The 118,877-nt window shown below is 46.7% G+C and overlaps 3 protein-coding genes across 5 annotated transcripts; 2 read left to right on the forward strand and 1 right to left on the reverse strand.

The window, feature by feature from the left end:
* Positions 1-2,082: 2,082 nt before the first annotated feature.
* Positions 2,083-6,357, forward strand: TNNI2 (troponin I2, fast skeletal type). Its single transcript, XM_074956910.1, has 5 exons — positions 2,083-2,124; positions 2,657-2,785; positions 4,205-4,294; positions 4,623-4,799; positions 6,072-6,357. The coding sequence occupies exons 2-5, from the start codon at positions 2,663-2,665 to the stop codon at positions 6,168-6,170; spliced, it is 489 nt and encodes a 162-aa protein (XP_074813011.1). The 5' UTR covers positions 2,083-2,124; positions 2,657-2,662; the 3' UTR covers positions 6,171-6,357.
* Positions 6,358-10,036: 3,679 nt separating this feature from the next.
* On the forward strand, positions 10,037-93,985 carry LSP1 (lymphocyte specific protein 1). Of its 3 annotated transcripts, none has more exons than XM_074954845.1 (11): positions 10,037-10,215; positions 47,863-48,012; positions 54,026-54,208; positions 68,244-68,469; positions 69,613-69,741; positions 73,408-73,451; positions 74,605-74,686; positions 75,159-75,299; positions 76,235-76,315; positions 77,232-77,346; positions 92,510-93,982. In XM_074954845.1, the coding sequence occupies exons 1-10, from the start codon at positions 10,136-10,138 to the stop codon at positions 77,319-77,321; spliced, it is 1,206 nt and encodes a 401-aa protein (XP_074810946.1). In that variant the 5' UTR covers positions 10,037-10,135; the 3' UTR covers positions 77,322-77,346; positions 92,510-93,982. The 3 variants fall into 3 exon arrangements, with proteins under 3 accessions (XP_074810946.1, XP_074810948.1, XP_074810947.1); XM_074954846.1 differs by lacking the exon at positions 10,037-10,215 and adding an exon at positions 30,234-30,692 and having other exon boundaries at positions 92,510-93,980; XM_074954847.1 differs by lacking the exons at positions 10,037-10,215; positions 47,863-48,012 and adding an exon at positions 30,215-30,692 and having other exon boundaries at positions 92,510-93,985.
* On the reverse strand, positions 84,627-110,559 carry PRR33 (proline rich 33). Its single transcript, XM_074954844.1, has 3 exons — positions 110,429-110,559; positions 110,227-110,327; positions 84,627-86,816 (listed from the first exon to the last, which is right to left on the reverse strand). The coding sequence occupies exon 3, from the start codon at positions 86,805-86,807 to the stop codon at positions 85,122-85,124; it is 1,686 nt and encodes a 561-aa protein (XP_074810945.1). The 5' UTR covers positions 86,808-86,816; positions 110,227-110,327; positions 110,429-110,559; the 3' UTR covers positions 84,627-85,121.
* Between the last annotated feature and the right edge of the window lie 8,318 nt (positions 110,560-118,877).

The following is a 118,877-nucleotide window of genomic DNA, read 5'->3' on the forward strand; positions in this document are numbered from 1 at the left end:
TTGCACCAATGCCACAACACAGGGCTAGGGGGACACTCAGGTGCTGGGGGTGCTGCCGTTCAGATGACAGGTAAAACCTAGGTTCTGCTCACCCATCAGATCAAATCATGAGGTCCTCACCCAGTTTTTAGTCAGTCATTACTTAACCTAACACCCACTGAAATCTAGTTTGAAGGAAATCCCCTGGCACTTCTTTTCAAAGTAAAAGTTTTAGCACCAACATCCTGGTCAAATTCCAGCTGAAGTCACCATAACTCACCTCTCTAATTCTCCCTCTGCACTTTCAGTTGTGTGTAGGGCGTTCTTCAGATGTTCTAAGCCACTGTGTGCAGCTAATCTGCTGCTGCATTCCACCTCAGAGGTGGCTGCCTTTCTGCCATGATGAAGTGATCTTTATATATTCCATAGCAGGCTCTGCACTCTTTTGGAATGAAAGGTGCAATTGAAATGTAAATATCTCCTGAGCTGCTGCTTTTTATCCCCTTCCTCCCCCCGCCCTCCATAAAGCACAGAATGCTTCTTCCCCTCCCCCGCAAATGCATATCAAACGTGTGTATTTCCCCCACCCCAACCACACTCAGACGCACCCAGTCTCCATGATGAAATGCTCAGGAAACAGCTGCAGTGCAGTGTGGGACAGAGGTTGTGGCTTTTGTAAATAGAATTGTTGCTGCTAGCCCATGTAGCCTGGAAACGAACAAAGTTTGGTGCTTTGTATCCATTTGAAAGACATTTAAATTGCTCAGTGAGGATTTCTTTTTCATATTAATTTTAAAAAAAAGCCCAATGCAACCTGCCTCCTGTACTCCTGCAGTTCCCACCCCCATGGGCAGCATTACCTGATTGCCCAAGTGCTTAATGGGGGAGGGATTCTCACTTTCCTCTGCAACATCAGGGTATTGGCCAATGCATGAAACTTGGACCTAGACTCTTGTCCTGTAGAGCAATTCCTTATTGTCACAATCCTCCCCGCCCAAACGATAGTCAGGTAACCGAGGTACTGTCACAAACAAGGGGTCGGGGCGTAGCTTCATGGCCAGCTCAGTGCACACAAGGCAATGGAGTGTATTGCTACGGAGTTGTTGATGGCCTTATTGCATGCCTGCCTCCTGCCTGGCAGCTCCCATGGCCCCCTTCGGCTTTGCTCTTTCTTCCTCATGGAGCAATGAATCTGGCTTCCCCACTCCCACAGCCCCAGTGCTTCTCTCACTCCCCTGCAGTGACAAAGCTGGCTATGTCCCACCCTTTCTTGATGCAAGGGTGAGGCGGAGTGGGGAGGGAGGTAAGTCTGGCTTTTGTCCTTCCTCCTGCTGCTCTGCTTGTCCCCTTGAAGTGATGAATAAAGGTGCTTCCCTGCATGCACAGCCCCACTGCTGTGCTCATGCCCCTGTGATGAGGAATCCTCTCATCCCCCACAGCCCTGTCTCCCCAGTCAGCCTTAAAGTCATAAATAGAAAGATAATTAACTGCTAGCCAGGGATGAGTTGGAAAGTGGGATTAATTCTAACATGCTACCTCCTCCGCGCTTCTTTCCCCTGCATTCCATTCACTGGCCCTTTAGTACTATTGACTTTTTAACAGAGTCTCCATCTCTCATAATTTTGATAGAGTCTCACAATATTTGGTGTTCTTAAAGCCCCAGCTTCTGGAGGCCTGGGATTATAATCTCATCTTTCAGTTTTTAAAGCACACACATTCCTAGCTCTCCTGGTTGCAGAGAAAAGCTAGAACTCTCATGATTTCTAAGCCAATCAGGATTTGAGGTTTGACTCATGTTTTTTCAATGCTTAGAGTTGGCAACACTGGGGTTAGCAGGGAAGATCTGTGTTGAGCTCTGCTGGCAGATATGGATTGCAGCAAACTGTCAGTGTCTTTTAGTTTGGGGACTAATTGCCAAGGATTTGGCTGGGGGCTTGATGCCAGATCCCTTTGTGCTGTGGATGCAGTTCTTCTCTTGCTTCCCATTCTGGGCAGGCTCTGGGGAGGAATATAGATGCTAAAACTGTCATTAGAGTTATATGGGAAAGGGTGGGGAGGAAGCACGTGGTGACCTGCCTTGTCTGTCTTTCTTCCCACCTGTAGAAAAGGAAGAGGGCAATCACTGCCCGCCGGCAGCATCTGAAGGTACGTGCTAGTCCTGATATTGCATGATGTACGGGATATGTCCACAACCATCCTACTGTCCATTCTTGAGCCAGCCAGTGCTCCTGCATCAGTCCCCTCATTGCAAAAACCAGGAGCTCCCAAAATTGGCGCTCCCTCCTACCCCATTCCAGACAGTGCCTCCTGTTGGGACTGGAACAGCTGAGAGTTCCCCATCATTGGTGAATCCTCCTCCAGGCCAGCCAACGGCTGGGGTAGCCCGAAGCTTCCCAGATCACTGCTCCTACAACATTCCTTACGGCCAGAGTCTCTTGCTGGAAGAAGCTGGTCCTGGGAGTAGCTGTGAGCTCCCCACATCCAGCACTCCTATGCCATCTCCTTCACGAAGCAACACCTGTGGGCAACAAGTTGGACTGGAGTGCCCATGACCCCCCTGTGGTGAGCACTCCTTCAGTGATTCCTGCTGGGGTTGGAGTAGCTGGGAGCTCCCTCCCTCCCTGTCGCTGCTCACTCAGACAAGTAACTGGATTTATCTTATTTTTTCCCCCTCCAGAGTGTTATGCTCCAGATTGCTGCTACTCTCCTAGAGAAAGAAACAGCAGCTAAAGAAGCAGAAAAGGCCAATTACCTTGCCGAGCACTGTCCTCCTTTGTCACTCCCACACTCCATGCAGGAGTTGCAGGTAACAGCTTTGTCTCTTCCATCTTCTCCCATGCAAGAGCAGAAAAGTTCGGGGTTCTGCCTTACCCCATGTATATAGCTCTTCCAACTCAACCCAACACACTGCCCATTTCCTTATATTGGTGCTTCTCAACCTTTTCAATCCCATGAAACCCTTGCGACTGAGCAGGGAAGTGCCTCCTGTTTGGGAATTTAGGAAAGGTAGGGGGTTGTGACCCCTGTCATCTCCTCATACGCCCCCTGGTGGTAATGACTCACAATTTGAGCACCCATGTTCAACATCTTCTGCTCCACTTCTGGCATAGTAGCTAGTGCCAGGTGAAGTCCTGGCTCTACAGTGCATTTGAGGTGTTCTCTCCCCCACAAAGTAGAGATGAAAACTTGTGGGTCCAGACATGGATTCTGGCTTTTTAAAAATTTCTGAAGTAGGCTGGTCAACTCTGAATGTACCACTCAAAACGTTGGAGAGGGACGCTTGCTCAGCTGTTTCCATATGTCCAATAGTTTTGATCATGAACTCAGAGGTGAGGTATCAAGTTGATTTTGATTGGGACCTTTCAACTCACAGTCATACTAGGTTGCATTTATACAACAGATCCTCCTGCCCAATGCAATCTTTCTTTAAGGTGGAGGAGAAAGGAGTCCTCCAGGTTCCCCCAAAGACTCCATGTTAGGACAACTCATCGTTCCCACGTGAGGGGCACAGGGGAATTCTCTTGGCTTGCTTGAGCGCATTCTATGCTACTCAGTTAAATGCACTGCTTTCCCTAGGGGGTGGGCACCAGACATTTCACGCGCTACTGTATTTGGATCTTTGACTGGAAATCAGTTACAGTTGAGGAAGTTTAAATGCAAAAGCCTCATGCAAAGCCACATGGAGCAGTATTTGGACTAGTTTTTGAGCTGTACTAGAGCAGAGCTTAGCCAGCTGAGCTGGGGGAGGCAAAAATGGCTTGAAACCCTCTTTTCTGTCTCTCCTGCACCTGCCCCCTTGGTGGAAGTGCAGCCCTGAGAAGCAGCCTAGAGCTGCCAAGGGGTCATTCCAGCAGCAGCACTCTGACCACACCTGCTTGCCTCAGTCATGCTCCTGACATGCCTACTGCCCTGGGGCCAGTGGGCAGAGGAGGGGCTGGCTATAGTGGCCATTTGCAACCTGGGAATTCCCTTGTGCCAGGGGAACCCCCAACCGATGGGTAAGCCAACTTGTCAATTGCCTTAAGTTGTGGGAGCCTTAGAAAGCAGGTGGAACAGAGAGACCAGGAACTGGTTCAGATGCATCCCAGGTGGCCCATCCCAAGTACAGAGATTCGGAGCTGCACCTGAGCTGGGCTCTTCCAGAACTGGAGGAAGTGGTGGAAAGGGTAGGTGGTGTGAGTCACATGCTTTCCAATGGTCCACATCCTTTTCTCTTTCTCTGCAGGAGGTATGCAAAAAGCTTCATGCGAAGATAGAGGTGGTGGATGAGGAAAGATATGACACTGAGGCTAAATTACAGAAAACCACCAAAGAGGTAATCTTCCCTGGCACGCCCATCTCTACTGACATGGAGATCAATGGAGTGTGCCCAGCCCCATGCTTTGTCCCACTCCACAGCATGTATCTGCCTCCTTTGCTCCTGCTACACCGTCCCTGTACCTGCCCGCTCTCCCGAATGCCCCTGTCTTCTGTGTTTGCCTGAGCTTTGTCAAACTAATCCTTTGCCTTCATAGATGGCGTTTCCTTCCTATCACATTCTGCTATATGCACTTGTGTGTGCGCCAGTCCATTCGTCCTCTGCTGTGGGTCCATCTCACCACATCATTTCCCTCTCTCTCTCCGTCTCCTCTTTCTTTTTGTAGCTTGAAGACTTGAGCCAGAAACTGTTTGACCTGAGGGGCAAGTTCAAGAGGCCACCCCTGCGTAGGGTCCGCATGTCTGCTGACGCTATGCTGCGTGCCCTGCTGGGCTCCAAACACAAGGTCTGCATGGACCTTCGAGCTAACCTGAAGCAGGTCAAGAAGGAAGACACTGAGAAGGTACCACACAACTTCCCCTATTGTAATAGGATCCAGGCATTATAGGCTGGAAATCAGACTTCCCTGTGTACTGGTGTGACAGCCACATCTTGGCCAACGCACTGGGAACTAAACTGGGGACCCTCAGAGCTAAAAGCATGAGCTATAACAGCTTAAACTAAAGAGCTTGGCTCCCCACTGCAGCCGTAGTAGACTCTCCTCCTTGTGGGTTGGGCGCATAGGGGACCTGTAACACACACACAGACCAGTTGGCCCATGTATCTCTGGACCAAAGACCCTGGCTACTCAGAAAAGGCTGCGGTCTCCCAATCATTGGCCTTATTGTTTGCACTTGGCATTGGGCTGCTCTAGCCTTTTCTAACATCCTGAGAGTGGTCCTGTCTCTGCCACATGGTCATTTCCCTATTTCCTCCTATCTCTAAATCCTCCCAGCTGTCATGAGGATGTACACATGGCCGTGACCCAAAGCCACGCAGTGGGAGACGGTTTGGGATTCTCTCACTGCCATACATTTTTACTACCAAATGGTAAAACTCTGTATTTTAGTGGCCTCCCCATCTGTAGACGGATTAAGAGCTTGGTTTTAAAAAGCAAACTATTTTACTTTGCCCATTCGTGGTTGGTATGTAGGGGAGGATATTCCACTCCAGTTACAGATTAGGTGACATTAGCAAGAATGTCATAGTGAGCAGATCTGCAAAATTCCAACTTAGATCATCCAGATGCTCTCTCCTGGCCCAGCTGTCTATGATTTTATGATGTATCTCTACAGTCCTGATCAACTTCCAGTTCGGGGTAATATCCTCCTAACCTAAATTCCTCTTATTAGATAAACTCTTCTTCACTTCCTGTCCCAAACTGTTGTGCCGAGTTGCTCTGCACTCTTAAAGAAGTTGCCTCATTCCACATCAGAGGGGGCTGCATTTCAACAGTGGGTGAAACAATCTCTGTATGGATGGTTTGGAAAGCACTGTGGGATGAAAGGCATTCGGAGTGCATTTCACCCCAAACTAAGGACCAGCACAAGGCCTAGACATCACTTAAATCCCAATCAAGTCCTTCAAAATATGGTTTGTGGGGCATAAGCTTTGAGCCAGTCCTCTGCACAGGGGTGAATCTCACCCCTTAGGGATATTAGGTTTGCTAACTGGAATCCCAGGTGGTATCTGTGCTACACAGGGATGGATGTTCGCTAAAGAATACAAGGATGGGCGTGAATACCACCCAGCATTGTCAGTACTTCCATTGTTTTTTTTTCCCTAATGCCAACAGGAGAAGGATCTGCGTGACGTGGGTGACTGGAGGAAGAACATCGAGGAGAAGTCTGGCATGGAGGGCAGGAAGAAGATGTTTGAGACTAGTGAATCCTAAATCCCATGCAGCTGTTCACTGTAATCCTGGTATTTCCTAGTCAATTTCCAAATGTTTCCTCCTCCATCCCTCCTGCCACCTATTTTTCAAACCAGCTCTCTAGCAGCGTTGTTTAGGGCTAAACTTCCTGAGCCCAGGGTCACATTTCACAAAGCAATCCAAGACACAAGACCTACTTTCAGCCCCACTCCCTACTGTTGCTATGGAAACAACTATCTTAAATCATGTAATGTCTTAACTACATTTTGAAACAATGCTAGTGGCATGAACTGAAATCAAATGCAGTTTAACCCTGTAATTTTTTAGGATCTGGTGTTTCAAAGGCATCTTAACTGTGTAAATAAAGCTTTGAAAGTATGGTTGAAATTTTAGCCTTGGAGACCAAGGCATAAATGTACTTTGTGTCACATGACCATTTATTTCCTGCTGTGGGAGGGGCTATTAAATACCCCTATAGAGATTGCAGATGTTCAAACTGCATGAATTATGGCCTTGCCAATTACTGTGTCCCTATTGGCTAGTAAGAGTCTTGCTGGAGTGCCAAAACCAGAACTTAGAAGCCCTGATAGGCTAACTAATGAGGCAATGCAGTCTAATAGCTAGCACACTGGACTAGGACTTGAGAGACCTAGGTTCTATTCCCAGCTCTGCTACTGGCCTACTTAGGCAAGTCACTTCATCTCTGTGCCTCAGTTTTCCCATTTGTAAAATGGGGCTAAGATTATCTCCTCCTTTGTAAAATGCATTGACATTTACAGATGAAAAGAGCTGAACAAGAGAGAGGTCAAAGTCAATGGAGTTACTCTGGATTTACAGAGGTGTAACTGAGATCAGAGTCTGGCCCACAGGCTGTCATCTGCTTTAAACAGTGGGTGCTATTATCAGAAAATTCACCTGTAAAATGGCACCTTTTTATCTCTTGGAGCTGCTCCCATGCCTTAGGGCCAAGGTTAGAGAACTCATTCTACTCTCAACTGCTGTTGACAGGTGAAGTGAGAACTGCAGTTTCATTGTTTTATCCATCCAGGACAAGTGTCTCACTGTATTCTGATTCCAGACTCTCTCTTGTGGCTGACGGTGTTCAAAGCAGAAAGAACCCCAGGTTGATCTTCACCAGATTAAGTCTTCAATGGCAGGAGCTAGGAGCTCTTGTAACCTTAGCAAATAGCTGTGGGAGCCAACGAAAGAATAAATATGAAACATCAGGAGCCCACTTATTTTCTTCTTCCCTATCGCTTTTTGGATCATAATTACCTTTTCAGACTAGAGCTGTAATGAGATTATCACTCTGTATCGCACTAGGCTATGCCAAAAGTTGATGGTAGCGATGGAGACCCTCTTCCCTCCTAAGCATCTTTCCTTTGATCTATCATGTCTTGATAGCATCCTGATGAATCATTAGTAATTAATAAGTACCCGTTCGTGTGTCCGCCCCCGTAAGATGCCATGACAGAATGGATAAGGCAAGGGAGGGCACATTCCTTGTATACTTATCTATAGGATAAGATGGATAATAGGTTTCTTGTTGGGCTGGTTCACATCTATCTGCAAGCTCTGCTTATCTAAAACCAGAAATCTCTTCTCAGCAGGCAAGCCCCCATTGAAGTCAGTGGCAAAACTTCCACTCACTTCAATGGGAAGAGAATGGGCCCAGTATGGGTGTTTGGTAGAGCTCAATTAAAACTAAGCTGCCACCCAGAGCAAAGATGGGGAGATAAACACGCCAGCAAAACCCCTTCAGCAATGGGAGACGCCTAGAGACTGTGGACAGGATGGGGGTCCCTTTGCATAGGCACTGTATAGCCATAGAGGGAACCCCCTTTGCCTCCCCACCACCTAGCCAGGCCTACTGGGGAAAGTGCCTTGGCGACTGCTGTGCTTTCTGAGCTGCTTCGGGGTTGCAGGAGAAGATGCTTGTTGCATGAGCAGGTTGAGAAAGAGTGCAGGGGATTAATGCAGTGAGAGAGGCCACAGGAAAGAAATGGGCGCTGTGTGCTCTACTGCCAGCCGCTGGTGCCTCTCCCGGTTCTCTTGTTTCCTCTTCTTCCACAAGAAGAGAGGCAAAACCCTGCATGTCTCAGTCCAGAAATCTGTTCCCCGTTTTTCCCCTCCCGGAGGTTGTACTCAGAGCCCATATGTAGCCGAGCCAGGTGAAATGTCCCACTCCCACTCCTGGAAGCAGCCTGGTTTCTGCTCCGAGAAGATGTTTGGGAAGCAGGGAAATCCAAACACCAGCTGGCTTCTCTCCCTCCTTTCCTCCTCACTTTGAGCCCTGCAACCTCTTTTACTGTCACAGCTGTAGGGGGAATGAGGTGAGTTCTAGCCACTTCCCTGTCCCACAAAGGCTCCCTCTCTGGCTGTGCAAGGAGCACAAGCTAAACCAGTCCCCCGTCTTCTGTTAGCTTCAGCTAAGGGCAGTTACCCCTCTCCAAACCCCCTATATCTCCTGGGAGAAGGCAGGGAGTTCTCCCACCACAGAAACTCTGCACTGTGTCTCAGGGCATATGGCACCCCATAAACCCAAGCTCGAGAGCTGGGAAACTTTCAGGGTGCCCTTAGTGGCTGGGGAACAATGCAGGGGGCTCTACTTGCTAGCCCTTCCCCTCAGCTGCTCTCTTGGACAGCAGGTGATCAAATTGTATCTTCCCCCCACCAACAAAAGATGTAAGATGAAGGACTGGCCACCCAGGACTCCTGAAGAGGGCCCCCAAGATGGGGAAGAGACAACCAGGCCTTGCTATGGTCAGCAAGATAAGTAGGAGGTGGGTACCAGGCCTGATAGCGGAGAGGCAGGGTGGTTTTTGGCAGGACATATTCTACTGGAGATTTGAATTTGAACTTCTGTGTAATAGGAAGGGGCTGTTGCCACTTCCCCTGTACTCCACCGCACGTTTTTTTTCTTAAGCAATTCTGCAATCTGAGCCTTGCTGACTGAGCACAGCACACCCTTGTGCAATTGCATCTCCACATAGCAGCTCTGTTGGTTGTATTTCAATTGGGCACAGAAATCTGATTCAAGTGTTTCTTTTTCTTGGTGGCTCTCCCACACTCAGAACAGAGAAAATATCCAGTTCATGTCTTTTCCTGGCCAACACGTACACAACAGAGGAGCTCCCTTAACCACGCCAGCCTCAGCTCTGTTGGTGAAAAGATTTGTTACCTGTGACTGTCACAGGAACGTCCGAAAGTGAACTTTTGAACCTACGTGGACTGGATCGCTCAGCTGCTTCTGAACATTGTCTGGTTTTGCCTTCAAGAATCCCTCGCCCTTGTGCGAGTGCCTGAAAGTATTTATGTGGGCACCAGCATGCACAAGAAAATCCACCAAGCACTACAGCCTGGCTAGATTGGGGAAAGGGGGCTGCACAGAGTTGCAAGGCCCACCCGGGAAAACCCCTAGCAGAACACCCTTGGGCAAAGGGGGCTTCTGGGCTGGGCCAGAAGTATACCTGTGTGTGTGTGTTGGAGATGATAGTGGCAGTGGCTGGGACAGTCTTGCACTCTGACAAAGGGATGCTTCAGTGGCTTTGTGGCCAAGGTGTTGTGGCCCGGACAGAACCAATCCTTGGCAGGTGGATGTTATTGAATGTTGCCATTTAAAGATGCAGCCATTTAGTAGTTTAGTACCCACTACACCATGTGTGGCTATGGTCTGTCTCTCAGACGTCTTTCTATTTTAACAGGCCCTCCGAGTGGCTGTTGCCGCATGCTTCCACTGCAGCTCGAGTTAGTACTTCCTGATTTTTAGGCAGTAGATTGAAACAAAACCTTAAATATAACCTGAAAGTAAAAACTCCCAACCCCCCCTCAAAACTCAGAGGCTTCCGGCATTATTTGTGCTGGGTTAGAGGACAGGAAGGGTGGTATGAAAGTGAACACACGCACGCGCGCACACACATACTGTACTCTTACAGAGCTCTTTGCAGAGCCCGTCGATTTGACAAGGTTGTTAGCAAGGAAATAAAATGTCAGACTCTGAGGAGTGCCATGGAGACCCCGAGAGCAAGAATCAGGAGGGGGAAGACCCCCCGACCGACACTGAAAGGTAAGGCCCTTGGGAGTAGCTGAAATTTACCTCATGGTTTGGTTTGTAATTCTGACGGGGCTACAGGTTAGCCAGAGAACTTGAAGGTAGAAGCAAAACAAGGGGCTGAATCAGCCCACAATGAACTTGAGCTAAGAATACTTGCAGTCGGCAGTGCATGCACAAGGAAAGGGAAACGCAAAAAGGGACCAGCCATTGGAAGCTCTAGAAAGTTCTTGACTAGGCTCACTAGCTCGCTCATGGACACAGGGCTGCAAGACAATCAGACTCTTTGCCTTTCCCGCCTCTTTTGGACTTCAGAGTCCCCGCTGGGGACAAACTAGAGATTGCAGCTCAGGCCAAACTTGGCACTGCTAGACTGAAGCTCCTTGGGTGTTTGGATCTGAGGTTTTGACTCATTGTGGAGCCATGAAGATCAGATGCCCCTGTTCTGTAGGATGCGCACATGTCCAGCGTGCGAGGGAATGGAGGGATTTTATTCTCTGTGCTATTCTATTGTCCATTCCTCCATCTCCCTGTAGCAACTGTTTTGGGGCACTGGGGAATGACTCCCATTTAGACTCTGGGTGAGGGGGACTTATATAGTCCACTTCATCTTTCTCCCCAAAGCATTTTGACTCCATGTTCAGGCTGTCCATAAATCTGGTCTGGAGGGCACCTACTGAGCTAGAGCTGTGTGTGAAGGTTATAATGAAGTGTGTCCTTCTTTGCGGGAGAGTTTCATGGAAGAAGACCAGGGCAGAGAAAAAAAGTCCCTTTTGCGACTCTGCACTTTGGAAAAAAGCTCTGCCATTTTTGCCCCAGCTATCACGATATTTGTAGATGGATGAGAAACTGGATGTTAATACATTGAAAATACAAGTGAGGCACTGGATGGGAGTTGCTGCAGTCTTGATTTCTTTCCCTATATATCATATTTCTCTGGCTGAATTAGACTGGAAGCCTCTCAGAGCAAGGGTGTTGTATTTTATGTGTTTGTACAGCTCCCTGTTCACTTACATCATCCCCGAAATAACAGCAACCAGATAATGACACCTCCCTGGTTGGTTTGTCACCAGGGACTGAAACTTGGACTGTTAGCTCCAAGGCACAGACAATCTACCATTTAGGTTAAAAGAGTAAGTCCATTAGCTGGGAGCAGTAGCAGTTGGCTTTTGTCTGTGAATTGGCTACTAGAAAAGGACAAAGACACGCTTAGCCAGTGTGCTATCTAGACTTGGGCTCATCTAGATCTGGGTTCAAATTTTGAGCATCTATAAAGTTTGGGGGTTTGGCTCTGACCTCTCCAAAAATAAAATGAACAATATTATTCACCAAATCATATCCAACGCGTGTTCAAAATATATAACACTTCCCCACAAAACACAGAATGTCTTATGTAAGTCGATAAAAGAAAATCTCTGTCTGGAGCTCCTCAATACTTTTGGAGTAATGGGGATCAGGAGAAGGATTCATGTTCAATGCATGCTTTGCAGTATCCAGTCACAAAAGGGTTAATTGTCTCACAGGGAATAGACATGGGCACACTAAAGCTCTTGAGGGTTTCAGTCCTGCTATAGGTTTGGGGAGCCTTGGAACAGACAAATAGTGATATATTGTTGCAACAAATATTCTAGTTGGCACATGTATGTAATTAGTCAGGCATTGGCACAGCCCTGGCATAGTGCAGCTTTTCCACTCATTCCTCTGCTTGCCATGTTTGTGTGTGCAGATATGTCTTTTTTGGTGGGGACAGCTCTGCACAGGCTTCTAATCAGACTGCAGTAATGTTGGGACAGTATTCTATGTGTTGGGGGGTTCCCCTCTAGGTTCCTGACCGAGACTTTGAAACAACCAAAGAAAAAGCTGCCTGCAGAGACTGCTCTCCAAGTTGCATGCTGGGGGCCAGGGCATGTTTTTTGGCAGCACAGGCATTCCTGGTGGGATGCTCGTGCAGTGCCAATGTGATCAGTCTCTCCACTGAGTCTCAGAATCTGGGGTTAAGGAACGCCTTTATGACTGGGAGTATAGCAGCAAGAATGCTTTTCTGGGGTATGTCAGCCCTTGTGCTCCCAGGCAGGAACAGAGGGGACAGAGATCACAAATATTAGAAACTAGTGCAGGTTGAAACTTTTCAAATTTTGAAACTTGGACCAAAAAAATGGAGGGAAAATACAGATGAAATTGTTGTGATTCCCTCCATCCCTGGTCAAATTTGGAAATTGTCATGAATTTTTAAATTTAAAAATTTGATAGGGGGAAGAAAAGTGTGTGTGTGTGGAATTTAGTTTTTAAAATTGATAACCACTTTCCCTCCCAAACCTCTGAATAGGTCCAGTTCTAGGTTTATTTCAGTTCTAGTTTAACCTGCAGTTGTTTTACTATCCCCACTCCCCCAGGTGAGCAACCTCTCCTGAAATCCACCTCCTAAAATGTCGGAAAAAGGGTTTGTCCAACATATGGGATGGGAGGTCTTTACCACCCAGTGGTCAAGGCTGTTAGCTCAGCTCATCAGCCTTTCACTCTGTACCCAGTCTGCTTTCAAGCTAAACCTGTTGCGGATCAAGTTACAGCAATGCTCCTGAGACAACACTGAGGAGGGCTGAGGGCCTGGAGAGAGCCAAACAGGGGCATGGGGGTTAAGGTTTGTGGAGGGAGAGTGAATGAGGAGCTGACGCGGGTGGAGGCAGGGCAGAATTTGGTCAGAGTAAAATGAAGGCTAGTCAGAAAATTGCCCACAGGTCCCACTACAACAGCACAGGCTCTTTTCACTCCCTCATGTATGCTGCCAAGCTAGATCCTGCACCGGTTCTACACCGTTATTCTGGGACAGCCGGACAACAGGAGTCAGCAGTGTCGCTTGGATCACCTAGCCTGTTTGCTTCCAACAGCGCTGCTGGCTCATACAGGCCCCAAGGCCTTGCGAAAATGGGGCCCATAATTCACCTGTGGTAGCAGTTCTGGAAGCTCTACTGTAGAGGGGGCTCAAGGCGGGTTAGACAACATGGTGGTCAGAATTACATAGCCCTGTCTACGCTACAGCTTCCTCGGCGGTTGCTGCTGCTGGAGCTGGACTGGCAGTGAATGACATGGGCTGCTTGTGCCAGTGTAAATGTGGGAGGAAGAGGGGGATTTGGCTAACCCTGCATACCTTCAGGCTGTGCATCAGCCTGCGTATCTAACAATGGCTGGTGTACGTCTGAGACGTTTAGGCTGTTCTTCCACTGTCGCTCTAGCTAGCAGACCAGTGGTGCTAGCTCTAGTGTGCAGACCGGATTGCAGGAGTAAAGGCCAGGAGAGACACGCTCGCGCGCTGGGGCCTGTTCCTCTCTGCCTGTGAGGTCTGGATAGAGGGATGGCTGCTGAGGAGAGGAGGGACGGGGAGGGAAATGGCTGCTTCTTGACGATTGGATGGGAGTAAGTAGGCCAGCCCCTGAAGAGATCATGCACTGTAGCTCAGGGGGAGCTGGCGCTCCTATCCCAAAGAGGACAGCCGGCTGATTTGGGAGATCAGGGAGCTATTGTGCGGAGAGGGCAGAGCTTACAAAAGACTGGGATAATCCAGTACACAATGTGAACCTCTGAACCTCCGAGATCCCCCTGTCACTCAACGCAGCATACGCTCCCCATCCTCCTAGTGATCACTTTGGAACCTACGGCAGTTAATATGACTGGTCTTTCCACACAAGCCACTTATCGCATATATATATATGCAAGGCAGGTGCTCCTCTTGTTAGTGGGCTTCAGGGCGTAGTCAAGAAAATAACTTCTTATAGACACAATCAGCCATTCTAGCTCACCATCCAGTGTCCCCTTCCTTCTCTGGCCTCCTATCTGCCGGGCTGCGGGGAGCCCTGGGCCGACCATGTATGGTCACTGGCTCGAGATGGCTTTGCTGTGCTAGCAGGCCCCATACCTTCCTTTGCCACGTCCCTCCCCAGCTGTCTTGAATTCTCCAGATCCCTTAGAGGAGACTTGGAAAGTCCTAAGTAAGATTACCACAGTTGCTAAGTATATCCGAGGCTGGAAGGAGATTGTCTAGGGAAACTGATACCTCAGGAGCTATCTTTGAATTCCTTAGCATCAAATTCCTGGGGGAGGGGAAAGAGGCTGTTAAAAATTTAACTCAACTCACTCAACGGCATGCTGCTCCATCAAAGAAAGGAGGCGGGGCGGGGAAGGAATAGGTTCTAGTTGAATGAATAACAAAAAGAGCTGGAAAATACCCTGGCTCTGACAAAAGAGTGCCATGTATATGGGCAATTTGTAACTGGCCCTTTGAATTTAAGAATCATCTTATTTAAAGGTGACCTGTGAAAAAAAAAAAGTGGCTTGTGGCCCTTTTTACTTCTTTAAGATGGGGGGAGGAAAAACGGTATGAAAGATTATTAATTATTATTATGTCTAATTTCTTTTTTCTGCTTCATTTTTACCTTGAAAATTCAGGGCCAGCCTAGGTTGGTAGACTCTATGACGGAGTAGTCTATTTTTTGTCAAGGTCCAAATTTCTTGGTCAAGGTATGGTCAAGGTCCAGACTCCAGAGAAAATAATAATAATGATAATAAGTAAATAAAAAGATTTTGGGGTCTGTTCAAAAGCGCCTGGTGGTCCAGATTGGGCCCGCACTCTGCCTATTGACTACCCCTGCTCTATGATGACAAGTGAACTAGTCAAATGGTGACAGTATAAAAATCGAGAACAGCTCTCAAGCCTAGTGGTGAGGCAGGGTTTAGTTCCAGATGCTTGGGAGTACACAAAGCCAGTTTTGCACCTTTTATCTTCATGAAAAGACAGCCCGATTTGGATTTTCAGTCTCACACAGGGCTGGGTGGGAGAAGCTGAGTGGGGACACAGTAGGGATGCTGGGGGCTCTCTCCCTGTTTGGAGATGAGCTGGAAACAGGTTCCTGACACATACATCATCTTCCCTTTTAGCAGCTATGCGTCAGAGCACTGCCATTTTTCCAGCGAGCTGTTTAATAAAACGAAGCCTCAAAAGGAGGAGTGGAGGATGAAAGAGAAAATGACAGAGAGGGAGGGAGGAAAGAGATGGAGGGATACAAAAGATTAGGAGCAGAGACAGGCTCATACCAAACCCCCAGATCCCTGCACCTCAGAATGGAGCAAAAGCTCCAGACTCTGAAACTAAACTTTGCAGCTCAGAGGAGTTTGGTGGGGGCACATGCAAAATGCGGGGAGCTGTGTGGCAGAGCAAAGGGGTAGTGAAAGCAAAAGCAGTGGCATGGCCCAGGTTGGGCTGGCAGCAGCTGGGCTCTGGCAACACACAGGCTGACTTGGAATAACACCGCTGCAGGGATGTGGCGCTGGGTGGGCTGGAGGGCCAGTGGCAGAGCTGGGCATGAGGGGGGGGCAGTGGCTGTGGCATTGTGTGGAACAGGCTGGAAATGACAGCGTGTGGCAGATTTTACAGGTTGCTGCTGGAATGGTTGTGGCACTACCCAGGTGAGGTGGGAGCTGAATGCTGCATACAGTAGATGATGATGGCACTGGAGAGATGGTGGCTGTGTCCAGGTTAAGATGGTCTCTGAGTTCTTATTAGCAGTGCACAAGACAGCAAGGCACTAGAACAGCTGGGGCACTGTGTAAGGGTGACGGTGGGTGAGGGAATATCTTTTATTGCACCAACTTCTGTCGGTGAGAGAGACAAGCTTTTGAGCTTAGGCAGGGCCCTTCTTCAGGTCTGGGAAACGTACTCAGAGTGCCACAGCTAAATACAAGCTGAACAGATTGTGTAGCATAAGTAGTTAACACATATTTCAAGGGACCCTTCAAGGTGAAGTGGCCTGTTAACACCCCTTCAGAAAAGGAAGGAAGGGGAAGACAGTTGGGGGAGTTGTTAGTGGGTTACAGTTTGTTGTCATAAGCTGTCAATCCAGTGTCTCTGTTCAGCCCATGAACGTGGAACGTGCTGTCTCTTGCATTGCACCAGTTAGGCTGGCACTGATTGCCTGCAGCACCGCACAGCTGAGACTTGTAGCACACATGTTACAGCACCAGGGAACCTGCTGTAACATAGAACCACCAAAAAGAAAAGGAGGACTTGTGGCCTCTTAGAGACTGACACATTTATTTGAGCATAGGCTTTCGTGAGCTACAGCTCACTTCATCGGATGCATCCAATGAAGTGAGCTGTAGCTTACGAACGCTTATGCTCAAATAAATTTGTTAGTCTCTAAGGTGCCACAAGTCCTCCTTTTCTTTTTGCGGATATAGACTAACACGGCTGCTACTATAGTACCACCAAGCGCTGTCTGCTGCCGGTTTGGATGCATGGAAAATGAGAAGACTCTGCCACACAAACACCTGTTCTTATGCCCAGGCAGCGATGTGAAGCATTTGCCTCCATCAGCCGCAAGGGGGCATGCTCTGCTCATGTTTATTTCATAAGGCAGCAGGAAGGAGAGAGCTAGAATGCGAAAAGCCGGTGTTTCAAGGCAAAGTTCTGGGGGAGTGGAAGCTTTAACCCTTGCCTAACACAGCCAGCCATGCCCTAGTCAAGGGGGCAGCCTTATGGGACGTCTTTGTGACTGCCATTGCACAGCTTGTTCTAGTCGCTGAGCCCAAACAGAAGACAAGATTTGCAGCTTCGTTCCCAGCTCTGCTACTTACGGGCTATGTGACCTTGAGTGAGTTATGTAATCTTTGTATCCCTCAGGTTTCTCATAGTTAAGATAGCATTAGTAATCCTTACCTCCTTCACCGGTGTGTTCGGAGCTTAATTCGTTAATGCTCCCAAAGCACTTTGAGAGCCTCAGTGGGAGGGTGTGAGAGAAGAGCAAAATATTGCCTCCTACTGGTTTTATGTGTTTGTTCCCATCAGCCATCAGTCCTCCTGCAGATGTCCTTACCCCTTACACAGCTGCCAGAATGTGCCTGGCCCATAATCCCAACTATACATATGAAATGATGGGGTCTAAATTAGCTGTTACCACTCAAGAAAGATCTTGGAGTCATTGTGGCTAGTTCTCTGAAATCATCCACTCAATGTGCAGCGGCAGTCAAAAAAGCAAACAGAATGTTGGGAATCACTATGAAAGGGACAGATAATAAGACAGAAAGTATCGTATTGCATCTCTATAAATCCATGGTACTCCCGCATCTTGAATACTGTGTGCAGATGTGGTTGCCCCATCTCAAAAAAGATATATTGGAATTGGAAAAGGTTCAGAAAAGGGCGACAAAAATGATTAGGGGTATGGAATGGCTGCCATATGAGGAGAGATTAATAAGACTGGGACTTTTCAGCTTGGAAAAGAGACGACAAAGGGGGGATATGCTAGAAGTCTATAAAATCATGACTGGTGTGGAGAAAGTAATTAAGGAAGTGTTATTTACTCCTTCTCATAACACAAGAACTAGGGATCACCAAATGAAATTAATAGGGAGTAGGTTTGAAACAAACAAAAGGAAGTATTTCTTCACACAACACACAGTCAACCTGTGGAACTCCTTGCCAGAGGATGTTGTGAAGGCCAAGACTATAACAGGGTTCAAAAAGAACTAGATAAGTTCATGGAGGATAGGTCCATCAATGGCTATTAGCCAGGATGGGCAGGGATGGTGTCCCGATCTAGCCTCTGTCTGCCAGAAGCTGGGAATGGGCGACAGGGGATGGATCACTTGATGATGACCTGTTCTGTTCATTCCCTCTGGGGCACCTGGTGTTGGCTGTCAAGGATACTGGGTTAGATGGACCTTTGGCTGGCCCAGTATGGCCATTCTTATGTTCCCAACTGTGAATGCAATTTCCCTTCCGTTGTCTGGAATCTCGGGATTTATCACAGCTGTCTGCCAGGAACACTGGGCCCACCCTGCTTTTTTTAGCTGGATCTGATATGTCATTTAGCAACTAAGTGGTTAAGAGCAATACACCTCCATCCTGACTTGCTGCATGCCTTGGGATTCCAGTCGTGGAGCCCCCAACAGCTTTGACCCTCAGGTCTGACCTGCAATGACCTCTGCTATTCCAGGCCCTCTCACAGCCCCACCAATGCTCCTTATTCTTGATCCACAGCATCCCCGGTTGTTATTCCCCCACCCCTGTAGCTCTGCCAATGCACCTAATTATGATTCTGCACAGTTATCGTGCATGGTGCTTTACCACTTCAAAGTGCTGCACAAATGCTGGCTAGTGTTCAATGAATTATGGTTAATTATGGTGCCCCACCTTTCCCTGGCAGACAGTTCAGCAAGCAGCTAGGGAGTTAAAACTCATGTCCTTCAATTCTGACCTGCAGCAGCCCTGGTTGTTCCATTCCCAGGGCTGACAGACAAGGCTGTACTTACATCGCCACTGTCCATGTTGGGCCCATTCTGTGGGCAAGCAGAGGACTTCTGTGTGTGAGGAGTAAATGCACTTTAAATACCTATGTTTCCCCAGAGCCAGGGTCTCAGCAGCATGAACTTCCCCACAGCAGAGTTTGATCAATCTATGAAATAACCTGGCCCAGTGGATAGTGTTGGCTTGGGAGCAAGGAGACCTGGGCTCTGTTCCTGTGTGGCCTTAATTGGAAGCACTTTGGGGCAGGGCAGCACCTGGCACAACAGTGCCCACCATCTTGGTTAGTGCCTCTAGCTGCTACCATAATACAAATAATGAACTTTCCCTTCTCAGAGCCAGCCACTGGCCCAAGTCAACTGCTGCAGGATGCCAGTGACTGCCCCTGAAGCCAGTGGGAGCTGTTGTTATCTGGTGGCAGGAGGCTAAGGCCCCAGTAATGCATCGTGGTATCCCTGTCTACAGTCGTGTGGGCTGACCATGCTTGGGACTGTAGCTTGCTTGTGGACAGCTCTAACTCAGCAGATGCCTCTCTCTCTCTCTCTCTCTCTCTCTCTCTTTCTTTGTACTTCACAATGGGGGTGGACCATAAATGGCTGCATTTTCCTCCACGCACCTTTCCTCCTGCTTGTGGACGCTTGCCAGATTGGCTGCTGTATCCTCTGTGCACTCCTCCTTCTCCTACTCCTGCCTTCCCTTTGGAGGACACCTCAGAGCAACTGCACGCACCAGACCAACAAGTCCAGGAGGGGAACCTACTGTTGCCAAGAGCTCGAAGCAGTGACCTCCTCACTCAGTGTCACCGAGCAACTTTGTTTCCTCCCATTCCCTCTGGATGGGAGGGCCTGGGGGCTGCACTTTGAAGAGACCCCTTGGGAGTGGGAAGATTTGGTTTGGTATTTTCAAAAGAGTCTCAGGGAGGTAGGTTGGTGCCCAGATCCCATTGAAATTCAGATGTAGTTGGTCACCTAGTCCTGACAATCCCTGTCTTTGGCTATACTGGACCGCATGCTCTGAAGGAACTGCTATGGGTCTGTTCATCCCTGGGCCAGGGATCTGCTCAGTGCAGGGACTGAGTGTGAGGGAAAAGGTAGTGGGGGCAGGCTGGGGCTGGCTTGGCCCTTGGCACAGGTTAGAGCAGCCTGAACCCAGCTGCCAACAGCGCTTGTGGGCTGGCCCAGCAGCCAGGAGTAGTTGGGGCATAGGACTGTCCTGGCTACATCTCCCTCCTTGTGGGACTTGCCCTTGCACACCCTGTGCACCAAGAGCGCCTGAGAGGGGTGCCCTAGAGCTGCTGATGCCTTAATCTACTCTTATTTCCTTGTAGTGTCTCTCTTTCCTTAATACCCATCTATCTAGTGAACAAATTCAATGTGCTCCTGAAGTCACACATTGCAAACACTTATTTTGCTTTGGGTCTCTTTTGCAGTGTGAGCTTCCCCACAGCAGTGTCCTGTAAGCAGGGCGATTGCCTTGGGCCTTATGTTGCTCCGTGCCTAGCTGTGTGTGAGATATTTTTTCTGGGCCAGCCAGGGAGGACAGCGCCAAAAACATTTTTCGCCCTGGGCAGCAAAAAACAGTGAGACTCCTAGGGCTGGCCCTGCCTGTAGGTATCAGTCTGGACTCCAGCACTGTGAGCTTCCCTACAGCAGCACTCAGCGAGGACTCCAGCGGCACTAGTCACAATTTCAGCAGCATGAGCTTCCTGGCAAGCTTCCTGCTCTGTTAGGGCTAGCCCCCTCTGTCTGGGAGTAATGGAGTCTGCTCTCATGTTGCACAGTGTGTGGGCTTTGCTTTCCCTGGGAATACTTCATTAGCTGATACTCGCTTTGACCTCAACTAGCCTTGGCCTGGCTTTCTGTGCCCTAACCCATCTTGAGTCCATCACTCTTCTAATAGGATTTCACGTCTACTGTGATGGCCATTGGTGTCCCCCTGAATCTGCTGCAGGAGCTAGCCCTCCTGGAAACATTTCCTCGAATCTTCTCTAAGGAATCGGGATAGCCTAAGGAACATTCTGGGAGGTATTTAGCATGGTACAACTGGAATTCAGAGGCCTCTCTATTTGAGTACTCCATGGTATTCCAGAAGACGTGCCACTGGGAACCTACCAAGCCAGTCGCTTGCTCCTGGGCAGCTGTACCTGGTCTATGTGCCACAGGCGTCTACCCCGGATGCCGCTGTGCATACTTTGAGATACAGGACCCTGTATGGTGTGGCTGTCCAAAGCTGGTATTATTCTCACACTTTGTAGGACCGTAGCACCTAGAGGGCCCAGCTGAGATCAGCACCCCATTGTGCTCTGTAATGTATAGATACATACGTAATAAGACACAGTGTCTATCCCAAATAGTATAGAACCGAAATATGCCAGGGAGAGAGGAAGCATGATCCCCTTTTTCCCAGATGGGGAACTGAGACACAAAGACTTTAATCAAGGTCACTTTGGAAGCCTGTAGCATAGCTGAGAATTGAACTTCTATCTCCTGAGTCCTAGCCCAGGACCTTAGCCAAAGCGTATCCTCCCACTGCCTGATGTTCCACTGAAAACTGCTACAGGAATGCGTGCCTGTGGTGACCTAGCAATGAATGGGTTAACCATTCTTGCTTGGAATCGCAGTGTATTTTCTTTGCCAGTCTATCCGTCTTAATACACACCAGATGTGTGAGGCAGCCGCCTGAGTGCCTTAATCCTGGGCTTCAGCAGTCTGAGTTGTCTCTCTCACAAGGGGCAGGCCCACTCCAGACTCACTGGGGATTTCATTTAGTGCAAAGTAGGGGCAGGACGGCTGGCAGCCCCCTCCCTCGTAGGAAAAGTGGGTGATGATCCTGGGCTGCTAAATATTAAATCAAGGTCTTTTACTTACTGCAATGAGCTAGCCTTCCTCAGCCGAGGAGTTGGGACTGGGGATAACACCCTCACTGACTCACCACACAGCAGTAACGGGACTGTGGGCATACAGCAGAGACATATCTGTTCTAAAGATGGGTACTTAGAATGGATCAGCTCCACAGCTGGTGTAAACTGAAGTAGCTTTATTGACTTCAGTGGCATGGTGCTGGTTTAACCAGCTAAGGATCCAGCCCACTATGTTGGCCGGCCCGCAGCCCCCAGCCCCGGGCCACCCAGCACGCTGCCCCAGCCCCAGGTCGGCCAGCCAACACCAGCCCCAGCTGCAGTGGCTGGAGCAGCCCCAGCTGCGCCGGCCTGCCAACCCCAGCCCCAGCCGCATTGGCCGGCTGGAGCAACCCCAGTCATGACGGCTGACCGGAGCCCCCCCCCAGCCATGACGGCTGGCCGGCCGGAACCCCTCCAGCCCCTCTCCCTTTAATCGGTTAACCAATTAAATGATATAATTTTAATTGTTTAAACTGTTAACTTTTTAAACAATATTTACATCCCTACTCTCAACCTTTCCAGACTACCATACCCCTGTCAGGAGACTGATTTGTCTTGCGTACCCCCAAGTTTCACCTCATTTAAAAACTACTTGCTTACAAAACCAGACATAAAAATACAAAAGTGTCAGAGCACACTGTTAGTGAAAAATTGCTGACTTTCTCATTTTACCATATAATTGTAAAATAAATATTGTACTTACATTTCAGTGTATAGTATATAAAGCAGTATAAACAAGTCATTGTATGAAATTTTAGTTTGTACTGACTTCGCTAGTGCTTTTTATGTAGCCTGTTGTAAAACTAGGCAAATATCTAGATGAGATGATGTACCCCCTGGAAGACCTCTGCATACCTCCAGGGGTACATGTACCCCCGGCTGAGAACGACTGAACTAGATAATCATAATGGTCCCTTAGCCTTCCAGTCTATGATTCACCATCCCAGCCAAAATAACCAGCACTGGAGCTTTGTCCCTGGTTTTCCTACTGACCAACCTAAGCAGGGGGGAAAAAAATGGAGGGGAAGATTTCAGTACCATGGCAGAGTTTAACTCCCCGGGCTGTAATATCAGCCAGAGATTTTGGTTCAAATATGGATGAGCTCACAATTGAGTTGAACGTGTTGGTCTCAGTGGACACTTGCGTATGTTGCACAAATGCCATTCGGCAAAGCAGGGGCGTGGCGGATTGCACCCAGTCCTGCCTATGATGGAGAATGGAAAAGGCTGAAGGTTTCTTCTCTGATTGCCTATACACCACCCCCTCCACCACATAATAGCCTCGTTTCTTTGCCAGCTGGAAAAATAATGGACATCAAATACATGTTCATATTTCTGGTTTCAGAGTAACAGCCGTGTTAGTCTGTATTCGCAAAAAGAAAAGGAGTACTTGTGGCACCTTAGAGACTAACCAATTTATTTGAGCATAAGCTTTCGTGAGCTACAGCTCACTTCATCAGATGCATCCGATGAAGTGAGCTGTAGCTCACGAAAGCTTATGCTCAAATAAATTGGTTAGTCTCTAAGGTGCCACAAGTACTCATGTTCATATTTCTGTAATCGGAAAAATAAGGAGTGCATCTCATGTTTAAGGCTGAGGATGGTTTGCAGAACTGCCCAGGGGATTTGGGTGCTCAGTTCCTGTTTATTTGATTGGAAATGGCGTGTCCAATCCCTTAAGGCAGCTTTGAACATGTCAGTCTAAATGAACACTGCCTGGGGTGTGGTCTAAGGGCTGCCTTCTTTGTGGTTGACCTAGGCACCACCTCTCTCTCCCTTTTCTCTACTGGTTATCATCCCTCTCATGCTTGTACCACCCATGGCCAGGCCACCTGCAGGTGCTACAGATCCTGAGACTTTTCCAGCTGCCTTGCAGGCCTGAGAGATACCCCCAGAAGCCATTTCCAAGCCCCAGATCCTGTGATTAAGGGACTCTAGAGAGGAAGATGCTTTTGTGGTTGAGGCAGTGGACAGAAGCTCAGACAATCTAGGTTCAGTTCCCAGCTCTGCTATAGGCTTCCTGTGTCACCTTGGGCAACTGCCTCTCTGCCTTAGTTCCCTGCTTGTCAAATAATGTGTCAATCTTAATCTTTAAGCTCACTGGTACAAGACGTGTCTCTTATTACATGCTTGTACAGCACCTAGCACAAGGGTGCCCTGATCCCGGCTGGGGCTCCTGTTATATGAATAACAGTGGTCTCACCAACTCTCTCCCTTGCCCACTTTTTTTTGTCTTTTCAGTATCTTTCCCTCAGTCTCTCTCCCCCCTTGTCCTCTTTCCTTCCCTCTCTGCCCTCGTCTTTGACTCTCCTAAGCAAGGCATCCTCTCCTGGGATGCTGTGAAACTCCTGCTGTTCCTAGCAATCTGTCACTGTGATCCTAAACAAACCGTTTTGCCTCTCAGGCTGCGGAAGGGGAGGTGGGTTTTGCCCAGCGGGAGTCCTCTGCTTCCAGGGGCAATCCTGAGGACAACCACAGATTCTCCTCTCCCTGTAACTCCCTTGCCTCTTGATGAGAACGTTTTGCATGTCTATAGCCCTTGCCATCCGAGGATCTGGCAAGGCTATAGAAACATTTATGAATTAAGCCACCTAACATGCTTATCATGCAGGTAAGTAATTTTGTTTCCATTTTTCACTGGACGAAACTGAGGTACAGACTTGCCCCAACCAGCAGGTATGTAGTGGAGTCATGAACACAACTCAGATTTCCTGACTCCCAATTATCTGTTTTATCCAATTGGCCACCGTCTGCTTTAACCAGCAGACCACCCTCATCTCACACACGTTCACACCCACCTGGAGTTATAGAAGCTCTCATTAGAGCCATCAGTCTGCACCTGGGCCTTTTTTCGGGGCCTGGCAGCACTGCTCCTAAACCAGCAAGTAGGGTGTTGCTAATGAGCGACAGAAAACTCAACACCTTGTCAGCCCCTTAAGGGAGAGAAGGGACCATCTGCTGGATCTTCCTTTCTTTCTTACAGGCTTAAACCCTGAAAATCGTAATAGCTTGGTATAATCCCACAAAATGAGCCATCCTGTCCTAGAATCCTGATTGTGTATTCAACGTGTCTATAAGTGGCTGCTCCTACTTGAAAGATATTTGAGACTGTTAAAGCCCCTGTTTCACTGGGATTACCTTTAACGTGGCTGACTGCCGATCTTCAAGCTTCAGCAAAATGAGATGGGACATATTAATTGGGATCCCACACATCAGTAAGTAACATTTCTTTCACAGACTAGAGCACACCCACCATTGGTTACTTACATCTCCATTAGGCCGGCATTCCAGTTAACACGCCCCTTCTCATTGAGCCAGGGTTTGAAGATGAAGGACAAATGCTGTAAAGATAATCCCAAAAGACCTACTTCTGTCAGACTTTCTGAGAAATGTGGGTCCATGGGGGGGGGGGAGGGGTAGTGACAGGAAGAGTAGAACATGAAGATGGTGGTGTATGAAGGATTGTACCAGCTAGGAAACAGGGCACCTCCCTGCCATATCATCAACACCAGGGCTCTCAACACCAATTTTGCTGAAGCGTCCAATGTAATGGTTCACTGGCTGGATGGTATGTAAATGACCCTTTTGAGAGGCAGAGTGGCCATGCGGGAATATTACAGAGAGAGCAATGACATGGGGTGTGCACTCACCCCTTCTTACTGCGAGATCTCCTGAGAGTAACCTGTCACGTTGGGTTGCCTTACCTGGTGGTTAGGGCATGTGGAGGTGTGCCAATGGGCATTACCGATGTGTAGGAAATCGGCAAAGGGCACCAAGAGAATCACTGCGACTGGACTATTCAAGCTGGCAGCTAACACAAGAACCATCAGGCACAGGTTGAAGTTGACCAAGGGTCTCGCTGAAGATGCAGTTAGGGGGCAATTTCTTTACCCAGAGTTCCTGTGGAAATGGACTCAGTGTAGTCAGTGAAGAGGGGAAACAAGCATGAAGAGCTTCTAAAAAGGAGCCATGGGGAGGAAAAAAAGATGCCCAGGACACGTCTTCCACGGGACTTGAGGGAACACAGCAAATGGGCTAATCTGAAAAAATTAAAGTTCTAGGGCCCGATTCTCCAAAGCACCCAAGATCCTTTATGCTTCTCTTGTGATGTAAGGGGGTCTTAAAGGACATGAAATATGGTCTATGTAAAGGGGAACCTCTGCTGGAGTAGAGCAGCCCTATCCTGGCCCCACTCCCACCCCTCCTGGAGGGACAGAAAAGGGGTGTAGCTGAGTGCATTTGAACAATGGGCATTTTGTGCTCTTGCAAGGGGCTGTGAGAAGTAGAACATATGCTAGAGCAGCCTCCAGACTGCTCTAAGTGAAACCAGAGCTTGGACAGGGCCAGCTGCCTCAGACTGTGGGGAAACACAAAGGTGGCTTCCTCCCCCTCCATCTAAGTGAAGTGCCTTTCAATTCATCCCCATGTTTTCTAGTCATTCTGAAGCAGCCTGTGCTGCTCCATCAATAATTCCACTCATGCTTAAAAATCCAGGTCACTCCCATGCTCCACAGTGCTGGGGCCTGATCCAAGGCCTGTTGAAGTCAGTGGAAAGGCGGGGCAGAGGGCGGATGATCGCAGTGGGTTTGGCATCCCAACACCGTGAACAGGCACATTCCACAAATGCTGGGGCTGATCCTGTCAGGTGCTGAGCACCCTCTGCTCCCATCTCTGGGAGTTGAGGGTGCTCAGGATCTTCAAGGACTGGGCCCTGAACTGGCACTAGACATTTTACTCTGCTGGCTGGAGCTGTACTGGGGGAGTGGCTCCTGGCTACGGGTGCAGAGGGAGCACACTTAAAGGGGCAGCCCCCCCTGCCAAAAGCTGTGCTAGGGGGTCAGGCAGCCAGAATCTGCCCAGGGGGGTGTCAGCCCTCTCAGACAGTGGTGTGTGGGGTGTACTTAAAGCAACAGATCTCCAGAAACTGTGTTGGTGCACAGCAGGGCAGGGCAGCTGGGCTGGAGGTGCCCCTAAAACACTGGGATCCTAGGTGGCCAGATTACATGCTCATGCCCAGCAAGGTCCTGGACTGGGACCTTTGATTGCAACGGTGCTAGAGCAAATCACTCTGGTTGCATTTCTTTGCTATAGTCTTGTTTTTTGCTAGACATACTTTAGCCTCCAAAATGATTTTGCAACCCGGGCTACATAGCAGAGCGATTGTGTCATTAATGAGAACTGGTGCAGCCCTATCTCTCTGGGACTCCCTCCCTCCATCCCAGGGCAACAGAACTGAGTCATTTCCGCCCCATCCCACTCACCTTTAAAGCCTTCCCTTTTTATCTGTTACTGGAAAGTTCTTTATGAGCCTCTGGCTTAGAGGATGCATGCTAGGCACTAGCAAACTGCCCTGTGTTATTGTCCCTGTCTTGTCTTGTGCTAAATGCGCCACACCCCTGCAGGGATTTCTTTGATTGATTTTTTGTTAAACTCCAGCAGGAAAACGAATCGTCTTTTTTTTTGGTTGGTGTCTTTTTCTTACCGCAGCATCACTGCTGTTTCTAGAATGGCACCCTGAGGTTTATGTGGGCAGTGCTGTAGGAGCTGGGCAGATGGGACCACGGCTGATGCTAAGCCCTAGCTGCCTTTGAATGGAAGTATAAATCATGTTGAAGCAGCTATGCTCCATCTTGAGCCGTGGTGGTGGTGGTTGGGGGGAGAGAAACCGCCTATCCTACGCAGAGTGGGGCTGAGGGCTTCCCCTGCACAATTGCCTCTGGCTAGCTAACCATGTCGAGCTGTGAGGGGGTAAGATAGGGATCCCCCTTGCTCATAACTTTTGTGATTTTTTTTTTAATTTTTAAAATAAAGTTGCAGTGTCCCCAGTTGAATTAAGTCAAGGGGAATGGATCATCCCCAAGTGCAATCACTAGCATTTTCCTTTCGCACACTGGAGAAACGGGTCTGGGAGATGCAGGCTTTTAAACAGAAGCACTCCCCTGGCCCTCGTCGGTGGGGTCCTGTGTGACCCTCCCACTGCTGGACACGTGTGTTCCTCCCACCTGATCTCCCTGCATTCTCTGACAGAGATGAAAGGGAAGGGATGTTGATTAATCTTCACTATAGGAGGAGCATCCCAAACCCATCACACCAGCCTGGGGAATTTGCAATCAGGGAGTGATACCTGGGAATTCCCGTACCCCGTGTAATGCAATGGGAAGTGTAACTCCCCACCCCCTTTGCATATCATGATGTATTCTGCCCCCACCCTCCAGTTACTTTGAGTCACCCTCCTCAGTTCATTCCAAAGATCTTATCTCCCCTCCCACCTTTCACCCCTGCCCCACTTCCCTTAAGACAGCTAATCCCACCGACTTCTCCTTGATCCTAGATGCCCTGCTGGCTCAGGAAATCCATCTGCCATACAGCAAACAAACACCCACATCCTCCACTGCACTTAGGCTTCTGCACTACCTGAGGACATGAGCCCTTACGGGGAAGGGGGTTGTTTATAGAAGGGCACCCACTTCTAGCTTCTATGCAGAATTGACTATGGTGCAGGATTTTAGCACCACTGGACTCTACCTCCGCCTCTAGGCTAAAAGTTTTGGTTTGAAAACTCTTATATATTTAATAGTGGGCTGTTTCTTTGGCTTCTTTGCCACCAGGCACTGGTGTTTATTGAGTGGAGGGATGTGGGCAAGATAATTGTCTCTGGACCCAGTCCTCAGCTGGTGTAAATCAGCATAGCTCCACTGAAGCAAATGTCTCTGTGCCAGTTTACACCAAGTGAGGATCTGGCCTCATATGCCTCCTGGTGAGCCCACGTCCACCTCCCATGGCAAGCATGTGCTCCCAGCCTCCCCATAGTTATCAAACTCAAGTCTTTCGCATTCCTCTCTGCCCCTCCTGAGTTTGTTACGGATTGTGTGGCATCTCTGGCTATAATAAGAGCTGTGATTTCATTTAACAGCAGTTGTTCCGGCCATGCCATAGTTGTTAGCTTCATCACATCTTTGTCTCGGCCCGCATTCACCACCAGTCCCTTATAAAAACCCTAGAATGGTACCATCTGGATGGTCGGCCCCATACAAAGAGCTGGACCCTGCCTCACTGAAATCAATGAAAGTTTGCTGGATCAGGCCCTCTCATCACCCCTCCATCTTGCAGGAAGCCATTGGGCATTTGGCCAGTGACTTCAAAAGACCATAGGCTCTGAGCCTGCAAATGCTTGGACATGTGCTTAACTTTAAGTCTGTGAGCAGTCCCAATGAAGTCAGTGGGAGTGAGTTTGCTTAAAGCCGAACACACGTATACATGCTTGCAGGGGCAGGGCCTTTATCTTTTTGAATATTAGAGACCTTTGCTGATTGCTCTCCTAGTTCCACCTAGCCTCACAGAATTTAGAAGTGTAAAATAAATATACTCCAGCACATAGTCCATCCGTGACCCTAGTGCAGGAGCAACCACTGTGCTTAGCTGCTTTTATTATTTCTCATCATTTATGGGCTGTTTGGTAAATACATAAAAAATTAACAAAGAAACCCATTTTTAAAGTGGTGGGTATTTTTAAACATTTAATACCCATCTGTACTTATTTCAGTGCAGTTTCTCTTTACTAATATTTCTTCATTTATTACGTGGGCAGTTATCAGCCATCCTCATTTCAAATAACCGAGCTACAGTAAATAGTCCAACATTACTCATCCGAAGAAAACATACGCACATTTTAGGAGATGCACTGAGAGTGGTAAGTAAAAAATCTCAAACCATGTTGGTCCTGATAATAAGGACACTTTATAATTCTCACAATACACCTTTTAGAGAGGTGGGGTTGATATTCCCTTTCCACGGATAGGGAAACTGAGGTAGAGAGGTTACTTGACCTGCCCACTATCGCCCAACAAGTGAATATCAAAGATGGGATTAGATCTCAGTCGTTATTGGTTGCTAAGCCTATGCTCCCACAGACACAGTCCTCTCTTCTTCTTTGTATTATAGTGGCACATCAATGCCCCTGACTAAAGGACTGTACACAGACTTCCTGCCCCACTGAGCTGACAATCTAAACGGACAAGACTGACTCAGGGTGGGAGGGGAAACAGAGGCACAGTAACTAGTCCAACATTACTCGGCGGGATGGGGCAGAGCCAGAAGTAGAATGCACGTCAGGTTCCGAGGCATAGTCCAGAGCCCTATCCAAGACCACCCAGTTGACATCATAATAATGACACCTAACTCTGATTCAGCACTTTTCAGTAGATTGCAAAGCACTTTATGAAGGAGGCCAGTCTCATCACTCCCATTTTGTGGATGGAGAAGCTGAGGCACAGAGAGTGGAAGTGATTGACCCAAGCTCACCCAGCAAGTCAGCAGTAGAGATGGGAACAGAACCTAGTTGTCCTGAATCCCAGGCCAGTGCTCTGTCCACTAGTCCTGCATTGCCTCCTCAGATGCAGTACTCTGAATCAGCCTGACGCAAACGGGATCATATTGCACTTCATTCTTTGATACAGCATTTTTAACCACAAAGTGTTGCAACCCCTTTGCAAGTTGCTGAGACTTGCAATTAATTTTTAAGAGTAGATTTAGACTATGGAGGCTATGGGTCAGATTCTCAGCTGGTGCAAACTGGAGTTGCGCCATTGATTTTAATCGATTGCTGCTGATTTACGTGAGCTCAAGATCTGGCTCCAGAGTTGTAAATCTGTCCTCTGCTATCTTTCCCCTAATCAGGTTTTGTGTCCCTGAGTGGCTTTTGTTCCTAATTTATGCAATTAGTTAATGCAGAAAGAAACAGATCGGAAAGGGAAGAAAAAGAGAAGGAAAATGAGGAGTGGGGGAGGGGGAACAGAAGGAGAGAAAAAGATGAGAAACAACGAAGCATAAACCAGAAGGAGTGTAAGAGAGGAGAGATAGAAACAGATAGCCAAAGAGAAGAAGAATAGCCTTTAGAGCAAAGGAGAGGTTTAAGCTTTGCATTGAGCTCACTCAGCAGTCAGATGGGAGCAGGGAGGGGACCCTGCTTTGCCTCGGACTACAAAGCTGCTCTCTGAAAGATTTTTCTCTGACATTTCCACTAGGCTGTGGAGGAGGTAGAGGTGGAGGAGACAAGAGGGGGGCTGAACAGGGGGCTTAGAGAAACAAAAGGAAACCAGCTGCAGAACTTCCTGAAGAGAGAGAGAGGGAGAGGATTATTTTTATTTATTTTTTTAAAAAAAGGAAAATTAAAAAAAAAGTAGGGAAAGGAGGTTTAGCAGCCAGGATCTGTGAGCCTGCCCTGAGATCAGCCTCTTCCACAATGAGCAGTGCGATCCTGAGGAGGAATTCCAGCAAACAAGGCTTACAGAACCTCATAAGGTAAGTCTGTACCTGCCTAGCAAAGGCAGAGAGGCAGGATTCTTTGTTCCATGGAGCTCAGCCCATTGATCTTCCACCATGGCAATTTGATTTGGCTAATTCCAAACTCCATGGGCTGTTTCTTCCACAGAGGGAAATGTATCCGCTTCATGACGAGAAGAATATTGTTCCGTTGTGGTATATTTGTGCACACGTATATGTAAATCAGTTGAACCTATTCATTAACAGGGCTCTGAAGCAGACAGAGCATCTTGGAAGCAGGGAAAATAAATAAACCCCAAACAACAATATCAGCAAGGCAGAGCTGAGCTTACTGATGGCTTTTCCAGAAGCACATAGTTAAAATAGCTAAACATGACCGTACTGTGATATTTACCTGAACCTGCTGAGTTTTCCTTTTGGCTTGGAGAGTTTGTATGTGTCTCAGCTGAAGGAGAGGGGCTCGGTCTAGCAAAGTTTTTTGGGGCTATTTTGTGCAATGTATGTGTGTTTTTAGGCAACAATCCTTAAAGGGCCAGATCCTCAGCTGGTGTAAATCTGCATCAGTCCATTGATTTAATTGGAGACAGAGATGCTGATTTACACCACCTGAGCATCTGGTTGTAGTCGCTAGGGCAGATTGTTGGACAATTAGAAGATCCTTGGTTCCTTTTTTCAATAAATGCTGAGCCCAGATCTCTCTGGGAAGGATGGCTGCACTCTGCTCTGTTCAGTTTCTGAGGGTGGGACTCCACTCAGTTGCAACCATGCTGCTTTCTAATGCGGTGTAGAAACACCACTTTTGCTCCTTAGACCTTTGCCTAAGTGTCCCCAACACCCGGATCATTACAGGCATTATGGAAGCTTATCGTGAACCATGCAGGAAGGTGTCGAAAGCTCAGATTCAACAGGGGAAACTCCCTGCCCTGTTCTTTACTTTAATGCTAAGTTTGACTTAGTGGTTTGGGAAATGGGAGCACTGGAGACTAATGCTCTCCTTGGAACCACACTTTGGGCATGTTAGTCTTCCCTGGGGTGTACAACTTCCCCAGTGGATGCTGGTCCCCGCCTGCAGTGTGTGTTTTTGGGTAGGGGGGATTCCAGTCTCCAGGCTCAGTTCAGTTTGGGGATTCCCATTGGCACTACTGCAGCTTGAAACCTTACCTCAGAAGGGCGTCTCTCTTCCTGGATGAGTGAGGAATTTGTTCTTCATGTCCATTCAGTCCAGGGACTTCCTGTACTACCCTTTTTGGGTGGGCAGTTCAATACCTGCAGGAGACCACAGAAAGACTCCCATTGACTTCACCTGGCATTGAATTGGTCCCTTGGAGAAACAGGGGGATGGTCACCTCCATTATGACCCATTCATGTTCCTCTCCTTAGCCCTGGCTCAGGGGAATCACCCCATTTGATGGAATCTCATTTTGTAACCATGAAATTTGGGGCTGAGTTGGAAGGTGTAAAGAAGTGCAAGTGGAATAGGACCATCAAATGCATTCAAACACAGGACACGCAGCTCAGAGAATGGACCAGAATTGAGGGCTGCTGGGCAAAACAGTTACACTAAAATAAGACTCCCCTGTTCAGTCTTCCCCAGAACTCAAATCTGGGCTGAAACTCTTTGGAGGAGAAAAGGGTGATGAGCATGCTGCACATGCTCCAGAGATAGATAAATGGCCCAAACACTCACACATGCCGCAATCTAGACCTCCTCTTAATAGCTGTTCATAATTACTCTTAATATTGATGGGGATTGTAGGTGCCCATTCGGAAGAGTACATGCCCCCTGGTGTTTTATCAGATTAGAGGGAGATTTTATGGAAGATGGGGATTAACACTATGGTTGAGTCGGGTCGTTTGGTAAGTGGATTTTAAATTGGAATCTGGCGTGGGTGTTTGTATACATCGCCCCTGTTCCATGTGGGGAAAAAGAGATGGATTTCACTTTGGGTTACACAGCTATAACCCCACTGAGGTCAACAGAAGGCAGGAGGGTTGCTCAGATATAGGCAGAGGACGGTCCATACACTGTGCAGAACTTTTTCTATATAGTGAAACCCTCCTGTAGAGGAGTCATATTTCTGCACAGAACTTCGTTCTAAGTTTTGCTATAAGCAGAATTGCCAATTGCACAACTAAACTATTCAGGACTTTCTGTTTGCCTACTCTGTCACAGGACTGGTGCGGGGCTGAACTCATTCATGTTCCTAACGTGCTTTGGGATTCTTGGACTCAAGATACAACAGCAGTGCAAGGGAGTATTGCTATTATTCTGCTTTGCTACATGAATGGAGTTTCCAGGTTCACTGTAATCCCCGAGTGGTCGCACTGCAAGCCTACATAGTGCATGTGCACATCTTGGTATGTCACATTTATATGGGTAACACAGGGACAGACTCTGATCTTAGTCACACTGGTGTACAACTAGACTAAACTCCAGTGACTTCAGATGCTTGTGAATCACTGAGCTTTCTCCCACACTTGCCTGTTGGAGGCAAGAAGTTGCTGATGGCTTTCCCCACTTTTAGTCTTGACACTAGGGCTCTGTAACTGTGTCCAACGAAGGGACCCATTGGCAACTTGTCAGCAGCCCCAAGTTTGCATGTAATTTGCTGGAAATAAAGAGATTGCATCCATGCTTGTCTTTAGTAGGGAGGCGCGGCCCTCAGGGACTACAGATCCCAGCATACAGTGTTGAATACGAATTCAAGCAGCCCAGCTATGCTGCATGATGGGAGCTGGGAACAGGAGCCTAAAGGGGCTTCATCTTCATACTAAAGAGAAGGGCAGCCAGGGGATCCCTCAGACTCTGTGGGCTGCACTTAAGCCCTTCACTGGCCCCATTGCCCCACATAAGCTATTCACTGCTGTGCTCCTGTGTGGTGATATACTCAGTATGTGGTGTTGTACATGTTGTCCAGTGTAGCCCAGTTGGCTAGTTTGCCATTGTTAATATTCACTGCTATTGTAGCCCAGTGGGCTAGTTTGCCTTTATTATATTTACTGCTTTGCATTGTATTCTGCTTTGAATTATATCCAGCAGTAATGCAAGAAACCTACAAGCCTATATCCTGAAAGATATTAGCTTCAGCAAGTTAGCATAACGCTTGAGGCCTATGAACTTTGAATAGATAAACTTTGCACAGATAAACGGCCCAGTGGAAAACCCCAAGTATTTGGGGAGCTGAAAATAAGAGTTCAAGGGGAAGTTCTGACCAGAGGTACATGAGTTAACCACAGAAGTGTCCTGGCAATGAACTGATGCTGTTTCCATAGGCATCATTTACTATCAGTGAAGACCCTAGTGGAAAAATACAGGAATGATGATTTTTCCAATTTGTACAGGCTTTGGATCGAGGCCTTAATGCCCGACGGGTGGCATGAGAGTGAGTGCTCTCTCCCCTGGCAGTTGTTCCCTGGAGGGCCATGAGCAGTATCTTGTTGCATCCTGGAGGTGGATTGTAAAACAAGCCCTTCTTGCTCTTTTTCTGGCCACTGGCAAAGTGGGGATACTGGGGGTTGCTTTGCATGAAGACACTTGACAGGAGCACATCATTTGCATCTGAAAAGTTGGTGACTGGAAAGTGTCCATGAGGCTAACAGAGCCCAGGGATACGCCTGATGATTGCAGAGAATACCCAGCGCAAGTGACTGTAATTAACTAGAAATGACATCCGAAAAGAATAGGCAGTTTACAAGCTTATCTCATTCTTCTTCTCTCCAATGTGTACCTAGGATCTCCCATTGTTGGGCATGGTCTCTATCAGTCAGTGGATTGCAAAAGAGCATCCATCAGACATCAGGCTGCTTTGTCTTGTTTGTAATAAGTTAGCAATGACAATACCTGCGAGACAAGGTGGGTGAGGTAATAACTTTTATTAATATCTTGTAAGAGCTCTGTGCAAGCTCGAGAGTTTGTCTCTCTCACTGATAGAAGTTGCTTCAATAAAAGATATTACCTGGCCCACCTCATCTCTCTAATGTCCTGGGACCAACATGGCTATAACAACACAGCATAAAATAATGATAATACCTAGCTATGGGACTTTGTATTTTCAGATCTAATCTATCTATCTATCTATCTAATGAATTCCTATCAATAAGATATGCAGCTATTGCTTGTCCTTTTGATTAATTCAGTTCACCAGCCACCCCTGCTAGAATTTTATCTTCTCTGTATTTATTGAGTCTCAAGTGTTGTACAAGAGAATATTACTATTTAATTAACCTACAAATCAACTTCTTCATAAACCTGTTGTACTGTATGTGCCTCTGTTCAATAGTGGTTTAAATAGCATCTTTCACGGATGCAGCTTCCACTGTCTTCTGAGTATGAGCAGCCACCTTGAGATGGTTTCATGTAATCAGATTTCCTTAGCCATTTCATTAATTATTACAATTGAAGAAGGGGTGTGTGTGTGGAGGAGGGATAATAGAAAAGCCTCTGGTCTCATAGCACCTGGTTCTATTTTTTCCCTTCTTTGTGTGGAGGGACTCAAAAGATTTAGGCTCGAACTGAGTCATGATCATCTCCCCGGGGCAGGGCTCATCGGCTGGTTCTGTGTTTGTATAGCACCTAGCACAGTGGAGTCCTGGTCCAGGACCGGCATTCCTCGGTGCTAATGCAATACAAACAAGAGATAATAAGGATAATTTCCAAAACGTCAACATCTGAACTCTGAATATCATCACAAGAAAAGGGGAGTGCCAGGGAATCAAGAAGAGATGTGGAGGCTATCAGTGGAGAGAAGGATCTAAGGCATTTCTTCAGTCATTCAGAATTATTGCTCTTCTGGTATCTTATCAGTCTGGGGAGTCATTAATACTTGCAAGGAAAGCCAAAGTATGGAATTTTAAATTACACTCCCCTTACTTGCAGGCCCAGTGTAGATGGTACCTTAACTTGGAGATGCAGCCTGTGGAAACTGCATGTCCATACATGAAATGCTGCATCTTGAGCCAAGCATCCTTGCTCCAGGTACTTACAGGCTCCATGGCTTGTATCTCTTGATTAAAAGTGAGGGATGCTGTGATCTGCATTGTGGAACTCTGTGATCCAGTTCGGCCTATGGGTCCTGTTCTAAATTCTCCTGGGTTTTAGGCATTCTCACAATTCCACTGCTCCTCGGATTGTGGTGTCATCTCCATTTTTCATAGCTCTTGGGAGGAACATTTTGTTTGATGGAGGATCACCTTGCTCAGTTGTTTTTCCCGCCCCTATTATTCTGCCTACCCTTCCTCACCCCCCCCCCCCCCGCAACTTTCCCTGAGGTCACAAGTGTTTGTGTGATGGGAAAAATCCTCTGCTCAGTTCCTTGGTGCTGCTTTGTTTGACCCTCCAAGCACTGAGCTTTCCAGACAAGATCTGGGAAGGGAGTGTTCGAAGGGGTGGGAGGTGGGCTGGGTTGGAAGTGAATTTCTGGGCTAAAGAGGGAAGCAGCTTGTGGGAGGGTGCGGGGGGAAATGGCGAGTGGGGTGCAGGTCACCTGTGACTGGGATTCTGGAATCAGGATGGGCACCAGCAGTGGGCGGTGGGGGGAAGGGTTGGGGTAGGTTGTCTCTTTATCAATCACATTTTTTATGTGCCCATCCCGGGTTATCTATGGGGCTAGATACCACAGGGTGGGGGAGAGAACTTGCAATGAAGAAGTGGGGCAGGTGAAAACAATTGTCTGCTGGGGAGTGAGGAGGGAGCAAGTTGCAGGTGGCAGAGCTACTGCAGTGGGTGGAAAGGCAGAGGCAAATGGGAGGGGATCAGGCTACTGGGTCAGGGATCAGCTGTTGCTGGACGGTGGGGTCCTAGGAGCAGCAGGAGGACTTAGAAGCTCCAGCTGAGTATCCCAGCGCAATTTGCTGAGGACAAGTACAGCCCTAGGGGTTAAAAACGCTGCCTTCCACCCCGCCTCCATCTTTCCCCAAGAGCCCGCAGATCACAATGGCCTCTCCCCTCGTGCAATACCCTTTCAGTCCCTTTGTTATCGTCCCTTCCCCCCGCTCTTTGCACCATTACTCACTCGGTCAGGGCATAGCTGACAGGCACCTTAGCAAGCTCACTGAGGCAGAGGAATGAGTGGGGGGCGGGGGAGAGAAATGTCCATATGCCGTTTGTTGGGCCTTTGCGCACGGGCTCTGCTGGGCTCCCAGGACACGCTACCAGGCTCGGTGTGCCAGACTGATGGATCACACAGCACTGGAGGGGTGTGCCCTGATCCTTAGGATTCCCAGGTGACCCCCCACCCAGCCTCCTCTCCCTATAGCTAGTACTACTCTAGTGCTGTGCTGTTTGCGGGCCATATTGCTCTCCTGATATCTGAGAGTCAACACCAGGCCTCATTGTCTGGGTGGGAATGATGCATGTTATCTGGGAAGCAGCTACCCTCTCCCCACCCGGTATTGAGTGTTTCTCTGGGTGCACATCTCCACACAGGAGAGGGTAAGCCTGCCTGCAAGCCTCCCCAGCACCCGTTGTCTGGGAAGCTGTAAAAGGGCAGAAGGTTGCAGTCATTGCAGTCATTGCAGTCCCACCCTGGTGCTAACACACCCGCATGAATGTTGTAGCACTGAGCTCTCTCTTGGCTTTGAGCAACACTGAGCTCAGCCAGAGGAACTGACTGTTATTTCAGGCCATGGACATTTAGGCTCCTTCCTTCGCTGTGAATGAAGGAGTTGGGAGCAAGGCAGGGCTTGGACAGCAAATCTGCCATCCTCCTTCTCCCCCCAAAATCTGTCTTCTTTGTTGTGATCCAGCACCCTTTAATTAAAGGATGTCAAAGGAGCACTTTGCAACTTTTAACGGGTTAACCCTGTGAGGTAGGTAAGTGTTGTTAACCCCATTTTACAGATGGAGAATCTGAGGCTAAGTGACTTGTCAGTGATCACCCAGTGAGTCAGTGGCCACGCTGGCAACAGAACGCAGGAGACCTGGCTCCTGTAAGCTCTCTGCCTCCCCTAAAACAGTTAAATCAACAACCGTTAGCGTCATGCTGGCAAATAGATTTGCAGCACGAAAGCCAGATGCTCACAAGCAAAATCTTTTCATTTGCAGACAGAGCCTCACGCCCACCTCTGGAGCCTGGGCTGGGAGAATGACACCCTGCCCCATTTGAGCTCACTGGTTGGCTGTGGAAGGCTCCATTTCCCTTCCCCGGAGCGACTTTGCATTCGTAGGATACCCACATTCCACTGTTCCTGCCCACCTGTCCCCCCAAAGTCTGCTGACTAATCCTGCTCTCGCCAATGGAGGAATGTGAGCGTTCCCTCCTGAATACCATGTGGATTCATTCCCAGAATTTCCTAGCTCTCTGGACTGCTAAAAGCCCTGCAGCTGCCACGCATCTAGCCATTAACTATAACGTTACTGCTCCATATAGTACAGGGGCTGCCTATGGCGTGATCAATGTTATTGCATTCTGTTACCACCATTCCTCTTACCCTGCTCCGGAGTTTCGATTTCTCCAGACCTATTGGCCATCTAGGGCCCAATTCTGTTCCCGTTGACATCAGCGGGAGTTGGACTGAGCCCTTCAGTGTCATGGAGTGCGGTTTATTCCTGCCAACCCTGAACGGTCTTAGTAAAGCAAGCAAATCCCTGGGGATGGATGGAGCATCAGCTGATGGTGGTCAATGATCATGTTGGGGGAAAGGGTTTGGTTTGCAAGTCTAAAAATGGCCAAATCAATCTGAGAGAGCTTTTCAGTAAGAAGAGGCAGTGGACAGTTCGCTGGTCTGGGTCTCAGGACACTTGGTTCTGTTCCTGGCTCAGCTGCATGATGACAACAGGCAAGATGCTTCACCACTCTGTGCTCCTGTCACCCCCTCCCAGCCTTTGTCTTAACTGTAAGCCCTTTGGGGCAGGGACTGTCTCATGTGTATGTGCAGTGCCTGGCACAATGGGGCTCTGAGCTTGGTTGTGACTTCTAGTTGCTACTGTAAGATAAATAACAGTAATAAAGGAAGCACACCTTAAATCCCACTGGGAACTGAAAAGCACACTCCCATTGCCTCTCTGCACTCCGCTATTCAGTGCTGTGCATGTGCTGATCTCTGCCCTACGTGTCAAGGACTCAGGGGAGTTCTGTAGAATGAAGTGGAGTAGAATGAGTGAATGAAGAACTATTGTTGAGCGCCTGGATTCTAACCTCTCGACTCATCAGTACTATAAAAAACATCAGGCCTCATTTTGATCTCACTTATGCTAGTTCTAAACTGGCATAACGTTATTAACCTCTGTGTGGCCACTCCTGGTTTATACCAGTGTCAACGAGAGCAGAAGCAGGTCCCCATTGAAATTGGCAGGGAACGGCGAACCGCGGCCGCTGGGAGCTGCCGGGGGCGAAGCCTGCGGATGGTCAACGTCAGCAAAATGTCTTGCGGCCCACAATCAGATTACCCTGATGGGCCGCATGCGGCCCGCGGGCTGCAGATTGCCTACCACTGATTTAGAGTATAGACTCTTGGGGGTAAAGATAATCTCTTACAATGCAGAGCTGAGATGAGCTAAGGTGCATTAAAATGAAAAATCATTAGAAGAAGCAGTGAAGACAATTCTTTGGAAAGCCCAGTTCAGTTTGGTTCAATTTCTGTTCAGGAGATGAGTGAAGCTTTGGGCTGCTGCTTATTTTACCTGTACTGCTTGGCCTGTCCCTGTCTCAAGATTTGCTTTGTTTTGTTTTTCTTTTAAGCAAGCAGTGTTTCTTTTCCCCAGCTCCTTGCACCAAACAGGTCAGCAGGGATGAGATCGGAGATGATTCAAGGGGTGTGTGTGTGTGTGTGTGCTGGGCGGGGGGAGGTAGGGCTCAGCCCTCTCCTGCTGCCTGGATCCTATAGGCAAAGCTGTGATTTATACGATGGGTGGGGGGAAATGACTGAGATAGGACAGCTACAGGCATGGCAGAAAAGCTTGGTATGAGAGAAAGGCACTTTGTAACAAAGACTCCATACTGAGCTTTGCAGCCCAGTAACTGAACTAATAATGGCCCAGCACAGTAATGTCTTTTTATGCATGTCTGACCAATGAGCTAATCTCTCAGCGCCAAAATAAACATTTCTTCCCTCGAGGGATAGGTTGGGAGACTAGCCTCCCTGCCTATATGGATATCTGTCACTGGGTTTCCCCTGTCTTCTTCACACTATCCAACCCACTCCTACCTACCAAAGTAGGTAATGATTTTACTGAGTCTTTGCTATTAAACAACATTATTCATAGGTCATAGAATCCTATCTCCCAAGAAACATGGCTCCATTTTCTGGTCATCTAAGTTAAAGATACCTCCCGTTGTAGTAATTTTGTCAGCCGGAGGGAAAATTGTGCCTTGTGTTGAGGAGTGAAACCACTTTCTCCTGCATTCCATAGGAAGAAGGATGGTCCAGTGGTTGAGAGCTAGCTGGAGAGCTGGGTTCAGATCCCTGCTCTGCTACAGGTTTCCTGGGTGACCTTGGGTAAGTGAATTGGGGCCTGATGTTTTAAAAGGTATTAGGTATCTAAAGAGGTAGCTGGGAACCTAGTGGGACTGTCAAAAGAAGAAGTCCCTAGGCACCTACCACGTTGATTTCCATTGATCATAGGACTGTGTGAGAAATCATGCTGGATGCTAGTTTGACCCAAGGGATGTATGGCTAGCAGTGATGGGAGTAAACTGAGCAGAGGAAAACTTGCAGTACATGTCCTCAAACAGTGATGTCTGATAGACACACTGCAACAATCTCCTCAAGGGAAGCAGTGGAAGCCTCATTATTTGGGTAGACAAAGACCATAAGAACATGCCATAGACAATGATCAGTCACATTTGGTATTAAGGGGACTTTTATTTATCATTTATAAAGGTTAATACATGATTAATGGATGGTTTAATCAATTGTTATAGGGTCCAACAGGTCTTGCTTATAACCATGATTTATAATCTTCTGCTGATGCCCTTAAAACCATCTATAACAAGACCAATTCATGTCTATAACATGCTTATCACATCTATTAATCCTTTATGAACTAATGCTAAATGCACCCTTAATATTAAGTCAGCAGCAGGAGGAATCAGTTGATTGACGTAGGTCTTTGTCTATCCGGATGTCTTGTGAGTCACATTTGCTGGTGGTCACTAGAAATGGGTTTATTGGCGAAGGGAAGACCCCATGAATAAGTCCGGGGGATCTTCCTCTCCCTTCCCTCTTGGCTAAAACTAACGGGAGGGGGGCTGGGGAAGCATCCAGAGGGCTGCCATTGCCACCTGCTTTCAGCTTCAGACACCCCTCCTTCTCTATGGTGGTAACTTCAGAAGCATCCAGCACTGGCCTAACCTGGCTCCCATTGAAGTCAGTGGAAGTTTTACCATTGAGTCCAATGGAAGCAGAGTTCGGTCAACACCCGACTGCTTTTGGAAATACCATCCAGACTGTACGATGGTGCATGTAATAAATTCCTGCTGCGAGTGCGAGTAGGCGATCCCAAAGCCTGAGGCTGCCTTCACCTAACCTGGTCCTTACGTATGCGGGTGGGGGGAGAAGGGGGAAGAGATTGTCTCACATACACAGGCACCAAAGAAAATAATTGTAAAGCACTTGCTGCCACTGCTGGCTCGGGAGACAGGAATGCTGAATTCACTTGCATAGGGGTATTGAATTCTGGCACAGATCCTTGAAGTCTAGCCCCCATTGGAGGCTTTTCATTTTCCTTTCTGGAATTAGCTTCAGTGCTGAGAGCTGGTTCTGGGCCAGCAAAACTTCCTTTTAGCTGTGAACCAGGCAAAAGATTCCCAGAGTCTGGTGCACTTCCCTTAAAGACGGCAGAAGCTGTGCCAGAAATTCTCCTGCCTGGCCACTGTCATTTCCTCAAGCGTGGGTGAGGAGTATGCCCCAGGGAACGTAACCTTCCTTGAAATCCTTGGTTGTGGAGAGTGGGAGTTAACAGCACCTTGCCTCAAAAGAGCAGAGTTAGAGGAACTCCAGATCTGGATCCAGAGGTCCCAGCTGTAGAGAAGAGAAAGAATTAAAACTGTTATGGACTCATGGCTGGAGAGTCTTATTGCAGCCCACAACTGCCCTTGCTTCACTGGCTCTGTACATGGTAATATGGCATAGCTGACCCATTATGCACCTCTATACCATGGTGGGAAGGGACATGATTACTCCATGCACAGCACACAGGCTGCAGGACAGCTACGAGATCACTGGAACCCCATGGGCTGGAGATGAGGCTTTCGTCAAAGCATTTGGAATGAATGCAATTCCTCCTTCATTCCCTCTCTCTTTCCCTCAGCTCATTAATTCCACACACAGAGATCTATCATGTAAGCGTGCACTGTCAGGCTTCTCCTGCTCTCTGAGCCCATCCCATGGAAAGCCTGTGAGGAGGACAACGGAGATGGAGGAAGGAGCTGGTGAGCGTGGGATGGTGAAAGCTTTTGCTCCACACTGAAGTCCATGCTGACCCCTTGTCCCTCTTTGAGAAAGCCCTGGGCAGACAGACTAGGGGTGGGGGAGAATCTGGGTCAGACGGGGTAGCAGCTATTATTGTAATGGCTTTTTTGTCCCAATTCCATTTCAGCAGGGAGATTGTATCTGGGGAGAACATGCCCTGCGGGCTTTGGGGAATAACCAGATGATACATGGCTGTTCCCCAGGGTTCACAGTGCAGGGGATGGGAGGCAGGATCATAAAGGTTACAGCAAAAGAGCCGCATGGCAAGTGAGCACAGTTTAATCAGTCATAAATAATCCATTCCATGCGTTTAAATATGCCTTTTGGTATTATCATGGCCTGGCCTCAATCACACCCTATGCAACCCCAGGGATGGGGTAGAAAGGAGGTCAAACTCAGACCCACTGTGTGAGACTGTACAAGTTTTCCCTCTTTCTCCACCTCCTTTTCTTTGGTTCTTCTCTGCACATTGACCTCATGTCGTGTGCTCAGGACATATTTGCAGCTGTCTCTGCATCAAGAAGTTAGGACGTCACAAAAGTTAGGACTCCTGGGTGAAAGGATAGGCTAAGGAAGATGCAGGCCTATGATGGGGGGGTGGGGTCGGGGGGAGGCTGTGCTGTGCAGAAGGGTCTTTACATTGTTTGGTAGAAAGGCTGCATTTAAAGCAAGGGAGATTCAGAGGTGATGAATGTCAAATGGTCCCTAACACGTGCAATTTCTGGATCTATGGGTTATTCATTGTGATGTACATTTGCAATTGAAAATAGGCAAACTGGCTGTATGTTGGGGGGCAGGGGAGGGAAAGGCTGGATACAGTGAGATAATGGACTGTACTAATCCTTCAGCTGTGATCCTTACCCATAAGGCTAAACCCCACAAGTGTAATGAACATGGGTGTTCTTAGGCTATGTCTACACTACAGACCCTAGATTGGCATAGCTGTGCTGGCCCGGTCCCCTAGTGTAGACTCAGCGTATGCCAACAGAAAGAGTGTTTCTGCCAGTATATGAACACCATCTCCCCAAATGATGTTAGCTTTGCGCTCTTTGGTTGCTCTCTTTAGTTGTCTACAGTGTAGGTTTTGTCAGCACAGCTGTGTCCTTAAATTGTGTGGTTTTTTTTTCCACATCCCTGACCGATGTAGCTACGCTGGTAGAAGTTTTAAGTGTAAACCAGGCCTAAGTCTAGTCCCTAGTGGATAATATCCAGTTTATCTTTAAGTCACTGTGTGATTAGCAGCTCCTACTTAGGACTGGAATGGCAGGGAGTGAGCTTGGGCGCGTGTGTTGCATCCAGGCCAGTTTGGAGTCACGTTGGCAGAGCTGTAGTGAAGAAAGTTTGGCCAGAGCCTGCTTGTGCAATGCCTGGATCTGGCCAGTTCTCCCAGCCCCTACACTTCTTGAGCACTGAAATTCACCAGATCTGCTCAAAAGTTTTGAAGAGGGGACATCTTTAGCAGCGCCACGGACAAGCAAGTGACATCAGAGAGAAACCCCAGCCTGAGCTGCAGCTGGGATTGTTTGGTGCGCCCCCTCTTCCTGACAGAAGCCTGGGAGAGGCTTTCAGCATGACGGCACTTCCCTCCAGCTGGAGGCCCCGGGCCTCTGGGCACTGTGCAGCACAATAGAAAGCAGCGACCCACGTGTTTATGGCAAAGAGGCTCTCAGCACTGGGATAGCTGCAATGTGGGTCAGTTGGAAGAGAAGCCAATATGCCAGGCTGTCCTTTGGCAGGGTGAATTTAGTGGGTATCTATCGATTGGGCCGAGCAATGATTTTAATCCCCCCCACCCCCGTTTGTTCTCGTTATTATTGTCCTCTGCTCACATGCCACACAGCCAGTTCAGAAGATGCAGTGACAGAATAGTGAGCCGGTGAGGTCATGGAGAGAGAATTAGTCACATCCAAACAGAGAGGGCTGCAAGCCAAGCTCATTTGATAATGTAAATGACTGTCACACAAATTTCTACTGGAGCCCCCCGGGAGACTCCAGCTCACCTCTGGGGGGCGGGAGGGGGTAGTTATAATTCTTCCCCACTGCAGCCCCCTGGGGAATTCCAGGTGAATTCTAAAAATCCCACTCATTCTGGGGCCCTCACACCTTATGACTGGGGGAGTCCAGGACAGACGGGGTTAAGAGCCTTTCTGAAACAGAGACTTTATCAAGTTCTGTCACATAAGAAAGGAAGGTCGAGGCGGAGCTTAATGAATGACTTCATTTATATATCTTACCTCCCCCCCATCCCACCTTGGCTCCTGGCCAGGACCACAGACAACTGTTTCTATGGGAACTATGGAGAAAACAGTAAATATGAGTGTGGAATGAATAAAGAAGGGGATTTGCTTGGGTCTTCTTTCTGGTGGCTTCACGCTCTCTGTGCCTGTGTGGAGTAGGGCGGGGTGGAAGAGGCAGGATGGGAGAAGAAGGGAGCAATTTAATTCACGTAATGTAATTTTTAGAAAATGCAGTGTCCCTTCTGGCAGTGGTGCTGGGTCGTGACCGGCAGAAGAAGCTCATTCCTGTGGCGGGAGACGAGAAATCCGGGCTGGTCTGTGCACTGTAACTTTGCTACACCCCACTAGTGTGCTGGAATCATCACTCTCTCTGTGCTCTTTCAGTCCTCCTCGCCAGCTCCTCTGAGGTCTTTGGCGTGCTTGCCACGTGCTGTCGTGCCACACTGGGATGGCGAGGAGCTTTAAATGGAGGTGAGCTCAGACACATTGTGGTCTGAGAACACACAAAAAAGGGCTGGAAAACAAGCTAGTCAAAGAAACATCAAATATGTTGGCCAAGGTTCTCAAAGTTCACTGATGATTTTGGATGCCTGGCTTGAGACACCTGAGTGATGGCTCTTGACAGCTGCCTGGGGAAAGCACTTTGCAACAATTACTCTGAGGCAGTGTGGTCTAGGAGCTATGGCAGTAGACTGAGAGTCAGGAGACCTGTATTCTCTTCCCAGCTCTGCCAGTCACTTGTTCTGTATTCTTGGATAAGTTACTGTGCCTCAGTTTCCCATTCCCACACTTTCTCTATCTTGTCTGTTTAGATTGTAAGCTCTTTGGGGCAGGGGCCATCTTTCTCTATGATGCTGTCTACACACCCCTTTGCATCAGGTTCATTAAGATGGTGCAAACCCCTGTGGGAACATAGGTATTCTGGTTTGAGTACTTTATTTAGGTTTTGCTTAAACCTGTCCCTAACTGATTTAAGGTAAAGATTTAAAAATGAGCCTTGTTTAAACTGCAATAAGCATGTCCACACAGCCTTTTGCACCAGTTTCAAATCACTTTCAAATCACACCTTTAGTTAAACTGGTGCAGCTCTACATGTACACCGGCCCTCTAGTATGTACAGCACCTAGCACCATGTGGCCTCGCACCTGGAGCCTCTGGGTGTTACTCTCATTACAAATCATCAGCATAACAAAGGACCTTACTCTTTGCTCAAAAACCAATGCTTTCCTCAAAGCTCTCCTTTATATATGTTTGCAAAAATATCTCCAGGGGAACATCCAGGGTCAGATAGACTCACCCCTACAGTGAAGCAAAAGGATTGGAGCCCATGCTATTGCAGCTGGAGCCTGGCTGATAGGGGCCATGAATGACTCAGCCCTCACTCTATTACAGCTATAGTCTGAGACCCTAAGGAAGCAGGAGTCTGGCAGGGATGGGCTGGTGTTCTGCTGTGCTGAAGTTAGACTGGTCGGGTCACTGACATAGCTTGTCCTTCTCACACCAAGATCAGCATGGTGCTGAAAGAGGCGAGAAGGGGAGGAGCGGATCCTGCGTGAAAATTCATGTTATCACCAGTGTAGGAATGTTGCCACGGTCTTATCGTTTCCTCTGGGATCTGAGAGGTCACTTTGCTGACAGAGGGTTTATTATCTGGAGGCTGGGACATTCTGGGAGAAGCCAAGCCAGGATTTTCTTCTATGCAAGGGAGGAAGGAAACAGCACAGAGCACAGCTGGAGTCCGGCTGAGCGATAGCGCTGGGTACCCTCCACCAACATTCCCTGCACCATTGTAGCAAGGGAACAGCTTGGCACAGGAATTCTGATTAAAATATAACTACTCAGCTGATTAAGAAAACATGTCAAGGTCTGCTCCACGTAGGGCTCTCTCCCTGGGAGTGTAGGGGCCCACAAACCTGGATTTGGATTTCTCACAGTATTGGGCAACCTTTCAGCTTCAGGGCCTGGGATTTCCGAGAGCTGGATCGTTGTTGTGTATAATATTTGTCATTCTTTTAATGTTACTGCAGAGGGGCAGAACTAATGGAGCTGAGGGCTGAAATCCTTCCTTTGGCCCAGAGTATGGAACAAATCTCTGCTCTGCGCAGCACTTGACCATGTGCTGAAATGCCTTTCAAGTGCACTCGCTTAAGGCCTTTCCTGAATCAGGACCATCATGTACAGAACAGCTAGGCAGCACACTTCCCCCACACTGCCCTGTCAAGGTGCTTCAACTCTGACCTAGGGGTTAGAAGGTGATTTAGTTTCCCAGGCCATCCAATGCTAGATCTTTTTGTTGAGGCTGCCAGAAGGGCCACCAGTTGCCATGATATCAGTGTGATAGGAACAGCTGCCCCCTGGGCGGAGATCTAGACCCTCTTTTCACATGCCCTTTTCGGTCACTGCCAGCTGAGGCTGGATGACACACAGGGAAAGTGACCAGACAATCAAACTGAAAAAGCAGGACATCTATTCCGCAGCCGGCGTGGGCAGGCTGTGGGGTGATATCTATCGCGTAGGTGGCACCAGGTGCTGTAGGGAGAGTTTCCCTGAAGTCTGGGATTGCTCAGCGGCACCCCCGCTGAGGCAGTGTGAATCGTGCTGTTGAGCATCCAATGGGATACTAGAGCTGGTTGGAAACCAGAATTTCTGTCCCGTGGGAAATTCCAGCATTTTGGGGGTGGGGATGGGGGAATGGGGAGGGAAAGGGGGGAATTACAGGTGGGAAATAAAAGTTGAAATTTTGAAATTTCCCACAGAATGAAAATTCTGACAAATTTAAATTCGGGACCATTCAAATGGTTCGTTTTGATAAAGTCAAAATGTTTCATTTTGACCGTATCATTTGAATTTATTTCATGTTGATTTTCATATTATAGTAAAAGATTACCCATAACGTATTAATGTAATGTAATGGTGAAATCGATATTTATTATAAAGGGCAGCATGAAATGACTTGCAATGAGAGTCAAAAAGAAACGTCTTTACCTTATCGAAACAAAATGAGAAATGATTTGTTCTGACTTTTTTCCCATTGAAAACTTCATTGAAATGGACGCATCCCCACGAAACGTTTAGAGTCTGACAAAACTGCATTTTTGGGGAATGAAAAATAGTTCCATGGAATACATTTTGACCAGCTTTATGGGGTAGTTAGGTATCCTGTTTTAGTTTCGAATTTCTGGTACAGGCCGTTGGAAAATGGGACTGCCTTGGAAAGAATGGGACATATTGTCGCTTCATATGTGAAAGACTCTACCATAGACACACTTACCCATCCCCTAAGAAGCAATCCAGCCCTCTCATACAAGGCTTGATTCTGCAATCCTATTGTCTCATGTTGTGTAGCACTTACACAAGTGGTTTCCTTAGCTTCCAGGCATGCTGTGAGGGTAAGTAAGTGCTCCTCGGCAGGAGTGAAGCTCACAGAATGGGGCCCACCCAGTGCTGTGTTTTCTCCTGAGATTCCAGGACATTTTCCCTTTATTTGCTTCTCTAGGAACTGGCTGCCTGCTTTAAGAATGCATTTCCCTTCTGGTTGACAGGCTGACAGCACAGTGGAGTGTGGAGGATGAGGAAGAGGCAGCAAGAGAGCGACGTAGAAGGGAACGGGAGAAACAGCAGCGGTCCCAGGCAGAAGATGGCTTGAACACCGACTCCTTGTCAGAGAGTGGGCTGCCAGTACAGGAAAACCAGTAAGAAGAGCTGGAGCGTAGAACACTCTTCAAACAAGCGCCATCCTAGTGGCAAAAATCCTCACTTTTGGCTCGTGCTTGTGTGGCCCAGATACCACTCACTGTGCTGCTCTGCCCCTGTCTGGTGGTAGCTGGGCCACATATAAAGGTTGATAGGCTTGGTAAAGCCTTGGCTGGCAAGGGAGGGTTTTTTAGATTGATGCTTATGCTTTAAAATTCAGAGGTCACAGATTCTATCCCTACTGCCACCAAGCCTTTTAGGGGGACAGTTTTAAATTTTTCTGTGAGATGAAAATGCAGGGGGCTGGGAGTTTAAATGAGGAGAGTTCAATAAGGGTTAAATTGATGTACAAGACCCCAGTTCAGCAAACTGTTTAAACACATGGTTAACTTTAAGGATAGGCATAGTTCTGTTGAAGTCTACAGAACTTGTTTAAGCATATTAAGTGTTTTGTAGGATCAGGGCCCAAATTAAACAAGAAGTGGAACTGCTTGAAAAAAATAGTGAGAATGTTTCATCTGAATTTTTAAAAAGTGTCAGCCAGCTCTGTAAGGCCCTGATCCTGCCACCACTTATACATGTGCTTAACTTCACCACTGATGGCTGAGCACGTGCATAAGTGATTGTAGTATCAGGGCCAAGGCATAAAAACAGCAAACAAAATTGTGGGGAAAACAAATCAAAATTTGTTTGTGAAAAAAAATTTCAGGAAAAAATCTGAATTTATTCATGAAAACAACTCTAATTTTTTCACGAAAAAATGCAGAATTTTTCATGAAAAGAGTTCAATTTTTGTCAGGATTTTAAAACATTTTCTCAAGATTTTTATTTTCAAATTCTTGTGAAAATGTTTCCTTTTTTGTGAGAAGCATTTCATCAATATTTGGAAAATTTAAATATTTCTGCCAGCTCTAAAAAGAAACGTATTTTCATTAAAAATGTAAGATGTACCTTATAATATTAATTGAGAGCATTTCTAGACCACCTTTCATACAAGGATCACAAAGTTCCTTAGAAACATTCATTAACAAAGTCTCAAATCAACTTGCTGAGGCAGATATCTCTACTTTACAGATGTCTAGAGGCACAGCAAGATTAAGTGACTTGCCCAAGGCATCAAAGCAGCAGTTACAGTAAAAAAATAGCACCCCCCAATAATGCAAACACTGAGGCCCTGCCCTGAAAAAACGTACACATATGCTTAACTTTATACTGTGAGTGGTCCCATTTATAGCAAGGGGGACTATTCACAATGTATAAAAGTTAAGCATGTGTGTAAGCCTTTACAGGAGTGGGCCTTATGCATGTGTTAAGGTTTAGTAGTCCCATTGAAAAGAGTGAAAAAGACACAGTGAAACAGAGAAGAGAAGGGAAGAATAGACAAAAAAGGTGCGTGTGTGTGGGGAAGCAACTTTTGGGGGGGAGTAATTAAAGAAAATGTGTTTGATCCATTTGTCATATATGATACAGTGGGGGGTTGACAGTTTCTGGCAATATACAATAGATAGGAACAAAATTCCCAGCTGTATTAAGGGAGGGCCCGGAGGGGAGACCTGCCCTTCCCAGACCTGACCTTTGGCTCATGGTCATTCTCTTTCTGTTGATAGGCAGGGATTCATTGCCCAGTCCAAGCGCCCATTGATTTTACTGGGAGTTTTAGGTGTGCTAGAAAAAGAGGAATGAATCAGGCTCAAAGCCAAAATTTTGTAACCTGAATGTTTAAATTTAGGCACTTGGAACCATATTTAGGTACCTAAATAAAAGTGGCCTGACCTGCTTGTCAAAGGTGCCGAGCACCAAGAAGTTTTTATTGCCTTCGGTGGGCTTTGTGTGTGCTGAGAATTTTCTGAAAAATCAGGACACTTTTACTTAGGCGCCTAAATATGGACTTAGGAGTTTAACTGTAGACAGGCATGTTTGGAGATTTTTGGCCTGAGTGACCAAAGATCCAAGTGTACAGTGGCAGATTAGAAGATTGTTGATAAACATCAGCCCGCAAGGAAGGAGGAGAAAGGCGATAGATCACGCAGAGAGGTCTGAGGCATGGTTTACAATTTAAAATAAACCATGGAGAACTAGCCTCACTCATTGAGGATGGGGAAAGGATCAGAAGCTTGTGGGCATCTTTCCACCGGGGCCAGTAGAGACCAATGTAACCCATGCTAGGATAGTGTGACTCTTTGTGCCTCTCTGAGGGGCAGACAACATAGAGAGGTTTAGGAGTTTGTTACTAGAGGTGAGCTAGTCCCTTAGCTCAGGCAGTGAAGTTTGTGCTTTTTTGTCTGTTTGTTTGTTTAAGATCCAGAGGTCCTGGGTTCAATCCCCATACAAATACACATGCAAATATTTGTAGATGGAGAGCTGAGGGTTAGGGAGAGTGCTGGGAAACCTATAGGTATCGTTTAGGTAGGGATGAGCCTGGACCCAAATCCCACATCCAGATGCCCCAGAATAATGGGGGAAGTTTGATAGTAAAATCCATCCTCTCTCAAAACGTGCCTGCTGGCCATCTTGACTTCTGGCTTTTATGGATGAGCCTTAGCCAGCCTCTTTGCTTTGTTATACGCTCACACCGGTAGCACTGAGCTATTGTGCTGCGGTCCATCTGAAATTGCATTTCCTTCTCTCCAGCCTCTTCTGCAGCTGCTGACGGCCACCTGGGCTGGCTTGCTGAGCTGGGGTCAGCCTGCCATTAATCTTCCAAAAGTCTTTGCTTTCTCTTGTGTAAACACCACGCCCCCGTACAGTGACTCACCCCATTCATGCAACTCATCTTTGTGTAAGCAGGCCCTCGTCGTTTCCTTGGGGTGAGGGGCTTTGCACAGCCCCAAAAGTAAATCTGGGTCACATTTTTTTCCCCCAGACAGCTGTGGTGGCTTCCCTGTAGGCCTGGATGCTGGAGTGGCGCGAAGCCATTTAGAATTGAAGTGCGGGAGTGGTGTTATGCCAGCCCCACTCTCACACCTTTTATTTCTCCTCCCTGGTGATCTTGAGTTCTGAGGGGAGTCGGGGAAGACCAGGCTGTGAAATCAAAATTGCCCCAAACTCCAGCCCAGTGGCATCCGACCTTTGCAGCCTGAGCGCTGGGGGTGGTATTTCAGAAAGGTAAAGGAGCTGCAGTCAGGACATTGGGGCAGATTCTTGAGCATCACAGAGGGAATGGGGACCACCTGCCAGTCTCCTGCTATGGATTTGCCACGGAGCATAGCGCTCTCTCTGTCCCTGGCAAAGGAGGGCATTGGGGTCAGGGAATGACTGGAGTGGGCTGTGCTCTGGCTGCCCGCAACTGGAGTATGGCCTTTATCTATGCCTTTAAGGGCTGAGCTTCCCACTCAAGGACCGCTCTTCCCCCAGGCACTGACCGGGGATTCAGAAAACCTGGAGTCTTTTCCTGGCTCTGCCACAGCGTTCCCTGTGTGTCCTGGGCAAGTCACTTCCCCTATCTGTGCTTCAGTAGTCATTGGTAAAACAGGAACCATACTTCCCATCCTGTCTATTCAGATTGTTAGCTTTCTGTGGCAGGGACTCTCTTACTATTTGTGTGAACAGAGTCGAGCACGGTGTCTCACTCGGGGCCTCTAGGAACTACAAGAATAGTAAATCCTGATCCACTTTCACCTGTGACATCACAGATTGTCATTGTATCACTTAGTCAATATGGGAAGGTTCAATGTGAAAACGTCATGAAGAACCCTGAAATACGTTCTTGGCTTCTCCACTGGCTGACCACCTGATTTGGGACAGGAGTGAATGCCACCCCAGTTACTGAAGATCCTTGCATTGCCAGGGCCCTTCTGGAGATGTGGGGCATTGTGGGTATTTAAATCTGGGCCTGTCTGTTGTTGTCAGCTGTCAAAAGGCTTCTAATAGCTGATTTTTCCCCCCAAAGACTCAGCTGCTGGAGTCACGTGAATAAGAGAATCTCAGCTTTCATTCTTTAAAAAATGTAAGTTTCTAGCCCTCGCGGTTGCAGAGAAAAGCTGGAAAATGTATGTAACCCAAGTGTTCCCTTAGGCTCTGAACTCAGAAAACAAACAAGACCCCCCCACCACACATTTATCTATTTAAAAAATCTCATCGGTTTTAAGCCAATCTCAAGACTTCTTGAGGCCTGACCCGTGATTTTTCTAACATTTGGGGTTGGCCATCATGTGTCTCAGGCATCTCACTTGAAGTCACCACAAGCCTAGATGGTGAAGGAGAAAGGGAAAAGCAATGAGCATAAAATGGGCCAAAGTTGCTCTGCAGCAGGCAGCCATGTGATCTGGAGGAGCCAATCCTCCTTCGACCACCTACCGTGCACTGGGCTTTGTTGTGTCTTTGTGTGAAATCACAGCTGTTGGGCTGCATCAGCGCTTTGGAACGTGGTCTGTATATGCCGTGCCAGCAGGGTGATGAAGGTCTGCAGGCTCTTGGCAGTTGGATAGAAGTTCCTCTTCACCTCTTTCCTTTCCTGTTTGGTGAACGAGGAGGGAGTTTTCCCCTCACCAGTGGAAGGATAGGAAATCTTTCCAGAGGTTAAGCTCCTCTTGGTCCCCCTTTTCCCCCCTGCAGGGCTTTTTAAGAAGCAGAGGGACGAGCACTTGGCCGTGCCAAACTACGCCGGCGTGTGCCAGCTCAGCAATTGGCAGTGGGTGGCGTGGCATGGGGGGGGACGGGAACTGCCAACATGTGTGTTTTCAGGAGCACTGTAAAGTGCAGTTATGAATCCAAATGGGAAAGCGACTCTGGGAAAATGACACCTATTCACTCTCCGTACCTGCCGCCTTTGGGGCACATCCAGTTCTCAGTGGAGTCAATGGCAAAACTCCCCTTGGTTTTCTTAGCACCAAGGCTCTACCCTCCTGAATCCATATCTGCTTACTTTGCTGGTAAGAGCAAGTTTGTTAAACTGCTACCAGCCGAGAAGAGCCCAGGAAGACACAAAAGAGCAAAGCCTGATTGTGTTCTGCCTCACACATCATCAGTAGCAGTTGGTGTCTACAAACTGATCCCAGAACCCTTATTGCTGGCAGTGAGGCATGAAGCAGAAGGCTCGTAGGTAGGTTTGCACTGCCAGATGGGGACCAGTCTATCTAAGCCACTTGTCTGCCCGCCCCCATTACCACAGATCCAGACACCTTATCATCTGTAATGCATTTATCCTCCCAAACACCCCTGTGAGGGAGAGCAGTGCTATTATCCCCATTTTAGAGATGGGGAACCAAGGCACAGAGATATTAAGTGTCTTACCCAAGGCCACACAGGGAATTTGTGGCAGAGCAGTGGATTGAACCCAAGTCCCAGGTTAGAGCCCTAACCACTGGACCATCCTTCCTCTCTCACTCATCCATTGTTGTGCCCGTGTGTTGTGATTTAGACCACTACCAAGTGGGTGCAAAGTGCTTTCATTCTCATTTGAGAGTGTTTTGCATCTACTTGGCACTAGTGTAAATGGCATACCCAAGCTGCAGGGCAAACATGAATGGGACCTGGGTTCCTAAATGCATTTAAGAAGATTTTACACCAGAGTCACTGGTCTGGCCAAACTGTGCTCAGTGCAGGACCAGAGGAAGGGGTGAAGGCACCGGTGGCCTGAAGGAAGCTCTAGCTTATGCTGGGATTTCCTGTGGCCCCACGAGGCTATCTGAGGAGCCAGGAATCACTAGGAGCACAGAGGACAGGTCACTGTCTCTTTTGCCCCAGGAATGGGGGTGACGTGGAATTGCTGTGTTGTTCAGGGATTCCCCTTATACCAGGAGAATTCCTATGTGGCTGCTCTGTGGTGCTTTCCGAAGTGGTTTAGGCTGCTTTGTGACCTTTCCTTTAATGGAGAATGAGGATGGGTGGGATTCCGGAGACCAGGCCCTTATTGGTCCTGCAGCTGTAACTGTATGAGAGGAGCTACTAGAGGATGGTTGTGCTAGCCAGGTTAGTGCAGAGGGAAGGAACATGACCAGCATGGGGATCATCTGTACCAACTTTGATCCTTTGTAGTTCCACTGTTCTAATCTTTCTCCTGGTGTGTTTCAGGTTTGACTTTAAGCCCTCAGGGACCTCAGAGCTGGAAGAGGATGAGGGATTCAGCGACTGGTCTCAGAAGCTCGAGCAGCGCAAACAGAGGTGGGCTGCAGAGGGAACACAAGAGGGGGAGCAAACATGCCCCAGGGAATGGACACAGGCCCAGGAAGAAGCGCCTACTTGCATAGGAGAAAGGTACAGCAGTAAGCGAGGGAGGGAAGGAGAGATGCATAGCTCAGTGGTTTGAGCATTGGCCTGCTAAATCCAGGGTTGTGAGTTCAATCCCTGAGGGGGCCATTTAGGGATCTGAGGCAAAAATTGGGGATTGGTCCTGTTTTGAGCAGGGGGTTGGACTAGATGACCTCTTGAGGTCCCTTCCAACATTGATATTCTCTGAAGGGGTTACTCCAAAGGAGGTGGCATCTTGCTGAGGGCAAGCCCAGAGCATTGCTAGTTGGGGGCAGGAGGGTTTGGGCTGAGCTAGGTCTGCAGGAAGAACTAGTCTGACAACTCAGAGGCAAACATTCAACTCACAATAATTTGTGCTATTGTGGAGAGACAAGCTCAGATCCCAAAGCTTTGGTGATGTTTGGAGTCAGAACCAGCTTTCCACAGCACTGGGGCAGATTCTGTGCTGTAACGTACCTCCAGGAGGCACAGCACAGAAGGTTAAGTCCAAGGGCAGTGAGGACAAAATTGGCTTTAAGCCACTTCTGCGCCCTCCTGAGTCTGAGCTGCTGCAACCCAACTTGATTATCATACACATTGTAAAGAGAGTGGTCACTTTGGATGGGCTATTACCAGCAGGAGAGTGAGTTTGTGTGTGTGTGTGTGGGGGGGGGGGGGCGGAGGGTGAGAAAACCTGGATTTGTGCTGGAAATGGCCCAACTTGATTATCATACACATTGTAAGGAGAGTTATCACTTTAGATAAGCTATTACCAGCAGGAGAGTGGGGTGAGAGGAGGTATTGTTTCATGGTCTCTGTGTATATAATGTCTTCTGCAGTTTCCACAGTATGCATCCGATGAAGTGAGCTGTAGCTCACGAAAGCTCATGCGCAAATAAATTAGTTAGTCTCTAAGGTGCCACAAGTACTCCTTTTCTTTTTGCGAATACAGACTAACACGGCTGTTACTCTGAAACCTGAGCTGCTGCAGGGGCTGAAATGACCTCCAGCGTAATTTAGGCAGCCCAGGGAGCTGTTCTAAGTTATGGCAGTTTCCTAGCACTGCCTCTGGCTTGTGGTGCCAGCCAGAATGGTGCGTGTTATCGTCCCCCCATCCTGCTCAGGGCACCTCGCCGAGCAGTGGAGTTCTCAGGAAAAAAGTGGGCAACATAGGGTTATCGTATGCAGCCAAACAGGGTTGAACTTGGGACCTCAGGAGCTAAGTGCATGAGCTGCTACTGCATGAGCTAAAAGCCATAGGGCCCTTAGCTAAGACTGTAGAGCAGACTCATTAAACTCCCTCTCTCCCTACGTGGTCTCTGTGCCACTAGAGAGGACAGAACACCACCCCCAGGAGGTGTGTGGGTTACACCCGTGCCTAGGGAATTCTTCAAAAGGCACTTGCAGACTGCTTATTGTCACTGTACTCTATCGGTGCTGGTTCCTCCCTCCCCCATTAAGAGGGTAGGTCTTTAGCTATGGCAGGGCCTAGGCCCACCCATCCCAGTATCAGCAATAGGTAAACCCCCAAATCCCTCACTTTGCTTCTGGTCCCTGTTCCCTTGCTGAGCTGAACCCTGGATCCAAACCCTTCCCTGGGGGATCGCTTATACCTGGATCTGAACATCCTGTCTGAGCCCCATTGTTAGTCTGATGTTACTGGGATTTTTGTCTTAAAATCTCTTAGTCCCTTTTTATCCAGAAGGGCGAGAAGCTGCATAATTAACATTGCATCAAAAGCAGACAGAAATATAGTTTTCTCTTTCTCTCTAGCTGTATTTCTTTTAAAACCTCTTAGCAAAATAAAATCCAAAGCGACATCTCCTCCCTCCTCTTTAAGGCCCTAACCCTCCTAACACTCACCCATGGTGAACTTTTTACACAGCCCTCATCCCATTGTCTTCAATCATACTTGCAGGACTAGGGCCTCCATTATGAACTGGCCCATTTCCCCCAAATCCTCCCTCCTCTCTTTCTCCTCCAATGAACATTTCTTGCTAGAAGAGGCCCACTCTTCTGGGGGTGTGTGTGTGTGTGTGTGTTTGAGCAGGCATACATGTGCTTTGCCTTTAATGGGGAGGAGTTTCTATCCTTGTTGACCAGAAATGTTGCACCTTATTTGCCTGCTCCTTCTTGGCAACACTCCCTTAAAAAAAAAAAAAGTGCAACTTTGTTTCTTTTTTGACAAACATAGGCTGCGTGAGGAGAGGCTGCTCTGCAGCTGCTGGAAGAGGGAAAATTGCAAACACCTGGGGCAGGTAAAGGCTCAGTGAAGGGAGTTGCCAAGCAGTTGTCAGCTGGAAAGCATTTAAATCCAGGCGCTGGCCCTCATGCAATTTTTTTTGAGGGAGGGTTGAACTGATGTAGCAAAGGGGTAACCTCAGTTATTGCCAGCCGCTGTCTTTGTTTGACTCAGTGTGGGTGTGATTTATGGGAACCTGAGGAAGTACCTCACAAACCTGTAGGAAATTTCATTTTGCTTCCTATATTGTGCTCCCTAAATGCATCTGCTTTTCCACTCCTTCTGCTGATATTGTCACAGAGTAGTTGGAAGCCCTGTGGGAGCTCTCAGGTATGTCATGTGCTCTAGTTTCACCCTGTTTTTCAGTGGTTGTGTCCACCATTCCTGTTGAAGGAGTGTAACTATAGTGGAGAGGACTGTTCCATCTCATTCCTGAGCTGTGGCTGGGATCTCTCCCCTTGGGTGGGGGGAAAGGTGTCTTTTCATATTATGGACATTTGCCACTGTAATGAGTTGGCAGGTAGGGAGAGTTGTGCCCTGCTGGATGGAACTGTGACTTGTGTCATAGGCCCAGTACTGCTATGGGATGTCTACACTGCAGATTTATAGCTCCATGAGCCTGAGTCAGCTGACATGGGCCAGTTCTGGGTGCTCTACTGACATCTAGAGAGGCTGCTGTGAGAACAACCACAGAGTAGGATGGGGGGGGCTGTTTGCTATTTCTGCTAACCTGTTAGACCTAGCTTTGCCTAGGGGTGTCGGTAGGGGGGACAGGTCTGCTGCTGTAGAATGACACGTATCTTTCCCTGCTGCTGAAAGTTGGGTGGGAGGTGGTGACTCCACCCCTGTTGTAGGAGGGCAGCAGAGTCCGCAGTTGCTGCTGTTTCAGCACAGGCCACAGTGAAACTAGAGAACCTTTCAGCCCACTTCTTGCAGGGTCCATAGCCGCCATTTCAAGATGCTTTAATAAATATGAAAGGGAGAAAACTGCTTCTCTCCCTGTCTCTCCCCTGCCCACCCCCCACTCTCCAGAGCACTTAAGCTTAAAATAAAATCCCATTGCAGAACTGCTGGCTTCTGGCAAGTCTGGTTTTCACTAAGTGGCCATTAGCACTCACCCACAGCCAGCTCCGAGTGGGTCTCTGCTATAAGCAGCTCTCCTGCCACTGAGTGTGGTTCTATGAACTACTCTGAGTCTGGTGCCACCCTTCTTGGTTATTGTAGATGTACTGGGAGGATTTACCCTTCAACATTGCTGACTGTGGAACCAGTGATGTAATCCAGCCCCCCAAGAGTCTAGCTTGGGTTTTACCCAATGCTCGGTGTATGCAGGCACAGGACAATGGTGCAGTGCTCCGTGCTCCCAAAAAGGTGTGATTGTTGGGGTGCTTTTTTTCTCGCCTTAACATTGAGACTTGGGGTATTAGTTAAAGGCTTCTGCTCACCTGGAGTATAACGGTGACTACAAGACACTTTTCCTTGTGAAAACTGACTTTTCAGAGACCCGTATGTTGATACAGTCTCAAGCTTGGGGGTGTGACCTACGTCTATTAGGGTACTGAAAAAACACCACCACCCACAACGGAGCATGCTTGTTAAGTGTACTCCTTTAGCTTGAGGGGGAGAGGCCAGTGCTTTAGAGCCCTGGGTTGAATCATGCTGGTCACCTGTGTGTGGGGTGTGGTGGGATTAAAGGGTGCTAATGTACCCACATTATGCTGGCTTTGTGCCCCTGCACAGGGTGCTCTTCAAGAGGCACTGACAGATGCTGTAGCTGGGGTGTGATGTGCCCTGATTATTCTGTAGTGCCATAGAATCTAGTGACCTACTGCATCAGGGATGCAAGTTAGGGTACCCCTTGGGGTTGTTCTAATGGGGGATGGGGGAGCAGGGAGGGTCAAGCCAGTACTCAGGATCAAGGGATGCAAGCTGCCCCTCCTCTGACTCAGCATGGGGGTGACTTTGACCTCTGCTGTCAGTGCTCTCAAATAATTTTTGTGAGATGTTTAATATCTTGGTGGTGGTGTAGCTGTGTTAGTCACAGGATATTAGAGACAAGGTAAATGAGGTAATATCTCTTACTGGACCAACTTCTGTTGTAGCTCAAAAGCTTGTACCTTCACAGAGCTTTCCATCAGGTCGGGGGAAGGAAGCAGTGTGTCTGACCTAAGTACAAATTAGGACAGATTGTGAAGCAGAGGGGATAATACAGGGGAGGCAGTTACTTGAATGGGCAATTGGGGGTTAGATGATTATGCATAAAAGGTTTGAAGTGGGCAATTAAGGATAACAAGCGGGTGTGTTACAAATTGTTGTAATGAGCCAAAAAACAGTGTCTCTGTTAAGTCCAGGGCTTTTGGTATCTAGCAAAGTTATATATTTAAATTCACAGGCTTGCCTTTTGAAGGAGTTGGGCAGGTTTCCCTTGAGGACAAGTATTGAAAGATCAAATCTACCCTGCTCCACAGCTGATTTAAATCATGATTTAAGTCACTAGTCAGGAAGACTCGCTTTAATCATGGATTTCTACATAAAAGTGCATTCTTATTGGTTATTATAACCTTAATACATATTCTTCACAGCTCGGAGATAGATGTAGGTTTCACTTTTAGAAGGTACACATTACACATTTTTTTTAAAGTGATTTATTTTGAGAACTTTTCAGATTAGTTTTACAGCTATATCAGAAAATGAATGATTGGTTATTTCATTTACCAAAGGTAATTGAAGCAGATATTTATGAAGTCACTGGGAGGTGAACTATCTCCAATTCAACAGGTTAATTGTTAATATTTGAAGGATTTTCTTGCCATGCTGTGCTAGGAGGAGAACATCACCAGACAGACACTTAAATTGTTTTATTTAACTAAAACAACAACGTTATGTATTCTGGATTTTTTTCCCCAACAGCAAACATACAATATTTTAACAAAACAAGCATATGAATTTTTTAATTTAAACATTCAAATTTTTTAAAATCAGGTTTGTTTTTGTTAAAATTGTGTTTAACTAAAATAGTTAAATGAAATATTTAAAAAAAAAAATTAAATCCACTATGTCAACCAGGTGAACACAAGAAACTTAAAATATTGGCTTCTGCAGCTAACTCAGTTGTCTTCACTTTCATTTTCCTATTTGTTCATAATCTGGAAAAGAAAAAGCTTTCCTGCTTTTTCAGGTCCTAAACGATTCCTTAATTTGGAATGAATTAGTCCAAAGGAAGAAAATATTCTTTCTGCACCGGCAGAAGAAGCTACTGCTGTTAAAAGTGAGATTATCACTTCCAACAGCCTCTGAATCCAAGTAGGGTGACCAGATGTCCCGATTTTATAGGGACAGTCCTGATTCTTGGGTCTTTTTCTTATATAGGCTCCTATTACACACACACCCCCGCCCCCCAAATCCTGATTTTTTCACACTTGCTGTCTGGTCATTCTAAATCCAAGTGCTTAAGTGACTTCCACCAGTTCACTGGTGTGACTTTCTTTAAAATATCATCAGCAAACATATATTTCTTGAATGGTTCTTATTCTCAAACTGGGTCTCTCTTTTGGCCTGCTGCCATTATAGGTTTTCCCTTCTAGTGAGAGAATGGTAGATCTCAAATCAATGAAGGCTACACTCAGAAAGACCTCAAGGCTTCTGGAATATGCTGCTCAAACAGTTTCACTTTTGTTTCTACTGCCTGTCCCTCCCTTCTCACATTTATCTCCAGACTTTGTCTCCTTGTCCAGATCTATTCTGCCCCCAGCAATCATCTATTCATTGAACTTTTAGAAATTTTGCACTTTTAGAGAGGAGTAAGGGATTGACTCTGTGTACACAAATTTGCAGAGTGACAATAGGGTTGAGGTCTGTTATTTCTCACCTCTATATATTTAAAAACATTTTTGCTCTTAACAAGCATGTTATCTCTGGAGACACAAATCCATAGTTTGAGAACTGCAAAACTAAGCATCTCTGATGACGCTCAGTCTAGAAGATACCAAGTCCCATTGGGTAGATAGATTATTTAGCTTAATCTTTCTATACAGAAGCCCCTGGAACCCCATAAGATTGGGTCCCTAATCCATGAACTATTGGAACTCATTTACAAAACTTTTCTTCAACATTACATGAATATTTTGTCTCATACTATACAATTAGAATTTATAATCCCTATTCCATGATGAGATATCTTTGAGCTATAATGTAAAAATAGTTTTAATTAATATACATTGGTTTTTCCCTCAAAGCATTTTATCAAAAAAATCCATTTTAAATAAAAATCCTTTTATTAAAATTTTTTAAAATGTTTTAAAAATCATTGATTTTTATCCACCCTGCTGTGGAGTGATTGCTTTGGAAAAGTTTGTCTGTGGATGATATGGTGTTTTGTCTTTTATCATCTTTCTGTATGAGCTCACTGGAATGCAGCGATTGTCTGGTTTCACGCACATAGTTGTTGCGGGGGCACTTGATGAGGTACACCACATGGTGTGATAAGCATGTGTAGGACCCATCAATTTTGAAAGGTGTGTGTGGGAGGGGAGTATTGATCATTGCAGCAGTGGAGATATCTGCAGGTTTTACATCTCTTCTGGCACGGTCTGGTGCTGCTTTGAGTTGGTGTGTCCTGGTCTGTGAGGAACTTGCTTCTGGTGATGAGGTTGTAGGGTTATTTTGAAGGCCATAGGGGATTTGGGAAAGATTTCTTTCAGGGTGTGGTCTCCATCAAATATGTGTTGTAATTGTTTAATGATACCCCCATATGGGTTTTGGTGTGGAGTGGTAGGTGATAACTATGGGTGTGCTGTCAGTGGCTTCTCTTTCCTGTCTTCAAGCAAGTTCTCCTGGGGTATTAGGGTGGCCCTTTCCATGATGCAATCTCTGCCAGAGTGTCCTTGTTTAGTGAATGCAGTGTTTGTTGTATCCATGTTGGTTCCAAGTAGTGACCAGATGTCCTGATTTTGTAGGGACAGTCCTAATATTTGGGGCTTTTTCTTGTATAGGCATCTATTACCCTCCAACCCCACCCCCATTTTTCACACTTTCTATCTGGTCACCCTAGTTCTAAGACATTAGAGAGACAAGCTGGGTGAGTGCCTCACCTGCCTTGTGTATCTTGTTTAGGGAAGTCACGTATCAGAGGGGTAGCAGTGTTAGTCTGGCTCTGTAAAAGCTGCGAAGAGTCCTGTGGTACCTTATAGACTAACAGATGTATTGTTTAGGGAAGGTGGTTTTAAGTGTGTTTAAGATGTGTATCTCAGACTTTCTCTTTTGGAGCAAATTCTGTTGTTTGAGTGTTTGGCTGTAGATAACTTCTTTGCATGTGTGGTCTGGATTGGCTGCTGGATTCGTGGAAGAAAATGTGGTGACTGGTAGATTTCTTGTATATCTTGTTTAGATTAAGCAGATTGTGGTGTCCAGAAAGTTGATGCTGGTATGGGAGTCTTCTAGAGAGAGTTTAGATTTTCTGTCTGGAGGATGAAAATATTGATGTATCTCAGATACAATATTGGTGTTGCGGTGCATTTGTCCAGAAATTCTTTCTTGAGGTGGCTCATGAAGAGGTTTGCATATTGGGGAGCCATCCTGGCACCCAGGGCTGTTCCAGTGATTTGGGCAAAGTGTGTGTGTGTTAAATTTAAGTTGTTGTGGGTGAGGGTGAAATGGGTGAGTTTGAGTGGATTTCTGAGTTTTTTGTGCATTATCTTGTGTGTATTGGAGGCAAGCAGTGATCCTATCATGTCCCAACTTATATTTAGCTCAGACACTCTGCCTCCTCCCCCAGACCTGAAGAAGAGCTCTGTCACTTCAAAGCTTGTACCTTCCTCCAACAGATGTTGGTCCAATAAAATATATTACCTTACCTACTATGTTTAATAAATTGTAGCTTTATATAATATCCTCTTAAAGTTGGTCTCTGTTCAGAGATAGTAGCATTTGGGATGCTTTCTGCCTAGTCAATGGCTGACCTCACTGTCTTTCTCAGAACGAACCAAGGTAGTGTTGGTGAATGGTGATGGTTTAGCAGACCTGGAGACCAAAGGCTTTTAGTCTCCTAGTAGGGACAGCATAGCATGAAGGGTGGCAGTGTCAGCTTCCCCCCTCAGCCCTGACCTGGGAAGCGCTGGAGCATAGTTCTGTCTCTGCCTGACTAATCCTTGGCTTCTCTGTGGAGCCTACCAATTGAGAGGCTAGATGTGATGTGAACACGGCAGTCTAGAAGATGATTCCTGCTTGTACTGGCCTGAACTTAACCCAGCGCATGAGGGTGAAATGTGTTCCAAAGAGACTAGTTCTGAACGCGACACATCCTGTAGTGACTGTGCTAGTACAGGACAGGTCGGTGCACTTCCGTTAGGTGGGGGTTTACTTTATAGATAGCGGCACTGCAGAAGCCTGTGGTTTTAAGGCTGTGCTACAAACCTTACTTAGATCATAAGATCTGTGGGGCAGGGATCATCTCTTGTTCTGTGTTTTCCACAGTGGGAAGTGGTTCATGACTAGAACTCCTAGATGCTGTAGTAATACAAACATATTGGTGAACATATTTTTAGACCTGAGCACTTTTACAAATGCCAGTGAATTGAGCCTCTCAGCATTGCTGTGAAGAGATCAAGTCTGGGTACTTAAATCCACTCCATTTTTGGCGGAAGAGAGTAGGTGCTGGTGGAAGCTGCTGTATTTACAATTTCCCCCACCCCTCTGGAATCCCAGTAGTTCTGGGGATGGATAGGGTGGGGTCTCAGCTGTTTACAGCACCCTGTAGCCATCTCCCCTCAAACCTGGTGTGCCGCTTTGGGATGGTATGGGAATGAGACCTGCAAAGAAGGGTCTCCCTTCAACGTGCTAGAGAAGCTCCAAAGTAGACCTGAGTTGTTAATTGACTTTTCTGGCGTGGCTGCCAAACTGAAAAACCAGGGGAAATGTTGTTTGGTTTCAAAAGTGTTTTCTAATTTGCTGACAAATTCCAAAGTTCATTACAGGCCAGCAAAGATTGTGTGTGTGTGTTTGCACCCCACCCCTTTGCCTTCAGCCCAGTGATTAGGGCAAACAGGATATACAAGACATAGGACTGGTCTGCACTGAGAATTTAAATCAGCCGTGAAAAACCCACACTCCTGGAGAGACGTAATACACTGAACTAACCCAGGGTGACTGTGCTGGGTCGACGGAAGAATTGTTCTGTCAATCTGGCTACTGCCTCTCTGGGAGGTGGATTAACTACAGCAAGGGGAGAATCCCTGAGGTTGGAATTCCTGCTCTGGAGCAGGGACTTGAGCTCAGACCTTTCTTCCTCTCTTCTTTCCTCTCCTCCCCTCCCCATACCAGTGTGTGTACAAACTGCCAGTCTGTAGGTTGTTATGGGTGGGTTGCTCTCAGTCTCTCCTGTTGAAGCTGTTCCACTTTAGATAAATATCTAAATAGTCATGGTGACAAAGAGTGAGGAGGAGTCTCTAGGCTGGTGATTAAAGCACTGATCTGGGAGGTAGATGTCCTCATTCAGATCTTCTCTGATTCAGAGGAGGGGTTTGAATCCACATCTCCTGCCTTAGTTACCAGGTTAGAGAGTGGTACTCATGCTCTCTCCTGGGCACAATGAAGGAAAGATTGAGAGCTTGGGTATGTGCAGACACCTGTTGAGTTTGCTGTCCTCAAATTACCCTTTTTCCCTGGCTGAAACAACCGGGTCAAATTCACAAATTGTTTTGGGTTGACCAAAACTGTATATTTCACCAAGTAAGTTACTTGCCTGAAAAACATCACCATGTCCTACTCCTCTGGGCTAGGAGTAAGGTGACAAAGGGCGGTGAGTCTGGGCCAGATTGCTGTTTCTGCTACAGGGACGCCTCTGCTAGTCCTTTCACATGAACAACTATTGGGAAGAACCGCTTGGGTGAAGCCAGGCTGCTGCAGTGTCAGCAGCCCGTCGCTTTATCTTGCAGTTCTGCAGACTTCACCAGAAGAGAAGGTGCAGGGCAAGTCTGGTTGAACCATTGTCCCTTTCATTCCTCTCGCTGCTTCTGGAAGAACTGGCACTTCCTAATAGAGCCTAAATCCTTCCTCAACTTCCCCTTTCACCCTCTGCCACCTCTTGCTCAACACGCTGTCCGTTACCTAACCTCCACTCGGCTGCTCCATCTTTAGTTGTGCAGAAATGGCTGGTGATAGCTACTCTGGATTCAGGTGAGGGGACAATGCCTGGGATTAAGAAGGCAACCAGGCTGCGGACTTAATGTATCTGATTGTTGGCCTGGCAGCATCAGCAGCCTGCCTGGATACCAGCTGCATGTGCTAGTATCTAACTGAGGAGGGAGGCGTACATTTGTTCACTGTCTTGTGTTGTGGTCAGTGCCTAGCTGGCCCATGCCCCCTCACCAGAGATTGTTGTATGTTGGTTCTCTGGAACCCCTGCCAACGCAGTGTTGCTCTCTGTTCTCCTCTCGTGGTTAGGTCAGGTATACAGGTTTAAACCGTTTAAGTCCTATACTGCTTTCAAACTAATGACCTCTGCCCGTCCACTCAGACAATAGAAGCGCTTATGCTTTTAGAGCCAGAGCTCCCAGGTTCATTGCTCGTGGATGACCAGTCCTGAGGCATGGCTACATGAACATAACTTTGTTCAGTAGCAGTGCAGCGAAGAGCTTAAGTGAGGACCATAACGTTCCTGGCTCTCTGATAAGCCAAAATATACTTAATTCCAGTGAGCAGTTTAGCTGCCTTGCTGGTGATGGCTGCCTTGGTGCAAAGGGACACTGCGCTGGTGACAGTGTAAAAGCACTGAAGACTATAGACTGGCTTAACAGCCAAAGAACTGTAAAATGAATCTATAAATCACTCCATAGACAGTGGCCTGGCTTGAAGTGGTGGGGAGCACCTGCACTGCCCATTGACTTGAATGGTACCTGTGGTCACTATAATGCTCACAGGAGTGTGAGTACCAGCCTCGGCGTAGACTATTTTTAAAAAAACAAAAATCCCCAGGGCACAAGTCTTAGATTTCACCAGCCAATTCCACCAAGTGCAAACTTCTCTGGCCCATTAGCTGCCTTAAACAGAGTCACAGACAGTCCCCTTGGGTACTCCAGTCTGTCTTGCCAGTCCACTGGTGAGCTGGAGCCGGTTCGCACTGGTTCGCTAGAACCGGTTGTTAAATTTAGAAGCCCTTTTAGAACTGGTTGTTCCGCGAGGGACAACCAGTTCTAAAAGGGCTTCTAAATTTAACTGGCCCAAAGTGGCGCCTTAGGCGCTGACTCCATGGGTGCTCCAGCCCTGAAGCACCCAAGGGGAAAATTTGGTGGGAGCAGAACACCCACCGGCAGCTCCCTGCCCCACCCCCAGCCCCGGTCACACCAAAGACAATGCTTGTAGCCAGCCCTATGGGAAACTATATGAAGATTTATTAAACAGGAAAAGGAAATGAGTTATTTACAAGCAAACAAACTTAGGTAACACAAATGTTAGTCTTTGCCTATATTAAGTTTTGAAACCTTCTATAATCAGCTTGGTTCGTTTGTTCTTTAGGGCTAACCCAGACTAAGGAGCTGGGGATCTCTTGCTTATGGGGAGGTTAGGTCAGTATAAGAACGTCTCTCGAGGGTGTGGATATTTCACACACCCCCTGAGCAACTTTGTTATACTGGTACTGTTGTGTAGACCTGGCCCTTGTCTCCCCAGAGCTGCAGCAGCATAGAGATAGCTAGTAGTTCCCTTTTGCTTGGGGTTTTTATCCCCTTCTTGCTACATGGTTTGAGCTGCAAACTCTGCTGATAGGAGGAGTCCACTTGCATGACTGATCTTCACTGGGAGGAGAGCGGAACAACAAGTCTTTTGTCCTCTTGTTGACAATTCCTCAGTTGTAAGATCCACCCGCAGCCTCTCTGGTATTGATGGGCAGCCTCTTTCAACAGGGTCATAACAATTTCTGTAGAAGAGCAGCTCTTCACACTAATGTCACTCTCCAGTACTGTACACCAATTCATACAGTATCAGAGGCTCACAATACAACTGCTCCAATATTACATTACAGTATGGAACACCACTATTGGAAGTAAGATTAATGCACGCAGCAACTCGCATGCATCCAGTTGTCTAAACGCTTTCTTATAAATCTAATACCTACTTGATCAGTACTGACCCACAAGTGAGCCAAACGGATTCCAGCTGTGTCCAGTTGAGAGATGGACTCTCTGGCAAATGGCCCGCAGCCTCAGCTGTTTTAGCACCTCTGGAAAATCAAGCCTTGAGCCTCTTTCTAAATGTGTCAAAGAAATATGTGCAGTGGGTACCCTGGGCTGGAGCTACCTTTTAGAGATGGGCACACGGGATGTGTACCTAGCTTGGGACTAGAGCTGTTTGGAATCTTTGCATTTTGAAAAAAAGTTGCTCAATTTTCCTCTTTCTTGCCCTACTTTTGACAATGTAGATTTGAATGTTTGGCTTTGCCATTGCTGGGTTTCCATTCTCCTTTGGCTGAATTCCATTAGGTTTTACGGGTGGGGGGAAAGATCAGATAGAAGAAAAATGGTATATTAAAAGAAAAAAGGAGCAGCATGGACAGACATGCAGGCAGGAGAGTGTGTGTGTGTGTGTAAATGGTTCTTGTACTCTAATGAATAAGGCAGACTGTCCTGTAGTTAGAAATCAAATTCTCCTGGAAGATGGCAGGGGAACAAAAGAACAAAGGGGAGAAATCTCCTTGAACTCAAGTTAATCTTGCCCAACCTCTGACCACACAAGTTAACCCAAATGGCCTCAGAATTAGAAGGGATCTCGGTTAGAGCCTAGCTGGGCAGTGGAAGTCCAGCTCTGGAGCTCAGGGAGAGGGGGTGGGGATCTCCTCCTGCTCCATACATCTGGAGCTAGACCTGTGGAGGCATTATTTCTTATCTTTGCAGTTGAGACTGGAGCAGGAATTCTGTAGCACGGAGAAGTGACATTTACTTAGTTCTTCCCAGTCTTCCTCCGTCATTACTGTACTGTACTCCTCTCATGCTGTGCTTTAGCCCCAGACCCATTTCAGATGGGACTTTGCGTCTGACATGAAGGTTGAGAAATTGGAGGCTTGAGGTTTTGAAAGCGCTCTCCTGTCTGTGTAATGCTGGTATCTAGCACTGCAGAAGTTGTTCAGAAGGGAAGTTGCCTCATGTAATCAAGTACAGTACATGGAGCCAAACAAATGTGATAAACTGCCTCGGGCCTGAGCCAAAGCCCACTGAAATCAATGGAAAGGATCCTATTGACTTAAATAGGCTTTGGGTCCAGCTCCTGCTGCTGGAATGAATGTGGACCAGTGGACAGAACACTGGGCTGGGAATCGGGAGACTTGGCTCCTGTTCCCAGCTCTGCCATTGACCCTGGGCAAGTCTCTCTGCCTCCATTTTTTTCGTCCTCCCACCCTCAGTCTGTTTAGTCTGTAAGTCGCTGCCCTGAAGAGCTACCTCATGCTCTGCTTGTACAGCACCTGGTGCAGTGGGGCCTCTGTTTTAAGTTGGGGCTTCCATGTGCCACCACAATGCAAACAATGATAAAGGAGTAGACCTGATTTGCCTTCTGTTTTTGAAGGATTTCATCCATGTCTTAGTATAAACTTCCCGAAAGTGTTTGTAATTCTTCTTACTGTTCTACTGACTTGCTCTGCCATGCACTAGCTTCTCATTAAACCAAAACCGACGTGCACTAATGAGTACATTTGTATTTGCACAGTATTTTTAGAGCTCCCATTGGGCTATTACAATTATAGCTGGCGTTTTAAAGGTACGGGACATCAGATTTTCAGTGGGTTTGAAACACTTCTTTCCCTTCTCAAAGGCTTCTTCCCCTCCCCACCTCTAGGTCTCCAAGACACTCCTATGAGGAAGAGGACAGTGGTCTGAGGGAAGCTGAAGTCAAGCTGGAGCAGGTCCAGCTGAATCAGGAGGGCCCGGAGGAGATTCCCGGGGAGAATGAGGAGATGAGGCAGGAGCCGCTGGAGACAGAGGAGCCTCAGCAACTTTTTGAGGCAGAATGCATTCAAGAGCAGCAGGAGGAAGAAGAGGAGGAGGAGAAAGCTGGGCAGGAGGTCAGAGCAGAAATATTGGATCTGTGATCTCTCTTGGTATGGCTGTGACTTCATGGGGGACCATCCGTGTGGGGTAGACGCATCGCAGCAATGTGTAAAACAGGGCTTGTACTTGTGATACTTACCTATCCCAGTAGCTTAAAGGGTCACACTAGCGTACGCTCTTCCTTATGATGGTGCAGCATGTCTACCCCGGCAGTTTGCATTGGTATAGCTGCAGCTATGCAAGCACCCCCAGTTACACATAGCTTAAGTGTGCAGATGCCACTTTCGTGTTTACTGGCTCCTTTCTTCCCTCCTCCCCTCTTCCTCCCCCCTCCCAAAAATCAGTCACTGCACATAATGGAGAACTAGTGCTGCTCTGACAAGTAGCACCACAAGGCCTGTAATTCTGTGTTCTAATTCTCTGCTGTGGTGTATGTGTTCTGCCTTCTCTCATAATCATTCATTACGGAGAGTGTCACAGTTTCTCCAGTCCTACAAAGCCACAGATATAGGACTCTTAAGGAAATTCTGAACCTGTGTGTTCAGAACCATGCCCCCCCCCCTTTTTTTTGTCCCATGCTCTGAGAAGCCTTGGCCTGATCTACTAATAGATCTGAAATTGGGGTCCAGCATTGCTGCCTTCCATCCCCTAGGGGTGTCTGTGCTGTATATAGTTCAAGGCGTGGTGTGGCCCTGGTAAACAAGGGAGACAAAGCTGGAACTCAAGCTGTATGGAAGCCTGTCTGTGTCACTCTGAGTTGTAATAAACGTTTAAGATGGACTGTGATTGCATATATCATGACATCCCTCTTATTAGGGGGTGGTATGGCTTCATAGCCCCTCAGAATAAATTTCGTTAGTTTCCCTGTCCCCTGCCTGAGAGTGAGGATATATATTCCTTTCTGATGGGGGCTGGGCAAAATTGGTGGGAAATGTCTTTGTGAAAACTCATGCAGAATGCCTCACCAGTTCATTTTGTGACCTTTCACCTGTAAAAATGTTGTCTTTTTAAATGATAACTGGGAGAATGAATTTTTTACATGTGAAAGAAAGCTCAGTGTCTTTGCCCAAAGTTTCATTTTTGGGGGTGGATCTGACACTTGTTACAGTGGGCGTTTAATCGGCTTTGCTCCTGATCTGCTCATTCTTTGCATTCAGGAGAAAAAGAGGAGGAGGAATGAGGAGGAGGAGACACCAGAAAAACGCCAGAAAGCTCCGAGCACCTCCAGCGTGGAAGGGGAAGAGGATGAACAATGTGATGGCCAGTCCCCAGCGAGTTCCACAACGGTACATGCTACTAAGAGTGCTCTGAATCGCAAGTGCACTTAGAGCTGGACTAAACCTTAGTGAGAAGAGACCTGACTGGTGTGGCTATGTAGTTGGGAGGAAAGATGGTCTAATACTTAAGACCTCAGGAGATCTGGATTCACTTGCGAGCTCAACAGACTTCCAGTGTGACCTTGGGAAAGTCACTTACTCTCTCTCTCCCTCATTTGTAAAATGGGTGTAATCCTTTCTCCATCTGTTGTCTGGCTTGTCTACTTACACGGTCAGCTCTTTGGAGCAGGGATTGCCTCTCCCTATGGGGATGTACAGCACCTAGCACAATGGTGTCCTAGTCTCAACTGGGGCCTCTAAGAACTTTTATAATACAAAATAGTAGTAACCTTGGCCATCTTCAACATTCATGAATTTAATCAAACTGATAGTCTGTCTTGTTTCCTAGCATGTAATACTGGGTCTGCTTTATACACTTCCCCCTCAATGTCCTGTGGATATGCAGCCCTGTGTATCCAGATATGGTAGGTGTATGGGGAAAATGGCTCTTCTCCTGTCAGAGTTGATCTTGTTGGTCACGGATTAGGATGGAGAGTGAGGAGTCCAGTGCATGCAGATTTCATTCATCTTTGGGGTGATGGCTGAGCGTTCGGGTGGCTTCTTAAGCACCTGTTAGCATTGTGCTCCCTTTGTGACTCTTAAACCCCATGCTACCTGCATGTGACTCAAGGTTGCCTGGTCAGGAAGAGTTATAACACTTTCAAAAGGTGTTGACAAGAAACATGTAGCAAGGGGAGTGTTTCGTCTGTAACTGTCGGAGGAGCTGCTCAGACAGGGAGCAAAGCTTTGTTACATTACAGGAAACATTAAGAATAAAAATCAAACTTCTGGGGAGCAATAGAACTACCTGGATTCTGGCCCCAGTCTGTTTGCATTGTGACGAGTGATGGGAATGTGTGTGACTATCAAGCCAGGAAGAAAAAACCCTCACTGCACTGAGCAGAGTGGGTGGCAAAAGAGAAACAATCTAGTTTTGGAGCTTAACCATGGACTTCAGTGAGAGCAAAGTAGGGCTTGTGCTTCTGAAAAATCCCACCCTACCTTTGATACTAGGGACAGAAGCTCTCTTGCAGAGTAACCCCCAAATACCTATACCTTCCTAGGGAACTGTTGCTATGACCAATCCCATACACAGCAGGGAAGGGGTTAAATATCCAGCAGAGAAGGGGTTAAATACTGCCTCCGAAGGGGCCTTTATGACGTTGGTGGGGAAGCTTCCCCACCAATCAGGCTGTACACGCATTCATTCAGGGGAGAGAGGTGCTCACAGTCTTTGCAAAGCAGAAAGGACTTGTGCACAAGCAGTGGAAGGAATTTTGTTTAAACTATAAAATATATATTTAAAAGCCTGGATCATCCATAAGAAACCAAGAATGGAATCGTTCCAGGCTGGGACTGGTTTGGAAAGGCATGAGCCTGTGGGGAGAAACATAGGATCAGGACAGGTTTCAGAGTAGCAGCCGTGTTAGTCTGTATCGGCAAAAAGAAAAGGAGGACTTGTGGCACCTGAGAGACTAACCAATTTATTAGAGCACAAGCTTTAGGACATACTCTTATTTAACCACAATAGTGTCTACTGGCGTGAGACGGGGAAGCTTGCTCCTTTAGCTCAGGCAGTTGAAGCTCATGTCTCTTAGATCCAGAGTTCCTGGGTGGGTGTGTGAGGTCTCAGCGTAACAAGTAGCAGTCTGATACTCCAAAGGCCTCTTTAGCCAGGAAAGGGGGATTTAAAAAATGAAAGCAATGGAGGAATGAAGGGGTTCTCAAGGCATGAAGTAACCAGCCACAGAAGAAGGGACGTTAGGTACCCGAAGTCTTGCCACAGACTTTCTTCATGGCCTGGAGCCAGGAGGTCAGCTAGATATTTATAGTGTTCCCTTCTGTCCTCTAAATGAATCGAGGAGTTCAGAAAGTTCATCAGTGTGAAGGTCTGGGCTGGGGAGCAGGGTTCCGGTAAATGAGCAGTGCAGAAAGGCTGTGAATAGACTTTGGAGTGTCATGCAGAAATGAAGCAACTTCTCCGGTTTGTACTTGTAATAGCTCTCTGGACGTGCGAGCAGTGTTAATGCTGGACTCTTGGTGGGGGAATGGAACAATAGAGCAATCCTTTGTTCCTGTATAGTGCCTCTCCTCCAAGGATTACAAAAATTACTGTAAATACCCAACAGATGCGGGTTGTGATGTGCTATCGCTACTCTTTGGAAGCCCAGACACAGATGGTGATCTACAGCCTGCCCAAGTTGCCAATTAACTTGCTGCTTGAGCTGGGAATAGAGGGCTGATTCTCTGTTTCTGGATTCACAGTCCTGAGCTCAAACTGCAAACACTCCCCAGCCTCTGAAATGTTGCAGCTCTGACAGGCTGAGCCCTGCTGATAATGGAATAATTTTCCAGAGCAGAAAATGGACGTGATATGAACTGCTCAGTGAGAGGTGCATTTTACAGAGAATACTCCCAAACAAGTATGCTATAAACCAGCAGAACGATCATCCTAATGCATCCCCGTTTAAAGTAATAGAGCTTGAGGGCGTCTACAAACAGCCTCTTCTAATGTATCTTGCGTATGTCCACACAGCGATTGGACAAGTTTGTCTTGTCAGATGCTTGTGGGATATGTAAGCTCATCTGCTGCACCTTGGTGTGTGAGTGCACAGCTTGTTTTGGGCTAATTTCTTGTACAAGTCCTTCTGTAAGTAAACTTTTCAATAGGGTTTGATTTGCCAGAAGGCGCTGCTGGTTAAATCACTCCTGTCTTGGAGCCTTCTTGCAGTGGAATGGCCAGTGCAAACTATGTTCTGTCACGATGCCATTTTCTGTCCATCTTCCTCTTTTTCCTGCTTTTATGGTTTTTTTTTTGCTCTTCTCTTTACCTTTCTATACCTGCCCCTTCCATTCTCCTCATCACCAAGAGCCTATGTGAGTCTTACAGTGGAGAGGCCCTGCAGCTTGGCCCCAGGGTCACCCATGTGCTGGAATATGATGGGATAGGAGGAGGGAAGCTTGGTGGTCAGGTTACTGCTTACACTGGCAGCCCACATGCATGTTAGTGGCTCCTGTGGCCAGAGGAATTAGTGACCCTCAGAGAACAGGATCAGGCTGTGGCTTCAGTGGTGAATGGACGAGGTACAGGTGTCATGCAGCTTTTCCTCCTGCACTCTGCCCTATATGTGACTCTTCCTTCGAGATGGGGGAATCACTGGGCTGGAGACGTTGTGGGGGAAGCTTTTTAAAATACAGATGTTTGACTCTTTGCTGTTCATCCTATGATGCTCTGGAAGCTCGCTTTCCTGATAGCTCATCCACTTTGAAGCCATATCCAGAACTTGTCCAGCACCATCAGATCTCCTGCATCTACCATCATTGCTGTTGCAGAAGAAGTTGCCACCTCTTGATTGCAAAGTGGGGAGTTTTAGGGACACCCCAGGGGCTGGCTGACTGGTTCAGTCATTCCAGGGTATAGGTAGGGAGATGGGCGGAAACAAGATAGTTTTGAAACTACCCAAATTTCTCAGGGGTGGGGAGAACTCACTGATTTGAGTTATGACCAATTAAGATGAGGGACTCGGGGCAGCAGGGAAAACTGATGTCTCTTCTTTCTCATCTCTCCCCATTTAGATCACAGACCGAACTGAATCCCTGAACCGCTCCATAAAGAAAAGGTAATTCTCCTTCCACTGAATGACCTGGTGGTAATTCTTCACTGGGCTTTGACTTGGTATTACTGTAACACAGACCCGCACCTGAACCAAAGGCACAATTTCAAGTGATCGTGGGTGTTAGAGAGCTTATTCCTTCACTCTCCCACTTCCCTGGTCCTTCTCGCATGAACAGAGAGCAACAATACCCGAAGTCCGAAGGTGCAAACAATTCGATGTTTATTGGGGTGAACTTCCAGCAAGCTTAAATACAAGTTCCTTTTTCCTTATTTTCGAATCCCAACTTACTTCCTGTTTGCCCCTAATTTATATAGTAATATTCTTAGCTATACCTTAACCAATCATTCTACTGAAATTTAACTAACCAATCCTAACATATTGTAACATGATTAGCTAACCAATTATATCCCACCACCTTCATTAGATTACACCCAGCAAAATTAATTATACAGCAGACAGAAGCAATCACAGAACCAGGCAGAGATTATACAGACAAACAATAGCAAAGTGGGAACTATAAAGACAAAACAATACAGAACTGAGGATTTCACATCCCAGCTATTGATAAGTGAGTTCTTGCCAGACAGGATGCTATCAAACTAAGTTTCCTTTTACATTTTCTAGGCACTTCCCTTTCTCTGGAGGTGATAGGAATTATCAGGACAGGATTGTATTCAGGACAGGATTGTATTCAGGACAGCCCAATAGCACCTTCTTTCAATGTGACTAGTTTGGAATGTGAGGATGTGACTGTTTGCTTCCTGGCTTATGGCTGCCTCTGCTGCTTAGCCAAAGGCCTTAGCCTAAGCACAGGGCCTCAGACTGTCACAGTAAGAGAAGGCCCTTACACCAGCAGACAGTGATTTTGATTCTTTCTTTTATACCTCTAACTAGCCAAGTAATAAGAATACCCCTAAATTCTTAAAGTACAGGCCTTTACAGACAGGCCTGAATATCTATATCCTAACAGTGGGTTGAGGGGGAACAGTGTCCTATTGCTTAGTGGGTCACTTGAACATCTTTCAGAACCAGCATTTGTGACTTTCGGGGGGGATGGGAGGAAACTAGTGGCTTCTTCCCAAAAGAGGCGTGGGTAGACCTCACTCTGATGAGCTTAAAGCAATAAGACTTAATTCCTCCTTCCTTCTTTCTCTAGCAACAGCGTGAAGAAGACTCAGCCACCACTTCCTGTTTCCAAGATTGATGACAGACTGGAGCAGTACACTCATGCCATTGAGGTGATGCGCTCAATCACATAGGTGGCACGCTCTCGGCCCCCAGCCCCATATAGGCTCTATTCTGTTCTGGATAGTCCTCACCTTCTTTGGTCTTTGTAGACTCCGCCCTAGCAGCTAGCTATAATAATACTGGAAGGGATTGAATCTAATCTTCCTAAATCCCTCCATGCTCTTTAATTCGTCAGGATAAGGAATCTTGTGGCTTTTGAGCAGGAGCACTGGAGATGTGAACAAGCCATTTTCTCATATCTTACTATACCAGACTAGGGCTGTCTCGTCCCTGCATTTCTCTGTCCTGAATGGGCACAATGTTCTTCTACTTAGCCTCCATGTTCTTATTTGTTTCTGTCCTTTGACTCTGTAGTTAATGTATCTATCGGAATGATAATTTACAACCTCCTTCCCCAAGAAGCTATTCACAAAAATCTGCAAGTGCTCGGAACACTTTCACTTTGATTTGCTTCGTTTCCAGACATCCGAGAAGGTTCAGAAACTCGTCCGACAATCTTCCCTTGAACTTGCCACCACAAGCATGGTTGTAGCCAGCACAAAAAACCTCTGGGAGACTGGAGAGGTTGCAGCTCAGTCCTCTGTTAAGTCGCCATCCTGTAAGGTAAGACTACTGAGGTTTATATGCCCAGCCAACTCTACTGCAGGAGAAGGGGTATAGCTCTTTGTTTCATGTCAGAGGGCTGCACCTGTGTCTAACAGCATGAACTTCAGAAAGAAAAGTTACCCTGCTACATGGTTGGCTGGGTTTACTCAAATTATTCAGGTGCATATCACTGTGGAGTAGGGACTTGAAAGGACAATGGTATCAGGAGTAGCAATGTCAGGTTAAAACCCCATTCTTCCCCTTTTCTATTGACATCCACGTTAAAACTTTCAGATGTTCTGTCTCTACTTCCTATAATTCACTAAAGCTTTGTCCGTACCTGGATTAGCCCCAGCTACAAGAGTGCACATACCAAGGAAACTGGTTTTATTTATCCCGGCTTGAAGTGGAGTTAAACTGAATGGCTGAAAACAGTTGTTTCCTTGTCTGCACTAAGAGCCACCCCAGTTGCTTCGTATCGATGGCTCAGTGGGGTCTAATCCAAGGGACAGGCAAGTGGTAAATTTGAACAATGGAAAGCAGTTACTCTCCATTTCTAGTGAATTGCATTTTCTGGTTCAAGTGCTGGCACAATGCTGCAACATCTAGGTTGCAAAGGGCTCAAGGCAAAAATGTCTCTTTGAAAACTGCTTCACTTAAAGCTTCCTAGGAAAAAAACTTCTTAATATTGTAAACCCTTTTCCCTATAAAACCTACATGTTGGGCCTTAGATCCAGTGTCCTGTTAAAATACCAAATGTTGGAGGATGGTTAAGAAAAGGGAGTCTTATGCCCCTGCTATGCAGCCATATTCCTTCCCAGTGTGACTCTACCCAAACACATAGCCACATAGCATAGTTATTGGGCAGGTGGCTTCAGTAAGTGTGAAAGGAACAAAGGCAGCTTTCAGCTGTGTTGGTGGCAGGGTGATGAGATTCATTCTTGTGTCCCCAGGATATTGTGGCTGGAGATATTGTGAATAAGCGAAGCATGTGGGAACAGAAGGGTACCCCCAAAAATGAAGGCAACATCAAGGTAAGTAGCTTCTCCCTAGGTGTCTCTGTTATAGCACTTACTTTATGGTATTGGGGCTGAGTTTGTTCAAGAGAATTCTCCCTTAGGTCACAAGGATGCCTGTATATTGGAGCATGGGTTGAGGTTGCCTACTAACGGAAGCAAAGGCCTAGGCCAAAGGAGGTGTCCTCCATGGCAGTAACAAGAAGGCATGTTGTCGTCTTTTCTAAATGTATCTGTTATAAGAAACATCTCCACTAATTTAATGAAGGGCTGGGACGAAAGCCCAAGGTTCTCCTCTTCTCTCCCCCGCCCCCCCCCAAACTCTGATATCATTTGCATTTGGATTGAAACTCTACAGGTTGGGCTAATCGTTAAGTTTTTTAAAATTGTTAAATAATAGCCTAATTTTCTGGAAGTGCAGAGCGGCTTAGATACCTGGGGTTCTGTTTCTTGGCTGCCTTCTAGTTCTGAAAGGTGTAGAGGCCTCTAAGGGTGCATGGGTATAGTGCATTAAAAGGTACTGACCCAAGATTGAGAATAGTCCTGGCTCCATAGAAGTTCAACTCTGATACAGCCTTTCCTTTTGGTATAGGGTTACTGGAGAGGTTTGACTGAGCTGCATCTTACCATTGATGTATGATGATTTTTAAAATTGTATTATCTGACAGTTCCAATAATTATCCATCTCCATTATTATTTTATTGTATGTAGTTGTCTAGGCAAAAAGGTGGTAGGAACATGCAATAGTAAGCTCTCACCCCATGTGGGAACCTGGGCCACATTAAAATATTGAAGTCCAAGAACCTCACCTGCTCCTCAGACTTCAATTTGTTTGACTCCTTCTTTAAGTTTCTTAAATATTAAGAATTATTTGCATTGGCTGAGATGGACACTTGAGGAAGGACCCTAATCCTCACTTCTTTCCTCCATTCAGACCTCCGGTTCTGGCAAGAAGTACAAGTTTGTAGCGACTGGACATGGCCAGTACAAGAAGGTGTTGATAGATGATGCAACGGAGCAATAGCGTGTGTGGAGTACCAATCAACCAGGTAGGTGAGAAAAACCTCTGACTGTAGGAGAACCACCTGGTACTTCTCTGGCAGGACAGCTAGGACGATTCAGCACAATAAGCGTAAAACCTGTTTTTTCAGCCTATACATTCTACGTTGCCAGCCAGACTTGAGTGGGTTGGAAGGTACTGTATGGACAAAAGGTGGGTTCCTACTTCTTGGCAAACAATCCTCTTTGGGGTAGAAGGAGAAGGGCATGCACGAAGAAATTCTTTCTAGCAGCTGTGCAGCGTAGGATGCCCATGTTAGCTGCAGCTAGAAAACTTACCTGGCAGATCAGACTATTTTATGGAAGCTACTGACCTCAGCCCCACTCAGAGTAAAAGTGCCTTGGTTGAACTAGACATGGCTTAATAGGATCTCTTATACTGTAAAGAGTAAGAACTGTAGGTGCGGGGGAGGGTAGGGTAGGGTAGTTGGAGTTCATTCCAGATAGTCATGGAAGCTGACCAAGTCCTCTGTGTCCAATGTGTTCATGGGACCTGATCCAGTGACCATTGAAGTCAATAGGAATCCTTTCATTGACCTCAGTGGCATTTGGATCAGGCCTATGCTTGGGGGTGGGGTGGGGAGTGATCTTGTGAAAAGGTGCACTGTTTCTAGATAAAGCAGGGTAGCGCAGAAGGAACGGTCTAGTCACGTTAAGCAGGGAGGGGAAGAGCGTAGATGTTATCTGTGCCCACTTGAAACCCAGAGACTGTTCCTCACCCTCTGAGGACCCTGGTGCTTGTATTAATAGATTTCCCTGTGCTATTTTAAGTGGCCAGTAGTAGATGACTTAAGGGCAAAGAAGAGCTCGTTCCGAGTGGTGTGATAATGGCAAAGCACGCTGAGTGACGCTCTGCGCAGGAAAAACCAGAGTTTGACTTCTCATAAAATCTTTATTGACTTTCCAAGCTTTATGTAGCACTCAGTCTTTACAAAAGCACCTCTTCCATCCCTCCCTAATTACCACACGCATTCCCATCCCATGGGATTGTGTATACAGACGTGGAGGCCTATAGATCACTTTGTGACCATACCCACCTCTCTGCTCCTCATTTCTAAAACCTGCTTCAACTCTCTGCTTTCATCATATACCTTGTCCTCTAAATCTACATAGATTCCCCTTGCTGTACTCTCCTTTCATGTGCTAAGCCTGGCCTTGCTGAGCTTGACTCTCCTAGGTGCGGTTAAACCTCATTATCTGAGTTCCTGCTGCTCACTTAAAGGGGTTTTCCTCCCCATCCAGGGAAATAAACCACTTCATTAGTTTGAGCCTGTCTAGGAGATTTAGACTCCTTCCGAATCACTCAGTCCCTCCTCAAAAGGCAAACCGGCAATGACTAGACCTCCCTTAGGACAGCCATAGCCAATACTCTAAATGGTGAGGGCTTGGCACCGTTGCCCCACAGTACTGCAGTTCAGAGTCTTTTTCTGGCTCCAAATCTTGGTACTTAAAGACAAAAAGGTTGAAATGGCTTTGGGTGCTGGGCTTCACCTCTGCTTCCGCTTGCTTCTGTGATTGTTTCATGTCTTGAGTGTGTCTTCTCTCCCTACCTATCTTGTTTAGCACTTCTCTCCCTCTTCCTCATCACGCAGTCCCCTTTCACACTCTGCTTTTCTGCTCATGGGGAGCCCCATGATGCCACTTTTTAAGCCACTGGAAGGCTCGCTATGAAGTGTCGCAGGGCAGGGTGTTGCGCGTTCTCCCCCGCACCCTCCACTTCCTCTTGGCAGCCTCATGAAACAACAGGTTGTCTCCAAGTGATGGCTTGTAAAGTTACTGATTTGGCTGCCACCACATAATACCTTAGTAACTTCAACCACACATTGAAGGGGTTTAGTTATTGCCGTCCCCTTTCTCTTTCCACAACATGTCATAAGAACATAGGAACATAAGAATGGCCATGCTGGGTCAGACCAAAGGTCCATCTAGCCCAGTATCCTGTCTTCTGACAGTGGCAAATGCCAGGTGCCCCAGAGGGAATGAACAGAACAGGTCATCAAGTGATCCATCCCCGGTTGCCCATTCCCAGCTTCTGGCAAACAGAGGCTAGGGACACCATCCCTGTCCATCTTGGCTAATAGCCGTTGATTGAGCTATTCTTCCTGAAATTATCTAGTTTGTTGTTGGTTTTTTTTTTTTTTAACCCTGTTATAGTCTTGGCCTTCACAACATCCTCTGGCAAGGAGTTCCACAGGTTGACTGTGTGGGGGAAAAAAATACTTCCTTTGGTTTGTTTTAAACCTGCTGACTATTAATTTCATTTGGTGACCCCTAGTTCCTGTGTTATGAGAAGGAGTAAATAACTCTCTTTCTTACTTCCTCCACACCACTCATGATTTTATAAATCTCTATCCTATCCCCTGCTGCCCCCCCCCCCTTAGTAGTCTCTTTTCCAAGCTGAAAAGTCCCAGTTTTATTAATTTCTCCTCATATGGTAGTCGTTCCATATCCCTAATAATTTTTGTTGCTCTTTTCTGAACCTTTTTCAATTCCAATATATCTCTTCTTGAGATGGTGCGACCATATCTGCATGCAGTATTCAAGATGTGGGTGTACCATGGATATATATTGAGGCAATATGATATTTTCTGTCTTATTATCTATCCCTTTCTTAACGATTCCCAACATTCTGGTCACTTTCTTGACTGCCGCTGCACATTGAGTGGATGTTTTCAGAGAACTATCCACAGTGTCCGCCAACCTTGATCAACAGAGGTCTTAATACATTGAACGACTACCTCTTAGGAGACAGCTTGTAGTAGGAGTGCAGATTGCTAATACAGCCAGTTCCAAAGGTCTCCTGTTCCCTCTGGAAATCCATGATCTCTTCTTTCCACTGTCCATGGTTCCAGAAACAAGCCCTCCTTTACTAAATATGTCGTAGGGCTAAGCAATGCAGAGTGGCCTGCTTTGGCCTACTCTCCATTCTGGAAACTGAGCTCCCGGCAAGTTGTTTTGCCTATGCAGCAGACTGGGCTTCATTGCAAATGCAGTGAGGTGGCGGGGAGGGGCACAGCAAAAAACAAGCAGTTGTACACCTTTTTAAACTGCTAAAACAAACAAGCACCTTCCCTCTCATCTTTGTGAGACCTGCCTTGTTCCCTGAGTCACTGTCACTATAGGACAGAATGTGGGTTGAAATTTCAATAACTACTGAGTGATCTTCTCTTGCCAAATTGGCCTAACCTCCCAGCTGTAATAAATGTTAGTTGCTCCACTTGATGCTAATAATGCAGATCCCATCAATGGTAATTGGTGTCCTTTGTGTGTGCCAACTTTGCTGCAGCGGAGTTACTATTACTAGGCAACAAATAGATTTTCTGTGTTTCTAGGTTCTGGTTTTTGGTTTGTGTTGTTTTTTAAGCAAACTTGTTTTGGCATTAGAAAGAGGCTACTGTATGCTATCGGACAAAAGGGCCGCCAATCAAGGACATCTGGCTGAAGAACTGAACTCTTGACCACTATTACAGGAAACTGCAAATAGCTGATGACGTCCCAAAGCAACTATGCAGAAACAAACTAAAACAACAAAAAAAACTGGGGAAGCATTTGGAAACCTTGTCATGCAGAGTTAAAATGAGACTCTCTCAGTTTATTTTCCCTCCCTGAAAATTCCAAACCAGTATGTTTTTATAAACACGATCTTCAGATTTAAAGATCAGTGACCTGAACCATTTATATTTGAGTTTAATTTGACTTCACCGGAGGCAAGCTTCTTGGCAACAATTTGGCGTTGACTTTGCTAGAAAATCAGGCCACTTAAGACACTTATCTTGATACAGCGTTAACTAATGGCACCTTAAAGACAGATTTATTTGGGCATAAGCTTTCGTGGGTAAAAACCCACTTCTTCAGTTGCATCTGTGAAGAAAGTGGGTTAGTCTGTACCCACGAAAACAACAAGGAGTCTGGTGGCACCTTAAAGACTAACACGGCTACCACCTGAAACTTGACATCATTAACTAATATGACTTTGCAGTTGGTTTAAACATGGACAGCATGTGTTCAGTGTTTGTTCCAACTGCTCATGGCTAAACCTTTCCTGCAACCAGCAGACAAGTTGTTACACTACCTGTGTGCTGTCTATGCTGGTTGTGAAATCATGTTCTAATTCATATGATGCAGGTTGTAGCTTCCTAGGGAAGACAAGCTCCTTGTGCTGTATTTGAAGAGTTTGAAGAAAATAGGTACTGCTTAAAAGGATTGTCTTAAAGTTTTAGTAGAGATTTCTGTTCACTAAAGCCTTATACAACTTTCTAGTTTAGACTGTCTTGACTATACTGGGATAGTCATGGTAAAATCCAATAGTTCTGAGGTAATTACATTGGTCTAAAAGTGCTTTATATCAGTATACCTATTCCTGTAAGGAAAGATGAATAAACTATACAAGGATAAGCACCTTTATACAGGCGTAACTACATCCACTCTAGAGGTTGTACTGATGCAACTAGATAGGATTTTTAACCAATCTCTAAGTTAATTCATTAGTTTTGTGTATATAGATTAGGCCAAAGGAGCAATCAGAGCCATTTCTGAATCCTCACCCTGTAAATATGTAATTAACAACAAAATAGCAATTGGGGAAAGATTTTAAATGATTGAGCCAAAAATAAGGCTGGAATTTTTTCAACAGACCATAAGGGAGATAAATGTCCAAATCTCACTGAAATTCAATGGAATCTGGGTGCCTAACTCTCTTGGACTCCTGAGAATACCAGCCTATGTGCACAGATATATTTTAACTAAAGCAAAATACCTCCATTCTCAGCCTAGGTCAGTACAATGTTGTCTTGTAGCAAGCCACCTTTCTGTGTCAGTGGAATTTTAACTCCCTGGCCACCTGTATAGCGTATTAGAGCTGATCCAAAAATAGGAAGTACGTTTTGCCAAGCAATTCTTATTTTCTCAATTGTTTCATGGAAAAACGTTGAAATTTTTCAGATTCTTCTTTTGGGGATTTCCCTCTTCCTTCCTCTTTTCGTTTTTGCTACTGGAAAATGGCCAGGGGCAAAAACTGGAGTTCTGACTCTTCAACACTGAGAATTTTCAGTTTTCATTTCTTCTCAGAAATAAAACTTCACCCCCCCCCCCCCCAAAAAAAAAAAAAAAGTGTGGGTTGTGTGGTTGGGTTTTTTTTAAAGGCTGTTGGTTTGGAATCAGAAATTCCAGCCAGCTCTCTAGCCTGTGTATAGGCGCAGAAGGTAGAAGCAGGTATCAAATTTCCCATTGGGGTGAAATATACTATCTTATATTAGCTATGCAGAAATATTCCCCCTTATGGTAACCTCACTAGGGAAGTGGAAATAGCTGCATGCTTACCCTATGTGAGCTCACTCCCTAAGCCTGGTGACTATGGAGATGCAAACAACTGTGAACAAGTAAAAACAAACCGAACAACCCACAAAACAAACCCCCCCAAATAGCCAGAAAAACCAGATCTCAGTGTAATGCTGCTTAATATTTACCAACCCCACCCCCCATGTGTTAAACCTGAGCAGCTGTGATCAAAATAAATGCAATAGAATGTCAGAAAGCCATGGGAAGGGCAGAGGAGCCTCCATGTCTCCTACAGTGCTTGAGAACTGATGGGTTAAAAAAAAACCCCCCAATTGTAAGGCCTTGCCAAGACATGCTTTGGCCATATCTCTGCTAGGACATCCCTAGTGCATTGCATTTGGGCTTGCTTAGGTTTGGGAGAAGACTGAAGGCTCCAGAGAGAGAGAGCTCAGAGGATGAGTGCATGCCAGTGCTGCCCATTTTGTAGAGCAGAATGGAGGAGGCAGCTCATGGAGGTTTTAGCCCAACAAATGTTACTGACGCCTGGGTGGCAGGGGATCAGGTGTGGCTAAAACTAGTTCTTCGTTGCTAACTAGTCTGTCCCGAGTTAGAAGTGAGGACAAGGAACAGTTGGTTGCCATTGGCTTCCCTGGGTGACTAATAGGAAGACCAACAATGTTCTGTTCTGTATGAGGTGGTCACTATAATGTACCCTTTCTATCAACTGCCATCTTAGGCCCTTCAGGCAGACTGATAAGGGAACACTGGAGCTGCCACATTTGAACAGATTAATCTTTCTCCTAGTCTGCCATCCTAACAGTGGCTAAGATCAGATGCTTCAGAGGTTGCTATTCAGTAGATAGGAATCACCACTCGGGGTCAGATCAGGGTCCGTTCAGTGCAGTATGTGGTCCCTGACAATGGCCAGCTCTGGCTGAATGAGAAGAAGGTGCAAGAAGCCCTTCAGTAGGCAGCTATAGGATAACCTGCCCCTAGGGATAACTTCTTCCTAACAGTCAATAGCTAGAGGCTGGTTCATAAACCTGAAGGTTTATATTGCTTTTGAGATTTTTTTCATTTACTGTGACTCTGGATAGTTTTGTAATCCCTATCAATGTCCAGGGTGATCTGTTCTGGTGAAAAATATCTTAGCCATATGAGAACCCCATGAAGGGTGTAATGTGTGATTTCTCATGATGTTCCTGAAAATGGAACTACTGACCCTCTCTCAGCTACAGTCGGGACAGTGGGGGTGGCTGTAGCTTGGAAACTTTTAGATTCAGGCCAGTGCTCCCCACTCAAATCCCGCAGAATAGTTCCATATAAATGCTGCTATTTGTAGGAAATGTTTTAGGTCTGTGCAAGAAAAGATGCTTTTGAATCTCTCTGCAAAAAAACCCACTTTATTTTCTAGAAACTCTGTTTTAAGCCTCCTGGTCTCTTATTTTTTTAAAAAATCCCTGCTGTATTGGCCTATGTGGAATGGCCCAGAGTCACTAGTGGCTTTGGGTGCCCAATCTGAGACACCTTAAAGGGACCTGATTTTTTTCAGAAACTGCTGATTTGCCCGCTCTCTGAAGCTCAGACCCCATTAAGGTATGTCAAGTTGGGTATCCCAAAAGATGAAGCAAACAATCCTAATCATTCTGAAAATCCCTGGCCAATAACTGCACTCAAAAGCATTTAAGAATGGAAAAACTCTGATCAGTGCAAAACTAAAGGGTCTCTTCTCTCCCCCCGCATCGCCCCCCCCCCCCCCCCCCCGACTCCTGCAACCTCAAATTTACCTTTAGGGAGATCAATTATAAAACCTAAAACTAATGAGATTCTGTTTTCTTGACTGAATAAAGTGTGGTTTGAGAGCAGCATGAAATATACCACAACCTGTCACCCGTGTCCTATGCAAAGGGAATTCATCTCGGTCTAGTTCTGAGTGACCAGAAATTGAAGCTACTGCTGTGGGTTCCAACAAAGAACTTGGTGGTTTAGAAACAGAACCCTTCTTTCAGTCTGAAACTGGATCCTACAGCCTAGGAGGCGGACTATTAGTTGGGGCAGTGTGGAGCAACTTGCATTGCCACAACCTGTCCTGTTTCTGGGCACGGTTTGGGATTCACTTAAAAATAAAGCTAAAATTCCATTGATTTACTGAATGAAAAACAAGGTGCCTTTACAGTGGGGGTTTTCTACGGGTTGCTTCACTGCTTTTTGTGGGTCCCTTGTTTGGTTTTGTAGCCTGATCTCCAATTGGAATATTTTAAATGAAGCTGCATATAGATATAGAGCTGTTCTTAGATCTTCAAGCTACTCTGGAAGTGTGTGCATGCACTACTGATATATGCTACAGATATGTAGTGTACAGTCATAACCACCTAAAGCCCTCAGCATAAGGTTGCTGGCTGTGAAGGATTTTATTTATATTTTTCTCACATTTGGCCTCCATACTGCAGGAAAATCTAGCTCTAAAAGGCACTTTCCTGCTCAGAACTCAGGCAGCGCCTTGGGGAGGCCCGCAAGAGAGCGGAGGGCTTGTTGCTGAGGTGGAATCCAGCTGGCTTCGCTTGAGCTGCCAACCTGATGCAGTCCTGTTAAAATTCTTGGGCTCCTCGGGTGTCTTGTGGTGGAGCAGGCTCGACTCTAACATGGTGGTGATCTTCATCATTGGTTTGGAAGCCAGCTCCTTCAGTTTCCGGGCATCAAAACGTGGTCTGTGGAGAGGGGGCAAGCGGCACCGGAATGAGAATCCCTCCTCTTTCCTTATCCCTTTTTCTTCCTCGTGCTGCTTTCTCCTCTTGAGGGTTGTCATCTGATATAAAATGGCATCCCACATTTTGGTGGCCCTTGATTTAATCAGCCTGTTGTCTTGGCTGGCATTACCTTGAGAGCATTCTGCTTTACTTCCTGCTTCCTCCTGTTCAGCCTTGGCTGGCTCAGTTTCTGGGAATTGGGGCCCCTCAGGTTCCACTGTCAAGTGCTTCTTGAGGCGAGACCATCCGCTAAGCTTGGCTGTAAGAGGTCTGGCCTTCTCCACAGATGGTGGTGGAGGCTCAGCTTTGGGGGAAGGACTGGGAATGGTGGCTGTTGGCTGTGGTGGAATCACCAGCTCTTCCTTTCTTTCTGTGGAGAAAGCCCTGGTATTGTCAGCTGGCACTGTGGCTTCTTGCTTCTGAGCTGTATGGGGAGTCACTGGCCTTAGGCTTTCGCTCTGTGGCTCAGGGAGTTCAGGAACCCACTCTGTTCTGGACCTTGCTGTGTCACTTCCCGGGGTTTCTGATCTACTGAATTGAGGATCTGGCATCAGAGGACTGGGGAAAGCAGTCCCAACAGGCTCTCTGGGAGTTGAAGACTTAAGGGTTTTGTAGGGGGGCTCTGCTGTCATGGTGGGAAGCATGGGGTCCTTTGATTTGGGAGTAACAGCTCCAGCCTCATCAGCATTGAGAGTGACTGGTGCTGGCCCTACAGGTGGCTCTGAGTGGCTTTTGCCAGTATGGGCTGCTGAAGGCTGCCTGTCCTCACTGCTGAGGGCTGTAGAGGACTGGTCTGGTAAGGGGGTCTTCGCTCTGGGTGCCTGTACACTGTGGACACACGCATGCACTTTGGTGACGTGGGTAACCTCCACCGGGGCTTCTATGACAGGTGAGATGGAAACGGGAGGGTCAGGGAAAACGAATACACAATGTGCCTGCGGAGAGGGCAGCTGGGTGGGCGTGTCTGGTTTTGTCATCTCTTTTGGTTGCCGTGGGGACTGCCTGTGCACAGGGGATGCTACTGGAGAGACGGAGAGCTTGAGGTGTTCAGAGATTCTCCTCTGCTCAGTTACTTTGAGTGTGAACGGCTTGGCCTTTGGGAAAGGAGATGAGACGTGGTGGATGACTGGCTTGATGGAGAACCGGGGAGGGAGGCGGATGGTGATGCGCATCGACGTTTCTGGGGTCTTCAGCGGGGATAAGCGCTCGCTGTGCTCTAGGTCTGGGCTGGCCTCGCTCACTGGGGAGAGGTTGGACCGGAACGATTTGGCTTGCTGGGAGGCTAGTGGTGTATTCTTCTTTGCAACTTTCTTCAAGAGTCTCTGGAGCCTAAGATTGTCCTTACCAGGTTTCGGTAGTATGGCAGGGGGTGGAATCTGTGGATGGAGGGATTCTGGCTCGTAAGGTGGTGTTACCGTGATCAGCATTTTAATCCCCTGAAATGAAACACACAAAGCTTAGAGCTGACATCAGCAACTGATCTGCTTAACCCTGTGCATGCTGCTGCACTGTTCGCGCATGCCATGGGGCCACAAAGATGGGTCTGCTGGCAGCAGACCCCAAACATCTGTCTGTAGAACTTCTGAGTGCTGTCCCAGAGGTGTCTGGTCTGTTTCAGAAGCAAGGCTTTATCTGGGAGAGGGAGGAACATCGTACTGGTACTTTTACCCTCGCCCTCTCAATACAACCAGTGTCTAATCGATATTTCTCCACATCACTCGCACACAACAAAAGGGTATGAGTGACCACCAGTTTAGGGCTATGGGTCAGGATTTGAGATGTTAGTAGACTGTTAGAAGCAGGGGTGCTGGAACAATTTTTATGGTGGGGCTGCTGAGAGCCATTGAACCAAACTGTAAACCCTGTGTATGATGGAAACCATTTCAAGCTGGGAGTGCAGCACCACCCTTGTTCCAAGACCTATGGCTAGAAGCTTGCTAAGCATCTATCCTCACGCTGCCTGATGCTAGCAAGTCCCTTGCTGCCTCAAACACTAAAATGCATTTTCCTTCCTACTCCCACAACCCAAGCAATAAAAATTAGCTCTAATTTGGCCTTTAGGTCAGATGGTATTGCTTGTTCCTTCAGCTCTGCATCAAACAAGACCCCTTGCTCTGAGCTGTCTGAAATCCCAGTCTGAACTCTGCAGCTGGAACCATGTCTACAAAAATTGTTTTTGAGTTTCCCCTAGAGTACACCCAGGCACCGCCGGAGTCGGGTGACTGGACAATAAATGTGAAAAATCTGGACGGGGGGCGGTGTAATAGGAGCCTATATAAGAGAGACACCCAAAAATCGGGACTGTCCCTATAAAATCGGGACATCTGGTCACCCTATCCCAGAGGCTGGCAATGCCCTAAGCTGTGTGAACCTCCACTGCCCCAGCTCTCTTCCCATTCTCACCCTGGGCTGCAACTTCTGTGACCCTGTCTAGAAACCAAAGAAGTTCTTCAAAGCAGCTATAATCGGTCATGTGTAGAGATTACCAGTAGAGGTAGCCGCATGATCTGAGCAAAAACTGGGAAGTCTATGAAGGGCAGTAGCGTAGCTAGGTGGGGAGCGGGGCAGCAGCTGCTCTCCCACTGAGCAGAAGTGGTGCCTTTTTAATTTTTACTTACCCCGCAGCACGGGTCAGGCAGCGCTCCAGGGCTTCAGCGGTGGGTCCTTCACTCGCTCCGGTCTTCGGCAGCACTGAAGGACCCCCTTGCCACCAAAATGCCGCCAAAGACCGGAGCGAGTGAAGGACCCGCCGCCGAAGACCCGGAGCGCTGCCTGACCTGCCGCTGGGTGAGTACAACTGGGTCGCACCTTGTTTATCTCCACTCCCATTGCTGGGGTAGGGAGTGAGGGTGAGCACCTGGCTTATTCCATCCATCTCTCCCTGACAGACTTCAGCTCCCAAGTGTCGCAGATTAAACTTTTTTCCTCCAGTTATTGCCAGCTTCACAGTTGCTGAGCTGGCTTGGCCAAGAAGTGAGGCACAAGTGAATGAATCTGTCAGCTCCCACTGCTGGATGGTGTCAAGTGTCCTGAAAGAAGGAATGAGCGGGAGGAGGCTGGGAGCGTTCATAGGGGCTGTCAGGTGCTCTGTGCCTTTTTGGCAACTGCCAAGCTCATTCCAGCTTCTTTCTTGTTTGTGGTAGGTAAAATTTTAGTTTTGGGCCATAGTTCTAACTCACCTGGTCCCGGCCTTTGAGGAAGGTAATGCAGTATGCTGCATCAGTGTTTCTAGAGGTGCAAGCCTTAGTTCACTTGTAAACTACTCTGAGCAAAACCTTTTGATGGGTAGAACAGATGTTTCCACTTCAATGCACATGAGGCTTAAACAGCCTTTGGCTGCGTTTGCAATCTGTCTTTCAGCACTGGCTAACTACTCCTGCTGGGAGGCTGGCCTTTTGCTTGCTTGCTACAGAAATTCCTGGCAGGCGGAGTGGTGAAGAAAAGGGAGGGCTAAAGCAAACTCTAAAGTTAAAGGTTTCAGACTAACAGCCGTGTTAGTCTGTATTCGCAAAAAGAAAGGAGTACTTGTGGCACCTTAGAGACTAACCAATTTATTTGAGCATAAGCTTTTGTGAGCTACAGCTCACTTCATCGGATGCATACTGTGGAAAGTGTAGAAGATCTTTTTATACACACAAAGCATGAAAAAATACCTCCCCCCACCCCACTCTCCTGCTGGTAATAGCTTATCTAAAGTGATCACTCTCCTTACAAACTTACAAGGAGAGTGATCACTTTAGATAAGCTATTACCAGCAGGAGAGTGGGGTGGGGGGAGGTATTTTTTCATGCTTTGTGTGTACAAAAAGATCTTCTACACTTTCCACAGTATGCATCCGATGAAGTGAGCTGTAGCTCACGAAAGCTTATGCACAAATAAATTGGTTACTCTCTAAGGTGCCACAAGTACTCCTTTTCTTTTTTCTAAAGTTAAAGGCTCTCTACTTCCCCACAGGTTCCAGTTACCACCCTAATTCCAGCAAAATCCCAGCAGGAAATATTTTCACTGCACAGCTGGAGCTGTTCTCCAGGCTGTAAAGGGTGTGGTGGCTCGTCGGCATAGGCAAAAGGCAATTGCTTTGTGTGTGTGCCCACACAAAAGCCACATAGCATTTTGTGAGGAAGCCTTGAAGGGGACTTGTGTATGTTAGATGGCAACTGCTGGAAATTTGAAGCAGCTGATCACTTTTAAGCAAAGGCTAGAATTAGGCGTAGCTCTATTCCAAGAGCAGCTCTTACGTGTGAAACTCATTTGACCGAAGAGGGCTAGAAATCCCTTCCCCATTGTTCTGTTTCACAGCATACACACACAACTTGGATAGAACAGATTCTCCGGCTGGAAGGTTGCACCAGAACACTGCTTTGTTAGAATTCAGAATGCAAAAGAACCCCAAAACTGAGACGGAGCTCCCTAAGGCAAAGAGGCACAACTTACCCCACCTTCCCGTAGACTGGCTGGCTGCTGACTCTGCTGGATCACTTGGCTATGGAGCCCTGTAACCTGCAAGCAAGATCAGAGAAGCCTCCTCCCAGCTCCTAAAGTGATAGCTTGCAATTCCAACAGAGTCCTCATTACACCAAACCTACCACACATCCCCAGGGTTGGGGGTCTGAAAGACCTCAAAACGCCTGACTTAGGCTTTGCACGCGTGTCGCTACATTGCTGTCATTACATGAGCGTAAGCTCCTCCTTGAGCTATGCTGCACCAGCGTAAAGTGGATTTACTCTGGTGCAGTTGGCTCTGGTAACTTACTAGCACAAGGTGCAATAGTGTATGCCCAACTTCGCGTCGGAGACCTGTGTCTGGCTACAGCTACGCGATGAGCTAGGGATGTGATTTCCCTTGTGTGGGTACGCTTAAATGGCAGCGTAGCAGCAGGAGCACTGGGTAGCAGCACTGGCTGAATAGTGCTGTGTACAGATCTGCCTGAAACTTGTGGGGATGGGCTCAGCACATCTGTGCCATTGCTGCTGCAACCTATGCCACCATGGCTGAGCATAAATAGCCGTGCGATCTAGCTTGCTTGTAGGTGTATGTGAGCAGGGGAATCCTAAGACTATATAAGAGGTTTGCACCCCTTTTGTATCCACGTAGTTACACCACTGCAAATGGCTTTTATGCAGGCAGGGCCTCCTAGGCACCCTTCGTTAAACCTGCTTTGAGCAAAACACTCTACATCTAGGGAATATCTGGAGTGTAGCCATGGGTAGGTCGTTTTTATATATATAAAAAAAAAATCTTCTTATGGCCAGCAGTAGACAGACCTCTCGCTTGCTAAAACCTTGCCTGCTGTGCTAAAAACAGAGGCCTTTCTTGCTGTTTAGACTGACTTGGGGCTCTTATGTTTCCTGGTGCCAGTCACTGAATCTGAAGCTATAAAGCTTTTGTTTTGAAGCATCGCTTTATAAATGACACAAGTGTCACCACTCTCCAAAAAGGAACCAAAATGCCACTTTAGCTTTTAATGGCTTGTGATGTGGAGGGGGACAGGTACCAGCCTTTGTTTTGTGTAGCTGTACAAAACAAACTGATCTAAGCAAAAGGAGGCAGGTGGAAACACCTCTCCCTCCCAATAGCGTGACACCTCATGGTAGAGTTGACGACTTTCCCTATGCCCCAACCCCCGAAAGTGACGTCTAGGCCATAGGAATTGCTACACTGGATGCGAGCAGTGCCTCATCAAGTCCTGTATCTGTCTAATGCTTGCAGCTGTTTCAGAGGAAGATGCCAAGTTCCCCGCAGCTGGGAGGTAATCAGTCCAGTGTGAAAGTCTTACTCTCAATAGTTAGAAGCTGGCTTATTATATACTGAAGCATCTGGGTTCATCTCTTCCAATGCGCTTGATTTTTAAAAAAAAAAGATCCTTGCTATTATAACTCTAAATATTCTTGTTAATCTATGTAAATGTCCAATCTTTTTTTAATCCCACCAAATCCTTGGTCTCAGTGATGCCATGAGGCAATGGATTCCACAGATGGCTTCTGGCAGAGTGGGAGTGATACCTTTCATCACTTTCAAATTTGCCGCCTTTCAGTTTCATCGATTTTTTTTTTTTTTTTTTTTTTTTTTTGCGTCGGGGTGGGCTACAACGACATGTTTTTGTCATGAGAGCTACCTTCTGTGTCTCCCCCTCAGAGTTCTGCATGCTTTCTGGAGAGCTCTCTCCTGGAGCAATCTGTCCTCTCAGTAGGAATTCCTCCCCTCACCCCTCCCAGTGTTGTGTATTGGAACAATAGCAGAGCAAAGAAAGATGCATTGCTTTGCTTGGTCTTATTGACTGCAGTGGATATTTAAAAGGGATTCATTATAAAATTGAGGGGGAATGAACTTCTCAAAGAACCCAAATAGCTTGTGAGGCTTCAGGAAAAGCAAGTGAAATGAGACTAAGAATCCCATGGGATTCTTAGTGTTAAGTATGTTCTTCATGCTGATGCACAACCTGAAACCTGCCTGGTCTTGGGATCCCCTTATGCTGCTCTACTGTGCTTAGAGAGATGCTTTAATCAAACTTAGTCTCTAGGTTGACCTTTAAACAGGGGAAGTATCCATGTGGTAGAGTCATTAACTTCAAGATGGAGAAGTAATTTGGGATGCTGGAGTGATGGCACAGAATCAGCTGTTCTGTGTGGAAGAATGAGCTGAGGGAACTTGATACCTATGTTGCTGCAGCTGGTCGCCAAGGGAAAGAAAGCTTTGCTTTAGTATTTTTCTTGGGCTCAGAGGGGAAAACTGGGGCAGCATCACCTCTAGCATCTAAACAATGACTCCTAGGGACGAGCTGACTGCATTGAAACTCACCTTTCTCTCTGCCAGGGTATCATGATCTGTTCAGGACCCTTGCTGCTGTGTCCGGTCTCCTGCCTGTTGCCAATCGCCTCATGTCACAGTAACAGAGCAGCAGAATCCAGAGGCCTTGAGAGTGATTTGATGTCTTCTCAGACATTCTAGGCTCCCATTCTGGGTTGCAAGCAGCTCCTGTACACAGGTTAAGCCACAGTATAGGGGCTGTAAACCCAGGAGGAACACTCAAAAAATACGGGTGGGGGGGGGAGCATCTTGGGCTCACTATCTGTAGCCCAGATTATCACTCTCACTAAGTTTGTCCTTTGTTCTGTTTTTCTTTTACAGCAGAGCTTGGTCCTGACTAGATGCAACCCTGTACTCAACGCTGATGCTCCCTCTGCTATAAGGGAGATCACTGAAGGATGTCTTTCTCCCAGTCCCTGGCAGGCAACTTCTCTCTGCTCCAGAACAGCCTGGCTGTATCCTCGAGTGGGAGCATCACCCCATGCTGCTTTCGTGTGGATGAAAGGAACATAATCAGCTGGCTATTGTTCCTCCCTTTAACTTTCTAAATGACTCTTTGCTGTTTTTGTATTTGGCTCCTCTGGGCCCTTTTGTTTCCATGCTGGAGATGGGAGGCCATTACTTCGGCCCTCTCTAATCTCTCGAACACATGAAGAGAAGGATCTGCCAACTTGCCTAATCAAGCAGGGGGTAGAAGGCATATCAATAACCATTGAGAAACCTCCAGCTACTAACTCTTTCGGGGTAGGAGGGATAAAGCTGAACAGAAAAAGATTAATGGGTATGGTGGGAATGCTCAACAGATGAGGTTGGTGGACTGATTCTTAGAACCACCTCTACTCTGGCCTCCATAATCCGGTGGAGCCACAACTGTACTGGCAACCTAGACAATGTCATAGGTATCAAAGAACCACCATGTTCTTCTGTGAGTGGGGAAAACTTACCACCTGTTTTTTTTCCATCTCTTCACCTGTGCCTCTTCTGCTGTGAACTTTAATACGAGGTGGGGAAAACCTATGACTGACCATCTCCAGGCCAGGTTAGTCTATGCCAGCTGAATACAAGATTCTAATCCAGACTTTTCAAATTCTACAGCTGTTTCTATACTGAGGTGGTCCCTTCACCTGTCCATCACAGTGCCAATCTCTTCCAGACCCTGACTGTCCCATGTGAACAGTGGCAGCCCAGACTTTGGGTTTGAGCCCATGCAGTAGCTCTTACCTTTTGGTCTCTGCTGATGAGTCTGAGGGTTCCTTTTCTATTTGCTGCATACTCAAACCCACTGAGATAATCTTTTTAACATGAGCCCCAGTAGAGCTGTGTCAAGTATTCCTGTCAAAGTGCATCAGCAAACTTTGGCCTGTGCTCCTGTGTGTGGACTGTGTTGGTGCAGCTCGGAAACCAGCCATCTTCACCACTTTTCACCCATTGGCGCTGCCTAGGTAGAAGGGTGTTCTGGGGAGGTAGGGGCTGCTTGTAGGGGTGGGAAGAGCCCTTGAAGATTAGTAAACCTCAGACCTCCACGGTAACCCGACAGGATTTGGTTTGCTCCCAGTCCCTGCAAACTAACTCTCCCGGGTCAATTTGTAAACTCCTTCATGTCCTCTAGCCCACAGTCTTTGGCACATCCCTGATCTCCTCTCATTAAAAATGTTTCTGTTCTTCCCCCTGCAACTTGCTTCTGTTATCCTCAGATAGGAATCCCTGTCTTATGGGGCCTCTCTCATCCCTCAGTTTGCTTACTGCTTTAATTGATTCTGTCCTGGATTTACTTTTGTGTGTGTGAGCATTTAATAAAATGTCTGAGGAAGATATTGTAACAGTTGTGGCTCTGAGGGTTTCACTAATGGTCAAAACGGTCCGGTTCATACAATAAAGTTGTTTCCAATGTCTCTGCCCGTCCGGCTACAGCAACATGTTGGGGGAAGCAAAATTTCCCAGCTTCTCTGAAATGAAGAGAGCAGGAGCCCAGCAGATACTAGAGGGTTTAGGAAAAGATCCTGCCACTTAAGTTTTCTGTGGTAGGAGAATTTCTGACTTTCACCCGTAGTGGGGAATCAGGTGAGTAAGTAGGATCTGATCATTTTAGGGAGTGGATAAAAGATGGTGGCTGTAGCATAGAGAATTGCTTTCTTAAAAACTAGACCTCTAGAAGGAGCAGAAAGCAAAGCCGGTTATCTCAGTCCATAGAGACGGTCACAATCGGTTCTTTGGCTGAAATGCAAAAATTTTACACTGAATCTAATTTTGGAAAGTGTTGGGCACGCAGCTCTAGGTTAGTGAACCAGTGGCATCACTTCACAGGAAGCCAAAGCCGCACTGAAGGGACAGAATGAGGCTGATAAAGGTAAATGCCCTGGCTGTGGGTATTTGTCTTCAGATGGTTCCAAAGTTGCCAAACCCACTACAAAGGCCACTATGCCACAACTAATCAGCCTTAGCAGTCGTACCACCCTCTGCATGTACAGGCAGAAGCCATGCAGTGCTATCCTTGCCCATGCTATCCAATAATGGTTGGGGAAAGGCTAGTCTCCTATTCAATTATGTTGTCTGTTTTCAGTACCTCCATAGAAGTCTGAAACTAGAAGTCTTTCCAGCATTGTCTTAGCCAAAACTTTTTTTTAATCTGGAGAAGGCCTCTGCCCCAACACATCCTTATCCTTTTAATAAAGCTCAGAATTAAGATGCTGCTTTCATCAGAGCACTGAATTTATCTCTAGGAATCTCAAGCTGGCACCTTGCCCAACATTCAATTCTATTTTGGAGGGATAGGGAAGAAGGGAGACCTCTTTTTATGTGCCAACACCATGGCTCTCATAGCAAAACACTGAACAATATCTGTGTGACATGGGCTCTCTTTAGTAAGAGTTACTCTGTCTGGCATATTCACCTTCCCTCCCCCACACTTGGGCCCAGATTCACAAAGGTACTAACTCCCACTGGGATCATTGGAAGTTAGTGCCCAATTACGTCTGTGAATCTGGGCCGTGGAGTCTTGGGTCAAGTCACAACTGGTCTCATAGAAACAACGGTCATAGTCCAGGTGCTGACTTTAATGGAGGAATGAACAGATTTCATAGCTGCTTCTGTAACCCCCAGACCTTCTGGGGGTGGTGTTCTGTCCTACTTGTAATGTCAACAGACCGGAGTTGTCAGCAGGCAGGATCAAACCAGGGACCTCTGGAGCTTAGTGCATGAGCCTCTACCACATGAGCTAAAAGCCAAATGGCATTTAGCTCATGCGGTAGAGGCTCATGCACTAAGCTCCAGAGGCCCCAGGTTTGATCTTGCCAGCTGACGCCTGGGGTCTGTCAGCATTACAAGTGGGGCATTCTCTCTCAAGTGGTCTCAGTGCTACTAGATGGGACAGAACACCACACCCAGGAGGTGTGTGGGTTATGGCTTCCTCTAGAGCATTTCTGTCTCTAGTGATTGGGGGGGGGGAGAGAAGACCCAGGAGAAATTGGGCCTGAATACTCTCCGGTTGCTTTCAGGAACTACCTGAAACTGGGAATTTTTTCCATACTTCATTTAACTTTCATACTCGCTAGAATTCCTTTCCCTGGGGCTGCAGTATGGACATGTAGCTAGCATTGGTAGTTGTGGAAGCCAGCTGCCAAGATCATTAAGTAGGCAAAGGACTTGAAGGCAGATGGGGCCTTTAATGTTCTCTGAGATCCTGATGTGAAACTCAGCAAGGCCCAAGAAGCTGCCTAAGGCTGCCAGACCTGTTCAGTAGCGAGTGAATGGAAGCAGGGTGGGAGATGTGGTACTGTTGGCATCAGAGCAAAGAATGCCCCAACACTTTCTGCACCCTCCTCCTCACAGCTCACCCCTGCACACAACACCCGTTCCCACAAAGAAAATCCCGACGAGAAGCAGGCCCATTGGGCACATTCTGTCTGGCTGTAATTTCAAGAGTGCTTGGATGGGGGCCAGAACAGCTCCTCTTTTGAGTTGTTGGCCCATTTTCACTGCTTTAGATATAGGGTCTGCTACCCTTACTCATGTTGTCTAGTACCATAGGCGGTGACTGGTCCCCACTGATGTCTATTGGAGTAAGGGTGACTGAATGGGCCCTTCTGTCACATTTACCTCGGTTTCATAAAATGAAACTGCTCCCCATCTATCTAGATGTTAATATAGCCTTTGTCACTGTAGCAGCTGAGACCCTCCCAGACATTAAGGAATTTATCCTCATGACCCCTGTGATGTAGCAAAGTAGTATCCCCTTTTTATAAAGGGGGAACTGAGGCACAGATTAACCCATTTGCTTGAAGTCATACAGGCAATCTGTGCCGGAACTGCGAGCTGATTTGAGATGGCTCGGGCCTTACTCCAGCGCCTTAACTGCAAGACCATCCTTCCTTCTCTTGTGTTGCTTTAACAATTCCAAGCAACATTCCCCTAGAATGCTGTCAGGCGAGGCTTGAATCAAACCCTAGGTTCTGAATGCCACTCCTTGAATTTGAGCTGTCCAGATCTGAACTCTGGACTGAGCCAGTGGTTGTAATGAAAAGAATAGGGATCACTTCTTTTACTAAAACTAGCCCACTTCAGTGCCACTTTCTCGAAACAAATCGACACACAACGTCTGGCACTTTTGGTGAGCAATGCTAAAATAACAATAACACTGAAACATGTTTTAGTTTCAGCCTTCACAGCAGTGTATAAAATGACAGACTAAAAAGCTGATGAAAATAATTTGAGAAAATCCTCAAGTATTCACTATTTCCAGGGCTTGCTCTGTTTAAAGGTTGAAGGCTGGATTTGAACTAGCTTCTGTTTCTAGCTGTAAAATAATTGTAGGTGCAGATTTGTGATTGCACTTATGCATGCCCACAATTTACATAGTGAAGAGTCTGATTGAAAGTCCCTTGAAATGGACAGACTCCCACTGGCTTCAATAGGCTTTGGATCAGGCCATTAGTGAACAGCCAGAAGCAGGGGAATTAGGTAGATTTCTAAGTTAAATTAATTGTGGTGGTTTTTATTTTCTTTTTAAATTGCACTTGTACCTTGTCCCCTCTGGAAATGGAAGCTGGTGTCTGAAAATTTGGTCCTAATGTCAGGTTTTCCTCCTTGGAAATATTAGTGGAACTCCCACAGATATTGAAATAGTACTGGATAAGTGTTTTGAACGCTCTCAGTGCAAGTATACTGACATATCATCCTCTTTTGTTGGGTCTAAGAATCGAAGTACCACTGGAATAAACTTTTTTCCCCTAGCTGTATAAAGAGTGGGCCTGACGTTGGCCAAAAATATATATAATAAAGAATTCATAGAATTTAAGGCTAGAAGAGACCATTGTCATCTAGTCTGACCACATGGATTATACAGGGTCTAGAATTTCACCCAGCGAATCTTGCCTTGAGTTCACTAATGGTTATATGAATAGTTGTGCAGTGTTTGAGCTAGAGCATATCTTTCAGGAAGACATCCAGTCTTTGTTTAAAAACTCCAAGTGATGGAGGATTTGCAATGCTAAACAGTTTAAACTTTATTTTCTTTCCTTAAATAACAGGGTAAAAGACAAAAAACTTGTCACTCCAATCCAGGTCTCTGGCATGCATGCATGAGTGGTTACAGATTACACAAGAATGAAAACAACTCTTCATCCCACAGTGTAATCAGATGTTTTATGAAGTTTGTAAAAACCTTGGGTAATTCTAGTTGATGTCCATCTTCTTAATGTTGCAGAACTCTGCACTGCCAGGTTTTGTCCAGAAGTAGCAGTAATGAAGTCTGTCTCTGTGTTATTTCTGGTTTTAATAAAACCAGCAACTATTAAGCGTCAAATCCAAGATTTAAGAGAGTTATGGCATTGACTTCAATGGGAACCGGATTAGGCCCAGTTTGAATAAAGCATCCCTTGCAAGTTTCAAGTCTGATTTCTACACCAAAGAAGTTTGGATAAGCTTCAGACAAGTATGTGACCTTTCCATTCCAAACTGAAACATCAAGATTGCTGGAAGTTTGCCAGTCACTCAGCACTGGCTGGAATGTGAGAATACCCCTGAATGGCTATTCCACTGCTGATCCTTCAACTTTTGATCCTTATCTCTGGTTTACATAGGATGATGTTTTAGAAATTGGATCTAGCATTCTTCCTGTAGGTTGCTTGGAATTCATGCTTAACACTGGGTTGTATTGATCAATTTGTAGATGCACAGATCCAGATCTTCAGCTGATATAAATCAGCATAGCTTCATTGAAGTAAATAGACCTATGCTGAGGATCTGGCTCATGGATTTTAAGGCTACAAAGATCTTATATGACTACCTGCATAACACAGGCCATAGAGTTTCACCCTGTGATTCCTGCATTGAATCAAATGACTTATGATTGAACTTAGAGTACATCTTTTGGAAAGACATCCAGCTTTGATGTAAAGACGCCAAGTGTTAGAGAATTTACCACATCCAATGGTTAATTACCTTAATTATTAAAAATGTATGTCATCGTATTTCCATTTTGAATTTCAACTTGACTTCAATTTCCAGCTGGTGGATCTTGTAACACCTTTATCTGCTATATTAAAAAGCCCTCTAATATCAGAGATCTTCTCCCAGTGTGGGAACTCAGAGACCTTGATCAAATTTCTTCTTAATAGTGTCTTTATATAAGATCAGAGATTCTGGGTCAGACCAGTGGTCCATCTAGCCTAGTGTCCTGTCTTCTGACAGTGGCCAATGCCTGGTTCTTCAGAGGGAATGAACAGAACAGGCAATCATTGAATGATCTTTCCTCTGTCATCCATTCCCAGCTTCTGGTAGTCAGAGGCTAGGGACACCCAGAACATGGGGTTGCATCCCTGACCATCTTGGCTAATAGCTATTGATGGATGTATCCTCCATGAATTTATCTAATTCTTTTTAGACCCCGTTATAGTTTTGGCCTTCACAACATCCCCTGGCAACGAGTTTCACAGGTTGACCATGTGTTGTGTGAAGTACTTCCTTTCGTTTGTTTTAAATCTGCTGCCTATTAATTTCACTGGGTGGCCCCTGGTTCTTGTGTTATGTGAAGGAGTAAGTAACACTCACTTTCTTCACACCATTCATGACCTCTATCATATCCTTCCCCCCCTCCGCCCCTTAGTCGTCTCTTTTCCAAACTGAAAAGTCCCAGTCTTTTAAATCTCTCCTCAGAGGGAAGCTGTTCCACACCCTTAATAATTTTTGTTGTTCTTCTCTGTACTTTTTTCCAATTCTAATGTATCTTTTTTGAGATGGGATGACCAGAACTGCACGCAGTATTCAAGGTGTAGGCGTACCATGGATTTATATAGAGTTGAATCATGATATTTAGGGTCTTGTTATCTATCCCTTTCCTAATGGTTCCTAACGTTCTGTTCGTTTTTTTGACTGTGGCTGCACATTGAGCAGACGTTTGCAGAGAACTCTCCAGGATGACTCCAAGATCTTTCTTGAGCGGGAACAGCTAATTTAGACCCCATCGTTTTTTATATATAGTTGTGATTATTTTTTCTAATGTACATTACTTTGCATTTATCACCATTTAATTTCATCTGCCATTTTTTTGTCCAGTCACTGAGTTTTGTGAGATCCCTTTGTAATTCTTCACAGTCTGCTTCGGCTTTAACTATTTTGAGTAATTTTGTATTTACTTGACTTTACTCTTTACCCCTTTTTCCAGATGATTTATGAATATGTTGAACAACACTGGTCCCAGTACACATCCATAGGGTACACCATTATTTACCTCTCTCCATTCTGAAAACTGACAATTTATTCTTACCCTTTGTTTCCTGTCTTTTAACCAGTTATTGATCCATGAGTGGACTTTCCCTCTTATCTCATGACTGCTTACTTTCAGAAATCCTTTTTAAAGGTCCTTAAGCAAAGTCCAAATCTACTGGATCACCTTTGTCCACAGGTTTGTTGACCCCATCAGTGAATTCTAATAGATTGGTGAGGCATGATTTCCCTTTGCAAAAGCCGTTTTGACTCTTCCTCAACAAATTGTGTTCATCTATGTGTCTGATAAGTCTGTTCTTTACTGCCTACAATGGCATGTAGCCTAACTGCGACAAATAGAAGCAAATATCTTCAATAGCCAGTGATGGGACGCTAGATGGGAAAGGCTCTGAGTGACTACAGTGAATTCTTTCCCAGGTGTCTGGCTGGTGGGTCTTGCTCACATGTTCAAGGTCTAACTGACATATTTGGATCAGGAGGGAATTTTCTCTCAGATCAGTTTGGCAGAGATCCTGGGATTTTTTTTTTGCTTTCCTCTGCAGGAAAACCCACCTGGGTCACTTGCAGCTTTAAACTAGTGTAAATGGTGGATTCTCTGTAACTTGAAGTCTTTAAATCATGATTTGAGGACTTCAGTAGCTCAGCCAGAGGTTAGGGGTCTATTTCAGGAGTGGGTGGGTGAGGTTCTGTGGCCTGCAATGTGCAGGAGAACAGACTAGATCAGTGGTTTTCAAACTACGGGTCGTGACCCAGTACTGGATTGTGGAAAGTAAGGCACTGGGTCGCGGCGGCTCTGGTCAGCACCACTGACTGGGCCATTAAAAGTCCCGTTGGCAGTGCTGCCCGACTAAGGCAGGCTAGTTCCTACCTGTTCTGACACTGCGCTGCGCCCCAGAAGAGGCCAGCAGCAGGTCCGGCTCCTAGGTGGGGGTGCTATGGGGCTCTGTGCACTGCCCCTGCCCCAAGCACAGGCTCCGCACTCCCCTTGGCTGGTAGCTGTGGGGGGATGTCCCTGCGGGCACTGCTTGTGCGCCTCTGCCTAGGAGCCAGACCTGCTGCTGGCCGCTTCTGGGGTGCAGCGTGGTCTGCGGTGCCAGGATAGGCAGGAAGCCTGCCTTAGTACCCCTGCTGCACCGCTGACTGGGAGCTGCCCAAGGTAACCCCATGCCCCAAACCCCTGCCCCAGCCCTGAGCCCCCCCAAACCTGGAGCCCCCTCCTACACCCCACACCCCTCATCTCCAGCCCCATCCCAGAGCCTGCAACCCCAGCCCAGAGCCCTGACCCCCTCCCTCACCCCAACCGCCTGTCCCAGCTCAGAGCCCCCTCCCACACCCTGAACCCCTCATTCCCGGCCCCACCCTGCAGCACTCACCCCCGCACCCCAACCCTCTGCCCCAGCCCTGAGCTCCTCCCACACCCTAAACCCCTCGTCCGCAGCTCTGTTGGGTCACAGGCATCAAAATTGTCTTCAACTGTGTTGCCAGAAAAAAGTTTAAAAACCACTGGACTAGATGATCATGATCGTCCCTTCTGGCCTTAAAGTCTGTGAGTCTATAGTTTTAACCAATTTGCCCCATCCTGAAGTTAGACCTACTGGCCTGTAATTGCTAAGATCACCTCTGGACCTTTTTTAAAAAAATTAAATAAACTAAATAGATTGAGCTTCTTAAATCACTCATTGCAAGGTGCTTTCCAGGCCATGAATCAGTCTTGTAGTTCTTCTCTGAACCCTTACCAGTTTTTCAAGATCCTTTCAACATCCAAACACTCTTGTTTCAAGACTGTAGGCGGCTGAGTGATCATTTTTCTTTGGGCCTTCGTAGTTTGAGATGGCAGGTAAGTTACTAAAACATTGTATGGAAAGGGAACCGGTGACGACTTGATATTTATAGTACCAAATGAACCCAGGAGATTAGTGCTTCTAAATCAAACATCCTCTTTGACAGATGGAAAGTTCCATTGGCTAAATGTAGCATGAAGACCTACTATCAGGTAACACCATCACATGTCACTAGACTTTTGCTTAGCAAGATTTGGCATCTAAGCTATTGTAGATTTGAAAGGCTGGTGATGGAGACATGGTGCCAGGATGAATATTCTGCGATGGTCATGCTAGATGGGGAAGCCAATGTGGGGCTTTGTAAGTTCACCTTTCAGAGCTGCTACTCTTCTCAGCGATCACAATCACAGAACGTTTCTTAGCTGCATGCTTGAATCTGTGCGCTGGTTACCCCTGTACCTGGAAAATGTGAGCTTGAATCTTGGCACTAGTGTATTGACATATATATGGAACCTACTGTCCAGAGAGGCTGGAAGCTTGAATCTGACTATACTGGCATGTGGATATTGCATTTCAAACAGAGGGGCATGTGTCCTGGTTCTATGCTATGTTGATTCTCCCACAGAGGCTACAAATCCTGCCCTGTCACTAATATGCTGGCATCTCTCCTGCTTCACTCCTGGCATTTGCGGATGAGCATGGCATTCAGTATGTGGAGGAAAAGGCTTGTGGCCATAGCAGAGACATAAGAAGGCAAATAGTGAGACCTAGACACAATCACAGTGGTAAGTATCAAAACAACTGTTGGTGACTAAAAAAAGTGAAATACCAGGGCAAAGGTCAGTCATTTCAAATAAAATGTGGTTAGAGAACCTCTCTATTTATATCAACTCAACCCTAGGCTCACCAGGAGGGCAGCAACATCATCAACACAAGACACCTTCTCTCCTCTCTTGGATAAAAACCTCACGATGCTGCTCACAAATGTCTCAAATTGGTACCTGTCTTGTGCTTGCACTAACCATGTGAGTTGTCCAAAGTTTGTTGAGTTAATCTTTGCTGTGCATCTGGTGCTCTGGTGACCAATGGATGGTATTGTCCATTAGTCAGCAGAGAGTTCCTTTCAATCTCCCGTTCTCATGCCATGATCCATCCGCTGTTGCTTTTGGCTTTTCCATAGTCTGCAAGACGCCTTTCACCTTGGTTTGCTCTCTTACACCTATGCTTCTCCACATAACCCTTTCTCCATACCCCAAAGTCCAAGTCAGAGCTTCCACACTAGCTTCTTGGAGAACGCTGTGCTTTTGTGACAGGCGCCTTGATTGGCAGCACACAAGTATCAAAGCAGACATCAGGTTAAACAGATGAATGAAAAATGATTTTCAATAGTGAATGAAACGTGGCAGAAGTGATTTTTCTAAGGTCCCCAAAATAGCTTCAGAGTTCAATCAAACTTACTCTCTCCTGCTTGGTTACAGAGCTGGTGGAACATGCTGGGATGACAGAATTCCTCTGAAAGAAGAAAAGGAGGACTTGTGGCACCTTAGAGACTAACCAAATTTATTTGAGCATGAGGTTTCGTGAGCTACAGCTCACTTCATCGGATGCATACTGAATTCCTCTGCTTATCCAGCACGACCACCAGCAATCGGAGCTTCCTCATTTGCTCCTTCTAAGCATTAAGGTACCTCAAATTGGACTAACAGGGACCACTTCTAGGAGCAAAGGGATAGTTCATTTTCCATGTTCATTCAATCTGTGGCCTCTCTTCTGAGACTGACAGCCAGGGTAGCAATGGTGACGGTGGTGGCTTTGATGGGTGGACACATGTTCACTAGGTATTGCATTGAGATCATCAACTCATTTCATGAAAGTCACTAAAGAACCTTCAGGTGCTGGCCTCTCCTGTCCTGGTTCTAAAGGTGAAAGGCTCCATATTCTATTACCAGTCCTGTATCCATCCATCCCCTTATTTATTTTGATGCATGCAAAAGATGCATCTAAAAATGAAATACAACTGAGAATGTTAACAAAGTAACCAGCCCCAATGGGCCAGCACTTCAGGTTGTGTATGTCATCATAGCTCCATTGACTTTTACAGAGCTAGACTGATTTTCACCAGTTGAGGATCTAGCCCTTTGTTTTCTCCTGCTTGATTTATAATCAGTGTAGATGATCAGCGTCCTTTGTTTATTCCTGCTGGTTAATGAACTTCTTGCTTTCTGTCTTTGCTGTGACATTTCAATAGCTAAACTTTCCCCGCGGAAGGAGGTGAAGCCCTAAAGCTGTACAAAAGTCCCTGCTTCCAGGATTTCACATAACTCCCCTAAATTACTAGGGCAGGTGCTATTACATCTGGCAACCGAGAGCTGTGGGAATGGCAGGGAGCTGGTTGTAGTTCTAGATTCTCACGGTGTATGTACCCAGCACCATCTGTACTGGGGCAACTCTATCTTACACCAGCTGACCATGGTCCCGGGGGGATGATAGGCCAATTGGGGATTGACAGAGCAGAGCACACACTGGCTATGCTGTAGGCCCCCTATACAGAGGTGGAGGTAAACTCCTATAGGAGTTGGATATGCTAGCTGTTTACTAACTGAGAGCTCCCCCTATGCTGGGGGACTTCTCAGCTGGATGGCCCTGGCTGCTTTCCTGCACCTGTGTGTCATGAAAGCACACAAAGAGGCTGGAGAACAGTAGAGAATCTGTCCCTGAATGTTTCTACGGGCCTGATGGGTGATACCTGTGCTCCATGTAAGCTGAAGAGCAAGGATTGTGAAATGTAAGGGAAATAGATCTCTCTTTATATCAGTGATGTCCTCTTCCCAGCATTTAGATAAGAATTCAGAAACACTGGACTCCCTCTGTAAGATGAATGATTAACTTCAATAGGTCAGCCAATAGAGGGAACACATGGAAAGGTCTGATTCCAACTCCTACACACAGCAAGCATGTGATGCAGTATATTCCTTATGAATACCCCTGACTAACCACTCTTGGCACAGTTCCCTATTGAAAGGAGGTGCAATGGTTGCTTAACTTTATTCTGTGGGTATTTTCTTACGGTCTCTCTATATATATCCCAGGCACCGGTTCCTAATAAAAGGTGAAAATCGGTATCGGGTATCCTGCTCTGGAAGAAAAGTTTGTGTCATATAAAAATACAGCAAACCTTCTCTGTAAGATTTGAGATAAGCAGCAAAATGTCCTTTATCTAGGTTGTTTGTGACTCAGACATACACACATGAGATATAAGTGAGCTGTAGCTCACGAAAGCTTATGCTCAAATAAATGGGTTAGTCTCTAAGGTGCCACAAGTCCTCCTTTTCATTTTGCGGATACAGACTAACACGGCTGCTACTCTGAAACCTACATTTGTTTTCCTTAATGTCATCTTATAGACCGATAGAAGAGATGTGGTTTAACAAGCCACGTAGCTTGACACAACCTCACTTAACTAAGTCCCATAGATCTTAGACCCCAATGTAAGACTGGACATGAATGATCCTATTCCAGTGTTTGGGGCATTAATTCATTAGAAACTATGGGCCAGTTTGCTGCCAGTAGCTTATTATTCACGTTGGTGACGGTGTACAGAGGACAAGATGATGTTCTTCATGCAGTTCATGGATGATGCAAAGAACAGAGAGATGGGTGCAATGGGCGAAGATGATGCGTGTAAGAAAGAGTGGCTAGAACCAAAAGATCGTATAGAGAGCAGGCAATACAGAAAGCAGAGAGATGGTCAGTGGGGAAAATACCATAGGTGATGTATGAAACAGATGCATGGAATCAAGAGATGAAACAAGAAATACACACCTTGTACGTGGATAACATATGGAGCAGATGGATGAACCATGAAACAAATAGTCTAGATCAGAGGTGGGCAAACTATGGCCTGCGGGCCACATGCGGCCCGCGAAACCATCCTGCCCAGCCCTTGAGCTCCTGGTTGGGGAGGCTCACCCTCGGCCCCTCCCCTGCTGTCCCTCCTCCCATGCAGCCTCAGTTTGCTGCGCCGCCAGAGTTCTGGCCCCCTGCTCCTGCCGGGCAGCACAGCAGCATGGCTGGCTCTGCCTGGGCGGTGGGGCTGCGAGCTCCTGCTGCTCTGAGCCGGGGCAGGGGTGGGGGGGTTGGATAAGAGACAGGGAGTCCCGGGGGGCAGTCAGGGGACGGGGCGGTTGGATGGGGCAGAGGTTCCAGGGGGGCAGTCAGGGGATGGGGAACAACAAGGTGGGTTGGATGGGCGTGGGAGTCATAGAATCATAGAATATCAGGGTTGGAAGGGACCCCAGAAGGTCATCTAGTCCAACCCCCTGCTCGAAGCAGGACCAATTCCCAGTTAAATCATCCCAGCCAGGGCTTTGTCAAGCCTGACCTTAAAAACCTCTAAGGAAGGAGATTCTACCACCTCCCTAGGTAACGCATTCCAGTGTTTCACCACCCTCTTAGTGAAAAAGTTTTTCCTAATATCCAATCTAAACCTCCCCCATTGCAACTTGAGACCATTACTCCTCGTTCTGTCATCTGCTACCATTGAGAACAGTCTAGAGCCATCCTCTTTGGAACCCCCTTTCAGGTAGTTGAAAGCAGCTATCAAATCCCCCCTCATTCTTCTCTTCTGCAGACTAAACAATCCCAGCTCCCTCAGCCTCTCTTCATAAGTCATGTGCTCTAGACCCCTAATCATTTTTGTTGCCCTTCGCTGGACTCTCTCCAATTTATCCACATCCTTCTTGTAGTGGGGGGCCCAAAACTGGACACAGTACTCCAGATGAGGCCTCACCAGTGTCGAATAGAGGGGAACGATCACGTCCCTCGATCTGCTCGCTATGCCCCTACTTATACATCCCAAAATGCCATTGGCCTTCTTGGCAACAAGGGCACACTGTTGACTCATATCCAGCTTCTCGTCCACTGTCACCCCTAGGTCCTTTTCCGCAGAACTGCTGCCTAGCCATTCGGTCCCTAGTCTGTAGCGGTGCATTGGATTCTTCCATCCTAAGTGCAGGACCCTGCACTTATCCTTATTGAACCTCATCAGATTTCTTTTGGCCCAATCCTCCAATTTGTCTAGGTCCTTCTGTATCCTATCCCTCCCCTCCAGCGTATCTACCACTCCTCCCAGTTTAGTATCATCTGCAAATTTGCTGAGAGTGCAATCCACACCATCCTCCAGATCATTTATGAAGATATTGAACAAAACCGGCCCCAGGACCGACCCCTGGGGCACTCCACTTGACACCGGCTGCCAACTAGACATGGAGCCATTGATCACTACCCGTTGAGCCCGACAATCTAGCCAGCTTTCTACCCACCTTATAGTGCATTCATCCAGCCCATACTTCCTTAACTTGCTGACAAGAATACGGTGGGAGACCGTGTCAAAAGCTTTGCTAAAGTCAAGAAACAATACATCCACTGCTTTCCCTTCATCCACAGAACCAGTAATCTCATCATAAAAGGCGATTAGATTAGTCAGGCATGACCTTCCCTTGGTGAATCCATGCTGACTGTTCCTGATCACTTTCCTCTCATGTAAGTGCTTCAGGATTGATTCTTTGAGGACCTGCTCCATGATTTTTCCAGGGACTGAGGTGAGGCTGACTGGCCTGTAGTTCCCAGGATCCTCCTTCTTCCCTTTTTTAAAGATTGGCACTACATTAGCCTTTTTCCAGTCATCCGGGACTTCCCCCGTTCGCCACGAGTTTTCAAAGATAATGGCCAAGGGCTCTGCAATCACAGCCGCCAATTCCTTCAGCACTCTCGGATGTAACTCGTCCGGCCCCATGGACTTGTGCTTGTCCATGCACAAGTCCCGGGTGCTTGTCAGGGGGCAGGGGTGTGGATAGGGGTCGGGGCAGTCAGGGGACAAGGAGCGGGGGGGAGGGGGGGGGTTGGATGGGTCGGAGGCTCTGAGGGGGGTGGGAAATGGGAGGGGGCGGGGGCCAGGCTGTTTGGGGAGGCACAGCCTTCCCTACCTGGCCCTCCATACAGTTTCGCAACCCGATGTGGCCCTCAGGCCAAAAAGTTTGCCCACCCCTGGTCTAGATATATATGGTTATTATTATGAAGGAGGATGGAAGCATGAGCCAGAGATGATACGCAAAGAGAAGACAGAGAATGCATACCAACTACAGATGAGGCATGAGCCAGAGATATGATACAGTCATGGTCCAGATGATCATGGAACAAATTGAGAATGCACGAATCAGCTAACTTCTCTTTCAGAGAGACGATGCATGGTGCCAATTGATTATGTATGAGGAAACCTATATCATGCTAGGAACAGAAAGATAATGCGTAGATTAGGATATGTTATGCATAGCACGATATGTATACATGAGCGACTCAGAGACGTGATTCATGAGGTAAGGAGGTAATGCACAGAATGTATAGGCAATATGGGGAGCAGCTAGATGACTCATTGAGCAGATGGGCCATGAATGAGAATTATGGAACAGATGAATGATGCAAAAAGCACACTGATATTGTATGGAGCAGCTACACGATGCATGAGGCTTACGGACAGCGCCAAGAACAGCTGTGTGGATAAAGTGATCAGAGGGGTGTCGGGAGAAAGCATATTGATAAGATGTTTCACAGAGCGGATGGACCACATCGGACCTGATCCTCCACCTGTGGAGTCAATGGGAGTTTTACTATTGATTTTCAATGAGACTCGGATCAGAGCCATAGGGAACAGATCCAGTAGACGATGCACGGAGTAGATACTACAGATATTCAAAATGAAGCATGAGCTGAGATTGGATGCATGGAGCATACAAGTGAGTCAAGAAGCAAAGAGATGATGGGATCAACAGTCCACCAAAAAAATCTGTGTCTGTCGAGGGGGAAGGGGAAGGCGCAGTAGGAATGCCTGGTTCCTGCCACTAGACCGGAAATGACTTGGCCTCAACCCCTGTCTGGACATTTCCCCTTAAGTGGGACTTGGTAGGGCAAGTCAGGCTCTCCCTCTCCACTGGGCCACAGCCCAGGGTCCTGTGGGAAGTAACACAGGCAGGGTCCTCCCTGCAGGGAGTCTAAGTCTGCCACCATGGACTACTTCCTATCTATGTGCTCCTTCAGTCTGGGGTGTGGCCCTTACAGTCCAAACACACAATAGTTTCACAAAAACTGTCCAAAGGTGGCTGGAGAAAGCACTGCCTGGAGAAAACACTGCCTTACACGTTCTGTAATCCCCTCTCAGGCTCTCTGGTCCCCCCTCTTTGCCTGACTTCCCGGAGAAGTATTTGTCTCTCCTACAGACTGTCCCACCACCCTTTGCCTGGGCTTCTGAGCTCCTTTTAATCCCCTCTTTCAGCCAGAGCACGTGCAGCAGGCCCAGGCCGGAGCTACCTGGGCCTAGTATTGCCTTTTAACTCCTTTGGGCCCGGGGTGGGGTTTGCATACCCCACGACAACGTACATCAAAATGTTTGCCTTTGGCATGGTAGTCAAAACAATCTTGGTTATTCAGGTGCCTCTAAGATGAATTGAAAGGCCCTTGCTTCCTTGCAGGTCACGCATGGACAGCCGGACGAAGGCTTCCCATTTTTTCAAGATGCTCAGTTTGTTTCCATGGAAGGACTTCAAACAAATGGGCCAGATCCTCAGCTGATGGGGAGCAATGGAGCTGCTCAGAGTCATACCCGCCAAGGCAGTGGCCCAATAGATTTCCAGATTATTTCTCTCTTTTCACATGGGGTTTTTTGTTTTTTGGTTTTTTTTTGGGGGGGGGGGCGGAATTCCGTGAATTTTCCTTCTCTGCTTCCAAGTAAGGGACTGGGTCAACTGACTGGAGACAGACACTGTGCAAGCAGGCACTGTGCAGTTTTGTCCTGTACACAGCTCTACCAATGCACCTCAGTCCTTGAGCCCTCTACTGCAGAGTAGGACAAAATGCCATGCCAGCACTAAAGGCAGACTATAATAGGCAAGCAGTTAGTCAAGTGAGACTAGCACATACGCTCCCGTCGACATTGCCAAACATGGTACACCGTTCATATAAAAGAAGGGGAGACGAAAATGTGGTATTCCCTTACATTATATCCATGTGCCGCTATTTGATCAAAGGCAGTATTTCCTGGAGAAATGCCAGCCATTCGGTTGCCTAGGGGCAATGATCTAGCCAAATGTGGCAAAAATGCTTAATGATGCTGAAAATGCCACAGAACTGAGTGTTCATTGCATTAGTGCTTTCAGTGGCACTGAGAGGAAAAAACCCAACATTACATGTCCTAATAACTGTGCACCTTTGCTAGGGATTCCCCCATCTCACCTGTGTGGGGTTTCCAACCCAATCCATACACGAGTCAGATTCCTTCTTCCCCTGTGTGAATTACAGAATAATTATAGCACTGGGGACAGATGTGAGCCCTTTCCACTTTTTCGCAAGAGCTCCCTCCTCTCCAGCAAACCCTCAAGAATCTTGTTTCAATATATTTTGGGGGGAGAAAGAGGGGAGGGGAAAAACCAGCCTACATCTAAAGAATGAAAAGCTCAAAACACAATTTTTGCTTTTGTACGTTACCTGGTGAGTGCTGAGTGATGGTTAGAGGCTGCAGCTTGTTGCTCCCAGCTCCGTGTGCTTAAAAACCCGTCTGAACATCCTTGGTTTGGACTCTTCCCTTCCTACAAATGGCAGGGAGAGGGGGAAGGAATTGATCCATGAGGCATGCCAAAAATAAAAACAGCCCCACAGCTCCTGACCTAAACGTTTTCTTTGCTCTTACCGGCTGACAGCAAAGAGGGCTGCTAAAGCTGTCAGCTCCACTGGAGGGCATGGTCTATATTGCTGGGGTCCCCTGCCAAGGGGAGGTGGAGACGGGGGAGGGGGTGTGTGAGTGAGGTGAGGACTGAAGGCTTAAAGAGATGGAAACTGTCACAAGGGTTGTATTAGGCACTGCAAACCTCTACTGGCAAATTAAGGCAACTGCACTGAGTGCATCAACAAACCAAATCCTCCAAAGGGTTCTCTTTCAGCCTGTGTTTGTTCTTATATCTCCAGGGCCTTTGGGAACCGCCTAATTCCCTCAAACTTTCCCAGATCTGGATGCAGCGATCAGCCTGCCACGCTTCAATCTGTATAGGGAGAGGCCCTCATTTTAAAAGCCTTTTCTCATTGCAATGAAAGGCACTTGAAATATATCTCCAGGAGATGGTCAAACACCCACACTCACTGTGTTTTAAAAAGACCCTACTCCTCTTTGACATGTCCCTAGTGCCTGCTCGAATCTTCTGCTCATTTCTTCCAACCCTCAGTGGTGTGCACACACCCACCCAAAACCCGCTTCTGATCTATTACACACCACGGAGTTCCTGCTGGGGGAAATGGGAGGAGTATCACACCGAAAGAGGGGTATGTCTCCGCATTTCCTTCCTGAATCCCAATTGTACCATGTAGCTCAAGCCTTTTAAACCTTTAGCATAGCAAGAGAGAGGGTCTCTGCCAGGCCTAGCGGGTGGTGGATATTGCCAGTGCTGGGGGAGGGCCATGACTGACTTCTTTTAAATACCATGCACCACCTATCTCTGTGTTTCTATGAGAACCGCACTCCAGTGCATGAAGGAGAGCCTGTCACTTCCTTGCCTTGGATACCCCTTTTTAAATGTTGCTTGCATGGTTGGGTTATAAATATAGAAACATAAGCCTGCTGGGTTTTTTCTCCAAGCATGTCCCTCCCATCTTAGCATAATCTATGCAATTCCTCCAGCTGCTCCTATACTTGGTATCACCTTCTTTTCCTTCTCCTCCCCCCACTCCCTTGCTCCTTCCCTGCCTGACATTGCGGGCCTGGTGGCCAATCGGCTTCTCCAGAAGATCAAATGTCGCTATAACATGAGGACTTAATCACCTTGGGAAGTTTGCAGATCCTGCAGCCCGTCCCATTCGGCAGGGAACTCACCACTTCTCTCAGCTTCCCCCTCTCAGGTAAGAAGGAGATTAGGCAGGGGACATGTCTGTGTGAGTAGAGGAGGGACAGCAGACTGGACCCTTGGTCTAAATGGGGAACAGTAGGGGGGCCATGACGCTCGCTCATGAATAAGACTGAGCCTCAGAACCCTGGCATTCAGATGAAGGCACTAAGGAGGGCAGTGGACCTATTCTTTTTCTTATCTACTCAGAGGGGGATTTGTTGACCTTGTTTGAGGCTTGAGAATGTCCATGAAGATCTGGATTGTCTGGTATATAGCAGATATTCCTATGCATCGGGGGGGAAATCTCCACCTAAACTCAAGGCCCTGTGGATGAGTACTAAGTGACATGGCATCTCCCATGACTTTGAGATTGACAGGACTATTGAAGTGATGAAACAAAAAGTACATGTGCCAAAGACACTTTGTAAAGCCTGGGATGAGCTGACTGTTTAAAGCACTGCCAAGAGCTTTGTTTTGAACCCAACCCTGCAAGAAGGCAAAGGGCTGAGGCTGGGGGAGAGGGATATACGCAAAGAAGTGATGTGTATTGGTACATTTCATGGAGATGTCCAAAGGCAGGAAGGGTATCTGTAAAAACATGAAGCAGCTTGCTGCTTGGATAAGCCTAGTATTCAGTCTTAAAGGAGAAAAGGCGTGTGAGAGAAAAACATGAAGGACTCCCTCCTGATCCGTTAAAGAAATGTGTGTCTGTGTTGGGGGAGGTTAAATTAAAGATGTCACTAGGAGATTTTTTTTTGTTACACAAAGATAATGTGAGTTCGAAATGTCACGAAATACAGTAGCTGTCTCTCTGAGACCTGCCATCCAGGGGGGTGTCAAAATCAAAATAGTCCAGAAAAGGGGATTAAGATGGGAGGTGAGCATGCTACAAAGACATGGTTTCTTACGTGTGCTTTCTGCCCTCCATGCCCACCCATGAGATAATTCTAACATCCCGCATGCCTCATCCTGGCCAGGGATCTGTCGGCTAGGTGATCACATACAGCAGCGGTGGTTCAGTAATTGTATAGGGCAGCCGAAGAAACCCAAGAGCCAGCTTGGACACCAAAGAGGGCATGGGACACTGGGGTAAGTTTCTAGCATCCCAGAAGAGTTGTCAGCTAACTGTGGCTAGCAGATGCCATTTTGTGGATGGGGTAAACTGAGATGTATATTGAAATGGTCCGTGATGACATCCCAAAACTGAGGAGCGATGTAAAAAGTTCACATGTGCACGTGTGGCCCAAACCGCTTTTCTCATTGCTCTTCACCAGCTTGCTGGGTGAGTGAGTATTGCAGCCTACTCTGCATTCCTTATACCTCCCCAGGGCCATGTGGGTTATTATTACACAGATGGCTCACTGGTGTGTTTTTCTCCTTCTGCAGTCATGCCTTAATTATCTCTGAAAGCTTGGGAGGCAGGGTGTTAGCGAACAGGGTGCCTTCCCTTTGGGTGCTGAGCATCTACATCATGGATCTAGTTGTGATGGCGACCAGTGGCTAAATTGTCGATTTGCTGTGTTGTGTGAATGCAGCTGTATGATGCCCCACTGTTGGTGACAAAGAGGGGTAAACCTCACTGGTGCAAGTTACCTTTTACACCACTGCGGTGTGTCCTACTCTAGGGGTTTGCACTGGTGTAGCTGTACTGGCGTAAAACCCCAGGGTAGATAAGCCCTAGTACGGTGAAAGGATTGGTGGTTACAAAGGATTTGCCAGTGTTCCCATCCGGCGGGATGGGATGTGTGCAGGAGTGGGAGATGAGGGGAACTTGGGGTTTCATTTCTCTTTTTTAAAGTCTTCTTATTCCTAGCAAACCCTGGCAGTGGAGTGAGATAGCCCAGAGGCACAAATGGATAGGATTAAGATTACTTAGACTGTAAACTCTTTGGGGCAGGGAGTGTCATTTTGTTCTGTGTTTTTACAGTGCTTAGCACAATGGGGTCCTGGCCCAGGACGGGGGTTCCTACATGCTACTGCAATACAAGTCATAAATGATTGTGTTAAGATTGAACAGGATGGATCTTTCATGCTGGGTGTTGGTTTCTGGCCCCCAAAATAGAATCACTTTTATCTTCCAAAGCAGTGAATAGTTCAGAGAGGAAGAATTCCACCAAAGGGGGGAGGGAATGAAGGATGTACATAGAAAATGTTATTAGATGTGTCAGATTTACAGGAGCCCCTGCCAGGGAACTATACCCATCTGCTACTTGATAGATTGTACCCAGCCATCTCGCCTGACAGTTATTCCTGCCAGGTCTGGTCTTCCATGCATGTCCATTTTCTTTCTCCCCCTTTCTTTAATAATCTCGCTACTTTACATCCCTTTATGGCAGGCAGTGTCTGGCTAAGGAGCGAGAATGATTGATAGGAGGGTTATTTTCATAGACGGCCTCTGAAGAGCAGGGGAGTGAATTCAATCTGTCAGCTGGCAGATGGGTACATTCTCAGCTGTTAAGATGCTCCCTAGGAGATGGTAGCTGAGTTCTTTAAGACAAGAAGGAACTGATTTGGACCAAAAGGAACATATAATTCAGAGCAAGAGACATAGACTAGTTTGCTAGATAGAATCATGATCCACCTTGTCCACTTTAATATGTCTAGGAACAGAATATTTACCCTTCACTTTGAGCCCATAATAATTTATGGGGCATCATTCACATAGGGTGTGAAATAAATATACTCATTTGGTGGTTCTGCTTTGTGAATGGTGAATGAAGCATGCATGTTCTTGACTTTAATTTCTGGAGGCCCCAGATATCAAGCCCTGAAGATCTTAAACAAACTTAGAAAGCAAACAATTTAGACCTTAAGCTCTTGAATTAAATGTGGAAAATAAACCTTGGCACTTGGGAAACTGGGTTTTAGAAGGCCGACTGATAATCAAAACAATCTGTTTCTGCATATGTTTAGATTTGTTTCCAAACAGTGGACATCAATAATAATAATAATTAATCGTTGTTATTTATTAACCCATAAACCTGAGTCAAAGTCAGGCCCCATTTTGCTGGATACTGTACAAATATAAAATAAAAGACAGTTCCTGTCTCAGAAGCGAACAGTCTAAATTGCTGATATTTTTGTTTTGTGATCTCTGTGATGGGAAGTGTTATCCCCGCTAGGGGCCTGATCCAAAGCCACTGGAGTCTTTCCATTGATTTCCATGAGCTTTGGATCGGGCCCCAGCTGCACAAGACATTGCTGTTTTGTATTTTGTTTTATTTATTTCATTCCATTTGGGTGTCCGTAAAGTTTCCCTTATTCATCGTTCTACTACATGAAGTAATTACGTGAATAATGCAGTGAAGCCAGTCGCGTAAAGTGATTTTGGCTCCCAATGGAAGTTTTGCCGTTGACTTTAATAGAAACTAGATAAGGCCCTCTATTCATTGAGAGCTATGAAGGGCCCAGTCATGCTGTCGTTTCTGAGGCAATACCTTGATCTGCCTCACTGCAGGTGCGCGGGTTGCCTGGGCAAAATCTCAGGATAAGACATTACATGTCAACTCATTTTGTTGGAATGAGTAAACCTGACAGTGTGTTTGGCAAACGATTGCCACACTCAGTGTCCACCAATGTGCTTCTGTCAGGTAACATTGGTCTCCCTCTGGAAACCATGGATCTCCATCCCAGTGAGGCACACTCTAACCCCAACCCCTCCATAAGAACCATCGTTAAAAATAAAGGCAAGAATAACTGGTGAGGGGCACAAGATGAAAAATTCAATTCCAGATTCTGAATATCACAAGACTGTGGAATATTTGGAGCCAGGATTTTTGTGGATTTTTTTTTTTGGCCCATTGTAAACCTAAGGGCCATTTGTGAACTTTAGTTCTAGACCTAGGTTTGGATTTTGTAACCCCTTTAGGGTCTGGGGGTTTGGGGATCTGGGGCCTTGTTTTTAATCAATTCTGGTCCATTTCTGCATATTGCTTGCCTTCTTCTTTGTATTACTAATGATTATTTTTGTTATTCATGTATCTATTTACTAATTTTGCCTAGTTCCCAGAAGTCCCATCCAGCGTGGGCCCTTGTGCTAGACCGTACAAACAGATGGAAAGATGTGGTCCCTGCTCAGACAAGTCTAGTCATATTTTATAGCATGCTAATAGGTGCCTTGTAGAATCCCATTGGTTTCCTCAGCACTTAGACTGTCAACAAATATGGAAGAATCTATGGAAAAACCTGATATGTCCAAACCTCAGCAAGATGTCCTTAAGGAGGACAGCTAAATGGCAACAGGATGAGCTCATTGTGGGAATCATTAAAAGAAAGACTTGCTTTGTGTCCCAAAGACTTCCGATTGTCTTCAATGGGCTTTGGCTCAGGTCCTTAAAGCAGGACAGTGTGCACTGCACTGCGTATTTATCCTGAATTTGATCATAAAAATAAGTCAGCCCTTAAACACTCACATTATAAATGTGCATGAAGAACTGTCAAGGCCTCATTCTCCTCCCAAAATACACTACTGCAACTCGGTTGACTCCATTGAAATTGTATCGGTGAGAGTGAGTCTTTTAAAACGTCTGTGTTATCTTCAGACTTTAAAAGAGAGAAAGCCAGGTTTATATAGCGCAGGCAGAGAAAAAGAGGCCTGGTACTTATTCTTTATATAGTGCAGGCAGAGAAAAAGAGGCCTGGTACTTATTCTTTAATTTTTATTTGTATCATGGTATTACCTGGAGGCCCAAACTGAGAGTGAAACACCCATCTTGCTAGCCACTGTTCAAACACATAGTAAGAGACAGTCCCTGCCCTGAAGAGTTTATAATCTAAATAGATGCGGGAGAGGAGAAAGTAAATATGATTATGACCATTATACAGATGAACAACGAGGTGCAGAGATTAACTGACACAAGAAAACTGTGGCCATGCTGGGACCTGGAACGCCTACCCTAAGCAGAGTTTTGATGTCAAAAAAGAGAGAAGTGCCAGAGAGCCTATGAAGTCCCCTAGGAATTGCTATGGATTTTTTGTGGAAGGTGCTTAGATGCTATGGTGATGGGCATCAATATAAAACAAACAAACAAAAAAAGATAACAGACCCCAGAGCTCCTGGGTCCCAGTCCAGCCCCTTACCCAAGAGATCAGTCTTCCTTCCTAGTGGGAGATGAGCCTGGATTAGAGTCCTGGTTCCTTGTGCCTTGGGGGAGCTGGAGCCAGACCTGAGGTTATCAGACCAATCTCTAGTACTGATATATACAGGCACAAAATGTACCTGACTGATACAACTTTCAAGGAGTGTTTGGACGAAAGGGGACAAAGGAGTAAATGAACAGGAAGAGCATTCCACCCTGATCAGAATATATATATACATGTAAGTCCTTTTGGGTGTTTACTCATGCTGTCCAACGTTATTGCTGAGAACTGGACAGGATCCCTTATACGGCAGGGCCAGTGCCTATGGGATTATTATACTCATCTGAAATAGAAACCTTCTGAGCTGCAGTTGTTCCTCTTGGACATAAATCAGTCCGCCTGCTCCTTCAAGACTCCTCTCATATATCGGCTAAGTAATGAAGTCATGAAAGCCAAGTCTTGGGTTTCCGGCGAGGAGGTGTCTTGCTTTCTAATTTAAGACCCATCATGGATTTAGAGGAAGGTTGAGTGAAAGGCCCCTTACCCTCTGGAGCTCCTATTCCCTTCCCCCATCGCCTTGAGGCAGCTATCTCCTTAAAAATAGCCATCTCTTCATCTGCCTCTCTCTCTGCAGACAGCAGTGTGTGGAATTAATAGTTCTGCAGCGTTCACAGGAAATGCTGGCTAAGTCATTCCCTCTGGTAAATCATAGGACTATAGGGTCAGCTCCTCAGCCAGTGTAAATTGGCCTAGCTCTACTGACGTCAATGGACCTACACCGATTTACACCACAGATTTGAGGGCCAGAAAAGATCAGCTGAGCCGTCCGATCTGACCCCTGATTTTTTCAGGACTCCCTATGCTATATCTACCCCAGTCTGTTGGTTATAGTGCTAGCTTGGGACTCAGGAGGCCCAGGTTCACTGCCCTGCTCTGCCACGGACTTCGTGGGTGATGTTGTGCAAATCACTTTCTCTCTGTGCCTCTGTTCCCAGTCTGTAAAATAGGGGTGATAGCACTGCCCAACCTCACAGCGATGTTGTGCAGACACATACCTTAAAGAGGGTGAGACACTCAAATACTGCAGTGAGGGAGACCATACAAGTAACACAGCGAGATCTGTTTCAGTACCTATCATATGAGGTGAGTATCTGCTGCAATAAATACTACAACCAGCCAAGTAAGATTAATCAAGCAGTCTCCTCTATGAATCAGGCCAGTTTCCATACCCAAAATGACTTACTGGATAATTTTTCACACGATTCAACTAGGCTTTCAAACCTGGTGCTACTTATTCGATAATTTATTTGACAGTTTTTTGGCATCAACCATCAAATAGCTCAGAGCCAATATTTTTGTACATTATTCTACCCGCTCCCATGTCTACTTGAATCTGATTGTCCTCTCATTTACTCTAGTATAAAATTCATTGAACTCTTTGGAGTGGCACCAGGGTCAAACAGCTGTCAAAGAAGAATCAGGACTGGATTAGAGTTGATCAATGGGGATGGCACCGTTTCCAAACACCTCTGATGTTTTGAAAGCTTTGAAATACACCCAGATCCCAACCTGAACTCTTTGCAGCTCTCTGCGTCCGTGCTAATCGTCTTTCCTACAAAGCTAAAGGGCTGTATCTTTTTAGATGACTCGTTTTTCCTTTCCTCTGTCCTTCTCATTTGATCTGACCGCCACTGAGCTCTATAGTTCCAAGAATGGTGGTAGTGGTGGGGAACTGCTGCTCTCTAGGGCATCAGCTGTCTTTCTTTTCAGTTTCAAACATCAGCACAACTGCTTCTGTCTTGGTTTTTTTTTTTTTTTTTTTTTTTTAAGGAGACCCTGTTACGAATAACTCACCTCTTGCTTTTCCCCTTCATCTAGAAACCCACTGCCAACATGTCTGACACCGAGGAAGTGTAAGTAGAAATAAATCTGTCTTCATGTTAATCCATTCAGCTGGGCCATTTCAAGCCAATCTGGGGTTTCCCTGGGAAGATAAAAGATGAGGTCCCACAGCTGCAAGGACCAAGAGCTGCCCATTGAAGTCAATGGACAGAGTCTCACTGACTTCAGTGGGCACTTGATAAGGCACCAAGTGTCCAAATGCAACCTGCTCTTCCTGCACCTGCCCCAAACTCCCCTACCAGGGTATATCTGGAGCGGTAACACAAGTCGATGGAGTTGCTT

Source organism: Natator depressus, chromosome 6, assembly GCF_965152275.1.
Source record: "Natator depressus isolate rNatDep1 chromosome 6, rNatDep2.hap1, whole genome shotgun sequence".
Taxonomy (NCBI): domain Eukaryota; kingdom Metazoa; phylum Chordata; order Testudines; family Cheloniidae; genus Natator; species Natator depressus.

Excerpts from the sequence above, each read along its gene's own strand:
- TNNI2 (XM_074956910.1), top strand. The coding sequence starts at position 2,663 with ATGCTCCAGATTGCTGCTACTCTCCTAGAGAAAGAAACAGCAGCTAAA. Across the intron at positions 2,786-4,204 it reads ACTCCATGCAGGAGTTGCAG|GAGGTATGCAAAAAGCTTCA; the intron begins GTAACAGCTTTG and ends CTTTCTCTGCAG. Across the intron at positions 4,295-4,622 it reads TACAGAAAACCACCAAAGAG|CTTGAAGACTTGAGCCAGAA; the intron begins GTAATCTTCCCT and ends TTCTTTTTGTAG.
- LSP1 (XM_074954845.1), top strand. The coding sequence starts at position 10,136 with ATGTCAGACTCTGAGGAGTGCCATGGAGACCCCGAGAGCAAGAATCAG. Across the intron at positions 10,216-47,862 it reads CCCCCGACCGACACTGAAAG|GCTGACAGCACAGTGGAGTG; the intron begins GTAAGGCCCTTG and ends TCTGGTTGACAG. Across the intron at positions 76,316-77,231 it reads AAAATGAAGGCAACATCAAG|ACCTCCGGTTCTGGCAAGAA; the intron begins GTAAGTAGCTTC and ends TCCTCCATTCAG.
- PRR33 (XM_074954844.1), bottom strand. The coding sequence starts at position 86,807 with ATGCTGATCACGGTAACACCACCTTACGAGCCAGAATCCCTCCATCCA.